This window comes from Cupressus sempervirens, chromosome 3, assembly GCF_028749045.1.
Source record: "Cupressus sempervirens isolate cs-2001-9-10 chromosome 3, ASM2874904v1, whole genome shotgun sequence".
In the NCBI taxonomy this organism is placed as follows: domain Eukaryota; kingdom Viridiplantae; phylum Streptophyta; class Pinopsida; order Cupressales; family Cupressaceae; genus Cupressus; species Cupressus sempervirens.
Genome location: NC_143120.1, coordinates 140,639,595 through 140,783,773, shown reverse-complemented (window position 1 = coordinate 140,783,773; position 144,179 = coordinate 140,639,595). Strand labels below are relative to the sequence as shown.

The 144,179-nt window shown below is 34.8% G+C and overlaps 1 protein-coding gene across 2 annotated transcripts; it reads left to right on the top strand.

Moving 5' to 3' along the window:
• The first annotated feature begins 25,912 nt into the window (after window positions 1–25,912).
• On the top strand, window positions 25,913–79,050 carry LOC149565152 (complex 1 family protein / LVR family protein). 2 transcript variants are annotated; one of them, XM_089818702.1, is made up of 2 exons: window positions 25,913–26,329; window positions 54,774–56,275. In XM_089818702.1, the coding sequence occupies exons 1-2, from the start codon at window positions 26,092–26,094 to the stop codon at window positions 54,827–54,829; spliced, it is 294 nt and encodes a 97-aa protein (XP_089674828.1). In that variant the 5' UTR covers window positions 25,913–26,091; the 3' UTR covers window positions 54,830–56,275. The 2 variants fall into 2 exon arrangements, with proteins under 2 accessions (XP_089674828.1, XP_089674827.1); XM_089818701.1 differs by lacking the exon at window positions 54,774–56,275 and adding an exon at window positions 78,650–79,050 and having other exon boundaries at window positions 25,917–26,329.
• Window positions 79,051–144,179: the final 65,129 nt, after the last annotated feature.

The window sequence follows — 144,179 nt, the reverse complement described above, 5'->3', positions numbered from 1 at the left end:
CTGATGGAGTTTATATATAGCATGCATCTTTAACTTTTAATGCTAGTAGCTGCAATGATATTCATATATTATTATAAAGCATTTATATTTATCAATTAGCATTCATTTAGATAATATTTTTGCGCTTTTTGGATGCAAGCAAGCTACATCTGGTTTTCCTCTAGAGAATTTACAAAGTCAAGCCCTCCCCCATGAGACCAAGTAAAATGATGGAACAATTTTCAAAAGTCTACAGAGATTTTATATAGATTTTATAGAGTGGTCAAATGAATTGGAACAAGATCATCTACGTGGTAGAGATGAGGGCTAAGTAGGCTGTTTGGGTAGCGCGCCTCTCCAACAATTTGCATGGGTGAGAACAGACGGGTTTCTTTGGCAGCAGGTCATAGAATAGACGGGTTACTTCTTGGCCTTAGCTCATTAAGTGCATTACCGTTTAGTTTTGGGAATCTGATTTCTTTAAAATATTTTTTTTTGAAAATAGTTCACATTTGAAAATGTTACCTTCAAACTTTCTCCAACTCAACAGTTTGAAAGTCCCAAGCTCAAATAAGGGAGCATTTTTTCTATTAGGATGGCTTGAGGACAATGATTTAAGTTCACTATAAACGCAATGGAAACATACATTGTTCATGTTAAGAAAGTGGATTCAATAGATTAAAAAGGACAGTAATAGTTTCTTGATGCACAATTGTAATATCCCCATTGTCAAGGCATTAAATCATTTGTTAGAGAATTTTTCATTTAATCTTTTAGAAATCAATAATTTATATTTTTTCCTATCTCCTTCATTAGGAAATAATTTTTCCTTTTGAGTTATAGTAATAATGACATTGAAAATTATTTCTATGATCATTTTCTATTATCATAATATTAAGAGTTATTCGTAATAGTTATATTAAGTTTTATTCATTCTTAAATCAATATTTTTAATTTTGATTTTAAGAATACTATATATGATTAACTCCATATTCTTCTCCCTCTGTCTCTTCTTCATTGCCTTTGTCACAGTTTGCCTTTTTGTTGACCTTTTCTTCTTCAAGGTCTTCTTCCATTCTTTGGATGCGGCCTCTTTTTTCACATCTATGTTTGGGTACCCAGTCTATTCCACAATGGTGACAAGTGTTTCTTTTTTGGCTGCAATTATGGCCTGGTTCCCATGGCTTTTGTCATTTAAAGCATAATTTTTTCTTCTTTAGTTCTTCTTGATCCTTCATAGGAATGAACTTTTTGTATGATTTATCTTCTTTGTGATATTTTGTATTGGACTTATTCGATGATTTGTTGTTTGTGGTTGAGACTTCCAATCTTAGTGCTATTTCAAAAGCATTGTCTAAGGATGAAGGTTTTAGGGCACTTACTAGACCCTTTAATGAATCTTTTAATCCTTCTATGAACAAGTAGGTAGAGCATTCGTCATCTACTCCTGTGACTTGGACTGAAATCTTTTGGAATTCTTTAATATAATCCTCTACTGCTCCTTGCTATCTTATTTGAGTTAGTTTCTTAAAGTTTTTTTGAGGATGCTTTCTATCAAATCTCTTAATGAGTTTCTGAGAGAATTCTTCATAGGAGGTAATATTTTGGTGCCCTTGAGTAATAAGACCGTGATGCCACCAATCATGCACCGTTCCTTCTAGGTGGAGGATTGCAAATTGGAGTGCATCTTCTTATGTCATTGGACTAAGTGTCAGATAGGTGTTTAATTTTTGTAACCAGGCATGTGCAGTGAACTTTTCTGACCCATCAAAATTTGGAAGTGTCACTTTATTTACTTTACTTCTAAAGTCTTGATTTTGCAGGCTCCTTTCTCTCTTATGTATTTCATGTCTGTTGGCTTCACAAAATTCTCTGAATGTTATTAACTCTCTGATTTCTGGTTCAAGGTTGGCATAAGCTCTGGCATTCTCAATAGCAGTTTTGGTTGTCTGTCCCTCTTCTTCCATTGAGGGGCCTTCCCTGGGTAAGAAAGTAGGTTTGGGTACTTGAGGTGGTGAAGCTCCATTATTTGTTGAATGGTTTGAACTTATGTCCCTTCCACCAGAATTATTATTTTTAAGATTGTTTATGGAACTTCCCATGTTTTGCAGAGCTTGAAGAAGTGCTTGATTTGATCTTTCTACTTGCTTTGCTAAGGTTTGGTTTGTTTGTTCCATAACATTTCTAATTTCATTAGATAATTGCTCACTCATTTTTGCTCCTCTTGTCATTTACTATATTTTCAGGTTGGCAGGATCAGACTCTGATACCAATTGTGATGACCCTTTTTTTCAAATTTTTACCTGATATTCAATTATAGGCAAAAATTAGGAAATCATCAAATTTAAAATAACCTAAGATCCTTTCTACTGTTAAGTTATATGAGGAGTTGAGCTTTAGCATTAATTTGTTGGTTTTCATGGAAGATTTCTCCTCATAGTGTTAGATCATCTCCTTTTCCTGATTATGATCACTCCAAGACGGTAGAATTACTGTGCAGAGGGCGCGTGAAACAAGGTCCAAGCGTATCCGACAAGTCCTCAAAATTACTCCATCTTTCCTCCCACCAACTCCCTATCTCAGGATTCCAAGATTCAAGAAAGATACACCCTTCCACACAATAATTCAAAATGCTTCTAAATGATATTCAAGTCTTTTTTAGATATAAATGTATTATACCAATATATTTAATTGCAATATTTGTTGGTAGATTATGTATTGCTATCTAATTCAAACATATATATATATATATATACATATATACATATATATATATATATACATATATACATATATATATACATATATACATATATATATACATACATACATATATACATATATATATATACATATATATATATATATATATATATGTATGTATATATATATGTATATATGTATGTATATATATATGTATATATGTATGTATATATATATATGTATGTATATATGTATGTATATATATATATATATATATATATATATATATATATATATATATATATATATATATATATATATATATATATGTATGTATGTATATATATATGTATGTATGTATATATATATGTATGTATGTATATATATATGTATGTATGTAGATATATATATATATATACATACATACATACATATATATATACATACATACATACATACATACATATATATATATACATATATATATACATATATATATACATATATATATACATATATATATATATATATATATATATATATATATATATATATATATATATATATATATATATATATATATATATATTTGTACATGTAATGCAATCATAGTAATATTGTAAATGATTTTAATAACATATAATGCTCATTGTAATAATTATCTTCAATGCCATGTGATAATGTTTACTGAACCATTAAAGAAATAATATTATGTTATATACATAATGTTTCAGGCGAAATACTTGATGTTTTAATTGTATACTTGACACAATATTTTTAGGGATTGCGTAATTTGCAATCTTATATTCAATGTCATATGTATCTCATTAAACTACCATCCTGTGCTTAGTGCAATAATCATTAAGAACTTCCTTTAAATATTATTGTATTACAAAGTATCATGGAGGGATTAACATACCTTTATCCTGACGGTAGAGATGATGTTCCAATAGTAATGTACTCTGGATGGAAATTACAATACGTGTATTAAGTGATGCCATGGAAATGGTGATACAATCAACTCTCATCTATTGCATGCAGAGTATTGATTATGCAGTTTGATGTGATTCGTTCATTTGTCTTTCCTTTCTTATTTTTGACCTAACCCTGATACGAGTATTAATATGTTATTCGACAATCACGAATATTACGTCGTGTCTATTACAATATGATTTAGTTAGCTCCCCTATTTGCATCAATTAATATTTACATTATATTTAGCTTTTGGCATAATTATATAGTGAACTTTGGTGATCATATAAGTCTCAATATAATAATAATTAGTAGCTAGGGTTTCTATTAAAAGATGTTTAAATAATTATATTAGGTTTAGGTTTATGGAATTTGACAACGTTTATAATGATAGTAAGATTTATATATCAATGTACTATGAGCTAATAATACATTTATGGTTATGATTGTTCACGAGGGATGTAAAAAATAATAAAAACAATATTTGAAACATTTCAAAGTAGTATCATCATATTAAAATAATATTTGTCTTAACTTGTAAAATTTGAAATAATTCTTAGAAATTTGAATTTAATATATTACATTTTTGACAAAGAAAAATATTCATTAGTCCAAGTTCATTACATAAATTATCATCATTATAGCTCACTATTCTCTAACTATTAAATTTTTATTCTTAAATTATTAAAAATTAGCTAACTATTTATTTTCTAATTATTAAAATTTTAATCTTAAATTATTACAACTTTTGACAAATAAAGCCACTACATGGCACTTTTTTTTAATAGTATACTTTAATATAAATTGCTAAAATAAACAACTACTCATAAGAACTAGCGTCATAGTTCTCGCCATTTGAATTTTTAGTTTAAACAAAATAGAAGTAGCAATGTTCCCATTCAAACATTGATAATTATATGAGACGATTTATGTTGAATCTTGATGTGCGTGACTTGCTATGGTTTGAACAGTGTAAAAATAGCTTATTTGCATTAGATAGAAAATCTAGCTTTAGATAAGATGGTGCCCTAGTATATTAGCACCAAATTCACCTTATAATATAAGAAATACAAAAGATAAATAAGTTAAAAGAAAATAATGGAAGAATAGAGAAAAACATTCATAACAAAATATTTGAATTGTTGGTCTTTATATTGTTTGAAATTTACAAATATAATTTCAAATGTAAAAAATTGCTAAAATTATTTCATAATTTCTTTGGTTTTTTAGAATGTAAAAGCTTAATTCTTAAAGTTTTTATAATATTCTTAAATAACCTTTAATCAATAAATAATTATGAATAAAATAAAATCTAATATATTTATATTAAATTATTGTGATTAAATATTTATATAAATATTCTAGTTCACAATCAATAATTGAAAAAGTAAAATAGAAAATTGAACATAATAATATAAAATATTAAAAATAAAATAAAACTATATTGAAAAATATTAAGATTTAAGTTTTATTTCTTATATAAAGAAAATAGTCAACATGTCATGTCATTGATATAATTACTATTTGATCTTTATGTTTAAAATAGTTCTAAAAATGATTTTCTATGGTAAAAGAAGATTTGTATAAAAGATGACATAAGCTATAATTAATGCATTAAATATGATTAAAAAGGATTTTTAGAAAAGATGACATAAGCTATAATTGATGCATTAAATATGGTTTAAAAAGATTTTTACAAAAGATGACATAAGCTATAATTAATGTGTTAAAAGTAGAGTGTACAAAATATCTTAATTTAATTAATTTTACTCCCTACTATTATTGCTCTAAGCCAATCAAAGAAGAGATAAATTATTTTGTTATTATTATTGCTCTAAGCCAATCAAAGAAGAGATAAATTATTTTGTTTAAATCATTTAAATAGATAGAAAATTTAAAACTATAGTTTGTAGACATATGTTGTAAAAATTCTTGACTCTGACTGGCTATGTAAAAGTTACTATTGCATCCTATGGCATCAATCGCAGGAACTAATAATAACAAGGATGCAAAGCGTCAAAGTTCCTGCCTAAGTATAGTTTTTGCATATGATATGTAGCAGTTTAAATAGTGTTTTATACATTGGATGTGCAATAGGATAAAGCAAACTATGCAATTTTTATTGTATATCAGTAATAATTTACATTAGCAAAGCATGTACTCAATTATGCTATGCAACTTGATGGAGAAAAACTATGTCTTATAACATATCAATGCATACACATTATTTCATTATACATATATGACACAGAGAGTGTACTTGGGTATGAGACTCATGCGTATACATTGTTTGATTGCACACCTTTCTTTGTATTGACTAGTGTCTTTTGTAACTACCATTAATTATAGCTTGATATGTCATTATAGCTATCCATGATACCTGCAAATTCCATTTTGTGCATGTTAGTATATTGTGATTATGTCTCATAATATGTTCCTTTTAATATTTTAAATAAATGTTAATTTGTGACTAGTCATGTTTACCTTTTGTTCTGAGAAATTGTTCAATCTCCATTTGTCACAACATGATTGATGGCATTGTTCTGGTTTAATGTGAATTGACCTTTGACGATGAAATCTCGAAGGATAAAGATGAACTTTGATTTTTCTTGTCTGTAGTCCTCAACTTTTGTGTCTTTTAGGCTTGGTAGTAGTCGTTCAAAAATGCACTTGTCTATTGAAGACTGGATAATTTGTTTGTTTTCAGTTGTGATGATAGTCTTTAGGTATAATGAATATACATATGGAACCTCTTGATTGCATCTATTGCAATGAGCTGTTTTGTCTTCTAACATTCCATAATCCTCAAATTTTAAGTTGCATTGGGAACAAAATGCATGAAATGGATTTGTGAATGTGTTGGCTACTTTGAGAACTCCATCAACCTACAAGATATGTTTTGATATTAATGTAGCTTGTGTAAGAATTAATTAATAGTTGAAGTGTTGAATTATCTGAGTTTGCTTACTTGTAGTGTTGTTTGTAGCAATGCATTCAAGGCATCCAATGTTCTCTTGTCTTTTAGTGTACAGATGTATGTAGCAACCTCTGTGTGAAATGTTCTATCCATGTCATTTCATCGTACAATGTTTCTAAACAACATTGCAGGAGTCTCATCTCTTTGTAATTGGATTGCTATTTGCATGGATTCTTCTTGGAATGTAGAGTTGATTTGCAGCTAGTAATTGACAAAACAATTTTATTTTCTACTTTTAGAACTCTGTACTTAATAGAAACATGACTACTATAAATGTTGCATAAAAAGAAGAAGTATTTAGTTTGTTTTTTACCTGTACTTTATCATCATCATTATTTTCATCTTTTATGTCAACAACATATTGGGAGCCAGTCTGTCGTCCTGCAACTACTAATGCACCTATTATACCAATGGCATAGGTACTTGTGCTTGTGAGTAGATGTTTGATTGTGGAGCTTGGTATGAATTTGTATTATTGGCAAAGTCGCGGTATTGTTTCAATTGTGCTTGAATCTTGGACCTTCAAGATGCAATCTGAATCTCCACGGTCAAAGGTTGTTTTGTGTCCTAGTTGAAATCCTGACACTATAATGGATGTTCCTGGAACTATCTTGTGTTTGTACTCTTGTACTAAGTTCCATGTCACATTCAAAGTTATTGTCATTTCTCCTTTAGAGTCTCTCAAGTCTGCACGTAGCACCTCTCGTGTTTTGTTTTCTCTATCCAATGTTGTTGTATATACGACAAGTATGTCTCCTTCAAAAATGTTTTCTACTTTTCTTGCATTCAAGTCTTCAATTGATATTGCATTGGGGTTTCCTAGTTTTGACCTGCACAAAGTATTATGGTGTTAGTCTAGTATTGTAGTGGTTTGATATTTAACATTTCTTCAAATACTAGAAATTCATGTATTGATTTGTTATTTTTCATGTGGGAATTCATATTATTGGAAATGACAAAAGCTCAGTACCTTTTTGTTGTTTGCTCTTGCTTGACATGTGTTCCCTTTCTTGTTCTTTTGCTTCCTTCCATTATTGTGCTGCACAAAAATGTAGAACATTGAAATATATACCATTATATTAGAGTTATTGTCTTTGATACATAAAACTCTTAGGTGTAAGATGTATTTGCATTCTTGTATGTTTTCTTCTATTTAATTTTGTGTTTGGTTGTCTATGTATTAGCAATCTAGAGTGGAGTATGGAACCTTATGAATGTAGCAAGGTGATCAGTCCAGTATGCTTCTACTTTGTAACAACAACATATATTACTTGAGTTTGTCCAGATGTGATCAATTGATGGATTGTATACATTTTGTGTTTTTTCTGTGATGTAATTCATGTTGTGGTATTGCATATATTTTTGAAGATTTTCTTTCTTAGCATTTCTTGTTGACATATCAATATTGAAATCCCCTACAATGTATAGATTAGTCATTGGTTTGACATATGCGGTGACTTGTTGAATAATAGTGGCATATTCTTCAATGGGTGTGTTAGGTCTTGCATAAACATTACATATATTTAGTTCATTGCTTTTGATCAAAGTTGTTATTGTAATAGATTCTATATTTGCTATGTTATATTGCTTTATTTTTTAAATGACTAGGGTTTTGTTGGCTAGTGTCATTATACCATGTATGTGGTAGGCATTGAAGTTGTTGAAATGTTGGAATTGATCATTTATTTTAGGGATTTGCATGTGTACTTCTTGAATGCACATGATGTCAGATGACATTAAATCATAGTCATTAGTTATATCATTTATGTGAGGCTTTAAACTACATGTGTTTAGTGTGCATAATAGCATGGATGGCGTGTTATGATACCATGTATCATCATTCTCGAATTGCCATTTTGCATTTGATTCTAGGCGGGACATTTCGAGATGTATTCTCTCTTTGATTTTAAATTTTTTTGGTGTTAGAGGTTTTAAAAGGAATAATGAGTCAATTGTTTTAGTTCGTGATAGTGCTGTGTATGTTAATCCATGTTGTCTAACGCCTGTGGGGTCAAAAGCCATTGCCTCCATTGTAAGTCCTTGTGACCTATGTATTGTTCTTACACATGCTATCTGTATAGGGAATTGTTTTCGTACAATAATTTTTTTTTTTACTGATGCCTTTTGGATAGGTCGAATAATGCGTAGTATCGATACCCAGTCATTTTCAAATTTTTCTGTATAGCATTGTACGAGTTTCTTGCGTTGTTGCTATCCAATTGTATTGTTGTTAAATCTTATCCAAACTATGTCAAAATCATTATATTTTGTGTATGCTTTGAATATTCCATCTGATCCATTTACTAGACCATCTTTTGTGTTGTAGTTTCCTAGATATAGTTCTACCAAAATATTTGGTTTGAGATGAATTTGATGTGGGAGTGAAATTGTTCGTGTGTGTAGGCGTAATGCATTGTTATTTTCATCATGTTCATCAATGGCATTGAGGACAATCATTTCACTAGGAACTATTGCAAGCATTTTTGTATTATGAACATCGACATCGATTCTTCTATAGAAAAGGAATGGCAGTGTTGGGTCCAATGGTAGTTTTCTCATGCATCGTTCATTGATATAGTGCAAATCTTCATTTGTTTGCATGCCTATTCATATTTTGTTGAGAACAGTAATGAATTTTTCATCATTTTGCCTTACTGTACATGTTAACGAATAACATTTAACGTTGTCTATCCAAAAATTGTAAGGCATCAATTCTGACATAGTTGCTTTATTTTCAAATACAACTGCATCAAGTACTGGTTGTGCTTGGTACAAGTCTCCACAAAAAATTATATCGACGTTTCCAAAGTGTACGGTAGGCATTTGCATTATCTCACGCAATCATTTGTCAATGTAACGTAGGAATGTTGCACCAACTAATGATATCTCATCAATGAGAAGTACACGTAACTGATCATAGTGCTTTGACATTGCATCTAGTATGTCGCTATTGAGTGGCAAGAAGTCAGATGTGATAAAAGGTATGTGGAATGCTGAATGTAATGTGACTCCACCTACATTGTGTGTTGCTTTTCCTGTGTAAGCCGTTATTAGGCCCTTTGGTTTGTTGGGATCACTGTTGATGTACTTATTGTAGATCCGAAGGAGAGTTTGGTATATAACTTTTGTAGTGAAAGTCTTTCCAGTTCCGACTCTGCCTGTCAAGAATAGATGCAATGGGTTCTTGTTGTTTTTAAATTTTTTTTTAACAATATCTTTGACGATTGCTTGTTGTTCTCTATTTAGCATTTGCCTCAATTTGTGGTACTCATCGTTGTCCATAATTTGTGGATGGTGGCTTATTTCAAATGTGTTATAATGTATGTTGCTTTGTATCTTCTGTACCTTGTGTTGGATGTCTTTTTGTATGTCATATTGCTCACTTTTCTTGTGTTTGTTGACTATGAGGGTTTGGCTATCCATTTTGTCATTTTCAGTATCTAGATCCTTGACTACTTTTTCCATGTCACCCCATGCAGGAGTTGTGTTATGGTTGAACTTTGCTTGATTCGTTATGATTATTTGCTGATAGTATAAATGTGCTTGTTCCCATGATGTAAAACTTTGTTTCAATGTGCTCTCATTGATTGTAAATGGAACATAGAGTATTAATTGTTCTCTACAATAATTTTCTAGGTCCATGTGTTTGCCGAAGTTGATAAATCGTATGATACTTGATTTTGCTTTTTGTGTGTATTTTGTGCCCTTTTTGCTATACTTGGAGACAAATTCTACAAGGCATATGCTATGAAGGATTGGAGATTGACTTAAATAGTAGTCCACTAAGGATTTTGAGAGGACATTTTCTGACTCATCAGGTTCTTTAAGTAATTCTTTATTGCTTTTCAGTATAAATGTGTGATTGTGATCATCTCTTGTGTCTATGAATATGCACTTTCTTGAGCTATGATTTAGTGGCAGTGATAGAACTATGTGTACTGCTTGTTGTGATGACATTTTTTGTAAACTTAGTAGCACATTTCCTAGCTTTGTTATCATTCGTATTGCATCAATACTATCTTGTTTGTGGTCATTATGTATTCTTTTAAATGTATTTGTCATTGTTTTGTCCACTTTTGTCATGTATGAGCTACAATACATTGCTGCAACATATGCATTCAGTACAAATTGTGCATCAATGTTGGCTCTCCATAGTTGTGGAATTTTCTTCGCAAAGCTATTATTCCAAATTTCTGATGGCTTTTGTCGCAAAAAGAGCGTTGATCGTTGTAGAGTTGATCTTAGAGCCAAGATATATTCTTCATTGGTTCCAATTTCATCTAAGAACATTTGAAATGTGTATGACAGGTCATAATTTTCCTTTTCTAATATTGCAAAGATACTTGTTGCTTTTGAACTTATTGCTTCATTCTTCTCTGACAATGGTTCAAGTATTACTATCCTTTGGAGGGGTGGAAAAGGAAAATTATATCTGCATGAAATCTTTCTTAGTCTTCTACATCACTTTGTGTGGTGGTGCTTGTGAATTGTACGAAGATTAGGCTCTATATGTTCAGTTGCACAAGTAATGTACTTGTCAATAAAGTCTATGATGGATGTATTTCTATTTGTTCCATATATTGGTGCATTTTTTACCCAAAGTAGGAAATGATCATGTTCATTTCCTCGATTTTGGAATTCAGTTACAGAGAAGTAATCCGCAACATTTCCAAAGAATGATTCATCAGTTAAAATTAATTTCTTCATTGCATCTATTCTGTGCCTATAGTATCGTGCACAAGTCACTGGGTCTTTCTTTATTAGATTGAATTTGTCACATTTTGTTTCATACTCTTTTTGTTGTTCAATTCTTGACTGATGCACATTGTGCAATTGTTCGAGTGTAGTTAATAGTGGATCCCAATTTTGTTTTGCACTAGTAAAAGTAACAAAAAAAGTTGGAGGCCCTAGTTGGCGTATCATTGCAAAAACATTCTTCTTAAGTTGGTGTACATAGTCTGGTGATATTCTTATTCTTTTGAAGTCAATGTATCCAATGTCTGATTTGAGAATTCTTTCCAAGTTGAGTTTTTGCTTAACATCTTTTGCTTGTAATTTGCGTCCTTTCAATTGTCCCTTTCATATTCTTATCCACATTGTAGAGAGTACCTGTTGCACCAATATCTTGATAGTCTTGAAGAATATATTTGTCGTGTGGTATGCAAAGTACCTTTTTGATTGTAGGAGTTCCCATCGTGCAATCTTTTGGTAAGAAAATCTTTGAATGATGTCTTCGTCATGTGGTTTACCAAAGAATAATGTGGGAAAATTCATTTCCTCATCATATTTGTCTTTGAATATTCCAATTGGGTGGTGCTCTTGTGCAGGTGCGACGTCAATTATCTTGTCTTGCATTTTATGTATCAATCTAGATTCGGTGAATCCATGTACCAAGGTTTTTGAAGGCTCACTATGTTCTTCGTCATCGTCTGACTGTGTTGCATTTTCACTGAATGGAGAGGATGTTTCATCTTCACAACTTGCATATGTCCTTTCGTTCTCAACATTAATCTCAAGAGCTTCTTTCCAATCTTCTTTTATTTTAACATTTTCCATTATGTATAGTGGTGTACTTGTGAGTTTTGAGAGCGCTTGCATCACTACATTTGGCCGCACCATTCCTATTTGAAATGCATTTTTGTATTCTAGTCGCCTTTTGAGAGCAACGACAATAGTTTTTGTGCTATTGGTTGTTTGTGGTAGTGCATTTTGTATGATATTCATGTTCACAAGAACATTGATAATAGAACCTGTCAATCCCACTTGTGATCTTTTGTACCCTAATTCCCATATTTGAGCAAATGCAATTCTCATTGACACTAGTCGTTCTTCTAGTTGTGACAATATTTGCACATCTTCTATTGGTTCATTAATTCTAAATTTTTTTGGTGTACTATATGTTGGGAGCTTGAAATGTTTCAATGCAAACAAGCATGTTCCACAGATGAAATTATTTGGCGCTTCATATTTTATTTGCGTCAGAGTATAATAGTTGTTCTTTTCCTTTTGTTTCATTGGTCTGATGTCTTTCATGAAACACAATAGTTGACAAATTGAGCATGTGTGTTTTGGTGTATCCTGGACTATTGTTTCAAATATCTCTATTGGTGACAATCCAATTTTTATTTTTTTACCAGATGACACTGTCCTGGCTCTTTTTTTTGTTCTTTGGATTCTAGATGTGCATGTTGACTTATTTTGAGTGTTCTTGCTCTGATTTGCATTATTCGTTGTATTATTTTGCATATCTCTAATAAATTTCTTAAGATGACATAGTCGAAGTGCATTTGTTGTATTTTTTCTAGTATTACTTGGAGAATCTCTGATAAATCTCTTGAGGTGACATAGTCGAAGTACATGCTTTCTATTAGGGCTCTCTAGTTTCATATTTTTAATGTGCACGTTGTCATGTCCTATATTATTTTTGTTTGCAAGTTCTACAATGTGTTGTGCGTTATGCTCTTTTATAAATCTCTTCAGTTTGTTGTATCGCATTTGTGCTCGATGAATGACTCTTTCTAACTGTAATCTTAGTAGTGGTTCAAAGTGACCAGCAGTAGGATTTGTATCATGAAAGAGGATTGAGTATGCTTCTTCTTCTATTGATTCATTGAAGTGCAAGTACTTTCTTGTTGTTGTTGTTGACCAAATGCATATTTGTATTTTTAACCACTTCGATAACCAGTGAATGCAGAATATATCTCCCCATAGTCTGACTTCTCCATTGTGTATGTTTTGCTTTGCAAAAAGTCGCATTCTACACAAATATGTTTCTGGATCATGTACTCGGTGCAATTCATATAGAGTTTGTGGATGAAGTTCTATACTATACGAATGTAATGCTTCTGATTCACCTTCTTGTTTGCATTGTAAGAAGTAATCAATGGTTCCATTTCTTAGCTCAAGTGATGTATATCTATAATTTAGTAGGAATTCCAAGGCATCAAATAAGCAATCTCCTATGTTGTACTTGAATGTTGGTACTCTGCATAGTCCTTCATTCTCTAGTGCAATGTCAATATTGCAAGTTCTATCTTGACATGTTGGCTTGTAATGCTCTAGGTCTATAATTTCTATTTGATTTTGTATCATTTTATGTTTCAGGAAGGACTAGTACCACCTTGGTTTTCTTGTCACTTGTATACTTACACTATGTTTCTTTTCTACATGCGGATATTGCTTTCCTGCATAACAAGATGCATCTTTTCAATATACTATTTTTAGTTATCTTGGATTATTTACTTTGATTTTTCTATTCTTTAAAATTACACTTGCCATAAGAAACTATACTATACATTGCAATATGTAGTCCCATTTTTTCAGAAGTATCTAGTATGGAACAATTCAACTTTCATAGAATGATTTAGATTTGCACTATGGTTGCCATGACAAGAAAGTGTACTTCCACATTGATATTTTTATAGAGGAATAATTTCATACACTATCTCACAATGATAAATGTAACTTGAAGACATGTAGGCCATACAAAAACTTGTACTTCTTTCTACTATTGCATAGTAAAAAAAGATATATTATGATACTAGAACAGAAAACACATAACATGTTGCATCATTAGAATTCCTTGATGAAATATTCAAAAAACAACATGCTAATATTTTTATAGAGTAATAATTGCATGCACTATTTCACAATGATAAATGTAACCTGAAGACTAGGCAGTACAAAAACTTATACTTCTTATCTCTTCTACTATAGCATATTAGAAAAAGATATATTATGATACTAGACTAAAACACACATAACATATTGCATCATTAGAATTCCTTGATGAAATATTCAAAAAACATAATGCTAATAGAAAACACAAGTAGTAAATACAAACATTGATACTCCTCTTGTTTTTTGGTCATGTCTCCATGTTATCTTTATGTTTTTTTTCATGTTTCCTCTTCACATTGCCACCTCAATATTAAACAGTCATTGATGAAGTAAAGAAAAATGCTAATACAAAACACAAGTAGCGAATACACAAATTGCTACTATGCTTTTCTTCAATCATGCCTCCATATTATCTTTTTGCTTTTTCCACCTTCTCTTCAAATCTCCACATCAAATATGATATGTTGACTATGTCATCAAGCAATAGAAATAATGTTGAGATTGCTCTATGTCTGTACCATTTGAATCATAAATTCAATGGTGAAGCTCAATGACATTATTCTCTGATGTCACATGGAAATTGGAGAAGTCAAATGTGTCATGGTTAACACCACACATGTCTATATTGTTAGGATTGGCAGCAAGATTGTTTAGAAATGAAGGAACATTTTCACTAGGAACATTACTATCATATTTTTCTATAATTGGATCCATGTTGAGAATTGCAGAATTCCATTTTTCATGAGACAGGTGCATGGGGGAAACAACTTGTTCCAGTTGTTGCAATGGGCATGAGTTTATCAAATTTGAGGGATGTATATTCTGATAACTTGTTTCAAAATTAGGTAGTCGAATTGCAGTAGGATAGGTTGATTCAAATAATGGATAGTGAATTTTTGTGTCACTTTCTGAAGAATACATGCTATCTATGCTAGTAGCATATATGGAATTGATATGTTCTTTCGATGGAAGATCTTGTACTAGATTTCTATGAAAACTTTCAAGAATGTTAGGTTTCATATGCATCATGGTTAGATAGTGCTGGTTCTCAGTGATGGGTATTGTTTGACCAAAATGATCATTTGTATAGACCATTGACATTGGACCATTTTTACCTATTTCTATTGGACATCGTTCAACTTGAAGGGTCAATCGAAGTTGATCTTTCTCTAAGTGAGAGATACTTTTTGTTTCATGTATCTCTGTATTTGGATGCACAATATTTGTAATGGCTTTGTATCCTTTGAAGGATATTGCAGCCAGATCATATGCGATAGCAGCTTCCTCTTTGGTATCAAATGTTCCTAGCCATTTTTGCTTTTGTTGTATAGGATTCCACACTTGTGCAACATAATGACCACTTGAACGTTTCCATACACCTCGATATGACTTTTCTTTTGGACAGATTTTAGATCCATTGCAAAATGACATATGTCCTTTTTTTTCTTCAACTTTTTCAGAACGTTCTTGTAATTCAGACAATTTCATGTATTTAGTTTTCTTCCTGTTTGATCTCATTACATTTGAGATCTGAGTGCTCTGCACATTGGAAGATTGATTATGAGGCATATAGTTGACATGGAAAAAGTTGGTGTATGCATTACTGCCTCTCATTAACATGCTGGCCATATCATAGGCAAAGGCTGCTTGTTCTGCTGTGTCAAATGTTCCTAGCCATTTTTTTCTTCGTAGCTTGGGCAATGTTATCTCTGCAGAAAATCGACCAGATGCTTTCTTGCGAACACCCCTGTATGTCTTCTCCATTTCTTCTTTTGTGTTTCTATGGCACAATTAAACTTTTGTTAAGACATGTCTCAATACACACATGTTTACATTACACTACAAATGACCAATCCTCTCAAACAATAATTTCAATTATAAAGAAATGAAAACGATATGCAATTCCAAAAAATAGTAGGTCAAAAATGACTATTGTAATATTGTTCATAATCATCTTTTGTCAGTAGTTACTTGCAGCTTATCTCCATTATAAACATTATTTCCATACTATGATCAATTAGAACACTACCAGCCGATAAATACTAATTGTCATTACTACTGTCATGACTAGTGACATTACTATTATTGTATGTTGCTTGGTTACATACCAAATGCATACAATATGGCTACCGTACATAGTAAAATTAACGTTACAAACCATGGAGTATTGTCCACTGTGAAGAATAGTGTAAAACCTACTAATGTTATCAAGATTAGTGTCATCCATGCTTTTATTACAAGTTCTTCATAGGTAGGCACATGCTCAATTTTGTTCTCAGCCAACTTAGTCATCATGTTCTGTGGATATGCTCCATTCACTGCAAGGGGGTCAGCAATCCAAAGACATTGTTCAAAAAGTGGAAAACAAATTGTTTGACTGTGGGTGGTCTCGACTTACAAATGTATATATGCATTTTAATCTATTCTATGAGGTTCTGATTATAGATTTTGTAGTCAAGAAGACAATACAATTAGTAATTTTGCATCTTTGAGATCTATTCAAGCACACTGTGTCTTTGACTTCTTTTGTTGGGAATCATTACTTTGAAGACATAAACTTATGCCAATAGAGATCTTATGAAATGCTAACATGGATCTTAAGGGGATAATACACAAAGAAACAAGCAAATTTTGGAAACTTGTAACTTTGAAATTTCTAGATTCTAATCAAATGTATAACTTTACTTACTATTTTTTTCTTCACTCAACTGCCAAGCTTGTGTATTTGGTCCTTGTTGATTTTCCTGCTTTGCAATCAAAATTTCGTATTAAGAAAAGCATAATCAAACCTTCACAACATTAGATGTAATTAATTAGGTCACTAGTTCTTATTCTACATATGCGAAAAATAATGTATTGTGTGGCATAATCATTGTGCACAAATTAAACATAGTAGATCAAACTTTTACTAGTTCGTGTCAACTTTGCAAAAAAATGATTAGCTAAATAAAGCTATCTGCATGTTTGCAACAATCAAAGTTCAAAACAACTTCTAATATATTATAAAGTGAGATGGAAGTTACTAGATACATATTGTAATATATTTTTTGAAGCCTCAAGGGATACTTCACTAAGAAGCAAATGACATTGAAATTACTAGATACATATTATACTATATCATAGTAAAAAATATTATAGCTTTTACATGCAAGTTGTGAACTTTCATTCATAGTAAGCATAAACTTATACATCATCACTATATTCTTGTGGTAATTGTCATCTTGTCATCATTAGTTCATCAATAAAGAAAGCACCATCTCCCAATATCTGCTACAAGATGAATGCCAAGTGGCTCAAAACTATTCTCAAATACAAACAAAAAATGACATGAGTAATGATGCTTTATGGTCTTAGCTGCCAACGCTCCTGTATCATTATCATACCATTGCCCAATAATTTATGTTGTGTCATGTCTTATAATCCATTCAAGTGAAAACATTGGATATGTTACCACAAGGTTTATTATGGACAAAAGTGTTTCATCTTCAGCAACCATGCTAAATGGTGATAGTTCGCAGAATAGTGTCTTGCATGCTGGATTGAAAATGGTTGTTAATTCTTGTGCAGTGTGATTTCCAAGAGGGAAATGTCTTATGATATCTTCACAATGAACTATGATATGAGCTTCCCTATATTGCCGCACCAGATGTTTTAAGTAATTCAATTCACCATTAGTCATGAATGGGGATAGAACACGAATTTGATTAGTGTGTGGTATTGGCTGAATGTCTCCCCATCCATCATATCTGAACATGACAACATGCTTATCATAAAAATATCTTTCCAATAGTTTCCTTTGGCATTCCTCTGGAAGTTCTAGAATTTTTTCAAGAATACTAGATACTGGACTTTCAGAGAGGTGATCTGTATCACGTTCCAATGAAACAAATGCATCAAGAAAATCCATTCTTGTGTAATATGGAGATGAAAAACCTGTTTTCAATGAGGAACATTTATTAGAATTTATTGAGTATCAGTTAGTTCTAAGATATATGTTGCACTTAGTGTCATTCTTTCATGGATATACTTTTTATGGCAATAATCATACAAATATCATTAATATAAACGATTCCATACATACTATTGAATAAATGTGCAACATATGACTATCAATTACAATGTTTCATTTTCCATCGATGGTTTCCACTATTCATTGCATGTTAATAGTATACTTTTCAATAAATGTGCAACTGATGACTATCAATTACAATGTTTAATTTTGCATCAATAAATTCCACTATTCATTGCATCTTAATAGTATAATTAGTATTCAAGTTCTAAACTTCGCTATAGTAATAATAGTATCATAAGTTTACAACCAATTATATTCATAACAAAGCTCGAAGAGACATTACTTTAATAACCTTTTTATTCATATATCGATACAATATTCACATTACTTGTACATACTTGTTCATTCATAGCATAAAGTACCTAGATAGAGCACCTAGTCTCTGCAGTATTCTCCATACTTTGTAGATACATGTGACAATACGTAAAGCAAAATAGTCTATGTGTTATTTTTCACACTTCATACATACATGTAACTATAGGACAAGGACGATGTGGTAATTGAACTTTGACATTAGTACTTCCAATTTATGAGCAAAAGTTAGTTTATAGTACTACTAGACAATCAAACAGTTCATGAAGAGCTTGCAGTTGAAGGAGTTGAAGCAGTCAAATCTATAGTTGGAGCAGTGAGATTTGCTTCAGTTGGGAGTTGTTTGTCACTTGGATGCTTCTGTTCACATGGAACACTAGTTTCCTTGGGTAGATTTGTGTACAAAGACATGAATGCATTGTACAAATTTGTCACTCTTGTCACAAGATGTTCACCCAAATGAGTAGCGTGTGCATTTAACGCATGAATTAGAACAAGGTCACATTCATTAGTAATAGCTAAACACACAACACTATAAATGCATGATGCAACCTCACACTCTTCATCTGCTTTATGAGAAAAGAGGCTGCTAGTGATAGATGCATGTGGAGTTCCTTGATATGCACAAATTGCTTCATGGTATCCTATCGGTGGTACAAAGTACTCTCGTACATAACCATTTGCTACTTTCTCAACGATTGTTGCTTCTTGTACGAAGTCCATACAATTCGACAAGAATTGTGAAACAATATCAGCATAGAAAATTTTTTCTGAAGCATTTTTCAGAAAGTCCTCGCCTATCAGTGTCCTTAGAGATTGCTCGACACATGAATAGTCAAATACGAAGACATGTCACATTATGGTTGATTCAATTGGTCCTATAATAGGACAGTCCCACTGCGGCCTTGGAATACATACTGGCTTATCCATTTTCAAGTTGTAAAGTCTGTTATCAACTTTTCAATTGTTAGATTCTACAGTGCTTTGAATTTCTAAAGCTAGTTATAGTAGTCACTAGTATAATTCTCCTAGTAGAGAAAGTAATTGCTCAAGATTGTGAAAAACATGTTGCAAGTATTGTCTATAGCACAAGTTTTTTTGATTTAAAAGAAAAATCAACAAGATGCACAATAATACTATTTATTTTTCTATTATTTTGTTATGTTTTATTTATTATAGCAATCAATTAACATAGAAACATAGGAACGAATTATAACATTTCAAAAAAATTGATATAAAAATCCAAAAACAATACTTGAAAACTTATTTAATTTTCTTTGTTTTTAGTGAATCATTATTATTAAAACATCTTAAATAGGTATCATAATGAAATGTAGTTATATATATAATAATAATAATATATTATACATAGTGCAATTAAAATAAAACAACACAAATACCTAATAATAATAATAATATATGAGTTTCACTACTACAAATTGCCACTCTTCTATGAGTGCTATTTCAAGCTCTCTTGTGGGGCCTTTTACATCATTATTAGCTAAAATGAATAGTATATCTTTATTACTGCATGATTATATTTAACTGATAAATGAGTAATTGAAGAGAATACCAAGTTAACGTATGAATTATTCTCCAATATTAAATCAATTTATATCATATATGTTATTGATTAATAATTTAAACATGATATAAATATATAATATGAAAATAGTCAATAAAACTAAAAGTAATTTTGTCATAAATCTTATTATAAATTATTAAATGTAGAATATAAAAGTTACGTTTGGAATTTAATTTTTAATTTTTTTTTCAAAACAATATCGAACTTAATGTAATGCATTGTAAAATCACAATATTTAAATTAATAGATTTTTAATCAAGAAATTTAAGATTTTTAAAATTTTCATACATAAGTTAAATTTCAAAATTAATTATTTTAAATTTTTTATATAATATTTACTAAATCTATATATAAAACAATGCAACTCTTAATAGCAATAGTATATTTTAATTAAAAAATATTGATCTACTGAGGAATTTGCTTAGATCCGCTAAATCTACACTTTCCTGCAATCCATTTTTTCCATTCTGATCGTGAATTGTTTGTGGTTCTACCCTGAATTTAAATAGAACATTTCGGTAATTGTCATGTATTAAAAGCTAAACTAAGTTCTATTCTAAACGATTCTTTACATTTCGTGTAGAAACCACTCAATGTTCCTCAAAGATTTACCAGGTTTAATCCTTAATCGACATTTTAAAAAAATAGATTCAACAAGATTCAATAGATAACATCTCTGTTTTAAAGCAAATTACAATCATTTGATAAAACTCATATTAGGTAAATAAAAACATATTCTTGCCTATAATATTCGACTTGAAAACTCAAAAGAGCACTCGTTAAGGAAAATTCAACAGGAATTGGAATTGAAAGATATGTATACACATCCGTAAATATTTCTAAGATCTTATAAATATCGATTCCTTAAGGCGACACCACTACAAGAGATATTTTGGAAACTACAACTTTACAAAGACATAATTATTTTATAGTGACTGCACAGTTTGACTGTCGTATTGATTTTATCAATATGCCATGAGTCCTCATCTAGCAATAGAAGATATCAGAGGAGATACTTAAAACCTTTAAAAAATAGGAAAAAAAAAGAGAGAACAGTTACAGCATATTATATAATGAGTGAAAGAGCTTCAGGAAGGATATTCACAAGATACACTGAATGCACTGGTTGATCCCAACTAATTTCAGTTAATCTCCCATGTGACCCCTCTTCTCCAATTGTGGGAATCTTGCACCATTGGTGCTTGGGCTATGGTCTATCCATGACCCTCGAAGGAGTATCATGGATGCAAGCAGAGTACAATCTAACACCAATATGGAGTATTCAGAGTACAGGGCGAATACTTCAGAGAAATATATCGAAGCTAGGACATTTGTGAAGTTTGTTTCTTGATTGGGTGGACTTTTCCTTAGCCACAAAAGTTAGTGCATACAACATTATTCTCTCAATGGAATAGAGTTGAATCAGAAACAAAACATGGAATCAAACTTGAAAAGAGAATCAACATTCAAAACCACTTCAGACAACACTTCATACTCAGTCAACAACAAATATCCAATCAGCAATTAATATCAAGATATTTCATTGGTCTGAGTACTATTATCTCCAAGGCATACCTTAATATTAAGGAGAGTGATAAGATGCAATATCCAATGACTAATATCAGCACATCTTATAAGCAAGAGTGTTTATATTAGGGATATATTATATACAAAATATATTATTGAAGCCCTGGAACTGTTTATACTTATCCAATAACATAAGGTTGACGATAATGATAAAGGTGGGCATTGAGAATTATATTACTCTATATGACTTATGGACATTAATGGAAGTCCGAAAACAAGAACCATGAGCACAACGATGAAAATAATGATCAGTGATCTAATCCTCACAAAAAACATTGAATAATATGTTTGAAACAAACATAGTAGATTTTGGATCAGACCATCATTGAACATAGTCACTATAAAAGAACATAGTCACTATAAAAGATATTCTATCAAACAAGCAAACAGAACAACCCTCAACCACAAATTACCACTCTTCTATGAGTGCTATTTCAAGGTCTCTTGTGGGGTGTAAAGCATATGCCAAACACTAACAAAATGGAAGCATAATACACCTAACATTATGTAAAAATTACTGATACCCATAAAATTACTCACCACAAGTATATTTGAACCCTATAAACCCTTTGCTAAACAAACTCCCCAAAGTCTTATACACCTAAAAATTTCTAACCTCAAAAAAAAGAACCTCCACTCAATCTATACTTCAAGCTTTTCCCAACTCTCAAAGAAACAAAAGCAATAACTAAATTTATTTTGAAAGCAAAAAAAGTTATGGACTTACAAGAAATCTGAGAGAGGCAAATAAAGAAGGGAGAACTTGTTGGGAAGGACTCAATAAGCAACGTATAAGGTTTTCAATTGCATAAAGCCCTCTTTTAAAGGTGATCTTCATTATAGGTCACACTTAAGGTGCATTACTCTTCTAGTCATGATGTATTTAGAACCATTGTAAAGCCCTCTTTTAAAAGTGATCTTCATTATAGGTCACACTTATGGAGCACTACTCTTCTAGTCATGATGTATCCACAACCATTGGTTCTCATTTGTTTGTTATACTAGTAGTGGAATGCAGAATCTGTCTATTCTCAAGTCAACATATTTTAATGGAACTAACATTAAGTAGTGGAATGTAGAATCGTACTATTGGATATTGGAGAGAAAAATGAAGAAGGGAGAACTTTTTGGGAATGAGTCAATAAGCAATGTATTCAATTTTCAATTGCATTAAGTCCTCTTTTAAAAGCGATCTTCATTATAGGTCACACTTAAGCCACACTACTCTTCTAGTCATGATGTATTCACAACCATTGGTTCTCATTCGTTTGTTATACTAGTAGTGGAATGTAGAATCTGTCTATTCTCAAGTCAACATATTTTAATGGAACAAACATTAAGTAGTGGAATGTAGAATGTTACTATTGGCAAGTCATAGTTTGGTTCTTTTGCTATAATTGTGATGTCATCAACAATAATAGATTAAATATATGAATCTAATAGATTAAATATATGAATCTAATAAAACATTGGAAAATCTTAATGAGTAATCGCACTACTCTTCTAGTCATGATGTATTCACAACCATTGGTTATCATTTATTTGTTATACTAGTAGTGGAATGTAGCAACTGTCTATTCTCAAGTCAACATATTTTAATGAAACAAACATTAAGTAGTGGAATGTAGAATGTTACTATTGGCAAGCCATAGCTTGCTTCTTTTGCTATAATTGTGATGTCATCAACAATAATAGATTAAATATATGAATCTAATAAAACATTGGAAAATCTTAATGAGTAATCGAAAGTAATACTATATTAAATAATATAATATATTATTATCACCTTTTATTTGAAAATCTCTTATTTGAATCAAAATAAAAGTAATAATATATTACATAATATAATATATTATTATCACCTTTTACTTGAAAATCTCTTATTTGAATCAAAATAAAAATTCATACTTCAAAATACATAATCCAATTTTTTTAAAAAACAAATAGAACATTATGTCATATTTAAACCATTTTAAGTTTAAAGGTTCTAAAATTCATTTCTAATTTCAATTTTATTCCTCATTTTTCATTTATTTATGTATTTTATATGAAAAATCATGTATTTCATATTTATTTGAGTACAAAACTCTATAGACATACCTGTATCACTTCTCTATCCTCTACAAAATGATCTACTCTATCAACATTCGAAGGATCATATCATTAAACTTTTGACCTAGCTTATCTAGTATACCTATCGAACATTTAATTACTTGTGTCTACTTACCAAATTTGGTTGCCTTCTGCTCTAAAGTCGATGATATATTTTATTCGCTCCCTATCACGGAGGGCTAGGACCGTGGCTCCCTATCAATGTGTAGAGCACATTGATACACAATTGTTTTAATTGTGCAAACATATCAAGCAATTGAACAAGTGGAACAATAATTGAAATTGAAAATGGAGGATTCAGTTGGGATCCTTTCTCGCTAGCATCTAATTTATCTGTAAGTAGGTTGCAGGTGAAAGTTGGGATGAAAGTTGGAATCACAATAAACTACTAGTGATGCTATATTAGTTCATTGAGTTTGGCTTTACACCCTTTCTCAAGGGACTTTCCCCAACAACTTGACAAGATCCATGTTTTGTGATTGTGTTTTGGTAAACTCTTGAACCATTTTGTAGATTAAATTATAGAAATTATTGGGAATATGCATTTGAAGATTACCAAGGTTCATTCTATAGTAGCCAAGCTCATATATTTCAAAAGCTTCAAGGCTTTTTCTACCAACACAACAAAGTTCAAAAACACCATCAAACATAAAAAATCTCATAACATTTCATGCACAAAAGTATTGTGATCTAACATATCTGCATAGATCTTCACAAAAAAAACTCAATTTTTTACAACAAATTTGATTCTACACAATAGATTAGCGATTTCAAATTTTGACCAATGGATCTCAAATTTTCAAACAAAAAACTCAATTCTTTTACAAAAAATCGATTCTAAACAATAGACTTGGACAAGCTTCCATAGATAGATTTCATATAAATATGATGATCAGAAAAAACAATACAACTAGAACACAATATGTTCTAAACAATAGATTTGGACAAGATTCCATGTAAACATGATCATCACATAAAACAATACAACTAGAACACAACATAATCTCAAATAAAAAGAATAGAGAAATCTCTGACATACCTTGTACTCTAGTAGAAAGAGACAAAAGCCAAGCCTTTAGAAATGTGAATTAAAAGTAATCAACCAATGCTATAAATAAGCAAATAACAATTCTAGAAGATTCCATAATCAATGCTCACATATGAAAAATGTTGACTTAAAAATCATTTATAAGCCACAACTATAAAGAAATATATTCCCTGACATCTATAATCAATGCTCACAGGACAAATGTTGACTGAAAAATAATTTATAAGCCACAACTATAAAGAAACATCTTTTCCAAGAAAACTTATGTATAAGCCACAACTATAAAGAAATATATTCCTTGACATCCATAATCAATGCTCACAGGGCAAATGTTGACCTAAAAATAATTTATAAGCCACAACTATAAAGAAACATCTTTTCCAAAGAAACTTATGCAACACTACAATCATAAACGACAAGATATGTCATCTTTCTAATTGTTTATCATGTCGTATTGTTTTGTTTGTTTGTGTTATTTTTTAGAAATGAAATACAATTGTAACCACAACAATAATAAACGACAAGAAATGTCATCTTTATAAATCTTTATCATGTTGTCTTGTTTTGTTTGTTTCTATTGATTTTTTAGAATCAAATACAACTGTAACCGCAATATATAAATATCTAACAATACTAGTATTGATATCTAAAGTTTGGAAAAATAAAAAATTATTTTGTGTGCACAAAACAATAATGAAAAAAAAACTTTCAAACTCATGATTGTAGCACACATAGGCCAATCAAATTGCATGAAAATAAGCTTGATTAAGTTTGCAAAAATGTCAATAAAAAAATATGTTTATAGTGAAAAATGGATAAAAATAAATAAAGGCTCCTGATTGGACAAACTAATAAAATCATTCGCTTTTTAAGGAATGCATAAGTTTCCTCCCATGGCATGAACTAATAATAAAAATATAAATAAGAGTAGCGAAGGAAATGGTTAGTTACAGTTTTGTTAATTTTCATCGTTTCAAGAATAAAAAAGTCGTAAGAGTAGAGCCCGTTCCAAAAAGCTAAGAATCGCGATTCGCAATCATTTCAAAATAGCGAAGAGTTTACATTAGCTGTGCTTGTGAGGACCGGCTAAAATTAATTGGGTGCCGAATTTGAAGGGCTGGGAGATGAGAGAGCAGGTAATCTCTGCGTACAGAGCTCTGCTGAGAGCAAGAAAAAAATCATTCTCTGGCGATGATATAATGCTTACCCAGTCTGCAAAAGAAATCAGATCTAAATTTGAGGAAAACAGATCAGTTTCTTCCCTTACAGATATTCAAAAGTTAGTACAAGAAGCAAGGGAGGCTGCTGATTTTCTCCTCAACATGGTGGTGCAGGCCAGGCTAACCGAAAGGGGAACTTATGGTATGTAATTCATGATCTTTAAGCATTCAAGGTTTAGGGCTTATCGTTACATTTTTTGACTGTGTTTTGTACGATTTTATTGATTCTTCTTTTTAAGTAAAACCTTCTGTCTAGTTGTTCTTAAGAATGTCTCTTTATACCCAACTTAGTCAATTGTGGTATTCTACATATAGCGAACCGAATGTGATTTTTTGCTTAATTTTAAGGTTTTATGATTTCAACTTGCAGCCGGTTTCATGGTTTGTGCAAATTGCATTCGGCGAGTGACAAACTTTATTTTATCCAGTTTTTTTATGCTCGATCATGTTCACTTGCAACTCAACCTGGTCGTACATTGCATCCAGCCTCGTAAGGGAAATTATGGGGACTGAGAATATTGAAATCCGATATGTCCACCTCTTACTAATTCATAGTATAGGAACAATTAAATCACCGTACAAGTTTCATAATGACATCATACCTAAGGCATGCTATGTAGATAAATAAGTTTGTATTGAGAAGTTACCAGCAGCTAAATGAGCATATGAAACAAATATCAAAGTGACTACAGGATTCACACCTTTTAAACTATTATCTGGCACCCACCTTGACGCTGGCAGTGCAAAATCGATTGGTTGATGATCTTTGGGATACGTTGTTCAAATTGATTCTTTTAGGGTGTAAGAGATTATGGGCACAGCGGGTCGTTGGAACTGAATAATAAAGACATGGTTATTGGCATGAGAAACACAAAAAGAATGCAATTTAAATAAAAAATGCTAGTGTTTTAATATACTTGAAAGTTAAGTAAGAAAGAATTTAAAAGCTAAAATAAAGTTGGAATGTTCTTGTTTAGGGGAAAAAGGGAGACACTTTAATAAGATGTAGGCCTCCACATTTTTTCGGTCGACACTAAGCCTTTCAAATATGTATACGAGGGAAAGAAGGAAATTTTCAAATATGGTTCCTTTTTATAACTCAAATTTGATAGCTAGGACCCAAAGGAGAAAGGGCGCCAATTCCAAATTCGAATTATAAAGGAGAATAAAATGCAAGGAAATACACTCTTGGCCCTTATAAGATAATGTGTATGATAAATTGAACCAATTGCTTAAATAAGGTAAATCTAGATACTAAGTAAACACAATTAGCCAAATTAAGATATAAATCTAGGATAAGGATATGAAAGGAAATAAAATATGGAAAACTCACCTAAAATATGTAGTAGAAGATGTATGATCATTGAATGAAACAAAGAGAGGAGCAAAACTCAAAAAATTGTTCATCTAGAAAAGCAGCAGTGTCTAGGTTGACTCGGAGGGTTAGATTCTCGCAAGATTGACGTGTCCCACAAGCAGTATAGCAAAGTCGAACCAACTTCTCCAAGAATTTCCAAATTCACATGCAAAATTTTGCTATCCTACTCATACATGTAGAAAATGAGGGGTTTTTGTTGTTTGTTGGGTGAGGGCTTGCCTTGGTTAAGCCCTACATTGAGCAATCAACCTTGATTTGAAATATAATTGATAAAAGAAATGCTCATGTGTTGTAGATCTGAATTACCAATTGAGATATACGATTACCTTCAAAGATGCAATTGCATTTGATACGTGATCAAATATGTAAGAGTAATAGCCTTGACTCAAATAAACCATAAGGAAACCAAAGAAGCCAAAACCTCATGTATGGAAATGTATGTGACAAGACATGACGAGTAATTGAAGAATTTGGATGAATTGGAATGATAGATCTTCTCCTTAGAGCCAAACTCCATTACCACCTTGAAGGAAGAAGCTTGATGCAAGAAGGAGATACTTAGACTTGAATGCTTGAAGATGCTTGCTTGAAGAAGAATGCCTTGATTACTTGCTTGCTTGTAGATGCCTTGCGAAGATGAGATGAGATATGAAAATGAAGCCCCAGGCCTCTTTTTATACTAGTTTTTGAGCAGGAAAACAACTCAGGCCGACATGGGAGTATATTAAATTAATTGGTGAACTTGAGGCATTTTGGGCTCTGAACCTCGCACCTAGGGGAGGGACAGACCCAGGGGAGGGACAAGTAGGCCTCAAAAAGGCCTAAAGGCTTGTGCAGATGAAACTAAGAGATAACAAGTTGATCAAGAGATATGGTCAAAAGGTATCAAAGTGACACCTAGAAGACCATGTGGGAAAGCAAGAGATAATGAGAAGCATGAAATGGGAGGGCGGAGGAGAAAAAGGAACCAAAACCACACTAAAGAGGGCTAAAAGGTCTCAAAATGAAGTGCGTCCATTTAGCCCCACTTTGGTGGGAGTATGAGGCAAGTCATACTCTCGGTAAAGGAAGGAAGAGGAAAAAGATGTCACATCGAGATAGATCATCACCGAGCTTAAGAACATAAGCCCCCAAACCTAGAATCCTAACTCCATTCCCATGCATAAGAGCATGAAAACAAAACAAAAGAAAATCAAAGAAAACAAAGCAAAAAACAAAAAGGAAAACAAAACCCAGGTGGACACAAAAGGGGTTAGTACTAAAGCCCAAATCAACTAGTGAAAGAGACTTTAGCTAAGGAAACATCTCACCTAGTAATATCTTATTTGGAAGGCTATTTCAAAGCATAAGAGATCACATAAGAAAGGCAAGAGCACCACAAAGGACTACATGCCTTATGATTATATCCCAACAACGTGGAAGCATAAAGAGAGAAAGAGAGTGATTATCTTGCCCAATAAGGTTTGTGTGCCTTACCGTGAATCACAAAAAGGAAGGATTGAATGGTCTAGCGGGTTTGTGTGCCTAGTAGTCAATCTTGAAAAACAAAAAACAAAAACCAGTATCAAATGGTCTAGTAGGTTTGTGTGCCCGGTAGTCAATCTCGTGAGCCCATTGACAACTTATGCATGCATGTGTACGTGTGTATGCATCCACATATGCACAGTTTCCTAGTATCACCACAGATTGAGCGTGTGCGTTTCCTTGGGATGGAAAAATATCACTAATACCCGTTGAGGGTTTAGCAAAAAAGAAGAAGCAAAAAGATGCGTTTCCTAGGGATAGATAGATGTCACTAATACCCGTTGAGGATTTAGCAAATGTGCATGTGTTACCCATATATATGAGTTGTAGCATATGTGCTTGTGTGTGCAAAAGAGATGAAGCAACAATGCATAGATTTGAGGATGACCTAGAAATCATACCAAGTGAACAAAGCTAAAGTACTCCAAGCTATAGTTAGAATCCGTATTTGCTACACCATGATTGTCAACAAAAACTATGTACAAAGAGGTTGTATATATGCCCCCCTCAGGATGACTATGTAGCCATAGGCATCGTACCAAAGATAATAAAGGATAGCTAATTCTATCAACAAGGAGATATCCCTTAACAAGAATGTATGCCATAAACATAGCAAAGAGCATGAACTCTTATAGGCTTAAGTAAATAGCTAAATTATGAAAGGATATGTCACTTATGAGAAGAGACCCTTGAAAAGAAGAGAGCTTGTATACAAGACATCTACCTTCAAGAGGTGTGTCATGAACAAAGATACAACTTTAAGACGAAAAGAGAGGTAGAAGAACAAGAACGCACCTATTCAATCCCTTGTATGTAGGTGAAGTAGGGATCCTTGGATGAAGGATGGAAAACTTAAAAGCACATAGTAAGGGTAAATGCTAACTATGAACATAGGTTTGTAAATAAAGAAAGGGTGATGATCAAGGACATGGACCTTTTGTAGAAGAGAGAGCCATGATCGAGACACCATTCCCTATAAGAAAAGAATGTCACATAATAAACAAATGCCACTGTATTAAGGAAAGTTGATCCTTAGACAACGAGAGAGAGAATTTACAAAAGGCCTTGCCCCCCAAGCATGGGACAAGAAAGAAAGCCTACGGCTTGATTATGCTACAATATATTGTTGAGAATATTAGCCTCATAGGATATTAAAGCAAACATAATATATGACAGTTTACATGATTGATCAAATTATGTAGATCTGGTTGTAATATATACATATACATACATACATACATATATATATAAACTACCATAATCTTATATTATTAAAATATCAAATGACCTATTTTTTGTATCAGTTATAAACTGATTACTGATTATCGAGCTTCATGTTTTGATATCGATTACATTTAATATGTATCGGTTTTGATTGTAGTTATCACCGATTGTATTTTGTGAAACACTATTTTATCGGGCAGTATTCATTATATATGATTGGTCATTATGGTTATACCAATTCATTAGTTTTGTTATGATAATCACCATAGTATTCAAATGGTGTCTACTTGGAACATAATGAATAAGTGTTGAGGCATGACTATGTAGGGTCATGCCCTTACGTAATCATGTCTCAATGCATATATAATATACATCATTTACAACTGCAGATCATATCGTTATAAGGCATAAAGATCTCAGTCTGTAGATTCTAAACAACTCATATACTTGAATAAATAAATCTGCATCAGTACTGTAGAAGGAAGGTCTACATACATAAGAATTATTATTAGTAGAAAGATATATATAAATAAACTCATATTCAGAATCAGAGTCAAAGATTGCTTAAGATCCTTACTTCAAATTGAAAATATAATATGTTAGTCTTCTTCAATAAACGATCAATTAAACTTTACATGGTATTAGAGCCAAATTGGTAGAGATACTGCTAAACTAAATTCGTAAAATAAAAGTGATATCATGACAAACAATGGTAGAGTAGAGAGGATAGGCTTGAAAGAGCAGCAAATTTCTTCTCATGGAAAATTCGACTTATAACAATTCTCAAAGAGTTGGAACTAGAATCATTCATTGAGGCAGACATCTCAATACTTGAAGATGAGGTAGAAAAAACCACATGGACAAGGTGAAATAACAAAGCGAGAAAGATCATTGTTGATTTAGTAAAAGATCATATTCTTCCTTCCATATCAAACCTCAAGAAAGCATTTGAAGTATTTAAAACAATTAATGATACATTTGAAATTCACAACTCAAGTAGATTGCTTACATTAAAATCAACTTATGAATATAAAAATGAATAAAGGAAAAAGTCAACTATCTTCTATTGGAAACAAAGTAGAAGATCAAGAATTATCCATAATAGCACTTAGAGAATTACCTATATCTTGGGAAGCATTCATCCAGGTCGTCAGTAGACCATTAATACCAGTTTTTGATCAACTTAAAAATGATTGCACCTCAGAAGAATCTAGACTAATTTTTAGAGGGATCATTTCAAATCGAGGGAGAAAATCAAGCTCTTTTCATAGTCTCTAATAAAAAAGGGAAGAAGAGAAAATTCAAAGGAAAGAAAAATGATAAAATAAAAGGAAATAATAATTACAAAAGAAATGTTTTCTCCAAAGTTCCATGTTATAAGTGTGAGAAATTCGGACATAGCTTTAGAAATTATCTAGAAAGGGAAAAAAATCTAGCCTCCTTAGCCGAAACAAAAAAGGAGAAAATCTGTTATTCTACTAAGCTGTATCAAGTGAGATGAAATCCAACAAAAATGTGGAGATAATAGACAGTGGTGCTTGCTGCCACATAACAGGATTCAGAGATAAGTTTGAAACTTTTGGAAATTATCTCACTGAAGGAGTCACCATTGGAATCCACCTATTTGGGACCTATTCCATACAACTAAGAATTGGGGTTACTCTAAAATTGAAAGATGTTTTTTTCGTACCGGGCATAAAATAGAATCTAGTATCCATCTCTGGACTTGCTGATGAAGGGTATCAAGTCACCTTTGATGAAGACAAAGTGATGTACTGGCCTAAAAATACTAATCTCAAGAATGCTATTACCATAGGGACTAGAGATGGAACCATATATAAATAATGTAACTTTCAAAAGCAAGCCTTAAGTCACGAAGTGACAAATCCTAATGAAATATGGCATAGAAGGCTCAGACATATTGGATTCAGTACACTACCAAATGTAGAAAAAATCACCACTGGAACACCTAACTTAAATTCAAACCATATAGGCATTTGTAAAGGATTATGCTCTAGGAAAGAATATAAAAAGGCCTTTTCCTCCTAGCAAACACAAGTCTAAATCAGTTCTAGAACTAGTCCACGTTGATTTATGTGGACCTATGTCAACACTTTCTCTAGGAGGATTCTCATACTACATAATTTTTATTGATGATTTTTCTAGGAAAACTTGGAATTATTTTCTAAAGGTCAAAGAATCAAATGAGGTTCTATTAAAATTTAAAGAGTTTAAAGCAATTGTGGAAAATCAAACGTCAAAAAAATTAAAAACTCTAAGATCAGACAATGGGGGTGAATATACCTCTAAAAATTTCAAAGACTTTTACACCTCTGTTGGGATTAAGAGGGAGTATACTGTACCTTATAATCCTCTACAAAATGGGGCAGCAGAAAGAAAAAATGGAACCATTGTTGAAGCAGCAAAAACCATGCTTCATGATCAAAATTTACACTTCTCATTCTGGGTGGAGGCCTCGAATACTGCTGTATATATTCAAAACAAATGCCCATACTCAATCTTAGAAAACATAACTCTTGAAGAAGTCTTTATAGGAATTGAACCTGACCTAAGTCATTTCAAAATATTTGTTTGCCTCGTTTACATTTACATACTTAAAGAAAAGAGAACCGAGTTAGAACCATCCGGGAAGAAAGGAATATTTCTTGGGTACAGTGAGAACTCCAAAGGGTATAGAGTTTATGTACTTGGACAAAGATCAATGGAAATCAACAGAGATGCCAAATTTGAAGAAAACACTACTTTAAAACTATCAACAAGTGCTAAAGATGAGCCCATCATAGAATTAGATGGAAATCTGCAAACTGAAAATTAGAGGGAGAACATATCAGAGGAGAATGAACCATTAACAGATACAAAAAATAGAGACATATCTAATATCAAGAAAAGGCCATTGTGAGCAAGGAAAATGATTGAAGAAAATGATTTTGAGCCAGATGAAATTTCCAGGGAGAGCAAGAAAACCAAAAATAAATCTTGTTATACTGCACTAGTCACTGAGCTTACTAAATTCAAACCATCAATTGTTGAAGAAGCCCTAACTTGTCAAGCTTGGAAAGATGCTATGGCTGAAGAATATCAATCCATATTAAAAAATGATGTTTGGGATATTGTACCTAGGCCAAAAGATAAATCAGTTGTTTCATCAAAGGGGTTATACAAAATCAAATATGCTTCAGATGGTAGTATTGAAAAACATAAAGCAAAATTTTTTGCTTGAGCTTTTTCCTAGAAGGCAAGTATTGATTATGAGGAAACCTTTGCTGCAGTTGCTTGATACACTTCTGTAAGAACAATTATTGCAATTGCAGTATCCAAAGGATGGAAGATACATCAAATGGATATCAAGACCGCATTCTTAAATGGTGTCATTAACGAAGAAGTATATATTGAATAACTTGAAGGTTTTGTCATAAAAGATAAGAATCTACATGTATTTAAACTCAAGAAAGCTCTCAATGGCCTCAAACAAGCACCTCGAGCTTGGTATGAAAACATAGATAATTACCTCACCAATCTAGGATACTCAAAGAATGAAGCTGATCCTAACATATATTTCAAAATATCTAATGGTGACATGCTAATTCTTGTTTTATATGTTGATCATCTATTAATAACAGGTGAAGATCACTTAATTGAAAGATGTAAACAAGATCTTATAGCTGAATTTGAAATGAAGGATCTAGGCCTATTACACTATTTTTTGGGTCTAGAAGTATGTCAAAAGAAAGATCATATTTTTCTAAATCAAGAGAAGTACATCATCTCTACAAACAGATCATTGGATCACTTATGTATCTAGTAAATACTAGGTCTGATATTAGCTATGCCACCAATGTTCTAAGTTATTTTATGTGTGAATCAAAGAAGATTCATTTGATGGCTGCTAAACATATCTTGAGATATCTATGTGGCACTATTGGTCTTGGTTTGAAATACAAAAATGTTGAGATTAAACTTCAAGGATATACTGATCTTGATTGGGTTGGTTGTTCCATAAACAGCAAGAGTACAATAGGGTGTTGCTTCAGTCTTGGATCAACAATGATATCTTGGTTTAGTAGAAAACAACCTACTTTGCCTTGAGTTCCATTGAAGCTGAATATATGACAACCTCCATGGGAGCTTGTGAAGCAGTATGGCTGAGAAAGCTATTATTTGGACTTTTTGGAAAGAAAGTAAGTCCCACAGTGATTCATTGTGATAACTAGAGCTGCATCAAATTTTCTACCAATCCCGTCTTCCACAATCGATCAGAGCACATCGAGACTCCTTACCATTACATAAGAGACATGGTTGATAGAGATGTTATCAAGCTGATTTATATCAGCACTAATGAGCAAAATGCTGACATTTTCACCAAGCATTTTGCAAGGTTGAAAATAAAGTACTTTTGAGGTAAACTTGGTATGACAAATTTGTAATTACATTTGTAAGTTATATATATTCATGAATAATTGAAAATTAGATTCTTTGCAAACTTGTGTTATGAAAAGTGATGATCTTTCATATGTGTAAGGTCGCTATTGTAAGGTGACGACCTTATCAATAGTTGATCTATCTCCTAACACCAAATGTGTTGGAGCAAAGTGTTATAATGGTTCTTTGGGCCGGATTTTGCCCGGACACTATAATTTAATAGACCACATTTAAAGTGGTGTTTATTCTTATTATATCTGCTTAAATTTCCTTCTGGCTAAATAGGGAGTGTTGAGAATATTAGCCTCATAGGATATTGAAGCAAATATAATATATGATAGTTTACATGATTGATCAAGTTATGTAGATTTGGTTTTAATATATGTGTGCATGTATATGTATATATATACACACATGTACACACACACACATATACATACATACATACATACACACATATACACATATACATACACACACATATACATACATACATACATACATTACTGATTATCGAACATCATGTATTGACATCGATTACATTTAATATGTATCGGTTTTGATTGTAGTTATCACTGATTGTATTTTGTGAATCACTATATTATTGGACATTATACATTATATATGAACAGGCATTATTATTACAATAATAGATAAGTCGTTTATTATTAGTTAATGATTTTCTATTGTAAATATCTAGTTAGCTTTAGTTTGCTTTCGTTTCTTAGCTTTCTCTGTTAGAATAAAATGTTTCTATTCTTTATGACCGTTTTTTAAGAAAACATCATTTTATTCTTTTGTATAAATTGACCTTTCGGTCTCTGTTAATAAGAAGCATTTTACCAATTACTTTCGTAATATGGTATCGGAGCATAGTTGGTTTTTTTTTTCAAAAATAATAATTTCTTATAGAAATTTCTGGTTCTTTATTTTTGAAATTAATCCTTACTTGTATTTACTTGCTTCCAAATACCTAGTCACGGCTAGGGTTTCAGAGACAAAGATCTGCAAATTCGTTTGGAAAAAAGGCGTAATTTTTTAAAATTTATTTTTGGGCAATTTTTTCTGAAATCAGCGATTTCTTGAGCATTTTTGGTGCTATTTCCTCATCCTCTTTTCTGTCTCAGCCAAAACACCTCTGTTCTGCATAAAATCGACCATCTTTCTGCCTTCAAAACTCCATTTTTCTGCGAATTTGAGCTTTCATGGCTACTAACTATTTTTTTTCGAAACCCTAATTTTTGACCTTGAATTCTTTTTGATTATAGATTCTTGGTGGGTTTTTCGAGAGCTCAACTGGGTTGTCGTTTGTTTTTTCAGGGTGCCTTGTTTTTGTGCCTCAGTTTTTGAGTTAGCGGATCTAGAAAATGACACCACATTCCTTTTGGGTTTTTTGAGCTCTCTTTTGGGTCACTCTCTAAATTTTCTGGGTCTTCCGCGTTTTCCCTGAAGAATGCATCTTCATAGATTTTTATTGAAAAATGTGCCATAGCATCTTTGACAAATATTCTACTCGAGCACAACTCCAAATTCAATGGTCGAAATTATGGCACTTGGAAGTAGTGGATCATTGCAATTTTTGATTATCAGAACACCGATCAACTTGTTCTGGGTGTTACTAAGCATCCGACTTCTTTTGGTCCTGATCAAGATACATGGGATTTGAATAATCGAGAGGCGGTGATGCTTCTCAAATTATCCGTGGTTGATGATCAGCTTTCTCAGATTCCATCCGGCAAGATAGCTGCTGAGATCTGGACACATCTCAAAGGTCGTCATGAGATTTCTGACAAAAGTAGAGCTTTCTTTTTGAAGAACACTTTGTTTTCTATTGTCATGGATGAGCACACCTCGCTCCAGGAACACCTAAATTGGATTCAGGAAATCCGTGATCAATTACTTGTCATCGGTCACAAGATGGAGGAAGAGGATATTGTGGTTACCACTCTTTGGAGTTTACCAAAGTCCTATGAGTATTTTATCGAGACTCTCAACATCACATCTTTTGGTGTTGATTTGAAGTTAATGATCTTTGCACATTGCTGCTTCAGCAAGATCGATGGAAACAATAGTTCGGTAGCAACTCTAGTTCCACCTCCATCGAGGAAGCCTTTGCTGCGAAATCCTTTCAGAAGGATACAGGCAAGTTTCAGTAGCCATCTCAACATAAGTCTTCTACTAGATGGTTCCCGAAAGAAGAACATTCAATGCAACTATTGCCACAAGTTTGGACACATTGTAAGAATTTGGTATAGCTCTGATACCATGTAAGAATTTGCCTTATGGCAAAATTCACTCAGGAACTAAGAACTCAAACACAAACACAACTGTAGACCAAAAATGGATATGATCAATTAATCAGAGTATGTCCTAATACATTGCTCTGTTTAGTATGTGGTTTGTAAACACACTAGGAGAGCCTGTATATAAAGGTCTCTCAGGAAGCACTTAGAATGTCTTTAGAAAGAACTAGGAGATAAGATAAGCATCATGACAATTAAGCACATGCCTTATCCATCATTCTAGATGAGTGGATAAGAATGACAAGGTTGTAGACACCATGTGCTTAATTAGTGTGCTAACTCCTGTGTTGTAGACACCATGTGCACGAAAGTGGTGTGGACTCTTGTGTTGTTGTCAACATGACAACTCATAAGAGTACGCATACTCCTAGGTGGCTAATAAATAAATAATAAAAAATATGCATTAACCTAAGTAAACTTAAGTGTAAATAGTGAATAATTATTTACACCAACACCCCCCCTTAAGTGCAACTTAGGGGAATGCCCTTAAGCTTACAAAAATTAGGATGAAATGCAAAATGGGTCCTGGCTACTAGGCCATGTTAGGTACTCACGTACATAATGATATGCAAATCTCTCATAAAGCGGAGAAAGAGGGAAAACCTCATGGGAAAAACCCTCCCCAAAAAGAGAGATGAAAAGGGATGCATGGATGGATGGAGTAATCAAGACCCCCCCCATTACGATATACATCAAGTATATACAAGAGAAAAATGGAGAAGGACAAATCCTCCTAAAAGGAAAAAGTCCCCCCCAAAAAGGAGAAGGAGACGAGGTAGTCCCTCCCCCCAAAAGTAGTGTGCTGATCAGTGAGAAATCCTCCTACGTAGAAGTTGATCCATGACCTTTGAATGATGTTCCTGCCCTTTGGAAGAAACAAATGCAAGGGTACAAAGGAGATGTGTCCCCCGTATGGAGAAAGAATCTTTAAGATGAACGGTGTCTTTGAAACCTGTTCAAGTGTCCCTATGTCGATGCTGATGATGGCTTCTTTTAAAACTGCTGAGAAAGAGTGCAGTGTAGTGCGTGCCCCTAGTTCACATTTTTGCTATCATTGTCGAACTCTTTTAGGGCTAGTTTTATGTTGATGATTAATAGTGGCATTGTTTTGAGATTATCAGATATTGTTTTTACATTCAGTTTATTATATGATGAGATTACTTGGTACTTTATAGTTCATGTATGTATGATGATAATTAGTTAGATGCTTTATTATCATATGTGTTTTCTTATGGATACTTATCCCTTACTTGCATGTGTATGGTGTGTGTGTTTGTTTCCTTTCTGTATGGTGTTTCTGATGTGGTTAAGGAAAGGAGTTGTAGTCACCTGCTAGTCGGGATTTACATGATGCACCACTTCTTGCCATTGCCTGTTTAGCTTAGTATATATTGTGCTTGTACATGCATGGATTTTATGTAGGTTGCAAGTACCGGGTATTGACTTCCTTGAATTGTCAAGATGAGCGTACCCTATCATATTATCTCTATGGTAAGAGAGGGGAGATAAATTCTCAAGTCCAAATTCCAACCCTTTAAGCCATTTGTCCTAATTGAAAATTAGGACAAGTATCTGGGTTGGGTACTCTTCGAATACGTCGGATGACGTAATTCGTGATACTAACCCTTTTGGTTTGATTTTGCATGTGTTTTGCTATGATGGGTTTTCTTATTTTATTTTATGAGTCTTTGGTGTATTTTTCTATTAATTAAGTCTAATTAAAAGATTTAATTTAATGGAAAATTATTATGATATTTTAATATTTAATTTAATTTAATTAATTGGGAAATTAATTAAATAAAAAGAATTAAATTTGGAGAACGAAAGTTATAAGTTTAAATTTAGAACGTAATAATATTTATTAATTTAATAATAATATATTTAGAGCTCATTCTTATTTTATCAATTAAGTTTCAAAAATAAATTTAAAAGTGGAAAATATATTAAAATTATTAAAAGATTCTAGATCACATGATGCGTGCATGTGATTAAAATATATTAAGATAAAACAAGTGAATTTAATAAAGTGAGTGCATGAGATTTAAAATTAATAAATTAATTTTAAAAGGAGTCAAGTGAATATTAAATAAAGAAATTTAATAAATTAAGGTGTATTATTTTAATATTTATTCTCATAGGAGTATGCGAACTCTTGTAAGTTGTCATGTTGACTAACACAGGAGTTTGTACTCTAATTATGCACGTGTAGTCTACACTTAGGAGTTAGCATATTATTTGAGCACATGTTGTCTACAACATTCTAGAGACCTCATCATGTCTATCTTCTTATCATGGAAGTTACGTGCTTAGTTGTCATGCTTATCTCCTAGTTCTTTCTAGACACATTCTAGAGGCATCTTAGAGGCCTTTATATAGAGGCTCTCCTAGTGTGTTTGGACAAGCTTACATGCATTCGAGAAGCTCATATGCTTCTACATCCTTATATGCTTCTACAAGCACTCCTAGTCACTTGGGGGGGGGCGGGGGGGGGGGGGGGGTTTGATTCTTGGAGGAATTGCGAATGTTGGAGAAGGAAGAAATTTTCGAAAAGGAGAAGGTTCTAAGAGGAGGAGCTTCTCTACAATTTTTTGAGGCGTAGCGAATTAACATCAGTGTCCAGGTAGGCACTCGTGATTATTTCACATATTTTATTATGCTCTTTCTCTTCCTGTCTTCATCGTATCTGTTATGTGTGTCTGAATAATTTTCTATGAATGAATCTTTAATTTTGTAATTTGGAATTTGGGCATGCATATTGTTTCATTCAGTTATGAGAATTAAAAATATTATTGCAATCTTCCCTTAGTAGAATCAAGATTTGGAAATTGATTTGGGTTTGGGTTCGAATTAAAATAGAATTTTATTATTATGCATTGGTTTTATATGATTTATTAACTAATCTAATTAAATTAAATTTAATTAAGATTAGTTAATAGGAGAAGAAGTGTAATTAATTATTAGTCAATTTAAGTAAATGGATTTTTAAATGAGGGTAAATTAAAAGAAAAGAGATATTAATAAGTGGAATTAAATAATTGAATTATTAATGAGATTGATTTTACTTAAAATCAATGAGGATTATTTTAAATAAATGATTGTCCTTGAAGTGTTTAAAGGAAATTGTAAACTAATTATTTGAAAGTTGATAATTATTATTCTAATGTTTTGAATAATGTGAATGATTTTATCTAAAAGTCAATGGGAACTAGTTCAATGATTTAAATAAGTAAATAATTATCTTTTGACTATTTTAGAAAATTGTTTTAAAATAATGGAGGGATAATTCTATGTTTTATTCAAAAAAAATAAATGGGTTGAGTTGTAGAGTAAACGAAGAATCTTATACACTTGAAATATACTTGAAACGGAAATTGAAACCTCATATTTGGCTTAACTATGTGATTGCGAAAGCAAACTAAAATATGTGTTGGAATCTTGTTCTTTATGCTATCCATATATGGGGATTGGGTGGTCCTAGAGTGTTGACCAGTTAGGATGTCTACCAGAGGCTTGGGAGTTATGCGAATGTGATGGCATGTTGATGTTATTTGGTCTCGATTCTTTTAAAACCAAACCATGGTAATGTGATATCATGCTCTATGAGATGTTTGTATTTACTGATTGTTATTGCTTTCCAGTCTTCTTGTGTGAAGCTGAGGTGTATGTATTTGAGACACTTGACTTAACCATTTTTGAGTCATCAATCAATTATCCTTGGGTTACTTTCCAGTCACCATGATGGGACTGAAGTGTTGATTTATTTCTTGATGTTGTCATGTTGTGACATGTTTTGACTTGACCATTTTGGAGTTTTTGATCAGTATTATTTTGAGATATTTTCCGGTTGCTCGTTGAGAACCGATGGATATTATGATTATCATTGGATGCTTTTTTAGTTGCTCTTGGAGAACTGATGTGATTAGTTTGATTGTCTTTCTGATGCTTTCCAGTCGCTTGTATAGGACTGAGGTGATTTTATGATTTGTGATTTCATGAGCCTAGGGTAGGTTATCTACATGTAGTGTCGGGAAGTGACTTGCAATGGGGGCCGGGGCCCGAAGTGGCTGCCAGGGTAACTCATTGTAAGTTATTTAATAAGTGAAAACATTTACACTAAATGGGGATTAAAATGGACCTAATAAGATAATTGTATGTTCTCGCCTATGCCTTGAGTGCTAGTACAGACTAGGATGGGAGTAGAGAGAACGCTTGGTTGCGACCTTGCATTCCGTAGTATGCCTCGTCAGTACGAGAGGATATTAGTGGCCGCATAGGGATCACTAGGGGGCCGGGGTCTATTGAGAGACTACCAAGGTAACTCTAGCGTGATTTGTGCGATGACACTTTCTCGCTTACATAGTAGGTTTCTTACATGTCTTTGTTGTGCCTCTAGGAATTAGATGTCGTTCTATGTTGGAATCTTTCGAGTTAGTATACTTTTAGGATTCTTGGACTTAGAGAGTACTTGTGATTTTTTATCTTGTGTTATGTGATTTGATATCCTATTTGGGACTTGAGACTATCTCCTCAACACGGTGGGAGTGGGCCATTTAGGTCCCACGCGGTCGGGTGGTAGTGCTTTTCCACTCTTACCATTTGAGGTCCATCTGAGACACCATGGCTGGAGCTTTCTTGTTGGCATTTATCTTCATTTTATTCTTGGATGTTATATCTTATGATGGATGTTATTTACTGACATGTTCTTTTATATTGATGATTAGCATGTGATAGATGATGTTATCTGCTTTGTAGAATCATCTTATGCTTTATTTTGCATGATTAGATTTCTTATGTATATGTTGTAGCATGTTAGATTCCTTTCTGCATATGATGTAGTATGTTTTAAGAGTGACATCCCTACTATGATAATACCGATGATCTCTTTAGTGGCTTGGGATGTTATGCGTGGGGGATGGCTAGGGCTCACGATGGTCTAATGATGCTATTGATGGTTGGGAGGAACCGCGCACTTAGTTAGATGTGTTTTGAGATGGATAGTTGTGTTTTATGATGTATGGTTATCTTTTACTATGGATGTTTATATCTTCTATAATGATGTTTCATGTATGGTATATGGTTTCATTTACTTTATTGCACTTGGTGAGGATGATGTATCTTTATTTTTACATATGTACGTTCTTTTAAGCCTTTCATACCCTATGATATGTACAGTGGATGATAGAGCATTCTGAATTTAATTGCCAAAAGGCATTCAGAACAAATGTATATTATGGACATTGGACTTCTTAAATTACTCTTTCATGTGGATGTGGTAGTTGTTAGACTTAGTTCTAGTTAGATCAAATGTGACTCAACGTCTTGGGATTCTTAAGGAATGTAACTTGTTATGAATGTTTTTAGTTGTATGTATGTTATTACTTCCGCTACTATGTGTTTGATATGAATGGTTTCTCTTTCATGTTTAAAAAAAAATAAAAAATAAAATTGTTTGGCGAACTTAGTAAAATTTTAAGTTAATTCTTTTGGATCCCTTGGTGGGGCGTTACATGCAGATCAAACAAGGAGTGATGTAGAACTTGTTTCAAAAAACCAACAGTCTTCTCAAATGACAAAGAGACCTCCTGCAGATGCTATAGATAAGAATCCACAATCATGCCAACCTGGAAAGATTGATCATGTAGAGAATGGACTTGAGGGTCAAAGTGGGCCCTCGCAACAATTGTAGAAGGATCGTCCTCAACAAAGAGAAGCAATAGATCATCAAAGAAGTCTTCCAATTCTGCTGTCTGTGACTCCAAGAATAGAGCTAAAATGTCTGGTAAGAAGTCATCACCTGGAAGACCATGTGTACCTTGTAGTGCTGAAGTACATGAATCTGTCACTGCGGCAATAGAATTCACCTCAAAAAGAAGACGCATGCCATCAAGAGTGTCTCCCACATCTTCAATGTGAGACTCTATGAACAGGCCTGTAAGGGCAGAAAGGAAGTCGTTGCACGAAGGTAGGGTAGGAAGACATAAAGGGTCCTGTTGCACTGAATCCGAAGCATCTGTGGCTGGAATAGGATCAATAGGAGCAATAGGAGCTGGAGGTGTGATCTCATCTGAAGAGGATGCAACTGCAACTAGAGGTAGAAGATCTTCTGGGAATGGAGGAATGGTTGGATCTTCATAGTGTTCCCAAAGATACATCCAAGTAACATATGGTTCATATGACTTAATGTCAGACATTGTATCTAGAATGTCATCAACCATAAAGAGAAAGAGAGTACGCCAAATGATTTGACTCTGGTCAGAATTATACTCAAGATTTGGCGCATAAGGCAGTGCATTGTGTTGACTGAGATATCTAACAACAAGTTGACTCCATTCCTGATAGTTATCTGGGGTCAAAGAAATCAAATCTGCCTCTTCCATGATGGACCAATCAAGATAACCTCCAAAAAACAAGAATAATGAATGAAAGAACCCCCCCTAATGTATGATTTAGGCACTTGATAGTCACTTGCCAATTTAGGGCCTATTTCTGAAAGCAGTATTTTTGTTTATAGAATTTATAATATGATTATATATCTGGAAAGTAGACAAAAAAATATGCACTTTAAAAAAAAACGGAACCTGATTATTTGTCTAGATGAGCCTGTACGAAGCATTTTAAGTGGCAAAAATCAAAATTTGTGAGTTGCAGAAAAATTCAATAACATAAATGTCAAACTTCCTGCACCAATGTGTACATCATGAAATCCTTCTCCAAAAAAAAAAAAATTGCTCGCAAAAAGGAGTTTGTATGAGGGAGATATCGCTGTTTGAAAATTGTTGCTGTTGTTATTTTTTCTGAATCGTGACCGCGCCTCCAAAAAACACATGGCTCTAGATTTTGCCTCAAATGTTCGATTTGGATGAAACAAAATCCGATTTGGGGATTTTTGGACCTTTTGAATGCGATGCGAATATTTGATTTGCACCAACAAGCTCTAATCTTCACTTGCAAAAAACTCTCCTATGGCCCTATGGTCAAAAAATTTCCGAAAAATAATGCAGATCCGAAAAAAAAGCAGAGATGCAGATGAAAAAATGCAGATCTGAAAATGAAATGTATAGATCTGAAATGATCATACCAATGCTGCAAATTGGTCCTTCGGGCGCTGGTTTGCAAAAAAAATTTGCCTCACAATTGACTTTGGCCTAGGGTAGGCAACTTTATAGTTGATTTTCATCGAATCAGCGTTCCGGATGCAATGGTGAGGTCAGATCTGGTTCTAGACACTCCCAATTTCTGTAGTACTCTGGATTCGGACTAAGGTGCTGAAGCAACAGTGGTCTCGAATGGCTATATGATGAGAATCTTTAAGCTTAGATATCATGTAAGAATTTGCCTTAGGGCAAAATTCATTTTGGAACTAAGAACTCAAACACAAGCACAACTGTAGAGCAAAAATGGATATGATCAATTAATCAGAGTATGTCCTAATACATTACTCTGTTCAATTTGTGATCTGTAAACACGCTAGGAGAGCTTGTATATAAAGGCGTCTCAGGAAGCACCTAAAATGTCTTTAGAAAGAACCAGGAAATAAGATTAGCATCATGACAACTAAGCACATGCCTTATGCATCATTCTAGATGAATGGATAAGAATGACATGGTTGTAGACACTATGTGCTTAATTAGTGTGCTAACTCCTGTGTTGTAGACACCATGTGCATAAAAGAGGTGCGGACTCCTGTGTTGTCAACATGACAACTCACAAGAATACGCATACTCCTAGGTGGCTAATAAATAAATAACAAAAAATATGCATTAACCTAAGTAAACTTAAGTGTAAATAGTGAATAATTATTTACACCAACACACATGAAGGTTGAATGTCGGAAACGCTTAGCTGCACAGTCTAAGCAATCAGGTTTGTAGCCCAAAGCGAACAATGTAGAGTACATTGAGTAGGTGGAATCCGCCTTTTACGCCTTCATGGATAAAAGACCTGCAGATCATGTGAAGTTGTCTGCCTGGTACATTGATTTAGGTGCCTCTCGTCATTTCACTCACCGCCGAGACTGGTTTACTGACTACCAGCCTTATTCAGTCTCTGTTATTTTTGGTGGCGGAGAAGAGTACATGGTTGTCGGTAAAGGTAACATTCAGATTCAATCTGCTGGGAGGAATCTCATATTCCTTGATGTGTACTATGTTCCAAGGATGGAACTAAATCTCGACATTCTCCACACTTAGATGTCACCTTCAGTTCACATCAGTGCACCATCACTGATTGGGCGACTAGGTCTACTGTTGCAGTGGGTCTTGAGGATCATGGTCTTTTCAGACTCACTGATTTTGGTGATTCTCGGGACTTAGTTATGGCTGCTCGCCGTTCTTCTTTCAAAACACTTTGGCATCAATGATATGGGTACTTAAATGTGCATTATCTCTCATAGCTTGCTTGAGATGAGCTTGTTCTTGGATTGCAGAGATTCAGATTCAACAACTTGGAGTTTGTGACACATGCCAGGCTGGGAAGCAACATCGCACACCTTTCACTAGAGGTGACTCATGGCGAGCTTCTCAGGTACTTCAGCTTGTACATGTCGATATCTGCAGCCCTATGGTCACTCCTTTTGTTCTTGGGTTTTGGTATTTTCTGTTGTTTGTTGATGATTTTAGTAGAAAAATGTGAGCGTATTTCCTTAAAAAGAAATTAGATGCATTTCTTGTATTTCAGGAGTTGAAACCTTTAGTTGAAAAAGAATCTGGGAAATCTATAATTACTCTTAGATCAAACAATGGGGGTGAATTTTGTTCTAATGTTTTCTCCAGCTTTTTGGATACACATGGCATCAAATGTCAATTAACCACACCCCACACGCCACAACATAAAAGTGTAGTTGAATGTCAGAATAGGATAGTCATCGAGATGGCTCGATCCATGCTCGAACATAGACATGTTCTGAAGCAACTTTGGGTAGAAGCAGTTAACATTGCAGTTTATTTGGTGAACCGGTCACCCACAGTGGTGGTCAAAGATAAAACTCCGGAAGAGGCATGGTGAGGTTGCAAGCTCAGAATTAGTCACTTGAAGGTTTTTGGCTCCCTTGCTTTTGTTTGGATCCTTGATGCGTCATGCACCAAGTTGGATGCCAAGAGTTGGAAACTCATGCTTGCTGGATATAGCAGTTTTCACAAAGCCTACTGCTTGATCGATGTTGAGACATCTCGTCTCATCTACAGTTGAGAGACGAGATGTAGTCTTTGATGAGCAATGAGGACCATTCATGCCTGTTTCCCCTGTTCCTGATCCAACAGACCAGCCTATGATGGCTCATGATTTGGGACTTCGGCTTCCATTAGGTCCACCTGATGGAAGGGCTCTAGTAGCTCTTGCAGCTCCAATTATACCAGTGATACTTGTACAGACACCTATGGCTTCTACAGGATCACCTCACTTTGTAGATGCTTCACCTAAGCTTGATCCAGATTCTTTTGATGCGGATCCTGTTGATCAAGCATCTCCTCGTACTAATGTTGGTCATTCTCCTATCTGGTCTAAGTGGTGGGCTAAGACACTTGTTGATCTTCGTGTTGATGAGCTCATTGATGGGAGACCTGCTCGGAAAAAGAGCAAAACTACAAATTCTGTTAACTTTGCTCTCATGGCCAACATTCACAGTGTGTTTGAACCTCAAACATATTTCGAGGCTAAAAGAATTCCAGATTGGGAACAGGCCATGACATCTGAACACTAGAGCCTGCTGAAGAAAAACACATAGGTCCTTTCTAATCTTCCACTAGGGAAGAAATCCATTGGTTGGAAATGGGTCTACAAAATCAAATACAAATCGGATGGTACTTTGGATAAGTACAAAGCTCGTTTGGTGGCGAAGGGCTTTTCTCAATGTTAGGGCATTGATTATGAGGGGACCTTTGCTCCTATTGCAAAGATGAGTACCATTAGATTAGTCCTAGCCATGGCAACATAGTTTGGCTGGAAGGTCCATCAGATGGACGTCAAGAGTGCTTTCTTGAATGGTGATCTCCATGAAGAGGTCTACATGATGCAACCTCCTAGTTTCAAGGTTGCTGGTAAAGACCATCAGGTTCTGAGATTGGTAAAAGCCCTCTATGGCTTGAAGCAGGCCCCTCAGGCATGGTACATAAAAATTGATCAGTACCTCAGTGATCAAGGCTTCAAGAGGAGTTCTTCAGACTCAAATGTGTACATCAAGATTATTGACAGTGACATCATACTTTTGGTTATTTATGTGGATGGTCTGATCTTCACTGGCAGTTCAACATCTTTGATTCAAGGAATCAAATAGAATTTATTCCAGTTTTTTGATATGATTGAGCTTGGGCTCATGCATTATTGCCTAGGTATTGAAGTTTGGCAATAGTCTTCTGGTATATTCATCTCTCAGTCCAAATATGTGAGGGCCCTGTTAGACAAATTCTGTATGTAGGATTACCTGCATCTACACCCATGGAGAAAGGTCTCAAGTTATCCGCAAAGTCTGATTCTCCTTTCGTTGATGAAACTACATACAGGCAACTAGTGGGCAACCTCATCTACCTCTCTGCTACTAGGCCTGCCATGAGCTTCATAGTCAGCTATATTTTACGCTTTATGACAACTCCTAAGGCTGATCATTAGATGGAAGCAAAGCATGTGCTTTGTTATGTGAAGGGCACTTCATCTTATGGACTTCTATATTTTCGAAGTTCTAATCCTAAACTCAGTGGGTTCACAGATTCAGATTGGGCAGGTTCTGTTGATGATAAAATGTGAACTTCTGGATGTGTTCAGTTTGGGATCCGATGTAGCTACATGGACCAGTAAGAAGTAGTAGGCAGTTACTCCCTCCTCTACAGATGTCGAATACAGAGGGACTGTTAAGGTAGGATGTGAAGCTATTTGGCTTCGTCGGATGCTTGGGGATATGTAGATGTCACCAGTAGGACCGACTACTTTGTTTGTTGATAATGAAGGCGTTATCAAGTTAGCATTAAATCCAGTCTTCCATGAACGAACCAAGCATGTGGATGTTCACTGATCACATACGACAACAGGTTGAAGATGGGACTATAGATTTGCAGTATGTTCCTACCACAAATCAAACTGCAAAATTCTCACAAAGCCTCATGGTCTTGATAAGTTTGTCAAATTTAGAGGACAACTTGGTGTTCTAGATAGTTAACCATTAAGAGAGGGTATTACAATAATAGATAAGTCATCTATTATTAGTTAATGGTTATCTATTGTAAATATCTAGTTAGCTTTAGTTTGCTTTTCTTTTTTAGCTTTCTCTGTTAGAATAGAATATTTCTATTTTTTACAATCGTTTCCTAAGGAAACATCGTTTTATTCCCTTGTATAAATTGATCTTTTGGTCTCTGTTAAAAACAAGCAAGTATTTTACCAATTACTTTTATAATAATTATGGCTATAATGATTCATTAGTTTTGTTATGATAATCACTGATAGTATTCAAACAGTGTCTTCTTGGAACATAATGAATATTTGTTGAGGCATGACTATGTAGGGTCATGCCCCTATGTAATCATGTCTCAATACATCATTTACAACTGCAGATCATATCAATATAAGGCATAAAGAGCTCAGTCTGTAGATTCTAAACAACACATATACTTTAATAAATAAATTTGCGTCAGTACTGTAGAAGGAAGGTCTCCATACATAAGACAAGAACTATTATTAGCAGAAAGATATGTATAAATAAACTTATATTCAGAATCAGAGTCAAAGATTGCTCAAGATCCTTACTTCAAATTGAAAATATAATTGGTTAGTCTTCTCCAATAATCGATCAATTAAACTTTACATATCTCATGAGATATAAAGATGTAGGCAACAACTGATAGTTATGCACAAAACATCCTATATCCAACAAGAAACACTATAGAATAGTATTATAGCATAGAAGGATAGAGTAAGAAAACATCATAGGATAACCAACTCTAATGCCAAGATAGGTATCATATTTGACGTAATCTATAGATGATTACTAAATGAGAAACATTAGAATCCAAGATATCAAAAGACATTTGTTAGGCAAAAGACACACGATCTTGCATGTAAAAAAAGCTTTTCATAACCAAAAATAAATATGTTCCATAAAATAATACAATCTATAGAGAAATAAGTGAAGAGATAAAGGAGAAGCATTTTATATAAGAAATAACATGAACAAAGAAGATAAGAACATCCATCTAAGATAGATCCTCATAATATGCATAATACAAAGATAAAGTTGCACTTAATCAATGTAGACATATTAAAAGAATAAGCACCTAAAAAGGATAAAAAGGCTAAGGGATAACATAAGAGACTGTTCCAATACCAAATGTGCACTTTTCAAGAAAGGATATCTAGGCATCAAAAAGCCAAAATAAATTCCAAAAAGATGATCCTTGCCTGTAGTGAAATGGGACAAGGAAAAAAGGCCTATTGTACCACTCCTAAACATATTATGCAAAATAACTGGGAGCTGCAACAATAGGGATTATAATTACTAAGTATTTTAATGAAGAAGAGAGTAAATATCTTGTGTATAAGAAAGTTTACAATTTTCAATGTTACCATGAATATAGACAATAAATTCTTTACAATCATGAAGCAAACGTTCATTAGTGTAGTAAAAAGGACATTTAAATATGGCAACAACATTCGGAATCAATGGTTGATAGTATAAGGTAGGAGCTTGCAAAAGGTGACGATAAAGCCTCAAGGCTAAATCTTCCCTAGTGTCAAGAGGAGAAAAATGTGGAATTGGGAGAAGGCGTAAAGGAGGTTGAGGTGGAGGAGAAGAAGAAGAGTCAATAGAAAAAGGAATATGACCAAGACCTTGCTTATAATGTTGTGTAGGAGGGTCAGTAGGGTTCTTAATACCATGTTCATTAATACCAAGACCTAAACCCTTATAACCTTGTCGAGTAATAATATTATAACCCGTATATAATGTGATTAAGGGTAGAAGGAGAGAATGCGGTGTTGGAAGAATTAAGAACAAATGTAGTGTAGGGAGGGATTATAGGAGAAGTGGTGTGAATAGAAGGTTGAGAGGAAGAGGGAGGTGACAGAGGATATGGTTCATTTAGGAATTGAGAAATATCAGGATCATGAACCATATCCTGAAGTTGCTGAAATGTAGAAGGGGTTTGATCATTAGGAAGAGTAGGCATAGGATTAGGATTAGGATGAGGAGAATCACTAACAAAATCTCTAATGCCATCTAAGATAAATGAGAAAGCCACATAAAAGTCTAATGATGATCTTAAAATATGTCCTATTCAGAAACCTTGTGTTAGTTGACCATAAAGAACTTACCTAAGAAATGCACATAAAGACATGAATAACATAAAGTGATAGAAACTTGCATAAACATCATAAGCATGATAAAGAAATGCAAGAAAAATAGTGACAATAAAAGTATGATAGACCAAAAGAATGCCATGTTCAACTCCCAAAAAGAAACCGGGTTTACCCAAATGGAGGTGAACCTCTAATTTAAAAGAGGAGATCAAAGGGAGAATAACAAAAATAACACAATCTAATTCCAAAAAGAAAAAGGGGCACATGTCGGGTTCACCAAAATGTTTAGGGGATAAAGAGAGACACTTTAATAAGTTGTAGGTCTCCATGCTTTTTGGGTCCACTAAACCATTCAACTATATATATGAGGGAAAGAGAGAAATTTCCAAATATGATTCTTCTCTATAACCCAAATTAGATTAGCTAGGACCCAAAGGACAAATGGCGCCAATTCCAAATTCGAATTATAAAGGAGAATACAACACAAGGAAATACACTTTTTGGCCCTCACAGGATAATGTGTATGATAAATTGAACCAATTACAAAAATAAGGTAAATCTAGATGCTAAGTAAATACAATTAGCCCAATTAAGATATAGATCTAGGATAAGGATATGAAAGGAAATAAAATATGGAAGACTCACCTCGAAATATGTAGTAGAAGATGTATTTTAACTCCAAAATTGCAGATCCAACTTTGTTTTTGAATATCCGATAAAGGATCCTTGAATGAAATGACAAGAGGAACGAAACCCAAAAATCGCTCGTCTTGGAAAGTAGCAGGGTCTTAGTCGACTTGGATGGTCGGATTCTCGCGAGGTTGATGTGTACCAGCGGCATTGTGGCAAAGTTGAACCAACATCTCCAAGAAGCTCTCAAGGAGTTATTTCTAGATTTGCATGCAAAATTCTGCTATCCTATTCCTACACAAAGAAAATGAGGGTTTTTGGTTCTTTGTGGGTGAGGGTTTGCCTTGCTTAAGCACTAGATTGAGGAATCAACCGTGAATTGAAATATAATTGATAAAGGAAATGCTTGCATGAAGTAGATCTAAATGATACCAAATGGGAGATACAATTACCTTCGAAGATGCAATTGCATTTGATATGTGATCAAGTATGTAAGAGTAATAGCCTTGACTCAAAGAAACCATAAGGAAACCAAAGAAGCCAAAACCTCATGTATGGAAATGTTTGTGACAAGACATGATGAGTAATAGAAGAACTTGGATGAATTAGAATGATAGATCTTCCCCTTAGAGACAAACTCCACTACTACCTTGAAGGAAGAAGCTTGATGCAAGGAGATACTTAGACTTGAATGCTTGAAGAAGATCACCTTGATTACACTTGCTCTCTTGTAAATTCCTTGCCATGATGAGATGAGATATGAAAATGAAACCCCCAAGCCTCCTTTTATACTAGTTTTTGGGTGAGAAAACAACTCAGGCCGACGGGGGAGTAAATTAAATTAATTGGCAAACTTGAGGCGTATTGGAACCTGAACCCTGCAACCGGGGACAAGGTCAATCTGGTTGATCTTGAGGTTGACCTTGACCTGGTCAACCTTGACCTAGGGGAGGGTACAAGCAGGCCTGGGAAAGGCTTAGTGGGTTGTTCAGATGAAACAGATGAAACTAAGAGATAGCAAGTTGATCAGGAGATATGTTCAAAAGGGTAGCAAAGCAAGACCATGTCGGAAAGCAAGAGATGAGGAAGAAGCATGAAATGGGAGGGAAGAGGAGATAAAGAGACCAAAACCATACTAATGAGAGCTAAAACGTCTCAAAATGAAATGCGTCCATTTTAAGATGGTACAGTTCTATTCTCAAAATGTATACCTAGAATATTTAAAACTGGACTAATACCAGCAGAGAACCTGAGTGTTATAAAATATCGAACACTAATCATTGCATTGAAGCCCAAACAATATGATGTTCGAAGAGGCATAACATAGATTTTATTGAAATAGAAGCACTTACAGTGAAGATGGAACAAATGACTGTATTGTGAACAATTCTCTCCAGATATTAACAATATTTAAAGACTATGATCCTATCACCAGTGCCACATAAGCTGACCCAAGATCTATGGGAGAGAAATTATTCAAAGGACATGGTTGAAAGGTATGACCGGTCATCATGATAAGCATAAACAAAGTTTCATATAGGGGAAATTTACAGCCATTCATAAGTCAAAATAAACTATCAGAAACAACATTTAACAGCTATATCTTGTATCAAGTCAATCATCATCATCATATAGTAACCATCCATGCTTCCATGCCTCTATAAAAAAGAAATATCATCCAGCCAAATCTACTCCAGAAAATAAATTTACACAGTGAGCTAATAACAGCTTTATGAGTTCAGTATAATCAATAAAACTATATGATCTATATTCCAGCCATGAACACAACTGCGAATCAGCACCACAGACTATGGCAAGGGTACAGAACTGAAACAAAATGGATTACAATTGAGGATAATGGCATATTAAGAAACATCCAAATTCTAAATCTACAATGGTCCTAGAACACATATGTAAGGTGAATTGTTTCAGATATACATGAGTTTCCAATTAGATCAGTAAGGGACAATCAAATCCATAATTTAGCCATCAATATTGGTATGTACAGATCAATTTTCTGTGGCAGTATATAAGTCTGTTAAAAGATATACCAACTACCATCATATGAATGGATATATGACTCAGAAACACAAATTCACTATATATATAAATCTGGTAATGCATCCAGTCATTTATGACCGATTTTACAATGTTTTTCATTCGCTGCATCACTTTGCTGTATGACTACAAAGGAGAATATACAGAGTACAGTGCTGTGCTACAACATAATGCTTCAGTTTTACATCAAATATGCTGATAAAAAGTACAGTGCATGATAAGTAAAAAATGAGCTGGTACCCATGCATGACATGCCTGCCTCTCGGACTACTGTCCATCGCAGAGCATGATCTCATGAGCATCTCGAACAATCGGCCCTTTCACTTTCTTGAGACATGAGTACCTCTGTCCCATGAGCTTCTCGAATAGTTATCGATTCACTTTCTCGAGCGGGGAGTGTGGCCTAGGCGCTTTTACTGCCCAACCACAGAGTGGTTAGCTCCCCCAGGGCTCTTCTTGACACGAAGAGCTCCCTGATCCTGCCCGAGAAGCCTAGCAGCTCAGAACCAATGGATCATATGGGCTTGGTGCATAAGTGAACATTGAAAGTGGTAGGGGAAAAACACATTACAATAGCTTTGGCCTTAGTCACAAGGTTCGAATTCGAATTTGAGTTTGTCAATCATAATTTGGATGAAATTTGACAGGGGTAGCAATTCAGAAAAAAATCAACATTAAATTTAACTTATTTAAATTTATTTATTTTTATATATAAGTAATATTTTCACAAAATTGTCAAAATAGTTTGACATTGCTAAATAATTAAGCTAAATAACTCAATATTGTTTTAAATAAAATAATATCATAAAATAACAATATTATATTAAATATCATGATATTTGGAAAGGTGAAAAATTCGCTGAAATTTGAAATTCATGGATGAAATTTGGTGTATCCTGTGACTTAGGCTTTGGCCAAAGCATTATTAAAATACCAGATGAACAGTGGCTGGCAATGAGGAAAGTACAACAGTTTCTACAGCTCCCCTTCCCTGACCACAATTTGCACCCCTCCCTCATGCAGGAAACATAAGATGAATGATAAACTAAAAACATTGTTTGATTTATTCTATATACAAGTGCCATTAACTAATAAGGTGAACATATGTCTACAGTTTCACAGCCTTTCATTTAGACATCTATTGATCTACTACATATAGGGTAAAAAAAAGAACATGTGCAGTGGCCATTATGACATCATAAACTGTGTGAAAAGAACCAGATCTATATATTTATTTGTACAGTTGCAGCACCATTTTGACATTTCTTGGGCTACTCTAATCAGCTCTAAAGATACACATAAGGAATATAGCATTCATTATAATTCAGCATGTTTGATAGGAAAATTCATGTATTTCACAAAGACATTTCCATTCATCCATATTTTGAAGTGGATCATGTGCCGCAACATTTTTAACATAAAATCTAATCATACCAACTACATTAAAACTGGGATTCTTTGTCTAGTTTAACAAAAAGGCTCCAACAGGTCATGCACATGGTGTTGATTTCACAGTCAACCATTTCTTAGCTATGTGTTTTGAAACCCTGCTCATGTTATGAGGATTGAGCAGTATTTAATGGTTCAGGTAAGGCTTGCTAAAATACACCAGTCAGGCCTTGGGGTTTTGTTGGAAAAGAGGTTTTTAGCCATGATAGAAAAATATATTTAAAAAAAAATGATAATATGAGTAGATGTTATCGACAGCTTTTGACAGGAAGTAAAAACATTGATTTGCCTGTTGATAGGTGAGGAACGTTTCAGTTTGAAAGAAAGTGCTGAACTGGAGTGGTACGCTGCCTAACTGGCAGAGTGATGTGGAGGGAAAATAAATGGGTGAGCAAGATCTGGCGTCTGTCGAATTAAGTCCTGATGATAGACACTTATTAGCAGGAGATTTTATGGGAGAAGAAGAAGGGGTAAAAAGGTTTTGAACAGTTCAACCCATATTGAAAAAAATGATAGACAAATCTAAAGCAAAACTCACAATTAGCAGGCATAAGAAGAGATCCATGCAGAGATAAGATTTAGAAAAAAGGAAAATCCAACCTGGTATGTTGTAGGGTTCCAAAGCTTCCAGATCGCTGTGACTTCCCCTGTGCTCCTCTCCATTCACCTCTATCCTTTTTCCATTTCTTGTCTCCCTTAATCCCTTTCCTCCCTTCCCAATTTGGCACAAGATTCCTCCCCAAACTCCACTCCCTGCTGTGTTGGCTTTGACAGAACAATAGTGCTGAGTATGCCCCTCCCCAAAAAGAGAAAAAATAATGCACACAGAGTTGCTATTTTTCCCAGATTGTATGACCCCATCAGTCTATATGTTGGGCATTATTATTGTTATGACGTTTTAGTGGTGTTTTAAATTCCAAGATCAAATGAGGATTGAAATAATTTTTTGGGCTCAAAGAAGAGGCTTTATAAGTAAAGCATGAAATGTGAGTATGATTCTGTACTTTTAGAATATGTAATAGTCTCTATTTATATGTTTTATATTTCTAACATATATTCTCAACTATCAAGGTTTGCGAATTTTGATTTCTAAAATTTCTAATCAATTATAACAATACCAAGAGTAAAAAGAATTTCCTAATTTAACTTTCACATACAAATCACAGGAGTGTAAAGAAGAAACAAAACCGGAATGTGGTGTGTGGGTATGCAATCAGCTATCCGACCCATCGCTGCTGAGGAGCTAGCCTCCTCTACCTCTGCCACACTCTCGCCTTCCACCTGCAACCACTCAGACACTCGAAAGCAAATGCATCAGTTAATCATGAGTCAATGTCCTGAAATCTATATTAAATATCGTACATTATTCATATTTCAATTTGCATAAAAGATAATAATGGTTAATTTGTATCAAACATTAGCATATATATCATGATTGAACAAATATCATAAGCAATTCATCATTTGAAAAAGAGATTTCCATAATTAAAATATCATGAAAAAAATGATAGACAAATCTAAAGCAAAACTCACAAATAGCAGGCATAAGAAGAGATGCATACAGAGATAAGATTAAAAAAAAGGAAAATCCAACCTGGTATGTTGTAGGGTTCCAAAGCTTCCAGATCTCTGTGACTTTCCCTGTGCTCCTCCCGGTTTGCCTCTGTCCTTTTTCCTTTTCTTGTCTCCCTTAATCCCTTTCCTTCTTTCCCAGTTTGGCACAAGATTCCTTCGCATTCAAACTCCACTCCCTGCTGTGTTGGCTTTGACAGAACAATAATGCTGAGTATGCCCCTCCCCCAAAAAAGAAAAAATAATGCACACAGAGTTGCTATTTTTCCCAGATTGTATGACCCCATCAGTTTATATATTGGGCATTATTATTGTTATGACGTTATAGTGGTGTTTTATATTCCAAGATCAAATGAGGATTGAAATAAATTTTTTGGGTTCAAAGAAGAGGCTTCATAAGTAAAGCATGAAATGTGAGTATGCTTCTGTACTTTTAGAATATGTAATAGTCTCTATTTATATGTTTTATATTTCTAACATATATTCTCAACTATCAAGGTTTGCAAATTTTGATTTCTAAAATTTCTAATCAATTATAACAATACCGAGAGTAAAAAGAATTTCCTAATTTAACTTTCACAAACAAATCACAGGAGTGTAAAGAAGAAACAAAACTGGAATGTGGTCTGTGGGTATGCAATCAGCTATCTGACCCATCGCTGCCGAGGAGCTAGCCCCCTCTACCTCTGCCACACTCTCGCCTTCCACCTGCAACTACTCAGACACTCAAAAGAAAATGCATCAGTTAGTCATGAGTCAATGTCCTGAAATCTATATTAAATATCATACATTATTCATATTTCAATTTGCATAAAAGATAATAATGGTTAATTTGTATCAAACATTAGTGTATATATCATGATTGAACAAATATCATAAGCAATTCATAATTTGAAAAATAAATTTCCATAATTAAAATATCATGCAATAATTAAATATCAGTGATAAAGAAAATATCATTAATATTCTTTTAATTAAAAGCCAAAATAATGTTCCTAATAGAGAGTCCAAGTCAAAAAGATAGGGTCCACATGTCCAAGTGTTGCAAGGTACTCCTGGAATATAGGGTCTAAAGGGTCGAGTCTTGACACAATATCTGGCAAGCAGTGAACAGGTTGCAAGGAATATAACAGAAGTATGACGTATATGATGCACAGGCATCTTGGGGATTGGGTTAGTGACATCAATGCAATTTTTATTTAATTTTATTTTGATATGCCTGGGAAGTAAAAGCCCACTGTTTCTCATGGGCAGAGGGGGGACTTGGATGCTTGCCGTCGAGGAAAACCTTTTGAATTAAATTGCTTTATTAGAAAATGGCCTTCATATATTTTGTAACTCCTCACTTCGAGGGAATCTAGGGATTTTCCTCTTGAGCAGTTTTTAACTTGTTGTGAGAGATATATGCTATCTCATTCAGTGAGGACGGGTGAGTTACTTGTAAGGCTACCAAGACATGTCACTAAGCGTGAAGATTACACTCTTGAAGGATTTACTTGCAAGGCATGTATGATTTGTCATTGAGGAGGTTACATTCTTTAAGGAGTTACATGTAAGGCAACTATGACGTGTCATTGAAAAGGGAGGTCACATTCCTGAAGGAGACTCTTTCATAAGACATCTAAACATAAAAGGGCAAATAAGGTTAAGTAAGAATACATAAAGTAAAATAAATAAATCTATACTAGGTATGCAGGACATATGATGCTGTCTCTTAACCTTTACCCAGGACTACGAGGGAGAGTACATTATATCATAATCTCTCCCCCATTTTTATGTAAATGTGCCTTGTGCAAAATATTACAATGATAAAAAAAAGTTAAACTTTCTTTAGAAAATGGCTTTGTGAAAATATCTGCTACTTGATTTTCACTAAGAATGTTATGCTCTCAATCTGACAACTCTAGATAGTGGGCAATTTATCAAATTTGTGCAAGTTAAGCAATAATAATTGACCAATGTTAATAAATTATAGCTGTTTAGCGATGATGCAATACTGCAGGCACTTAAACATATTATGTACAGCAAATTGAACCATCCTTAATGCTGTTACGAATAAAAAAAAACCCTTAAATGACCGAGTAGCCATGTATTAGAAGAATATCTGAATTCTCAATGGCTGTTATAATTTCTGTAGCCCTCACGGATTCAATAATACATGATAGGTAAGATAAAAAATTGTATCTTTCTGATGCATGCAACTGGGGTAAATAACAAATGCAGAACAGCACTTTAAATCAGATATTGTATTATTATATTATATCCAATATCTGAAACTCACAAATATTGATGCAAAAGCAAACCCTTAAATGGTAATTATCAACAGAATACCAAACAACAGTGTTTCTTGCAATAATAAATCCCTTACTAATGCTGACATTCAGTAGTGTTCACTTACAGCAACTTGTACTGTGAGAAACCTTCATAAGATTAATGCAATGCCTCTGTCCATGTCTGCTAGGAGATGGTGCAGGCTATAATAGCTCAGAATGACAGGTGCAACAGTCCAATTCTGCTGAAAAAAGAGTGGTGTGTCCAGTACTAAGGCTGGATCTGTATAGAATGCACGAAGGAGCTGAAAATGGCCTGAAAAACCCTGCTGTAAGATTTTGCCATGGAGACAGCTACCTGAGATCTAGAGGCCTGATGGAAAGGACGACGAAATGAGAAGAGCAAAATGACAAGCATAAACTGTATTCCTATCAATGATTGCAAGTTTACAACATGAATGAATACAAAGAGATTAGAAGGGGAACTTGCTATTGCTGTTATGCAAACACTTTCAATAAGTGATTCAACTGATTATTCAATTCATGAGGGGTGTCTTCATTCCTTCTCTCCCCCATTTATACTTCAGCTGGATTTATTTCCTCTGTCTTATTGCGCAAACCTACTCCTTGTATTGTGTCTATGTGATTTAAACCCTCTGGAGTGCATAGAAACCAGATACAAGGATGTGCAACCAAAAACCTGAAAAAGAAGACTAAACCCCACAGGCTGGCAGGGTTTCTGGCTCTGATACCACTGAAATATGCTTTCAAAGTACAGGCATGTAAAATTGAAAACCTGTTGCAGATTTTATTGTGCATTCATAACAACAATAGAGTATTTAAATTCATTCAATCACTCCTTATAGAAGACTTCACATTTATTCTAGGATATTCTAGGTTCAACCTGTAAAAAGAAACAAATGTTACTGACAGAAGAAGTGTTGACAGAGGAATACATGAATAGATGATTCAAGTTTATTTATCTCCTTACAATGAGTATGCTTTTGAAATTTGATTCTAATTCACAACCTAGTAGGCCAGAAAATGATGAGGGATTGAGGGATTCTTGGTCACTTACAACTAATAATCCATCCTACACCTGTGTTCTCTGTACCAATAACTGTCTAACTACCCAGTTTGCCGGACAACAACCTGGAATCATTTCATGCAAGAACCGCTGCCCAAATCTTGACTAGCATTTTCATTTCAAACACTAACTTTCAAAACCATGTAATGTCTTTAGCATTAATGACTCGTATTTCTCCATAGATGAAGCTTGGGTATATTACACAAAGTAATATGTAAAACTATTTGATGTATAAACAATTAATTGAAGATATCATCATAAACGAATTTACAAATTTACAAAATAGAAAGTTTCTAATAAGAAAATAAGAAACTTAAGAAGATCATAGAAACAATCTTATCTACAAATGATTAAATATATTACATAATTGACCGTTAAAGTAATAACATAATAATATTCTAATACCCTCCCTTAAAAGTCAATCTGTCCACAACACCAAGCTGTCCCTTGGATTGAACAAACATATCTGGACTAAGAGACTTGGTGAGAATGTCCACAGTCTGATCTGTTGTTGGAACGTACTGCAAGTGAATATTCTCATCTTCAACCAACTGTCGAATGTAATGACCATGAACATCCACATGTATGGTTCTTTCATGGAAGATTGAGTTCTTGGCAAGTTTGAACACTCCTTGATTATCGGAGACCAAGAGAGTCGGGCCTACTTGAGACAAATACATATCCGTAAGCATCTGATGAAGCCAAACTGCCTCACAAGCTGCCTTAACAACTCCTCAATATTCTGCTCTTGTTGATGAGAGTGAAATTGCAAACTGCTTCAAAATAGTCTAGGACCTAGGTGATTGCACCAGATCTCAAACTAAACACATCTAGAAGTTGATGTCTTCTCATCAATCAATCTGAATTTGTGAATCCACTGAGTTTGGAATGATGACTCCTAGTGTAAAGAAGGCCATAAGAAAAGGTGCCCTTTACATAGCGCAACATACAATTTTCTGCTACCCAATTAACCTTGGGGGCTGTCATGAAGCGTGAAATGTAGCTCCTTGAAAAACCGTGGCCAAGTCTAGTGGCAGTGAGGTAGATGAGACAACCCACTAGTTGCCTGTAAATGGTTTCATCAACAAGATAAGAATCAGACTTGGTTGACAAGTTTAGTCCTTTCTCCATAGGTGTGGAAGTAGGTTTACAATCTTGCATACAAAACCTGTCAAACAAGTTCTTGACATACTTAGACTAAGAAATAAGAATACTAACATCAATTTGCCAAACCTAAACACCTAAACAATAATGGAGAAGCCTTAAATCTGTCATATCAAAATCCTTGCATAGATCTTGTTTGATTTCTGCATCAAATGTGCTGAATTTCCAATAATGATCAAGTCATCCACATAGATAACATGGCAAAGAATATCATCACCGAAGTGTTTGATATACAAATTATTGTTAGAAGGTCAACACTAAAAACCATGAGCAACTAAGTATCAATTAATGTTGATGTGCCCTACTCGAGGGGCCTGTTTTAGTCCATAGAGTGCTTTGTTGAGTCTACAAACTTGGTACTCTTTATCGACAACCTTGAAACCAAGACGTTGAGCCATGTAGACTTCTTCTTGCAACTCACTTTTTAGGAAGACACTCTTAACATCCATTTGATGGACTTTCCATCCAAATTGAGCTGTAATGGTGGGAAGAAGACGAATTTTACTCATCTTGGCAACAAGAGCAAAAGTCTTCTCATAATCAATGGCTTTGTGTTGTGTGAATCCTTGAGCAACTAATCTAGCATTGAATTCATCTAAGGTAACATTTGCATGATACTTGACCTTCCCATTTGTAGCTAGTGGGTGTCTTCTCTACAGGAAGATTAGAGAGAATCCAGTTGGGATTCTTCAGAGGATTCTAGTATTATGCATCCATAGCCTATTCTCACTTTGGAATCCCTTTGGCCTCTTTAAATGTTTGAGGCTCATAAATACTATGAAAGTTGGCCATGAGAGCAAAGTTAACTATATTTGGTTGGTTACCCTTATTTTTACTAGATCTACCCTCAATGAGCTTATCAGGACGAAGATCACTGATAGTCTTAGCCCACCATCTAGGCTAAAGAGTAGATATGCCAACATTATTAGGAGGAATAATTGGAGTCGGAACAAGATCGACAATAGGTGGAAGATTAGCATCATCTGGAGGAAAGTCGGTAATGCATCATAAAATTTAGATTCTGCATCATCCCTCCCATCAGGTGGACCTAATTGAAGACGATCAACCAAATTCAAGGCTCTCAAAGACTAATCCTCAAAATTCTACAAAGATGAGGAAGAGCGAAATGGTCCTTGTTCTTCATTAGAGACAACTTCATAGTTGAAGATAAGATGATCCGTGTCTACATTAATGAGGCAGTAACCCTTATGGCTATCATTGTACCCTGTAAACATAAGCTTCTGACTCTTGGAATCCAACTCGGAGCGTTGAGCATCTAGAATCCAAACATATGCTAATGAGCCAAAAGCTTTTAGATGATTGATCCTAGGTTTTTGACCAGTCTAGGCTTCTTCAAGAGTCTTTCCCCTAACAACATGTGTGGGGGGCCTATTAAGGAGGTAGACTGTAATAACCACTGATTTTGCCCAATATTTCTTAGGAACATTTCTATGTTCCATCAAAGGCTTGGCAATTTCTGTAATGATGTCACTATGGCACTCTACTATGCTGTTTTCTTGAGGGGTGTATGGTGTGGTTAATTGAGATTTTATGTCACGTGTAACACAAAGTGGAGAAATTAGTAGAACAAAAATCCCCCTCATTATCAGATATAAGAGAAACCAAAATTTTTTTCTACTAAGGCCTTAAATTTTTGAAATATGATAAATACCTTTGATTTCTATTTAAGAAAGTACAGCCACACTTTTTGAAAGATCTCTGATGGATCTCTTCTGCTGATCTGTTGTAATTTTATATTTTTTAAATTTGTTTTCCTGTTTATTTATGTTTTCTTGCAGAACTAGACAGAAGTGCAAAAAGGTTTGTTTGTTTTTGATGGTTTTATAACATAGAAAGGAATAGGGAACAACAACCATGAAACAAGATTGAAATAAATAAGGTATTCAGTAAAAATCAGAATTATTGCAAATCGTACCAGGCAGATTTGTCTGAATTATAGAGCCAAGCAATAAATCCAATGCATTTCTCAAAGCTCACATACAAATTTGATGTCAAACTGGAAGATGAAGATTGTTCTTGAATCTAGCATACATTTGGAGGTGAATACAAGCAATACTCTATACACCATGTGGTGTATCTGTTGCAAATGGCGTCCCACAGACTGCAATGATTCATGTCCCAACTGGAAAGATGATATGCCACGCTGAAACCCCAATGAGAATTGATGCCTCTGTCCTTAATCACCACGCACAATGCCTAAGAGATTCGGTGCCAAAGATTGCTCAGGGCTACGTCCCAGCCAATCACTAACCTGGGGTTTGCGTCCCATACTAGAAATCACCCATTCAGAGCAAATTCATAAACAAGTTGTCAAATATGCAAAAGATGATCTTAGAATGAAGCCTCTATCTCTTTATAACCCCTCTCAATTGCAAATCAAACCCTAAGTGTCTCCAAGTGGCGTTGGGTAGTGAAAGTGTTATAATTTCTTATTTTAAAGTGGTTATGTCACTAGAAAATGACCTTTTTCCCCATAGACAGAAATTTTTTCACTGAATTTCCCTGAGACCAAAGAGAAAGATTTAAAGATTTTCGAAACCTTTCCAACTAGCTATCACACTATAGGATGCGCATCCAGATGAGGCCAAAAACCCCTTATTACTCCAAAATGGCTAATAACTTAGCCTTATTTAATTATTAAACTCTAACTTAGGAAATATTAAAAATATAACCCAAATAGCCACAAAATACCCAACTGACATCACAAACCATAAAATCATCCTATCACCTGTCTGTGACTGCAGTCGGAAATCAAGGATCCACTGGCAGTCTCATCTCTAAAATCTAGGGATGCTCCTAAAATTTAGGAAACAAGCCCTATCCCTCTGAAATTGAACCCAAAGAGCAATCTCATGGAGACCCAATCCTGGGCAAGATCATACCTCCTAAAAAGTAGGAACTGCCTCCTAAAAACAAGGAACGTCTCCCAACTGATCAATAACTGCCAGAACATCAAGTCCCCAATACTGAATAACCATACTGGGTCTCTATCCAACCCTGTCAGCCTACAAGACCCCATAATAAGCCGACTCACATGTCTCTGCTAGACTGAGCTAAAAGAGGGGACATGACAGTCCTCCCCTCTCGGAGATGCTTGCCCACAAGCAATACAACACTAATCCTCCACTATCCCAAGCAATCCAAATACAGAGCATTGATCGACCCCAAACCTAAAGTGTCTTGTTAGGACAAACATACTCCCCACTGTAAGGTGTAGAAGTGAAGTAGATCACATCGTCACAGTAGAGAATCCACACTTGAATACCCTCGCGCCCAAGAATCCAAACAAATGGCCATCTTGTCCTCCTGTCAAAATTCAAACCAATAGCCGGTCCCAAGACAGTCCTGTTATGCAACTCGTCCCAAACCTCATACAGTCTTCGTGGCAAATCTAAGGCACTCACTCCTGTGTGTTGAGATATTGAGGGACATGGGGTTATGATCAAATCACTATTACTATCTGAGTCTTGATCAGTAATCATACTCCTAGCTGATCCACCTTGAGACGAAAGTGGGCATGCCTTGAGCACGATCTTCCTTCTTCCCACCATAAACTCCAATTGTCTCTTCCTGAAATCTTGGCTGTATCTCCCCAAATATTGCAACCACTGTGCACCCAAAACTACATCCGTGCCCCCTAGATCACAAATGTAAAAGTCATCTATCAAGGTGTATCCCTTCATGCCTATGCTCAACTATGGGATACCCTTGACGCATTGTAGAGTAAGACCATTGGTCACAGTCACATTGATTCTTGGAAAATTCTGTGCTTGCAGACCACATCGGTCTACCATTCTTGTATTTATAAATTATCTGTCCACCAAACAATACATAGTATGCCCATGGATCATACCCGAGATGTAGAAGAGGTGAATCATCAGTGCACCTGACAACGTAGCCATAGTCCCTTGTGTTGCGACTGCTACCTCAGCATCTTCGAGCTCAATTTGGACACCATCATCTTTGTCATTTATATCTCAAACCTCCTCATTGTCCGCATTTGATATGACCTCAATAAGATGTGCCTTTCCTTGCCCAAGGCACCTATGTCCTGGTACCCATGGCTCCTTACAAGAAAAACATAATTTCCTCCTCCTTAGTTCATTTCTAGAATCCAGGTCTACTTTGGGAGGTGGAGGTGGCGTGTCCTTAGCCTGTAAAGGAGGTCTCTGTGGTGCTTGTATATTCCCCGATGGTTTCTTATCAGTCTGATAAGAGGTAGGAGTGGTGTCCAATCTCAATGTCACATCAATAGCGTCCTTAAGAGTGGCCAGCTAGAAAGCACGAACCAATCCCTTAAGCCTGTCCTACAATCCCTCAATGAATAGCATCACACTATGCTTTTGTGTCATATCAGGTACCATAATTGTAATGCGCTGGAATTCATTAATATAAGCTTCTACATGACCAGTTTGTCTCAGATGAGCCAACTCTCTATAGTAAAGTTTTGTATCCTTACAGTCAAACTGTGTAATGAGTCGCTCAGTGAACTTAGCATAGGAATGTACTAAGGCGTGATCTTGGGTAACCAATCCATGGTGCCACCAATCATAGGCAATCTCCTCTAGATGCAACACATCAAACGGAATAGCCTCACACTCAGGCATGGGCCATAATGAAAGATATATATCCAGCTTGTGAAACCAAGCTCGTGCACTCATATCTTTTGAGCCATTATATGTAGCCAATGTGATCTTCCCAGTAGCTCTATTGAGGTCATAGTTCTCCTGCTGCTGTGGTGGTCTATAACCACGATCTCCCCTGAACTTAGTTGTATCTCTACGCTATGCACAATACTGGGGAAGAGGGAAGACATCCCTAACCTTAAGGGGTAGAGCTCTCCACTTAGCTGTGGCTACCAAAACTGACTCTTGGAACCCCACCTTAGGTAGTTCTACCTGTGCTGGCTGTTCACCTGGTATGAACTGAGGAAGCAATGGTCTATTCGTAGTAGGTGTACGATGGTGATGCCGCCTAGAGGAATGAAGGGAGCTCGCAACTGAAGAATGGGATTGATGGATGCCCTGACTACTAACCACTGAAACTGATCTACTTCGCTTGCCTCTGTGTCCAACCATCTCCAAACGCTTCAAGGTATCCTGTAATCTGTCTAAAGCTTAAGCTATCCTGGGCTGAGTAGTGAATAGGGTCCACACCAACTCTCTCTCTTCATCATCCTGATTCCCTGTGCCGCCCACCTATTCTTCTGCCATAATAGGTTCCTAGTCTATTCCAAACCCTTGCTCAAGTTGAGCTCTCCTGCGTGTATAAAATCTGTGTATCTTAGCTCTTGGATGCATATATTTGTATTCAATCCACCAACTAGTGATTCCTAGATGCTAATATGAATTATCAAAACTTTTTAGCTAGTACCTAGTTGCTGAAATGAATTATCAAAACTTTTTATCCAATACCTAGATATCAAAATGAATTATCAAAACTTTTTAGCCAATACCCAGATGCTGAAATGAATTATCAAAACTTTTTATCTAATACCGAGATGCCAAAATGATTTATCAAAACTTTTTAGCCTGTACCCAGATGCTGAAATCTTTTGTGACAATTTCTCACAAACTTTATAGGTTGGTAGAATGTAAGCTCTGATACCACTGAAAGATCCCTAATGGATCTCTTCTGCTGATCTGCTGTAATTTTATATTTTTTAAATCTGTTTTCCTGTTTATTTATATTTTCTTGTAGAACTAGACAGAAGTGTAGAAAGGTTTGTTTGTTTTTGATGGTTTTATAACATAGAAAGGAATAGGGAACAACAACAATGAAACAAGACTGAAATAAATAAGGTAATCAGTAAAAATCAGAATTATTGCAAACCGTACTAGGCAGATTTGTCTAAATTATAGAGCCAAGCAATAAATCTAATGCATTTCCCAAAGCTGACATACAATTTGATGTCAAACTGGAAGGTGAAGATTGTTTTTGGATCTAGCAGACATTTGAAGGTGAATACAAGCAATACTCTATACACCATGCGGCGTATTTGTTGCAAATGGCATCCCACAAGCTGCAATGAACCACGTTCCAACTGGAAAGATGATATGCCACGCTGAAACCCCAATGAGAATTGATGGCTCTGTCCTTAATCACCACACACAATGCCTAAGAGATTCGGTGCCAAAGATTGCCGAGAGCTACGTCCTAGCCAATCACTAACCTAGGGTTTGCGTCCCAGACTAGAAATCGCCCATTCAGAGCAAATTCATAAACAAGTTGTCAAATATGCAAAAGATGATCTTAGAATGAAGCCTCTATCTCCTTATAACCCCTCTCAATTGCAAATCAAACCCTAAGTGTCTCCAAGTGGCGTTGAGTAGTGAAAGTGTTATAATTTCTTATTTTAAAGTGGTCATGTTACTAGAAAATGACCTTTTTCCCCATAGACATAAATTTATTCACTGAATTTCCCTGAGACCAAAGATAAAGATTTAGAGAATTTCGAGACCTTTCTAACGAGCTATCACACCATAGGATGCGCATCCAAATGAGGCCAAAAACCCCTTATTACTCCAAAATGGCTAATAACTTAGCCTTATTTAATTATTAAACACTAACTTAGGAAATATTAAAAATATAACCCAAATAGCCACAAAATGCCCAACTAACATCACAAACCATAAAATCATCCTGTCACCTGTCTATGACTGAAGTCAGAAATTAAGGATCCACTGGCACTCTCATCCCTAAAATCTAGGGATGCTCCTAAAATTTAGGAAACAAGCCCTATCCCGCTGAAATTGAACCCAAAGAGTAATCTCATGGAGACCCAACCCTGGGCAAGATCATACCTCCTAAAAAATAGGAACTGCCTCCTAAAAACAAGGAATGTCTGCCAACTGATCAATAATTGCCAGAACATCAAGTCCCCAACACTGAATAACCATACTGGGTCTCTATCCAACCCTTTCAGCCTACAAGACCCCATAATAAGGTCACTCACATGTCTTTGCTAGACTGAGCTAAAAGAGGGGACATGACATTTTTCTAATGGAATCATTAGCAAGAAGTAAAAAATACCTCCACCCGTAACAAAGAGAGTATTCATTAGATCACATTCATCAGCATGGACCAACTATAGTACCTTAGATGCTCGCCATGAGTCACCATCTTTGAACAACGTCCTGTATTGCTTTCCAACTCGACAAGCTCCACAAACTTGCTGATTTTGATTTTGAATTTCAGGTAGGCCAAGTAGTAAATCATCCTAAACAAGCTGAGCAAGGTAGTGAATGTTCAGGTGACCATATCTCTGATGCTAGAGATTGCTGATAGAAACCAATTTTGCTGCGAAAGCATGCTAAAGAGAATCACCAGTATCCACAACCCTATATAGACCATGATCTTGAAGGCCAACAACTACAATGGTGCGTTTTAATGATCAATAATCAAACACTTGTGTTTATTAAATATTACATCAAATTGAGGAGAATGCCACATGGTATGATTCATCGAGAGTAGGTTGAGTTCTATGCTAGGAACATAGTATACATTGAGGAAAATGAGATTCCTCCCACCTGACTGTACCTATACGTTGTCCTTGATGACAACAATATACTCTTCACCTCCTCCAAATATAATTGAATCAGTAAAGGGAGAAAAATCTGTAAATCAATCATGCCTATGAGTGAAATGTTGAGAAGCACCAGAATTGATATACCAAGTAGAAGATTTTACACGCTTTGCAGGGCTTTTAGCTATGAAGGCATAAAAGGCAGACTCTTTTTTTTTCTGTGTGCTCAACACCATTGGCGTTAGGTTGAAACTCTCCTTGCTTCCACTAATAAAAAACTAACAAATTAATCTTGAGCAAATGTCTAGATTTGTGACAGTGTTTGTACTACACCTTCTTCTTTGAAGCATCTTGAGATTGATTAGAGCTCATCTGTTGAAATGGCTGAGAGCACTAAGATATACCTTTATCCTTATGGAAGGATTTGGCTGAAAGGCATGCTTTGAGGAGGACAAGCTGGCATTGCTACCAAACTGTTGTTTCCAATGATCTTGTTGCAAAGTTTGGTCCATAACTCTAGAATTTCCAAATCAACATATGTGGAAGTAATGTTGAGTCTCAATAAAGTGCTCATAAGATTTTGCTAGGCTCTTCAAGGTAATGACTACTATATCCTCTTCGTCCATTTTCTGACCAATGGCTTCGAGATGATCTTGAATGTCTTTAATCTTCGTGAGATGCTCTTATAAGGACACATGTTCATCCAGCATGATAGAGAACAACTGATTCTTTAGAATGAATGCTCAACTATTGTCGGATGTCTCATGCAACTCCAAGTGTTACCAGATGTCAGCTAAAGACTTGCTAGAAGGAATCTAAGGCAACTGAATTCTCTATGACAAAGAGCTTGAGAAGCATGACTACTTCTCAATTCCGATCGTCAAACTCATCTATATCTGCTTGTACTGTAGTAGGATGAGTCTCTGTGCCCAAAACAATCACCTCAAGTGGGCGATATTCGAAGATTGTCAGCATGTTTTGCTACTAGGTGTTATAGTTCTTGCTGTTGAATATCTGACTGCCCTCCAACATTAAGTTGGTCAGTGATGCCATCTTGCAATGTCCCAATGCACAAAAAACAAAAACTATAAAAGAGGTGATAACATAGATCAAAAAATACGAATTCCAATGTAGAAAACAGAGGCAAATTCAAGTACAAGCTTTAGAAAAATGATGAAGTATGACTGGCACAGATTTTGAGAAAATTTTCCGGCTAACCCCCAAAATCTAAAGACAACCCAAAAAATCCTTGCAAAAACCTCAAAATGAATTTGAAGTCGAAATACAAATCTGCTGGCACAAAAAACCTTAGTTACTGGATTCGTGCCCTAGAGGGGGGACCCAGATCCGGATCCGACCCGGATCCGTGGCTGGATTTGATCCATAGATTAATACTATGAAATGATTTAGAATCATAGATTCATACTTTGAAATAATTTAGTTTTAGAATTATGTAGATTTCTTTCATTTTTTAGTATATATATATATACCCATCAAGAATCTGAATAAAGATTACAAATTCGGCAAGACATCTAAGAGATTCGAACAGAACCTTTAGCCAGCTGCTTAAACTTAAAAAAACAGATTGCTGTAAGAAAGAATGGTGGAAACTGCAAAAACAGCCATGATTTGCAGAAAAACTGCCAAAAAAAGAGCCCAAAAATTCTGTTTTTGCAGATAGACAATTTAAAAAATAGACTCCTAGCTGCAAAGAAAGAAACAATGCCTAGTTGCAGAGAAAAAATGAGCCCCAAAAAATGCCTGCGACGGATTTCAGCTCGCAATTTGCAGGGAGACGATGCCAGTTACAGGAAGATGCAGAATCTAGAAATAAAGTCACACATGCAAGAAAGAATGGTCACGGAAAAAACAGTGTAAAAAATCCTATTCATGTTTTAGCCACGAGAAGAAAACTTAACAAATATTTCCCAGGGCTTCAAAATTTTCAAAAATCAAAATTTTGAGGAAATGAACGGATGAATGAATTCCAGAATGAAATTTCAAAAAAACTTAGACAAAATCTTGTTCAAGAATTTATAAATGTTCTGAAAGAAGAATTTACTCTGATACGATAGTATGCAAACTAATTGGTAAAATATTTGATGTATTAACAAATGATCGATGTTTCTAATAATAAACTTTAGAAGATTGTAGAAACAATCTTATCTACAAATGGTTAAATATATTATGTAATTGACCATTAAAATAATAACATACTAATATTCTAAAAGGGTAGATGTCCAAGTTCATCAATTTCCAAGGGTTTTGTCTTAGAAGTTTGTATTCTTGTTGCAGAAGAAGAAAATAAGAAAACACCGACAATAGAAAACCAAATAATCCATGGTGATGCCTTGTGAAGACTTCACAATCCAAAAAGGATCAAACATCTGCAAAAGCCTAGATTTCAGGCAATTCTTCCAGAAGATGAGCATGTCATTTTAGTTGGAATATTATGTTTCCTTAAAATCATTAATTCACCCATCAATAAGGGAAAACTTAAAGGCCCCACTCAAGCTGACTGAAAAGTAGGAGTCACTTAAGTGAAACTGGCCCCACATGCGCGCCTTCTTTTATTTCGTAAAATTTACTAAGTTTGGGAGATACTCAACTAAAGAGACTAAAAATTATTTGTTTACTGATAACCAGAGTGCCATTCATCTTGCAAAGAATTGTGCATTGTGCTGTAAGGCCAAAACACATATAGTTGAAGTATCACTTCATTTGGTCAGTTTTCGATGACGGACAACTAAAGCTGGAAAAGATACATAGAAATGAAGAACCGACATATATGTTTTCAAAAGCAGTGACAAGGGAGAAGTTGAAATTCTGTTCAGCTTTCATTGGTCTTCAAGATTGAAAATAATAAAAAAGAACAACAGAGTCTAGGGTGTGGCAATCTAATGGGAGGTTCAGGGGCAGCGACGTTGCTACATAGTCAGTCTCGAAGTGTGAAATGGGGTTTAATGTGGAGCCTGATTAGTTCTTAAGTGGAAGATTGTTGGTTTATGGTGATTGGTCAAGCAAGTATTGTTACACTCGCCATGTATCGTGGAAATTATTTTGGGGTTAACTTGTCAAGCATTTCTCTACGTTGACTCATCAAGTATTTTAAGGGTTTACTTGTTGGCTGACATTGGTAAACGGTCTAAAGGGCTATGAATAAGCCACTGTATAATTTAATATGTATTAGATTGTAATTTACTCTTCACTGGATAATAAGGTTGGACTCTGTTTGGTGGACGTAGCCCAAGATTTGTGAACCACATTGAATCTTTGCATCTTTTAGTATTCTTATGTCTGTTTTATTCCTTTGCATTATTGGTTATATTTGCATGTAACTGTTAGATTTCTGTCTTCTAATCATTATAGATTCCAAACCTGATAAGCTACTTTTAGATATCAGAAAATACATTTCGGTGATGTTATATGAAGTTTCATTCAATTTAATGTCCTTTTCTGCAAGATTAGATGACTACTTTTGGTGTTTTTGGTGATTTTTTGCTCAATACTGTGAATCTATTTATTAGATCTGAGGGTAATATTAAAATTTGTGTTAAGAACCTTATAGAGTGCCACCCCAATGTGGGCTGCCTACTTCATCATGCGAGGACAAGTTCAGTGAAGACAAAATAATAAATGCATACAGTATTGAATACTGAACTTTAGTTAAGCAAGGTTGATATGACTTTCTTCAACATACAATGCAATTATGAGTTTTATAATAATATATTCAAGTAGATAATATATATATATATAGCATATGATAATGTATTGTTCAAAGCATTTTTTTTCAATATAAATGTTTTGGGGTCCATGGTTAGGAGCTCTTGGGCACATAATGGGATGGCCAAGGTGCACCCCTGCCACCCTAGGTGCTTCCAAGAATGCCATAAGGTACTTGGGGTGGTAGAGGTGTGCGCTGGCTACCCTGTCCACACTCTTGCTTGGTCTCATGCTGATGCTGATTGTTTCCATTTCTGGTAACATATCATAAACTACAATGCAGGGATCCATCAAGGTTGTAGGAATGTATGGGACCATTAATTTATACGTATGCAGGTAACATGATTGAATTTAGGGGAAACAAAAAAAGAGACTAATGAGGGGAGACGCACATGATTGTTTTTTCAAGTGAGAAAAGGATCCCAAATAAAACAAGAATCTAGTGACCCAACTTCATTTGACTACAATATGACTTCATTTTCAGAAAGCTAAGAACACTAATTACAACATTTATTACTTTTAAATCTTTTTATTAACCTTAGAGATTGCAGATCTCTTGGTAAGGGAAGCAAGTAATTATGCAATAATCAGGGAAATTGGGTTATCATTAAGAATAAGACCTTACAAATCATGCTAATAGAGAAGGTGCTTCCTATAAGCTGTGAAAGGATTATTCCTCTTCATTGAGGTAATTTGCAAACCAAAATTCTCGCTATCTAGTTCTTAAAGACTGAGCTCATTCCCCACAAAAAGATGATGTATAGGTGTTTGGTTGGTTTTAATGTGTATATTAAAATTGCTTTGAAGAATGGTGTCATTTGGTGAGGAATAATGATAAATTTATGCACACATTTTGATATGGATTACCATTTTTGGGAGCAATAAAAGATGAACATAGAGGAAAATGGGAAATTGCAATATAATTGTCCTAGAGAGGATGTGTCCCTTTGAATTCACCTTCACATGTATCTAGAGTAAACATCAGAAACTGTTTTAAAGAAAAGGTGATCAAGAATGAGGCACGACAACTGCCCAGATCCATGATAACCTAATGATTCTTGTTTCTTGTGCCAAATGCTTGAGCCCCATTAGTAACCCAAATATGAAAGAGATTTTGCTCAAGGATTTCACGAGTCTCAGTAATTAAGACAAGATTTGAATGAGTTGCGACAAGCAATAGAAAGGTCACTGCCACTTGTTGAACCTGAGTGTTTCATCACTCTATCAGCCAAGGATTTGACCATCCAGATAGGAGGATCATTGGGTCACTTCTTACATAATTTTTAATTACAATCAGTTCCTTGGAGCCACAACTTGAGTGTGAACCTTTTGGAGCTCCTCCACTTGGAGTTTTGTCAAATATGCTTCCAATTAGAGCTTGTTTAAGAGAGAATAAATCCGATACAGCTTTGAAGGCTCGTGGATGCTTACTTGCAGATTGGCATTGTACAACAAAAGTGCCATCCTATGTCATTCATGTCTAGTCTCATGCAAGAGAATACAGCTTCCTAGAAAGGATTGTTTGGTTTTGGGAGGAAACAAACTTGAAGGTTGAGCGCTCTAATTATTGTCTCTTTTCTTGAACTTTGCCAAAACAACAGGACTGATGTTATCTTTGATGACTTCCATCTCCTATGTTGATATTTTAGCTGCAGTGGATATACTGTGTTATCTGCATGGTGCTCTTTCATATATGGAAATATGAAGAGAAATGTGTTGAAAGTATGAAGTGACACATGTTTGGACATATGAAGAGACACACTTTTGGAAAATGAAGAGACTTTCGGTTATGAAGAGTCGCTCAATTCTAGATATATATCATTGCCTTGTGCGATGAGTTTTATATTCAGTTAGAAGCATTGTACTCAAACCTCTATAATTAAATAAAAGAGATTTTTTTGGCTTGGCTGAATTTTTGCCTGCAAGTTGGAGGGTTTCCCTAGGATAAATCTTTGTGTCTTAGTGTTCTTTATTTTGTTTACTTCTGTTTATCTTTATTTCTGGGCAAAATATTAACATCCTAGTTATGCTCTTTTGCTTGTTTCTGAATGGGTTGCTGATAGGCTATGGTTTCTTTCCTTAGGCGTTCATGTTGTGAATATCTTTAATAAGTTCTTTCCATCCTCAAACCCTACCTCCTGAAGGTGATGAAAATATCCGTTGTCATTGTTTGTAACAATTGCTTAGGCTTGGTAATCCTTGCCCCTTGAACTTGACATAGGTGCCTAAGGTCTGCAATAATATTATTCTTTTCCTTTAATCTAATCTATAGCTGTAAAAGATACCAAACTCAGCTGCCCATCTCCAGAGTCTCGTCCACTGGAGATCATGTGTCTTAATATTCTTAGAATTATGGATTTAATTAAACCCAAAAGAATTGTGTTATCTTGAACCCCTCTGCTATCTCTTGTGCAAGACGACTTTAATGATTCACAGGCCTCTTGGCAGGTGACAAACCAGAGATAATTCAGATTTGCACATGAATTTTTAAGGAGAAACTGTAAAGAAAGCTAGGTTATTCTTTGTGCATGGTTAGTTTTCTATTTCTTATTCTTGTGGTTGTTGGCAAGAATGAAGTAGGGTAGATCAGATGCTATGTTGAGCTTTACCGCTTAAGTTTATCACTGGTGTTTGGTCACTCCGTAAGAAATTTCATTAGAGTTAAAATTCTCTGTCTCCTAAAACTTTCAGGCTCAAGATAGTAGGGAACCCTTGGTAAGCTAGCTATTGGCAACTTGATATTCATTTGTCATTTATCATCGACGTGTAAACATAAATGTTTGAGTTTGATTAGATGAAGACAATACATCCTCTAAAATGTTGACTGCCTGCAAAAAGTTATTAATACACCTTGAATATTGAAGGGTCTTTGTCACTATCTACCACTCATTTGAGGTGTCTAGCACTCTATTTTTGAGTCGCATTGTGTTAACCTTTAGGTCACAAAGTTGCAAATGTCATATTATAAAACTTGACCTATTTTGAAGTTCCACTCCAGAAAATAAACTGGAAAGTTTGAGAAGTTATATCTTTGTCAGATTTTAACATTGTGAATTTCTATTCTGATTTCTTATGACCATAGTTCCTAGATTCAGACCCGACTCTGACTTGGCAAGCATAACTCGACTCTTGAACTGGCTCGGACTCGACAAAGCGATAAAACCTTTGAAATTTAGCAATTTTTGGGATTTAAAGAACATTCCATGCACCCATAATTGAATAAAGCTTAAAGACACAATAACATCATGAAATAGAAGGTAATTTGATCACATACATAAACATATATTGATTATGTAAGTACAAAGGTAAATTTTAGATGTCTTAATTTTTTTTTTAAAAACTAAAATTAGAAATCATGCGAGTCAGCGGAGTCAGCCAGGTGAGTTAAACGAGTCAGCCATCATGACTTGGAGGGTCAGGGTGATGCAGCGAGAATCTGAGGGTACCCCTGTTGGAGGTAATCCGGATCCTTGCAAATAACCATACAACGGAAACACAACAATAATGCAAGATCTAATACCAATTCTCAAGACTTCATTCATATAACAACTGTTTACATGTAATGTGCTCGGCTGTAAGGCCTTCTGGGTTAGGGCCAAATACAAAAGCAATTACAAAATAGTTCTGCAAGATCCCTCAAGATCCAAGTCCACACTAATCCTAGTAGTCCAGATCCACACTTTGGTAGAAAACCCCAAGGAAATCTCAACTTGTACTTAAAAGCCCACCAAGCAATCTCCTGGTTTACCAAGCCTCAACTACTAGCCCTTCAAAGTTTGCTCCTACACTTCATCCTTTCTCCAAGCTGGATGAATCTACCATTTGATTCACTTCTCGGAATGAATGAATTAAGACTTCACAAAATGCCCTACTTATACCCAACTAAGCCACAAGTCCGCCTAACCCATTACAAATTAAAATAAACCCTTACATTAAATGTTTGCATAAGCCACAAGTCAGCTGCAACACAAATTAAATACCTATACATAAATTAAATTCTAAAAGTCAGCTCATTGACAACTCAGCATCATAGGGACCAAGACCAAACCGAGTGTTAGAAACCACCACTGAACAACAGCATTCCACCAAGCATAACCAAGCTCCTTTGACGACCGAGTGCCCCCAATCCATGCCAAGCTCCTTTGACAATTGATCACCTCTCAGATCGCCAAGTCCATTCATCCACCGAGTTCTCAACCAAGAATTGCCAAGAGATGACTAAGTAACCTCTACCAAGCACCTCTTCATTAACCGAGTACCAGCCCAAGCACCCTCCAAAGCAACTACTGAGCCCTCTCCCATGAACTCCAAAGTAGCCACCGAGCAAACCCAAGATGCTTCTGCATCACTGGGTCATGGGTTGTTTTGACCCGGCAGGGATGTCCTGAATTGCTGACTTGGGGGACTCGCGTGACTCGCGGCGAGTTTGGGAACTATGCTTATGACAGATCTCCAGATAATAATAATTACATTTAAGTGCATATTTCACCCTTCTTAGTTCAAATCTGGCAGCACGACTCTCACTTTCTCAATTTTTATTTTCTGCAGTCGTCAACATTGTTTAAGGTTTCTGAAATCATTTGCATTTGTAAATTGATTGGCTTTGATGATGATGAATTCAAACAATTACATGTAAACCTAATCAACCCAGTCACTATTCTAAGATTACAAACTTATTTCTCTAACATATCAATAGAACTCTTCTCCATGAATGCAAAACAAAAAATTAGAATCTATACCAGATACATTCACAAAGCACTTAAATCCATTGTTGTCCTATCCTTCGAGGATCCTGTATTGAATGAGTTTTGCTCTTAGAATAGTAGGCACATGCACAAGATGACCTTAAGGCAATGGGCTATAGTTGATTGATGCAAAATGATGATGAAAGAAAGAATGTACGAGTTCTCCAAAATTGCAAGTGTGGTTCCTTTGATGATTGATCGCTTTTGTACACATTCATTGATTAGATGATTCAGTGCCTTCGTTGTTGCATAATGAGAAAGATAGATCTTTTATTAAGCCCTCAAGGGAATCAAGGATGAAGATCAAGAGGTTAAAGGATGAGTGGCTAAGATCAGAGGTTAGGTAAGAACTAATATGATTAAGAGGTTAATTTGAAATGGGGGGATAAAATTGAGTGGTAGGTAAGGATTAGGTAGAGATGACCTTAGTGACACATCTTTAAATTCGTAGACATGTTGGGAGATTTGAATGAAAAAGGTGAATTAAGAGATGTGACATTTGTTACATGCCTATGGATTTAGATTATGATCCATGTATGGATGAGGGCTATGATTAGAAAGAAAAAGAAAAAGAATTAAATTAATTCAAAATACATATATTTAATTAATAGTAGAAAAAGCATTGGAAACTAGATAATTAATTAAATAAAGAAATATTTAATTATAGGATAGAAAAGTCCAATGATTTAGAAAAAAAAATACTAGATAGAAAAAAGGTGGGATTAGATAATTAAATAAAAGCCTTAATTTAATTGGAAGAGGACAATTTTAGATACCTACATGCTTCCTTAAATATTCCTTGAACAAATCAAGGCACCCATCTGTAACTCTTTCAATCTCCATTGGTAGTTCTGACAACTGATGCCAATATGTATCTGCAGCTATTCTTATTAGCAGAGGAATGTGGCTCAGGTCTACAGGCTTTTTCTTTAAATAATCTCTGAGCAAATCAATACTCCCATTTGTATCTACAGCTATTCTTATTGGTGGAGGATATGGCTCAGGTGTTCAAGTTGTGTGAAGATACATACACTTCAAGATTTAAGTTCGGTAATAAATTCTTGGTTTTAATTCTGGAAGAGTTTAAAAATATGAGAAAATTTTAATGGGCACTTCAGTCTGTAATGAGTGACATCACATCATAATCCGGAAATAATGCATATCTATATCTACGATAACTGAAGAAATATGATTGAGTCTGAATCTGGTCTAGATGCATCCTCTATGAGGTCAAGTTTGGTAATAAAGTAGTAGCTTTTAATCCTTATTTTGAAAACACTACCGTGACTCAATAGAGACTTCAATCTGTAACCGGTGCCAGCACATTGTTTTTACAAAGGAGGGAGGTTCTTTATACTATTTCTAATCTTTAACTTGTTTTGTCAGGCTGATCAGTAGGATTTCAACTACCATAACTGGTCATGAGCATTATTTAGGATAAAAGATGCAGACGATGGATACAGAGGTGGTCTGACTGCCTGGAGATTGGTTGGTGCTTTGTGTGGTTGCAAACCAAATGCTTATTTTAGCTCCCTTTTTGACCTTTCCCATATCCCATCACTTCTGTATGAGTATTTTTTTTGTATCCTTCTATATAATTAAGTTTTAAAATTTTCAATTATTTTTCTTTCCTGCTGACTGTTGGCATTTTAAGATTTTATAATAATGTCCACAAAAGTGATGGCAAACTTACAAAATCTCCTTATTTGATGCCAAGATTCAATGAAAGATTTCAAACCTGAATTTCTGATGAACTTTGCTTCCTAAGACGCAAACAACACTGTCAATAGGCACTGTAATCCAATATACTTGTTTGCAGCAGAACTTGTGATTTGATGCTGTGCTATTTTCCGGAAAATGTTCTGACATCTCTTATGAGTCTGGTTAATTATTTTCTCGTCCATCATCCGTATTTGGTCATAGCTTTTGCAAACATCTAGAAATGTTCCGATTCCCCAAAACAGCATACTTGAATTGGCAGATTTGTGTCTGTGCTTCTATACAGTGCATCTTTAGTGTATCCATAATGCTTTGCAATAGTTGCTTAAAGTATTTGTTTTCTATGCAGAAATGAAGCTTGATAGAGCACATGAGGGAGCCACATTAGAGCTTCCTTCTGAAGAAAAACTCTCGAAGGCTACTTGAGCAAGTCATTTAAGATGGAGTTGAATTGCTTTGGACTCAGGCATATCAATACTATCTGGATTACATGCTGTCACAATATAATTCAATTGAGTCATATTGTAAGACATTCAAGCTTCTTTTCTAATTGAAATAATACATACAAGTTGTTTTTATACCAAGTTAAGGATCTGCTCAATATTTGATCCCCTTTAGAATTTTAATTTCTTGTTTTCTCAGTGAAATTTATTATGCACAATTGTGGCAAGCACATAAGCTAAAAGAATGAAAAAATCACAATTTCTATATGTTGTCCACATTTGTTAATATAATATTTTATGATCCTCACAGAGTTGTCGTGTCTGAGTGTAACTCTTTGGTTCAGATGCAAGTGATATGGTTTTATTGCAGAACCATCCAAATTAGTTGCCTTTTCTATTCTCTACATAAGCTTTATACTTAAGATGTAGAGTGTAAGAAACACAATTTTACCAAACATAGAGTGAGTGGAAGAGTCTGAATCTCTAATATTTTTGATATAATATTTATTTCGTTTATTACTGATGCATCTTCAAATAGATATCAATGATAATAAGAGTGAAATAATGAATATAGAGATCAACAGAAGCTGCCCTTGCTATGTCACTAAAGGAAAACTGGTCTTAAAATCGTAGGAGTATTACATTTACATGACAAGGTATAAGTGTAATGGAATATAGTTACAAGGGTTAAAAATGAGAACTAAAAAAGGAAAAGAATGACACATTTGACTTTAAACTTGTAATAGTGAGCAGATTTCCATAATCCATGATAAATATTTGAATCTGGAACCAGCATTCAAATATTTAAACTCATAAGCCCTTAAAAATGACTTTTCTTGTCAAAATTACGAAAACACTTTTGTTTGGCTTAGAACTGTTGCATATTTTACTTCATGAGGCCTTGAATAAATGTGGTGTCATGTGTTATTCCTTTTCTTGCCTATTTAAATTTATTGTAGTTATTAAGCATTGCAAACAAGGAAAATAGAATATGGATACTATTACTACAAATTAGAACTAACCCCAATGAAAGAGCAATCGTGTGCCTATTCCCCTGCCGGTTCCCCTATCTTTTTTACCTAGAATAACAGAGAAGTCAAATCAACATCAACCACACCACAATAAGGTTCAAGCAACACACAGATTTGAAATCCAACAATAGACACACAACTCAAAAAGAGGGAGTAGAAAAATTAAATCTGTACTAAACCTTGGTAAGAGGTTAAAGATCAACTAGCTCAAGGCAACTTTAAGCTAAATTGCATAAGAAAGCTTTGGACCTGGAATTAGAGTTGTCCATTAACTCATTAATGTACTATTCCTTCTTGCCTACTCTCCCATTTCTTGAAGCCATAATAAAATCAAAGGGAAACAAGATTCTATTAGTAGGACTTTCCCGAACATCCATCTTCCTATTTTGTTTGAAGGTGACACTAGCAAAATCATTTGAGAGTCAAGCCTAGGGCCTTGGGAAGCATCAACCAAGCCCATGATAACAAAAACAAGAACTTTAGGAGTTAACTAAAGAAGTGCTAACCTCTTAACCCTTTGCATGTAATCCCCTTTTCTAGCTAAAGTTTTATGAGTTTGTCACTAGCCTATTTTCCCTTGGACTTGTAGGCCAACCAGAATATGAAAGGGACATACAAACCATTTGGCCTAGGCAGTTTTAGTTGTAGTTCATTCTGAAGTGATCTGAGACGATTTTGGGAACAGTAGTAAGTCATTATGGGCATAACTGGACATCCATTGACAAAGGTGTTGATGATAGGTCATTTAATATTGATAAATTCATCTATTTATCATTGATATATTTTATTAAATGTTAACAAATTTATTTTTCTAAAGTTATATTTAATAATTCTATCAATACATAGTCTATAGTTGTGGTAAATATTTATTTAATGACCCCCTTTATTCTTAATACGTTGGAAGCAAAAATAAAACTTAGTGGGGACTCAACTGAATAAAAATCTTGTTATATGGCATGGGAGTATGAAACAAAAAGCAATTGTAATAAAATAGGGGCCAAAAAAGCAGCAGTGGGGAAATAGGGGCAAATAAACAGAAAGCCCAAGATTACAGGGAAGGCCAAAAAAGTGATTTTAATTAATCACACATCGTTAAGGTGAGTGAAAAAGCTCTTAGGAATTGCTATAAAATATATGGAAATGTCCCCTTTCAGCATGCTTGGAAAAATATATGAAGTTGAGAAATTATATGGAAGATTTATAGTTTTGGGCTTCGAGGATGGAAATCCTCTTTGCTATCATTCTCTTTGTTGTTGAAAGACAGTCAAGTGGATTCACTTTTGCTTGACCTTAAAAGGTAGCAATCTGTTTTGCATAAAATATTTGTTACTTCATTGGGATATCTGAATTGGTGGAAGTGATTGATTCGAGTTGTTGATGAGAACAATGAACTGGTAATGCTTTATATCTATTAAAATATCCTAGCTGGGTGTAATAACAATTTTAATCAGTAATTGCTGCCCATACAAGTCTGATAAGGAACCAGACAAACTAGAAATCAGTTACAGATGGTCCATACAAATCAGCAATTTTCTAGAAGAAGTTGTACAGGTCAGTAACTTGCAGCAAAGTAGTCATACAGGTTGGGAGTCAAGGCAAAGTGTTAGGGAAATCTAGAGGATTGTTGTTAGGGTACTGTAGAGGATTTAAGATGCATCAATCAACACTAAAGGTGTCGTTCTAGGCTGATTGACAGTGGTAATTGATCTGCAGTCCTAATCACATAACTGTTATAATCATTACAACAAATGTGGTTATCATACGTGACTGATTTGACTTGTAGTGTGTTGTACCTTATCAAGGCTAGTGAATGGGTTTATCCGAGGACTAAAATCTTCTCAAAGGGGAAACATATACACCTGCAACTAAAGAAGGCTCCACTATTGTAGCTTGTTATTGATAGTAGTCTTATCTGGAAGCAATAGTTTTGCAATCTGCGCTTTACTAGGGTAGTAATTAAGCATCCTGCAGAGGATTCCTTCTACAGGATCTGACCCTGCTAATGGTATCTGTAATGTTATGGCTTCTAGTGTTGTCTCTTCTTCAGCTCCTGTCGCTAGAGAGCCTGTCGTCCTTGCTGGTGGCGGTAGTGATGGTTCGTCTGCTGTTGCTTTCTCTTCTTCAACACCTGATCCTAGGAGCTTGCTGTCCTTGCTACTACTCATTGTGATGGTTTTGTGGATTCACTGGCTTGGCATGGCCAGACTGCTAAGGTTTGAGAAGGATGGACTATGGTCAAAGGAAAACATTCTAGGAAATCTTCTCCTTTTGATGTGATTCTTAGATCCCATAAGATGGGATCCAAAGGGAGATCCTAATGCGGGCTAGTTGATCATAGTTGAGGGGAATTTGTTGTTTTGCTCTCTTGGGCAGTCGGTTGTTTGCTTGCTTATTCCTTCTTGATTGTTGTTCTTTGTGGATGGGGGGGAAAGGAGTTCTTTGTCTTGCTCCCCTTTATGTGCTAGTGTATCGTCTTGTCTTTGCTCTGCTTTTCTCTGTGGATCTTAATGCTTATCTTGTGTTGTGGGTTTCAGATCCCTCCCAATACTTGCTTTGTATAGGGTTTAAGGGCTCCGTCAAAACCTAGTCACCTAATAAGAAACTAGACAGTGCTGGAATAACACTTAGGTGACAGGGAAGGGGTGGCAACAATCAGCATCCAAATCTGGTTAGAAATGCTACTACCAAGTCTACATATATATTGAATTTGTATTAGAACAATATCAGGTTGGCTATGTTTTCCTTAGAGTCATGTAATGCTTGCGAAAGAAATTATTAAAGTTGGAACAATGATGATAAATGAAAGATGTTTTTCAAGTAATAATTGAAAGTTTTGATGGGTTAGGAGACATCAATAGTCCTTTCAGTGAAAGGGTTATGAATTTAAAATTGATTGCAAAAGTGAGATCATGCATTGTCATGATTGACTGCGATTGTGATCTTATTTTTTAGCTGTTTCATCATTTTCTTTTTGCTATTAGTGAATATCATGTACACTCTATTCATGTGTTCATGAGATTCATTATGTCTACATTATTGATGAATACAATGTCATTTCCCTACCTTTCATAACTTTCCCATTGGCTGTTTATAAACAAGAATTGGTTATACCAACTACTATTTATAATTTGGTCAATGTTATATTCGGTCGATGTGATAAATTTAAACTTTTCATGGATGAGGAGAAAACAAAGGATGGTGTTTCCTAATATTCTGTTCAACCTTGGTGTTTCCCCACTAGGTTGCAGCTTCTCTGGTAAATGATATATTCCCCAAACTGCATTTGAGGTTTCTGAGAAATTCCTAATTTCAAAATATTGTTCCATCTCAGTTAACCATGCTTCTGCTTCTTCCCCGAACTTAGAACTAGAAAACTTAGGTGGCTTAATTTTCTTAATGTTTGCTGATAAATTAGCCACTATCTCTTTCTTCTTTTGCTTCTCCGATTGTTTGGGAGAGGGAGTTTTGTTATGCTCAGAGACTTTTTTCTCCGCTCTAGGAGGTGGTAAGGTTTGAGCTTCCTCGCGGTTCTGCCCTATTTGGGCTGCCATTTCTCTCATTCTTTTTTCCATGGTTTCTAACTTTAGTTGTGTCTCTTGCAAGATCTAGAGTAGCAGTTCATTAGAAGATCGAGGGTTCTCGCGTATTATATCTTGATTTACAATGTTCTCATTGCTGTTCATTTTTATGTTTAAGGTTCCCACCTCTTAATTTACAATTTTGTCAATTATGTGAAATGAAGAGATCTTTTACAATAAAGAGAAGTCTTACAAACACATGATTTCAAATAATTTAATTTATTATTTTGTTGCTTCACTTAAGCAACCTTATTTACAAAATTTCCTCTATTGAGGAGGTTTACATCAACATAACATTCAATCTTGCTTTGCAGCACTAGATTTTGGTTTAGATTGGTACATATCTCGCACCATCTAGGATCTATGAAACTGTAAGAGAGGATTGCTCTGTCAAGCGTTCCAGCTTTGAATCAACTTGTTTCTATATGCTGCTTTGCTAGCAGAAGTCCACTTGACTCTTTCTTTCTTCATCCGCTGGATTGCTTGATTCAGAGTTTCATTATCTCGGGGTATAGAACAATTGTAGCCATATTTAGTCATATTTTTAATGAGATAAGGAAAGATGGGGTGTCGTGTCTTCTTACGTGGTGTTTTATGTACTTGCATCCTGTAGTCAGTCTAGAATTTTTCAGGTTTCCAGAAGGTAGGGTGCCCTAGGTTCAGTGTCGAACCCAATGCTCTAATACCATATTGTAAGAATTTTCCTAAGGGCAAAATTCACTCAGGAACTAAAAACTCAAACACAAGCACAACTGTAGACCAGGAAGAGAGTGTGATCAGAATGACGATATATTCATTCAATATGCATTGTGAAAGTACACTAGGAGTGCCTATATATAAAAGCCTCTAAGATACATCTAGAATGCCTCGTAATCACCTACATGATAAGTCATACAACCAGGCACATGTCCACCATATATGGGTTATCCTCCATTAAGTACAAAAGTATGTGCGATGATGAGAGGATAAGCCTACAAGGGTGTGATACGAAAATCAGTGTTGTAGACACCATGTGCTAAAATAGAGTTGCATATTTCTGTGTTGTCACCATGACAACTCAAAAAGGTGCGCAAACTCCTAAGTGTCTCACAAAATAAAATAATAAAATAATGCATTAACCTAAGTAAACTTAAGTGTAAATAGTAAATACGTATTTACAACAACACCCCCCCTTAAGTGCAACTTAGGGGAATGCCCTTAAGCTTACGTAAAATAGGATGAAGATGCATGATGGGTCCCGACTACTAGGCCATGTTAGGTTCCCATATATATAATGAAGATGCAATCTCTCATAAAGCGGAGAAAGAGGGAAAACCTCATGGGAAAAACCCTCCCCCAAAAAGAGAGATAAATAGGGATGCATGGATGGATGGAGTAATCAAGACCCCCCCATTACGACATACATCCAATATATACAAAAGTGAAGAATGAGAAGAACTAGAACCTCATAAGAGGAAAAAGTCCCCCCCATAAGAAAGAAGAGGAAGAGAGACAAGGTAGTCCCCCCCCCCCCCCAAATGAAGAATGCCGACAAGTGAAAGCTCCTCCGATGAAGAAGCTAGTCCAAGAGTGCTAAATGACGTTCCTCCCCTTTGGAAGAAACAATGGCAAAAGTACAATTCTGAAGATGTATGCTGGCCTTGAAACCTGCTCAAGTATCCCTGTGTTGATGCTGATGGTCGCCCCTTCCAACTGTGCTGAAAAGAATGAATATAGATCTGGTAAGGATGTTTGCTGAACCTGTCCAAATGAACCATCTGTCTCCTTAACTGACAAAGAGACCTCTGACAATTGCTGTTCGTAAGAATCCACAATCACACCAACCTGTACAGATTGATCATGTAGAGAATGGACATGAGGGTCAGAGTGAGCCCTTGCAACAAATGTAGAAGGATCATCGTCATCAATGAGAAGATGTAAGTCCTCAAGATTGTCTCCCAAGTCAACTGAAGCTGGAGCTGGAAGACGAGATGTACCATGCTATTGCTGGACCTTTCACTATGGCAATATAAGCATGTGGACTGAACTGATGATGTGACCGCTCACTGCAACTGTCGATAGAACCCCATGTGTCTTAATCTATTGAAGCACTATCACTAGTGTCACTATCAGTTTCCACTGTGTATGATGTGCAGAGAGGATTAGAGGATAAGCTGGGTGAACTTTCCTTAAAGTGAACATCCTTCTCCACAAAAATCTCGTGAGTCTCTGGATCCATTAGTCTATATGCCTTAGCATTGTCTTCATAATCGATGAAAGTACAAGGCCTAGGTGCGGGTGCCTTGCAATCCTTGGAAGAAAGGTTAGCCCAGACTGGACAATCCCCCCTTTTCATTTAATCAAAAGACCCCCGCACCCCCCCCCCCCCCCCCCCCCGCCCCCCCCGCGGCAAAAAAGAGAGAGATGCTTTTGGCACTTTATAAGTAGTGCGTGTACAATGGGCCACTTGTCAAAATGAACAAAGTGGACTTTTTGATTTTGCTTTTACAATTGCCTTTTGAGGCCCAAATCTGTCACTAAGCATTGTAGCTCAAATATACAAGAATTCTGAAAAGTAATCAAAGCTTTACAATGCAGAAAAAGGCCTAATTTTGAAAGTGACATTTTGGTCCACTAAAATTTGACTTCAGATCTGGAAAGTAGACAAAAAAAAACACTTTAAAAAAAAATGGAACTTGAAAAAGTGATTAGATGTGCTTGTACGGAGCGTTTGAAGTTGCAAAATGCAAGATTATGCAGGTAGAGTTGCCAAAAAATGCAATTTTTGCAAAATCCTTGCACCAAAACCAAAAAACAATGCCACCACTAGAAAATTTAGGAAATTCTACCCAATTAAAAAAAAAATCGAATCTGAATCGGAGCCCGGATGTCCAAATTATGGGCTCGCAAAGTCAAGTTGCCAAATCAAAAAGCAATCTGGAGAGGGGTCCAACAGGAAAATTGATAGCTTAAATTTGACGGTCAAACGACTGTCACATCAGTTGAAAAAGGCCTGGGAATGATGGTCAGACAATCGTCAAATTTAATCCAGGGCTCTGTTGACGTCAGCAAAAATTTGGGCCCCCTACTAACATGTCATCCGTACGGTACAAAATGTATGGATTCGTACAGAAAAGTTGCGGTGGCAAGTTGATGTGGCAATCGAGTTGACAAAGTATGATATGTCAAACATTGGATACATGGTAGGTGTCTGCGTGGATCGGTCCTGTGTGGCAACGAAGGGCGACGTGGCAGAGTTTTAAAAAATGCGCGACGGACTGTACTATCGCAGTCTGTGCGTAGGATTGTATCGGAGGACGCGTGGCTTTGGCGGTCGATGCCATGTGAGCAGTAGAAGGTGTGTCGCGTGGCACCAAAGGAAGCGCTATTGTCGTGGGCGGAAAACTTTCCACGAGCGCTAGAAAAACTAAGACAGCACCGGTGGGAGTCAAGTCCAGTGCCGGAGTCTGACTGCAATGCCAGGGAACAAAACACGACGGCCAAAGTTTTTAATCATGTTGTTTAAAGGTGTTTGTTGTTGTCGCTGGACTGGATTTCTTTAAATGTTGCCGCCGAGTTTGTGGGGTTTATCCCACATTGCTGGTGGGGTAGCCCTTTTCGGTGTTTAAATGGGATGCTGCAGGGTGATAAAATAAAAGAGGTCGCCGGTGGTGGATCTAGCTGTCGGTCTATAGTGTTGTTCGGTTGGATTTCTTGTAGATGCCCGTCGAAAATTGCAGAGCTATGGTTGTGAATTTATGTGTAGTCCCTTGTTCGATTTAAATGCCCACGAAAATAGACCTCTACGACAAAATAAAATATACCTCCTAATGGCAGAGTCAAGGTGTCATTGCCCAGTTTTGCTAAAATAATTTTCTTTGTTGGGTGCTTGAAGGGCAAAAAAAATTTCTGAAAATTTGCAAGAAAAATATGACGGAAATACAAAGAATTTAAACTCAGATCTGAAAAATTAAATTGTAGATCAAATAATGACTATACCCGAACTGCAAATCGGGGCCTCCAGGTTTTGATTTGAAATTTTCTTTTGCCTCACGGTCGACTTTGGGCCAAGGTAGTTGAGTTTATAGTCCATTTTCACCGAATTAGTGTTCCAGACGCAATGGCGAGGTCAAATCTGGCTCTAGACACTCCTAATTTCTGCAGCACTCCGGATTCAAGTTGAGGTGTTGAAGCAACAATGGTCTTGAACGACTATATTATGAGAAAATCTCCAAGCTCTGATACCATGTAAGAATTTGCGTAAGGGCAAAATTCAACCAGGAACTAAGAACTCAAACACAAGCACAACTGTAGACCAAGAAGAGAGAGTATGATCAAAATGACGATATATACATTCAATATGCATTGTGAAAGTACACTAGGAGTGCTTGTATATAAAGGCCTTTGAAATACATCTAGAATGCCTTGTAATCAACAACATGATAAGTCATACAACCAAGCACATGTCCACCAGATATGGGTTATCCTCCATTAAGCACGAAAGTATGTGCAATGATGAGAGGGTAAGCCTACAAGGGTGTGACAAGCAAATCAGTGTTGTAGACACCATGTGCTAAAATAGAGTTGCATACTTCTGTGTTGTCAACATGATAACTCAAAAAGGTGCGCAAACTCTTAAGTGTCTCGCAAAATAAAATAATAAAATAATGCATTAACCTAAGTAAACTTAAGTAAGTGTAAATAGTAAATACGTATTTACACCAACACATATAACATACAAATTTTCGTAACCAAAGTATTTAACTAGCAACTAATCCCATTCACAAGACAATGATCTCAACTAACTAACTATAACTAGAAATAAGTAACTGCTATCTAATCTATTTGCATATTAACATCAACGAAATGTGAAGGAATTAAATAAATGATTACTTTGTAATAACATGTTCAATTGAATATAAAGTAACAACTACCTGTTTTTAAAACGTGCATGTGTTAGTACACTATAAAATTATCCTTTCATTAATCTAAAAGTAAATGAGCAAAGAACATACAAATATGATAAAGAATTCTCTTTGTCTTGTTGTTCAAGCCTCGACATCGGTGAGAGGAGAAGCATTGACATAGGCTTAACCTTCCAACCGTGGACTATACTTATCCCCACACATCCTAACTTAATAGAATGACCCTCCCTACCTCGAGATCGAGCTTGGGATGTTCTTAAGTCCATCCATCTAAGTAATCAGGTGGTTTGAGTGTCCCAACAGTTATTCTCCAAAATAACTAAAGCATCTAGACAAACAAAAAAGATCTCATGATCGACACATCTGCCTGTTTCTACCCTAGCCAAGGATTTCAAAGTTGGGTTCATAAACCCGATCTCCATCATCGACTTGACAACTGTTTTTCATCATTAGGACAAGCATGAGCTATTATATGTATTTGTTACTTAGTTATCTGATCTTATTCTTGATTTTTGTAAGTTATCTACACCTTTCAACCATTTAAGGTAACCATGTCGGTGATTCCTAGGTGCATGAGAGATTACATTCACTCTATCTTGATTTACACCTCTTCACCTATGATGCATCTTTGTTGGTGAATTCTTCGGTGTTTAGACTTCATGATTTTATTTACATCTCTGTTTAATGTATAAAAGGGACAACAAATTCATTCAGGCAAGATCATTAGTTCATGGTTATCATAATAATTTTCTGTCTTCCATATCTATGGTTGAGACAATCTCAAATGAATAGCAGATGACAAGATATATGACCTAATGAATTCTGTCTAGGAAACTGTAATTATATAAATTAGCATTCACCATATAGACTGAATATATATTCGGCATTAGAATCTATTTTAAACATGGTAAGAGAATGATAATAGGACATTGCCTAATATGGTACAAAGATTTGAAGGAAAGAATGGATTCAAAAAACGCTTCAACTATACACAACACCTCTAATGTGACTGGTATCGGTCTGATCCTATTCTTGCGGCTAGAAATATGAGCTTCACACTTCCCTTGCTTTGTCCTCGTGGATAGAGATAGAAGTGAACATGAAAGGAGAAAGGAACGACAGGTTAAAGTAGTTGATAACAGTATCAGAATGCCTTAACATATGAGTTGTTGAAGAGATGAAACACAGAATGCAGAATGGAAAAGGTTATGGTAAATACGATCAAGGATACTCTTTTTAAATAGTTGCTTGGCTCTTCGGCTACCTTCAGTTATAAAGATGGCCATTTGAATGCCTCTCAAATCGAATTTTAAAAGAAGGAAATAAGGAGGGAAATAATAAGAAGTTGAAGAGTTTTAATTTTATTATTTTATTATTATTGTGCATTCTTATAAACGTTCATGTGTATGTATTGATAAAGTGACATCATTAAATTATAAACTTATAATTTATTGGTGTCACCTTATTTTTATATACATGTGTTCATATTTGAGGGTGTATAATAATGATTAAATAATAAATTCAAATTATAAATTTTCGAAGGTATGAATTTCACATTTTTAATTTAGATTATTTTAGTTTTTATTATATTTTTTTTCTAATAGCTCATGCGGTCCTATAATGCAACATGTTGTCAAGTCCTAGTATCGTTCCCAATGTAGTCTTAGATCAAACCTGTTGATCCTCATGACTGGACCAATCAACCATCCCCTTCTGATGATCTCGTTTAGCAATGTTTCCCCTCTCTTCAGTCTTCTTCCTGCAATCACCCAAACAAAACATTCTCACCAAGACATTAATTCAAAGATATATTAATTGTTAATTCAAAACCATTGTCAATCATCCAATGACAATTATAGATTTCATCAACGTCTATAATAACTAACTCATTTCACATGATCATGAATGAAATAACTCATTATCAGTTGATACAACGTATATAATTAACTAACTCACTTCACGTGATTAGGAAATATATAAATTGATACAACGTCTATAATTAACTAACTCACTTCACATGACTAGGAAAGAAATAAATTGATACAATGCCTATAATTAACTAACTCACTTCACATGATTAGGAAAGAAATAAATTGATACAACGTCTAAAATTAACTAACTTGTTTCACATGATCATGAAAGAAATAATTTGTTAAATTAACGGCTATGATCAATTTAAAACTTAGGGCAAAATTTGGGATGTGACAAGTTGAAAGTCACCTTTGAAATGGACAATTTAACAATAGAGAAAAGAGGGTGAAAGATGAATCTACTCAAGCTGATTTGCAAGTAATCAAAGAAGATATAGAGACTATGAAGTCAAATAATTTGCACTTACTCTCAGATTAAGTTTCCCTCCTTAATCTCACAAACATTTATTTAAAATCATTGTATAGGAAAGAAGTTGACAATCTCACCTAGGAGCTTTCAGATACTAAGGATACCCTGGAAGCTACCAAGAGGCTCGACAAATAGCAAAAAATTGGATTGGCAAGCTACTTAGAGTTGTGTTTGACACAATTTCAATCAAAAAAATTGGTATGACAATCACATTAGGGAGGACAATGACCATTGATGAGCAAGTGATGTTTAAAAAAGAATTGGTTGAACATTATGAAAATTTTATGAAGAATTTTTATCAAATGCCAATGTTTTGATGTTGAACAACAATCTTTTTGCACTAATCGTGATGGCTCCCACTCAAACCGCTCTTGCTCTTATTCAAATGGTTCTTGTTCTCTCTGTGACAGTGGGAGTTATGAAAGGCATCACCAAATCGGTTAACAATTTTGGTAAAATTGTAGAGGCGATTTTGCAAGATGCTATGGCATAGATGGAGGTTGGTGTTGGGTTGACTGGTGGTAATGGTGCTAGTCATCCTATGTGTGGCCAGTCTTCGATGGTTTTATCAAGGGTGTCCTCTTCTCTGATGTGGTATGGTGCGAGGGGCTTGGGGGTACAAAGGGGCCCATTTATGCCCAATTTGGGTATTGGTGGGGGTTTTGGGGCTGTCAAAAAGTTGACATAAACTAAACCCTTTCCTACTTGTAGCCCTATTCCAATCAACTTGAATGAAGAAATAATATTAGAGATTGAGCAACGAATTGCAACCCTTGAGGAGGATACAATTGTTTGTTGATTTTGGGGCTTTTGTCCCTCTCTCAAGGGGCTCAATGCTTTGATCTCTGAGTATTGGGATCCACATCTCACTAATTTTGTTCATATCTTTTCTTTGGTAAAAAGGTTTTTTTTATTGTCAGAGTCGATAATCCGGAGTATAGGAGAACCATTCTATGTGATCATTTCTGTTGTGCCAAACATCCATTGTGGGATGTTTGACACCCACTTATTTGTCTTTGTTTTGTTGCATCTTTGCCCCATTTCTCTTTGTGGAGCATACTATATATCTTTTGGTTTGGATTGTAGGTTATGTTTGGCACCTGCTTCATACTCGAGTTTTAGGGTCCCTTCAAAATGTGTTTTCCATTAATTAAAAACAAATTTCTTTCCACTCATGATCTCTCCCTTTGGCAAAAATGTGTTAAAAGCCTAATTGAGAAGAAACTTTGTATGGTTGTTGGCGCTGGGCTATAGGGTTATATTGTCCACTGGTGATGCTGTTGATAGTGGTGCGACCAGACTTGGGTGCGGGTGTGAGTGCTGGCGTTAGGGCTTTGCCAAAGGTTGGTTCCGTCGTTGGCATTGGAGCATTTGGCTTAAGTGTTGGCGCGATTACTAGTGCTGGTATGGCGGATGGGGCTAGGGTTCAACCGTCTATTGGCTTTGGTGCAATTGGCTCGTGTGTTGGAGCGGGTGTTGGTGCTTGTGTTGGCACTAAGGTTTTATCGACTGTTGATGTTGTTGTTGGTACTGGTGTGTCTGCTTCTGGTGCTGGTGCTATTGTTAGGGCCGACGTGGGTGTTGGTGCTAGGTTGTTTGGTGAATCTATGTCATTTGTTGCTAGGGTTGCAACAACGTCTTCGGTTTCGTCAAATGTGAAGGATCCCTTTCCTGTCTCTAATCCTTTCTTTCTTAGTCTGGAGGATAATGTGGTGAATGACATTGTGGATGTATATGACATTCTTTCAGATCATGTTGTGATTTGCCGCTTTTAGTGTCTTTGGCTGAGTCTCTCAGATTTGCATGCATTGATTTCCACTGTGGGATTGTCCACGTTTTCCCCATGGCTAAGGGGTTTCGTATTGCTAAGATTGATGATATCGAGGATTGAAAGAAGATCCATTGTGGCCCTTCTTTCTCTTGGCTAACTCAACACCACCTGTTGATTGTTAAACCACAACATTTTGATTTTCCCACTGCTTCTAAATCTTTTACTAAGTTTTCGATTTGGGTTCAACTTCCTTACCATCCTCTTCATCTTTGGGTTGATTCCATGTTAGAAGTTGTGGGAGAAGCTATTGAAGATTTCTTGATGGTTGATGAAGACTCATCAAATAGTTTGTATTCCACTTATGTGAGAGTCCTTGTTGAGGTGGATATTTATGAGGGTTTGCCTTAGAAATTTAAAGTTGGGCTTCCTAATGGTAGCAATTGGATTGAGACTTTGGACTATGATGAGATCATTTAGAAGTAGAAAATGCTATAACATTGGACATTTGGCGGCTCAGTGTGGTCTTCAGAGTTGCTTCTTTGTGGGAGGGGTCTTCTTCTGAACACTATACTATTGCTAAGAAGCTTGCTCTAGTTTCTCCCTCAATTGAGCCTATTCCTCATGTTGTTCCTATTCCAATCGATGTTATTTATGTTACTGTGGGTAGTGATGTGGTTGGTCTGGATGTTGCTTGCACTAGCATTGTTTCTATTACAACAGGGTATGCTGGTAATTCTATTGGTTGCCCCATCATCACTATTGGTCTTCATTTTTTGGATGATTCCATCGATTTCCATGCTGCTCTTGTGGGTTCTCCTATGTTGGTAGAGGTTGCTCATGCTAGGGTTATTGCCTGTGTTGTATCTGTTGTTGCTTTTCCCTCTTTTGCTAGATCTATTGTGAACGTGCACGCGTAGTCAAGTTTCAATTTATGATTATATCAGAGAGGCCCAACATCAACATGGTGGTTCCCTTTTGAGGTTGACTTAAAACCTTGGGATCACTTGGATTGTAGTTCAAAAATTGAGGACAAGGAAGCCAACATGGACTTACTCAAATTTACTCTCATTGTGTTCCAGTCTAGTTTTTTTGGAGAGTGGTTTCTCAAGGAGTTCATAGAAATAATTGCAGTAATTGGTTGCTCTACTGACTAGTTGTTGTCAAGAGGATTCTCATGTTGGCATCCAATAGGGTAGTGCTTTCAGATATTGTTGCTATATATCTTCTAGGTTGGCTTGGGACCTTGGGATCATATTCAATTTCACTTTGGTTCCACACAGTGATCTTGGAGCAGATTATAATCGCTTGAGGAAAAACGATTTTGTGTACCCTTTTCTAGCACAAGTTTTATGAATTTGTCATTAGCCTATTTTTCCTTGGTCTTGTAGGCCAACCAGGACATGAACAAGACTTAGTGGCCATTTAGCCTAGACAATCTTAGTTGTAGTTAATTTTGAGATGATTTGAGACAGTTTTGGGTTCACTTACTATTTATAGTAAGTACATATGGGCATAATTGGACACCATTGGCAATATCTTTTATGATAGATTGTTTAATATTGATAACTTCATCTATTTATCATCAATATATTATATTAAGCATTAATTAAGTTATTTTATAAAGTTAAATTTAATTAAGTGGTGCCCCTTTATTTTATAATACATTGGAAGCATAAATAAAAGTTAGTGGGGACTTAAGTGAAGAAAAACCTTGTCGTATGGCATGGAAATATGAAAGAAAAATATAGTCGCAATAAAATAGTGGCCAAAAAAGCTGTTGTGAGGAAATAGGGAAAAAACCCAAAATTATAGTGAAGGCCAAAAAAATAATTTTATTTATCCCACATTGTCAAGGTGAGTGAAAAATCTCTTAGGAAATACTATAGAAGAGATGGAAATGCCCTCTTTCAACATGTTGAAAAAATATATGAAATTGATAAGTTGTATGGAGGATCTATATTTTGGTCTTCGAGGACGGAAACCCTCTTCATTGTTAAAAGATGCTTTTTGAAGGTTTCATGATTCGCTTGAGCTGAAAATGGAACAATCTATATTGCATAATATATTTTCTACTTCATTTGTGACGTCTCAATGGATGGAATTGATTGATTCAAGTTATTGATGAATCAAATGAACTTGTAATGCTTTTTATCTATTACAATATTCTAGTTGGGTGTAATAATAGCTTGTAATTAGTAGTTGTTTCCCATACAAGTCTGGTAAGGAACCATACAAATTGGAAATCAATTACAGATGGTTTGTATAGGTCAACAATTTCTTGGAAGGTGTACAAGTTTACACTTGCACCGAAGTATTCGTATAGGTTGGAAGTCAGGCAAGGTGTCATAGTCACGAATTGAAGCATAAATGCCATTAATTGAGCAAAAAACCCTACTCTAGATCAACTCACGTATGCCATTATTTGACAAAAAGCCCAAATTTTGAAAGAAACACAAACTCAGTATTCAATCATAATCTTCATGATTATAAACAACATTTGAAAAAATCCCTTACTCAAAGAAGAGATGAAATTCTAACAATGGTATCACCATTTTCTCTTGTTTGGTGTATTCAAGAAGCATTTTTTGATGAACAATTTCCAAAACTTAGAGTTTGACATAATGACAAAATTAGGTATATATACCACAACCCCTTTGCCAATCCCCCTTGAGCCCAAAGAAATTGAAAAGGTAGGTAATGAGTTAGGCAAAGAAGGTTTGGAAATGACATGACAAGGATTTACACCATTAAGAAAGACTCAAGGGGACCCCACGAAGTATAGAGAAATCTTCACCACATACTAGCCTCAGTTGATCACTACTCATTGATCTTTGGCCCATAAGCTGCATCAACATTGATCATCTCATAGTCCATATGACATAGGTAGCCATTTTGACGACTCTAGAACTAATTTTATGGCAAGACCCAATGCAAAATCCAAAATATGACAACACATCACATGCTCTAGAACATAGGAAAGAAGACCCATGCACAAACCTCTCCTTTGTAGAAGTTGAGAAATACAAGTTCATAAAACCTGAAGAACACCTAAATGCAAAATAACCCGTCACAAGGAAGAATGGAGCAAAAGGCAAGAAGATGGCTTTGAAAATAGGAAAGATCTATTTTACAAATAATTGAATTGGAATTACATAATACACAAGATCAATCTTTATAAAAGGAGATCAAAACCTAAAGGGGAGATGCTAAAAGGTAAACATATAATAATTAATATAACTATTAAAGTTGAACAATGCATAAAGTGAAATCTTAAGAAGGCGTGAAAGGTAACTTAATAAAATAATTAACTTAAAACCTTTTACTCTAACATTCTTAGCTAGGGGAAGTAGACCAACATTGATGTAGGCTTTGAAAAACATGCAAATCAACATCAATATAGGGTAGTGAAGTCTTATGTGCACTATTAAACTAGTAGGCATCTAGAGTGGCATGATATTCCTATTAAAGAACCCAATTTATTAAAATAACATGGAATTATAGTAGATGGATATGATTAGTATAGTTGTGGTTCTTGCTAGAGGATAGGTCAATTGGTCTTAGTTGAGTGTTATTTAATGGACAACCTTGGTTCAATTCCCTTGGCTAGAAGTCAACCTCATGTTATATTTTCAAGGAGAGTACATATGGTTTAGCTTATAACTCTTCATAGTTGAACTCGTGTTTGTTCATAGATGATGGAGTAGTAATCAATTATTCTTTATATACACAATAAAATCATGAGCTACATGTTCATAAGAAATATTATAGAACTTCAAAGATTTTCAATAATATTTTTCATCACTTCCCCCAAAAGACACCCTTTTACAATTGTGAGTTAGAAGTTGACAAGGAATGTTTTAGTGTTTTACAAACATTTAAAACCAATATATAAATGTAAAGGCACAATACTTTATTAGTTGATGGTAAGGTGCATGGTAACACCCATTTTACAATTATGAGTTACATTTTTACAAGAAATATTATAGAGTTTTAGAAATTTAAAACTAATATTTAAATATGAAGGCACACTACTCCTTGATGGTAGGGTGCATGGTGACACAATTATGTAGTTTGGTGACAGGAAAATATCAATGCCTTTCGTTATCTACATTCCCTTGATTTGTGTGCATAATTATATTATTTAAAGAAATATAATGTGAATGGTCGGTAATGCGATTTAATTTTGCATTTTTTTTTTCCGGATATCCAAATTATTGCAAGAATAATATTTGCTTGGACACAAGTGTTGGACTATGAGGGCCTCCCCTTTTGTTGTTGGCACTGCTTTGCTATTGGTCATTTAGCTTCGGACTGTGCTCTTTTGTGTTGCAAAGGTGTTTCTACTTGGTGGAAGGCTGCTTGTTTCAACCATTCAACTGTTCATGTTGATTACTACATCTTGGAGTCCTCTGATGTCTCCCATATTGTTGATGATGATGTTACCCCTACAAATGTTCTTGTTGCGGCACTTGCTGTTGTTCATGATCTAGCCACTATGGTTGCTTCAACCACTCTTCCAGCCCTTCCTACTATTGCCACCAACTCTGCTTGTGCTCGACCCTTTGGCTTGGCAGACACTTTTGCTACCTCTTCTATGGTGGCCTTGCACCATGGTCCTAGTAATGTGGCTTAACTTTTTCAGCACTTTCACGGTTGTGTTGTTGACTTCCCTTCCAATGTCTCCTTTGTTGGGGATCCTAAGGATGGTGTCACTTGGACAGTTGTTCAAAAGCCAAAAAGGAACTCATGCCCTCCTTCTCTTGTGGTGTCAGTTTGGCCCTTATTTGTGGGTGAAATGTCCCTTTTCTGATTTTACATGATATTTCCAACCTTTAATCAGATCTTTAAGATCAAACAACTAATATCACAAAGATCCTCCAAATTTCTCAAGAAACCCCAAATCGGGTATGCCAGAAATTGTGCCAAAAGCTTCACAGCTTCACCAATTACTAATAAATCTGAAAATGGAAATTTTTACAGAACTTTCAGCAGCATAACAGCCTACAAATTGACATTTCCAGATCCGTATAGCCTTTACACAACAGCTCAAAAATGTAGGACCAAAACTATGCTCATCGGGCTCCCAAAATAGCACAAAATATGCCCGGAAACACCACAAGAACACTAATAATCTATCTCAGAAGTTTAATCACGTCCCAATATATATATTCAGATCTATTTTAATAGCTTAAAGTCTAAAATACAGCAGCAACCAAAACTGATATGAAATACTCAACCGGAAACACCAAACTCTTACAAAAATACACCCGGAAACTCACAAATCTGCACTGTTCAGCACAAAGGCAAACTCTGTATGAGCATGCACATGGAATGGCTTCAAACTCCCGTCCTTAGCCTTCCTGGAAACCTGCAAACTCCCGTTCTTGGGTCTCCCTGGAAACCTGCAAACTCCCGTTCTTGGGTCTCCTTCTCCATAGGTTTGGCAGCCTCTGAAGAATAACAAAGAATGAGCGAAAATCAAGTCTGGAATCCCCCCAAAATGCCTCCAAACCTCTTTAAAAAGGGCATAACTGTAACTCACGTCCAAGAGAGGTTAATGAAACATATTTTAATAATAATTATCATTTATTAGTCCAACGGTTTCCAAAGATTAACTCCCTTTTTCCGAAACTTCACTTTCTTGGGCCTGCCTGCCGTAGCAAAGATTTTCTTTTTTTTTAAATTATTTGAAAAGGGGACATGACAAGTCCTCCCTTCCCAATCATTGCTTGTCCTCAAGCAATGGCTGAACAATAAACCAATCAATCCACCTGGATCCCAAATGTAGTCATGAACTATACTACTACCAATTAACATAGGCTCCTGCAATATCCTTTGCAATATGACCAAGAGGAATCCATAATCAAATTGACAATTATAGCTCAACCAAACTCCGAAATCACCACTACCACAAACAAAAACCCATGAGGCACAAACTCTTAGAACATCAGAACCCAAGTAAAGTGGACAAATCAAACTACCAACACAGTAAATACCATCAACGCATCCCACTGGCCTATATGGAATGTACAATCCAACTCTGAAACAATGGTGAACCCTCTTGAATGAAACTGTACCAAGTATGGAGAATCCACACACTGTACAACTCCTGCAGTCAACACAACTCTGCAAATCATCGGCCACTATCTCATAACCATAACTCCCATACACTGCTGATGGTGAAAAGACATTACAAGATAAAGAGTAAGAAATGGAATCCAAACCAAATTTGTCTACCATCAACTCCTCAGCACAAGGATCAAATGCTAACTGATGTACATACCCTGCAATATAATGTTGATAAAAAAAACCAACCTCAGTCAACAGCTCACCATGAAGAAGTGATACAACCCACTGTGACTGATCACCAGCTAAGTCAAGAGATGTCATAGCCAAAGGAGTAGAATCAATAACAACACCTGCTGAAGCATCACTCTGAAACTCCTGCTCTAAGTCATGTATTATCAAGCTGTCAACTGTAGAACCTATCGCCATGTCATGCCCATCACAACTCTCATCTTGAGGCATCAAATTGTCCCATAACTGATGATAAGCACTAGGAACCAAAGTACATCTCTGTATCATCATCTCATCAACATGGTCATCAAAGGTAGATAGATGAGCATACCTCACAATGTAATGCCGATAGAATGCACCAATCTCAGTCAGTGGCTCAGACTGCAATCCAGATGTAACTAACTGCAATCGATCATTAACCAAATTGGAACTGACTACTACCTCTGAAGACATTGCGAAGGGAGTAGTATTACTAGTAGGAACCATGCCAACTATCAGCTCACCAATGTCACACATGGTCTTTGATACAACATCTCTAGTCTTCGTGCCATTAGTACTAGAGGTCACCACCATGTCAGGCATACAACAATCTGCTACAACACCCAACTCAATTGAACCTAACTCTAGTGGGAATGAACCTGATATTCCAATGTTAGTATCAAGAATGGATGCATCCCCATCTCCACTGTCTCTGACAATCTCGGCCATGGACATCCTCGAATCACCAAACACCACTGCTTGTGACTGTATAGAATCAGGTGAAGACTGTAGTCGCTCTAACTCCATGGTCACCTTAGCCAAATGAAACTGTGACTCCTTGAAAGCCAACTGTGTACTCTCAAGAATCTCAGAAGTCACCACAAGCTGCTCAGTAATCTCACTCACCTCATCTTCCTTGGCCAACAATGCATCATATGCTGTACTGCCCCACTTCATAAGATAATCTCTGTCGGCTACCAACTGCATATAATCCTGTCTCAGAATTTGGATAGCCTCCCATAAAGAGTGGAACTCTGTCAAGGAAAGATAACTGCCTCCCTGCTCATCACTAGTAGGAGAACCCCATCCATAAACTGCTAACAACTGACGAGCAGCATCGAAATGCTGGCAAGTGATAGCAATGTCTTGGTCACTAACTCTCAACTGATTAGACACATGATGGCACTGGCTTGACTGTCTCCTACAAACCTCCTCTGATGCACTGTCTAAAGGAGTATCCTCAAAGTTACTAGTCTCTAGAGTATTACCATCCATATCCTGTGAATCAAATCTAAAACTCATATCAACATACAGAGTATCAAAAACATTAGCATTTCTGTCCAACTCCTCTATACCCAAGGAAACTAAGTCTTCAAAATTGCCCATTGCATCCTTCTGGATGTCATCAATGCCAATATGATCCTGGGACTCATCTATACACACTGCCAAATATGAAATATCATCAACACATTCCAACAAGTAAGGCCGACTGGATATATGAACAAGGCCCAACATTGGTGTATAAAAACTAATACCAACATCAGACAAGATACTGGCACAAGAAAAGACAACACCATGTAATCTGCTAATCAAATCCATGATAGCACCCAAACAAACACTGCTACCAAAAAGTGTTAAAGATATCCAGTCAACTGAATCCCAAATGCCAATATAACAATCTCGAGTCCATATCCGTAAACTAGAATCAACTGGTAACTCAAGCAAACTCCTCACCTGAGTAATATGACCAATACCAACTAACTCCACATACCTGTCATGATGAGATAATGAAGTCACAATACTATCTTGGTTCACCTTCAGCTGGCTGGACAAATCATGTGAAGTACTACCAGCCTCAACCTCATGTGATGAAGCATCTAACTGTGCCTGGTACTCTTTCTCAGCAAAGTCATGAATGCTCAATGTCTGCTCATCTCTACCAGGTATCTCACCATCCTGCACAACAACATCCTCATAATCATCATCTGAACCCACTACACTGTTGTCACTGCCTGTTGTAACTATACCATCCTGAATACCTGTGGCATCACCCTTTGACAACCTGTAAACAATTGTCTCAATTTGAGTATCAAGTTGACCGTTACTATCAATCTGTGTAATATCCTTTCCCACCACCTCCTGTGGCAGAGTAGAATCTGAGACCTCTACCTGGCTATCAGCTAGTTTCTCAAACTCCTCATGCAAGTTCTTGGAAATTGTGTCATCTATCCTGTGAGAAAATCTGCCAAATAGAAATCCAGTCAACTTATCCACCTTAGCTGGGTCAGATAACATGTCATTTATACGGTGGTGCTCAACCAACTGTTTAGACATGTCATGGCTTATTTTCATAAGTTTATCTCGAATGTCTAAATAACCATCCTTTCTATTATTTTGACTCTGGCTATCAATTGTCCAAGATTGTTCCCTCTGAGACTCTGTACTATACCTGTCCATTCTGGATAAAGTAGAGTGTAACCCCAATAGGATATAACTTCTTCAAACACCAAGAACTAACATGCAAATGATTAGAAGTAGCATGCAACCATAGATTTGGACATGCAACTGATTAGAAGCAACATGCAACCACCAAATTATGACATGCAAGATCTGGGTAGTTGTCAAAACTGAAATGCAAACTTCTACAACCACCAAATTCACCAAGAACTAACATGCAAATGATTATAAGTAGCATGAAACTATAGATTTGGACATGCAACTGATTAGAAGCATGCAACCACCAAATTATGACATGCAAGATCTGGGTAGTTGTCAAAACTGATATGCAAGATCTGGGTACTTGTCAAAACTGAAATGCAAACTTCTACAACCACCAAATTCACCAAGAACTAACATGAAAATGATTAGAAGTAGCATGCAACCATAAATTTTGACATGCAACTGATTAGAAGCAACATGCAATCATAAATTATGACATGCAAGATTTGGGTAGTTCTCAAAACTGAAATGCAAGATCTGGGTAGTTGTCAAAACTGACCTGCAACTTCTACAAACCCTCAGGCTGGCAAGATCATGGCTCTGATACCACTGAAATGTCCCTTTTCTGATTTTACATGATATTTCCAACCTTTAATCAGATCTTTAAGATCAAACAACTAATATCACAAAGATCCTCCAAATTTCTCAAGAAACCCCAAATCGGGTATGCCAGAAATTGTGCCAAAAGCTTCACAGCTTCACCAATTACTAATAAATCTGAAAATGGAAATTTTTACAGAACTTTCAGCAGCATAACAGCCTACAAATTGACATTTCCAGATCCGTATAGCCTTTACACAACAGCTCAAAAATGTAGGACCAAAACTATGCTCATCGGGCTCCCAAAATAGCACAAAATATGCCCGGAAACACCACAAGAACACTAATAATCTATCTCAGAAGTTTAATCACGTCCCAATATATATATTCAGATCTATTTTAATAGCTTAAAGTCTAAAATACAGCAGCAACCAAAACTGATATGAAATACTCAACCGGAAACACCAAACTCTTACAAAAATACACCCGGAAACTCACAAATCTGCACTGTTCAGCACAAAGGCAAACTCTGTATGAGCATGCACATGGAATGGCTTCAAACTCCCGTCCTTAGCCTTCCTGGAAACCTGCAAACTCCCGTTCTTGGGTCTCCCTGGAAACCTGCAAACTCCCGTTCTTGGGTCTCCTTCTCCATAGGTTTGGCAGCCTCTGAAGAATAACAAAGAATGAGCGAAAATCAAGTCTGGAATCCCCCCAAAATGCCTCCAAACCTCTTTAAAAAGGGCATAACTGTAACTCACGTCCAAGAGAGGTTAATGAAACATATTTTAATAATAATTATCATTTATTAGTCCAACGGTTTCCAAAGATTAACTCCCTTTTTCCGAAACTTCACTTTCTTGGGCCTGCCTGCCGTAGCAAAGATTTTCTTTTTTTTTAAATTATTTGAAAAGGGGACATGACAGTGGGCTTCCCCTTTGTGTCCTCACCTACCTTCACTTGCAGTGTGAGTTTGTTTTCTATCAGCACCCCTTGTGCTGACTTTGTACAACCTTTGTGTTGTTGTTGGCTTGTTTGTTAGGCCTTGTATTTGTATGTGCTTTGTACCATGAGCCAACACCCTCTTGTTGCTTATTTTTTCAAAAACATCAGCCTTTAAACTCTTAAAAATTAAACTTTCTAGGTGGTAGAATCATGGTATCTTTTTTTTGATCTTCTGACTAGGTGAAGTTTAGTCTTGATCCGAAGACTTCCCCTATCTCATAGGTACGTATTCTTTTATCTGCCACATGCTTTCTCATCTAGTCATTAGCCCTTGAGTCAAATGTAGGCTTGTTTTTGGGATTGTTAACATAAGAAAGTTCCTTTTTAGGATCATCAATTTGTACCCTTACCTATTCATCATGATGCATTTCATTTTGTATGAGGTAATCTTCACATTTCCTTCTTTCCTCCAACTCTTCATTTAGTATTCTGATCTTAATTCCAAATTCATATTTGGTTTTGTTACATTCATCTTTTAGGAGTTCCTCATTCCTTTCCCCGATCTCAAGCTCTTCAGTCACAAGATCCATCTTATGCCTCAAATCCTTATTTCTTGTTCAATCCTTTTACATTTTTCTTCCCAATCTTGTGACCTATGCCTTTGTTCCATATTTTTCATGAGTACCTTCCTTTTTCATGTAGACTTTCAATTAATCCTTTATTTTTATTATAAATTCCACTACCTTCTTAAAGTTTCTTCCTTAATTCAAAAAACTTGATTCTTCTAAAGGTCAAGATCTTCAAATGCCATTTCTAGTTTCCTTAGAGCATGTCCTTTTGAATCTTTCATCAGGATCTTGATTAGGCTGTTAGAATTCTTTTGAGGAACCTATCTCTAATGCCAATTGTTGGAATCAAGGAACACCAAGAGGGTAGTGAGTTAGTGTTCTGCAATTTTTAACCTTCTTTATCTAATTATGCAACCATAAACCAATACCAATGATGTTCCAATGATTATCCAAAGATAACTCCTAATCCCTTTGTGAATTTAAAATTTGTGGCACACATTAGTGTTTCTCTTGTAGGAGCTTTGATCTTTGCTTGTGGTGGAATTGGGTTGTTGGTTGTTACAGATGCTTTGCCCACCACAATTCTTGAAGGAGCTTGCGACATTGTGTGGTTCTTCCACTCTTGCTAGTGGAGATGCCATTGGTTGGGCCACATCTACTATGCAGGAGTCAATGATTCCTTTTGCTCGTATGGCATCCTCCTCAGCAAAAGTCCTTGTTGGGATTGAGGTCTCAATTGTGGAGATGGGTTCCTATGAGGGTGGGGGTGATAGTTCATACCTTTGGACTTCCATTGGCTGCATGTCTACCCCATGTGTCTGCCTCTTTGTGGATACTTTCAGAGCTATTGTTATTGCTGGTTGTGTTGACTTATGCTATGTTGAGAAGGTTGTGGCTAGAAGTGGTAGGACATAGGTTATTCCTTTTCCAGTTTTCCAGTCAATTTCTATTACATTGGAAGAGAATTCTTTGACAAAGATTAATTAGGTGGTCTTTGACTTGTTCTCTCATGTGATTATTTGTAGATTTAGAGGTTTTTGGCCCTTTCTCTCCAGTCTTCATCAATGGATCACCAAACACTGGAAGTCATTGATTTCAGATAGAGTTCACATTTTTCCATTAGCTAGGGGTTTCTTTGTTGCCAAGTTTTAAGATGTTTTGGATAGACAAACTATTCTTTGTAGGTATTTTTTCACCTGGGAAAATTGTTTCCTTGTGATGATGAAACCCCATCATGTGGATTCTAATCTCTCTTCAAAATCCTTATGTTTTTCAATTGGCATACAACGACATAAATTCTTATGAATATCTCTTTTGAAATGTTGATCAAATAACCAACCAAAGGTTCCAGATGGTTGTTTTTTAACCGACTGGGTATCTCAATTGAAGATAAATGTTTCTGTTTACAAGGAGGCCTTTGATGGTATCTGTAAAGTCTGTAGTACTTGGAAAACTTGATTACAAACCAATATTATTTTTTGTATTTTCAGATTTTATGATGAATGTAAATTTTCTAACCATGCAACTATATGAATTCCTATTCTAACCAAGTGTTTGAAAGTCAAATTACTAAGATGGGGTAACAAGAAATTAAAATAAATTGTTGAAAATCAAATTCGTAAATGAAGATGTCATAGTGACAACACGTTTGCGAATTAAATTTTCAAAAGGATCAAGAAGGAAACCAATGAAATCAGGAGCAACACGTCCTTAACTCCACCGATGTAATCATCGAACTAATGAAAATTTGTATGATGTTTCACGATTCATCAAATTATACAACCATAGGTGTATCCTCAAAAAGTGTGTGCACATGAGACAAATCCCTATGCAAAACTAGTAGGTGATCCTTTATCCAATTCATCACAACTAAAGAATTATGCTACTAAATATGACACACCAGAAACTAAACAATCATACGAGCATTGAAACACAATAAGACTATTGGCTCCATCGCTATTCATGAACATGAAATTCATAAAGGAAACACACATTCTAGCAAGAAACACTACAAATAGAATGTGAGTACCAATAACATACTTTATTGCATCAAAATACTGACCTTGAATGCATATCAAATTCTGGAATTTATAGGAAACCCTTTCCTTTATTCAAATTTTGGACCTAGCACTTTTTCCTTGCAAAAAACATGCTAAAAACTCTAATTTTGTGAAAACTATGAACAAACAAACTCCTAACATGGTGCTAGGTAGGCCCACACTCTTATTTTAATTCATTAAATGGTGCACAAACTTTTAGATGAGTTAAAATTGACATAGAAGGAGATAAGAAGGGAGAGGACTCTAGGAGAAACTTAAGCTTTGGGAGCTTCAAAAAGTGAGAACTTGTCATTCTCCATGCATTTCCATCAGTAAACTTCCATCATTGGATCATCGAACACTGGGACTCACTGATTTTAGATATAGTTCACATTTTTCCATTAGCTAGGGGTTTCTTTGTTGCCAAGTTTCAAGATATTTTGGATAGACAAATTATTCTTTGTAGGCATTTTTTCACGTGGGAAAATTGGTTCCTAATGATGAAACCCCATCATGTGGATTTCAAACCCTCTTCAAAATTTGTATGGTTTTCAATCAATAGACAACGACAAAAATTGTTATGAATCTCTCTCTTGAAATGTTGATCAAATAACCAACCCAAGGTTCCATATGGTTATTTTTCAATTGACTAGATAGCTCAATTGAAGATGAATGTTTTTGTTTACAAGGAGGATTTTGCCAGTATCTGTAAAGTCCGTAGTACTTGGAAAACTTGATTACAAACTAATATAATTTTTCGTATTTTCAAATTTTATGATGAATGAAAATTTTCTAACCATGCAACTATATGAATTCCTATTCTAGCCAAGTGTTTGAAAATCAAATTACTTAGATAGGGTAACAAGAAATTAAAGTAAATTGCTGAAAATAAAATTCCTAAACAAAGATGTCGTAGTAGCAACACGTCTGCAAATTAAATTTTCAAAAGAATCAAGAAGGAATCCAATGAAATTAGGAGCAACACATCCTTAACTCCATCGATGCAATTGTTGAAGGAAGTAATGAAAGATGTGTGATGTTTCAGGATTCATCAAATTGTGCAACCATGGGTGTAGCCACGAAAATTGTGTGCACACAAGACAGATGCCTATGCAAAACTAGTAGGTGATTCTTTCTTTGATTCGTCACAACTAAGGAATTATGCTACTAAATATGACAAACACTAGAAACTAAATAATCGTACGAGCATTGAAACACAATAAGACTATTGGCTCCATCGCTATTCATGAACATGAAATTCATAAAAGAAACACACATTCCAGCAAGAAACACTACACATAGAATGAGAGTACCAATAGCATACTTTATTGCATCAAAATATTGACCTTGAATACATATCAAATCCTTGAATTTATAGGAAACCCTTTCCTTCATGTAATTTTTGGACCTAGCGCTTTTTCCTTGCCAAAAATATACTAAAAACACTAATTTTGGAAAAACTATGTACAAACAAACTCCTAACATGGTGCTAAGTAGGCTTGCACTCTTATTTTTATTCATTAAATGGTGCACAAACTTTTAGATGAGTTAAAATTGACATAGAAGGATAAGAAGGGTGAGGACTCTAGGAGAAACTCAAGCTTTGGGAGCTTCTAAAAATGAGAACTTGTCATTCTTCATGCATTTCCATCAGTAAACTTCCGTCATTGGATCACCAAACACTGGGAGTCACTGATTTTAGATTTAGTTCACATTTTTCCATTAGCTAGGGGTTTCTTTTTTTCCAAGTTTCAAGATGTTTTGGATAGACAAACTATTCTTTGTAGGCATTTTTTTGACTCGGGAAAATTGTTTCCTTGTGATGATGAAACCCCATCATGTGGATTTTAATCCCTCTTTGAAATTTGTATGTTTTTCAATCAACAGACAACAAGAAAAATTCTTATGAATCTCTCTCTTAAAATGTTGATTAAATAACCAACCCAAGGTTCCATATGGTTTTTTTTCAATTGACTGGGCAGCTCAATTGAAGATAAATGTTTCTGTTCACAAGAAGGCCTTTGCTGGTATCTTTAAAGTCCGCAGTACTTGGAAAACTTGATTACAAACTTTTTTTTTTTTTTTTCATTTTCAGATTTTATGATGAATGCAAATTTTCTAGCCATTCAACTATATGAATTCCTATTCCAGCCAAGTGTTTGAAAATTAAATTACTTAGATAGGGTAACAAGAAATCAAAGTAAATTGCTCAGAATCAAATTCCTAAACAAAGATGTCATAGTAGCGACACGTCTGCGAATTAAATTTTTAAAAGAATCAAGAAGGAAACCAATGAAATCAGGAGCAACACATTCTTTCACTCTAGCAATGCAATCATCAAAGGAAGTAATGAAAGATGTTTGATGTTTCACGATTCATTCATCAAATCATGCAACCACTGGTATAGCTACAGAAATTGCGTGCACACGAGACATATCCCCATGAAAACTTAGTAGGCGATCCTTTCTCCGATTCGTCACAACTAAGGAATTATGCTACTAAATATGACAAATACTAGAAACTGAATAATTGTATGAGCATTGAAACACAATAAGACTATTGGCTCCATCACTATTCATGGACATGAAATTCATAAAGGAAACACAAATTCCAACAAGAAACACTACACATAGAATGTTATTACCAATAGCATACTTTATTACATCAAAATATCGACCTTGAATACATATCACATCCTTGAACTTATAGGAAACCCTTTCCTGCATGCAATTTTTGGAGCTAGTGCTTTTTCCTTGCAAAAAGAATGTTAAAAACACTAATTTTGTGAAAACTATGTACAAACTCATTCTTGACATGGTGCTAAGTAGTCCTACACTCTTGTTTTTATTCATTAAATGATGCATGAGCCTTTACATGAGTTAAAATTGACATAGAAAGAGATAATAAGGGAGTAAACTCTAGGTGGAACTCAAGCTTCAGAAGCTTCTAAAAATGAGAACTCGTCATTCTCCATGCATTTCCACCAGTTAAACTTACGTCAATGGATCCCCAATCACTGGGGGGTCACTAATTTCAAATACAGTTCATATTTTTCCATTAGCTAGGGGTTTCTTTGTTGCCAAGTTTCAAGATATTTTGGATAGACAAACTATTTGTCGCAAGCATTTTTTCACTTGGGAAAATTGTTTCCCTATGATGATGAAACCGCATCATGTGGATTTCAATCCCTCTTTGAAATCCTTATGTTTTTCAATCAACACACAATGACATAAATTCTAACGAATATCTCTTTTGAAGTGTTCAAATAACCAACCCAAGGTTCTAGATGGTTGTTTTTCAACCATTTGGATAGTCCAATTGAAGATAAATGTTTCTGTTCACAAGGAGGCCTTTGCTAGTATCTGTAAAGTCTGTAGTACTTGGAAAACTTGATTACAAACCAATATTATTTTTTGCATTTTAAGATTTTATGATGAATGCAAATTTTCTAACCATGCAACTATATGAATTCCTATTCTAACGAAGTGTTTGAAAATAAAATTACTGATATAGGGTAGTAACAAATTAATGCAAACTACTAAAAATCTAATTCCTAAATGAAGATGTCATAGTAACAATATGTCTACAAATTAAATTTTCAAAAGAATCAAGAAAGAAACCAATGAAATTAGGAGCAACACGTCCTTAACTCCATTCATGCAATTGTCAAAGGAACTAATGAAAATTGTATGATGTTTCATGATTCATCAAATTGTCCAACCATGGGTACAACCATGGAAAGTGCACACACACGAGATGAATCCCTATGCAAAACTAGTAGGTGATCTTTTCTCCGATTTGTCACAACTAAGGAATTATGCTATGAAATCTGACAAACACTAGAAACTAAATAAGTCATATGAGCATTTAAACACAATAAGACAATTGACTCCATTGCTATTCATGAACATGAAATTCATAAAGGAAACACACATTCCAACAAGAAACACTACACATAGAATGAGAGTACCAATAGCATACTTTATTACATCAAAATACAGACCTTGAATACATATCACATCCTTGAATTTATAGGAAACACTTTCCTTCATGCAATTTTTTGTACTAGCACTTTTTCCTTGCCAAAAGCATGCTAAAAACACTAATTTTGTGAAAACTATGTACAAACTCACTCCTAACATAGTGCTAAGTAGGCCTGCACTCTTATTTCTATTCATTAAATGGTGCATGAGCCTTTACTTGAGTTAAAATTGACATAGAAGGAGATCAGGAGAGAGAGGACTTCACGTGGAACTCAAGCTTTTGGGAGCTTCTAAATATGAGAACTCATCATTCTCCATGCATTTCCATTAGTTAAACTTCTGTCAAACTTGCAAAAACACAATTTTCGTGCATGAAAACACCCATAGATTGAAACTGGTTGTTAATTGTTGACGCAACTACAAGTTATAAAAAATCACCACACCTGCGAAGCTATGGAGTAGTGCACCTGTGAATCTATGGAGTTGCATACTTGCGCCTCTATGCACCTTGGGGACCTTGTACTTCCACACACCCAAGACTTTCAAAATTGCAAAGTTGTGGACTCGCGAAGTTGTGCACTTGCGGACCTTGCACTTCCTCACACTCAAGACTTTGAAAATTCTGAAGTTGGGCAACTATGCAACTTGGGAACCTATAGAAGGTCCCAAGGTGAGCAAAACACCAAAAAAAAGCAAAGTTCCCTTCTTTGAGAACGATTTTTGGGTTTTTCTTAGTAGGGCTCTAGGAGCACTCCTAGGTATTTATTTTCTCAATTTTTTTGATGATTTTTGTGCTCCTTATAGTCCAACATTCCCATGGACTTGAGCTTCCTATGCTTCTTTGATTTGAACTTTTAAGGTGCTCGTGTTGAATCTGCACGTGCAATGACATTGTTAGTAGCCTTTTTTTTGAAAACAACTGGATTAACCTAGTTATGATATTAGTTATGAATTTACACTCAGTCTAATGGATCCCAAATGTCACCATTAAGCTCTAGGAAAGATGCAAACAACACTTAGTGCAAAATAATCGAGAAAATCTACCAAAACTATACAAAATCTTAGGTCTTCTTGGAGAAAATTTCTTTCCCCTAACTCAGAATTATGAACCGTTTACTACCCAACACATACATGGACCTTGCAGACCTGCTTAAGTGCGTAGGGCGCCCCCAAAGTAAGAATGGTTTGGGGGGGGGGGAGGAAGAATACACACTTATGGAGGTGTGCAAGTGCTAAAAAACACTTAAAGTAAAACTTGGAAAATCAACACAAGATGAAATTAATGACATTGACCCAAAGACCTACTCGGCATGACCCATAGCTTCTTGACCATAGAGGTCCCAAAGAAGTGACCATAATCTAACAGATCAAGGAAGCAACAGATGCAAGGCGAGAACAAAAGAAGGGGGTCCCCATTTGCAAGATTGGAAATGGGATGTGTGTTGTAGAACCACAGTAGGTTCTTCTGTTACCTATGCTACAATTAGGAAGTCTATCACTGTACTAGATATTTTACACTTTTTTGTTGTTCTAATATGGTCTGGGGCTGATGCTCTTGCTAATCTTGATGTTGCTAATGTTTCACATGATGTTGTTGTGGTAAAGATGCATGTTGTTGCAGATGTTTCAAATGATGTTGTTGTGCCATAGATGCATGCTATCTCTTCTATTGGGGGAAGTATTATTTTTCTTGGTGCCAGCCTTTCTATTGTCCCTGCTTCTCTAGAACTAGCTACCCTTGTCTTGGTGGGGTTTGGTTGTTTTACGAACCCAAGCTCATGGAAAGATGAGGCTACAAAGTTTGAATAAGGATGTATTACCATCAAAGGAAAACACTCAAAAAATCATTGACATGACCTTGAGATCCCATAAGAAGGGATCAAAGGGGAAATCTTAGGTTTTGTTTGTTTCTTGTTTTGGGCAATCAGTAGATTTTTTGTTCCATCTCTTTTGTACTGCCATTTTTGTTTTGGTGAACAAGTTTACTTCTTGGTTCCCTATTTCTTGGTTTTGTCATGTATTGTTTGTGTCCTACTTCTTTTTGTAGAGCTTATTGCTTATCTTTTGTTGTTGGGTTGCAAGGCTCTCTGTTTAAAACCTTCTTTGTTTAGGATTCTAGGATTCCTTAAATTCTTGTTGTCATTTAGTTAAAAACATTGTGACACCATGATTTTTATTATAGAAACCCCGCTAAGAGAAAAACTACAATAGGGATGAACCCACAAATTAATCTTCTAAAAATAATACCCTTTTGAAGGATTTAGTACAAATAAATGCATTTTCATACAACCTCACAACACAGAGCTTACTACTCAAAGTACAGATAGAAGATACAATTCATTGTATAATTACAAATTTATAATCAATGAATGAACAATATCAAATATCCCTACATAGTCCTAGTCTACTTCTATAATAACTTTGCCTTATTGTATTTCTACGCTCTTCCAACTGAACTGTCACACATTCACCATCTTTATTCATCACCTAATAATGATAATTGGCTCTCACACTCTTAGATCATCTAAGAAGCTCAATCTTATATACCAATCATCACTAACTTGTTCTTCATTGGTCAACCCAAAAATAGAGCACAAGGTACATGCTGGATTGACCCAAAATAATGCACAAATCTCCCTCCTAAGCTTTCTTATTATTACACACCTATTCTATTATGTTGGATCCATCATTAGAATCACAAAGACACCTTCATCATTGACCTATTAGGATCATCGATCAACCTAATTGCTATTATCATTGTTGTGCCTTGCTTGCTAGTAAGTTGATACTCAAATCATCATGAGTATTTCACCATTTATCATTAGCTACTATACAACTACAATTTGGTTAAGTAGACCTCTCTCACGATCCTCCTAAGATCACATCACGATACTTATTTGTATTGACTTGTATCGAAGAATTCTTCGAAGCCTACTCATCATTCTTGTTCTATCATACTTAGTCATTTATGCCTTTAGACCTTTGATAACTATCAATGAAGCAAATAAACCTTATAAAACATGTTGCGTTCCCATAAATAACAACATACAAGCTATAACACAATGTATCTTTCCAAAATGAAGTCTAGAATTAGGCACATTGTCATAGGTAAGGTGACTTGTTATTGCTTGTGTTCATGAAGGATAAAGAGGTGGCCTATACAATATCTTGTCTAGGACGTAAATAGGGTTGGGGTAAGTGGTGAGGAATAATTCCAAATTGGTGAAGTGGACCCTTATATTCATCCTTTTCTTGTTCATAATGTGTATGAGAATCTTGAAGTTTGTAGCATGGATGCGAGTAAAGGCCTCAGTTTCATCGAGGATTAATAATGCAAAAAAGAGCCTAAATGTCGACAAGGCCATCAAAGGGAAGCTTGAAGGTGAAAGTGAAAAAGGAATGAATTTGGCATGGAAGGGCCGTCAAAGCAAGAATAATAATGGCTTGTCTACAAGGTTCTCACCTAAGTTTTCATGTATGGGGTTGTGTGTGGACTCAAGCTTTCCCTTTCAATCTCGTCTTTTGAGATCATAATGCCATATCAAAAGGAGTGGAGGGCTTTACCTTTTTTCCTTTTACTGTGGTCCACCCATCCTCCACCAAACCAACAACCTTCTGCTACACAAAGTTAGTAACATCACAACCATCCCCCAAAACCTCCGTAGCTAGGAAAGGGACCTTGGTAGAAGAAGGGACAACAACGTCTTGACATAGAATAGAAACATCTAGAGATGGAGCCACAGGAGGGGCAATAGTCGAATCACCATAGACAAAATCCAAAAGAGGGTGAACAGAAGAGGTCACCACCATTTGGGCAACAATTGTACCATCAGAGACAACAATTGAGTCCACTACCAAAGTGTTCTGAGAAGAGTCACCATTCCTAGCAGAGGGGGCTTTCTAAATTATGTAGTGATCATCCAAAACCCCTTCCATCAAGAAGGAGACTTCTTCGATCTAGATTTTTCAGAGGAGCAGCAAGCAGTGAGGTGGCCAGTCTTGTGGCATTTCCTGCATTAGAAGGGGATACCCTCATAATCAAGAAGCTGGATCCAAGATCCAAATAAAGTGGCCAACATAATCTTTGCAAGGAGTCCCTTGGAGACATCAATCTCAACCAGGATATGAGCATACATTGTTTGAAACACATTGGAAGATGCAGTATCAACTAGCAAGAAATCCCTGGGGGCATCCCCCATCGCCTCCAGGACTGAATCCAACCATAAGTGAAGGGGGAGATTCGACAACGTGACCCATAGAGGGATCTTATTAAAGGATTCTGTCGATGAGTCAAAATCTTTATACCAAGGTTTAGCCATCAAGGGGAACTTCTCCCCCCATGAGAAACCATGACGCAAGATGGCATTGTTGGCATTATGTTGTATTTGTCATTTGTGACAACACTTATTTGATTCTGAATGCTTACCGAGCTCATCACTCAGTCCACAATTTATTCCGAGCATTCAATGGTTACCTTGTAAGTTTAGCAGTTAAGCAGTTCACACCGAGTATTTCTGAAGCTACCGAGTGAATGGACAGTTCAGTAGTTTATACCGAGCTTATAGTGTTCACCGAATAGATAATGGTTACCGAGCTTCACAATATCTACCGAGTCATCAATTTGCATGATATGAAATCAGTTTCTACTAAGTAATGGATGTGTAGTGTTTACCGAGTGACATCAAGGTAAATGAAGGTTTTAGTACTCACCAAGTGACACTATATCTACCGAGTCTCCAATGGTTATCGAGTTCCAAGCTACGTCATGTGATTATTATGGACCATGCTTCTACTTCTACTGAGTGCATGATGATGCCGAGTAATGCAGTGGATGTCAAGTATCAGAAGGTCACCGAGTCAGCTTGAAGAGCCCGAGTTTTCTACTGTTTGGCCAACTCAATAATGTTTTGTTTACTTGTGTTTTAGCCAACCTTGCAATTGTAATTATTGGAATGGTATATATGTAATGTATTGTATCATTTGCAATGTATTAATAATAATGTCATGAGTATGTTAAGAAGTGGACATGTAATGTTTTGAGAAGAGTGAATGCGAATCAGCAGCAGAGCAGATTTTTCAACAAGGTCATTAAAGAGCAGCAAAGACATATCAGTCACAAGAGGTGATCTATACTTCAAGATCTATTCAATAATCAAGTTGTAACTGAGATCTACTGTTTCATCTTGACAGGTGATTCAATTTTCTAAATCCTTGAACAGGGTAGACTTAACAGTGTTTGTATAAATCTCCTAATAGAGTGCATACTTCATTGCTTGTTTATAAAACCTCTAACAAGGTGGACCTAGCAGTCCAAATTGCTCTTAATAGGGCAGATCATCAGAAGTGGTCAATGTGAGCCCTAACAGGCCAACTTTATACTGCAGTAGTGAAGTTTTGTGGGTATCATCCCCACCCTAGTTTTAGTTTCTATTTGGAAGGTTTCTGGGTCACCAAAATACTGTATTTATGTGTTATGAATGTTTTCTCATGCATGCAGTAGATTAAATGAATGAATGGTGAATGATTCATATGGTTAAGTGTTGAATTAATTTAAAATTTTTTGAGGTTATTGATTCACCCCTCCCCTCTTAGTAACCTAGCTAGTTTTGATTATTTCCAACAATTAGTATTAGAGCATTGTGCTTCTTAGGATAAAGTTTGACAACTTGAGCAAAGATCAAGGTCAATGGAGATATTCAGACTTGACAAACCTATTGAGAATGAAAAGCTAGATTTGGAAATGGCCATAACTCAACTCAAGGAAGCAAAGGTGCATCTTTCCCAATCTCTGAAAAGAAGGAACTTGAAATAAAAATGAATGACCATCAGTATGTTGAAGAAAAGATTGAAGACTTTTTCCCATCAAGCAGTTCAGATGAAGCTAATGAGGCAATCAAAGAGCTCCTAGTAAAGAATGGCTCTCTGCAAGAAGAAGTAAGAAAATTGAAAAGAGAACAAGAAGTTTAGTCAACAAGAATGTGTGAAATATTGGAACAAAGGAATAAGGAAATTGAAGACTTGGAGGCAAGGAATAAAGAAAATCAAAATCAATCCCTTTAGCAAGAAAGCCTTATCAATCAGCTCTCCAATGCAAATGAGGAAATCATGAATCTAAGATCTGAAAATGAAAATTTAAGGAATGATCTAATCACTGAATGACAGATCAATGAAAGATTGAAAACTGATCTAATCTCTAAAAAGCAACTCAATGAAAGGATGATGAAATCCCAAGTAGACATGGATCAATTGAATCAATAAACTGAATAGAATCTTAATAGACAAAAAGGTAAAGAAGGACATGGTTACAAAGAAGAAGGTGAATCTTCCAAACAAGGTGCCCAAAGGAATCAAAGACCTACTTGTAATCACTGTGGTAAGTTAGGTCATACATCAAACAAATGTTGGAGCAATGGAAAGGAAAAATTTAATAAAAATGCTACAATTGTAGTAAACATAGTCATAAAGCTAAGGAATGCAAGGAGAAACCGAAATTTGAAGGTAAATGTCACAAATACAAGAAATAAGGTCACAAGGCATCTGAATGCCGATCCAAACCATTCAATCCAACTGAACAAATTGTCAAAGCAATATTTGGTTGGGATTACAACATTTGGTGTAGATGTCACTATTGTGGAGAATACGAACACATTGGCATAGACTGCACAAGGCATCACTTAAGAAAAAGAGATTCAACAGTAAGATGTTACACATGCATTGAAATTGGTCATATAGCTAAAAATTGCATGAACATAGGAAGAGTTGAAGATGAGAAGAAAGCTAAAGATGATAACATCAGGAAGCAGATGAGACAGCGGTGGATTCCTAAATCTATCGAGTAGAACAATCCAAATGATGGCAATGTCACTCAAGAAGTGGGTGACTCCACCATTTCCAATTAGATTCCTTAAGAAGGGACAGGAACTGCATCTTCAAGCTATATCTCGAATAGTTCCAAATGGAAGAAAGAAAAAGATCCAAATCAGTATATTAGATACAAAAGGATTACATGAGTATAGTTCATATTGAGCAAGGTTAGTCATAGACTCAACTGAGCTAGGTCAGGAGCAATGTAAATTGTGTTTGATCGCCAAGTTACAAGTTTCTATTGAGCTAGTGAGTGGATGACAGTCTATCATGCACTATGTCAGTATGGTACCTAGCATTAATGAAAAAAATTCATAAAAAAGGGCAGAATTTGACTCCATTTTTCACTGCATCTTTAGTATTCGCAGAGCAAAGAGATTTCTAGGTGCACTCAAGCGACTCCAAGCGATTTCGAGCGAATTTGCAGATAAGGAATATTGTTTGAAAATTTCTTTCACTTACAGAGCATCAATGGCATCCAAAAGTACCAGCTGTAGCAAGGCGAAAAGAGGTTCATAGATGTTGGTCAAGCATGTAGAGTGGAAAGCGTCGAATTTAAAAATAGTTCCAACAATGGCAGAGGCACTCGACCCTAATGGTGCGCAATCACAAATTCCACCAAAGGTACTTTTGATTAACAATATTTGCACTCATTTTAAGCGTTCAATCCAGGAGATAGGAACCCTAGAAATGGATAGTGCTTTAGAGGAAATGCATGTTGATGGCTCATTGAAACTCGAGCACAAGCACTTAGAAACAAAAGGGTTGACACACATCACACACTTGCCAAGAAGTTTTCAGATAAAATGGATTAGGTATATTCTTAGCCGCATTCATAATGGACAGTTATGGTTGGAGTAGCCTGTATTGATCACCAAAAAGATGATTCACAAAATTACTAGCCTTCCCATTCTGAGCAAAGAAAAATCCACCAAAACCCTAGGCTGTGAAGAACTCTAGAAGAAAACCCTAGCCGAGTAGCACCATTTCTAATGTGGAGTTGAGGTTCAGAATTCATGTAATTGCCCATAAGATTTATAGTTCTAGTCATTTAAACAACATGCCATGTAAGGCAGTGGACTTAACATTCTAAGTTGTAAAGAAAAACATGGAATTTGACCTGTCAGAACTACTACTAAAACAATTAAACAAGAATATGGACAACATCCAAACATCAAAGAACAATCCCTGCAAATTTGGTTCTTTGTTGACGTGGCTTTTCTTTTATGTGCAAAAATTCTTTCCATCCAAAGGTTCTATTGTATGGAGAAAGGATGTTCCCATTTTGTATCAGATAAATGAGTTTATTGCAGAAATGGGTGTAAATTTTGATAGTATAATGGACAATTATTTTGAAGATTTCAAAGAAAGAATGAAAAATAGGTTCAGGATTCCTCCTAAGCTTGTTGAGGATTATAAAGATGATGTATGTTTCATGGTTGACTATGATAGAGTATACATTTAGGCAGTTAGGCCCCAAGTTGCATGGGTGAAACCTCTGCCTTATGAGGTCAATATTGATGAAACCAGGGACATCATTGAAGCACTGGTAAATGAGCCTGTAGATCCCAAGCAACCAGTATTCGACACATTTGATGAGGCAAAAACTAGAATAGAACTAGAAATCAACCTACCTCAAGCAATTAGCAAAGGCAAGAGGAAAATTGCAAAGATGAAAACTGCCACTAGTCCCTTAATGCTTACCAAGGGAAAAGGAGAGGATGAAGAAGAAGAAGAAGAGAAAGAATCAAAAAAGGAGGTAGAGCCAGCTAAAAAGAAAGGGAGGGTTATCATTACTAAACCTCCAAAGGCCTCCACAATTGTTTTCACCAAGAGAGGCAAAGGAAAAGGCAACGATGAAGTTATGTTCAACAAGCCCCAACTTACCTTCCAAGAAAGGCTGAAACAAATGGAAGAAGGAGCTGGCATCACAAACTTCAAGGCTTTAAAGTTTGAAACCAGAATTGATGCCGAGAAGATGCAGATTGAGGAGTTGGTACTCACCAAAATGGGAAAGTGTAAGTATTCCCCAGACTATATTTCTCCTCAAATCTCAAAGGAATTACTGGTGAGATTACAACTAAGGTGGGATTCAGTTGCACAAACAGCCAAGGATATCTATGAACAATCCTTGAAGAAATTATTTCCAAATCTTACTGATGCAGAAGTGAAGGCAGCCATGAAGAATAATGAAGGTAAAATGATGATCAGATTCCACACATGTTTGATTTTAACTAAGGATATTGAGCATGTTGTAAGAGATGCAACAAACATGTGGAAGAATATCTATCATCTACATAAGCCTAGTGATGATCTAGTTGAGATCAAGGATGATGATGGTGACAGTGATGATGATGAAGATGATAACACTCCTTGTGCTACTATTGATGTTGAAGACTATCAGGCACTAAGGGTTGATGATGAAGAGAAAGAGGAAGAAGCTAAAGAGGAAGACAAGGAGGAAGTAGATGAAGAAGATGACCCAATGAAAATTGTAGCAGAAGTCATTGCTTCCCTTCCTCACTCTCCACCTAAGCCAGCAACATCATCAGGGTTGGAGTCAGCTTCAACAGGATTGATTGCAACTACATTAGAAATATCATTTGCTCATGCTACCTCACAGCTCCAGGTATCTTCAATGGAAGTATTAGTTACTTCATCTATTGAGTTGTATCCCTCTTCATCAGCACCCGAGCAATCCATCTCAACAGTATGCATAGCTGTCAGTTCTATAATTATATCATCTTCTTTTGCACCATGTACAGTAAGTTTTCCAGTTTATTCTACAATTTTGTCTACCATAGCTTTAACTGCACCAATTTTTTTTCCAGTTAGCTTTTCAATTGTAAATATTCCAACTTGTACATTACCTATTGGTACATCATTTTTGGGAGGCACATCAATTTTGGATACAGTCGGTACTTCTCTTAGTTTTCCTTTAGTTGGACCAATTCAAGTCTTTTCTGCTACTCCAACTACATCAACTATTGTTTCTGTTTCTAAATCCAAGGAAGTAAGCACTGAAGTAAAACCAAAGACTCCTCTAAAACTTCTTCTTACTGGTAGGGCAATTGATGAAGATATAGACTTGGATAAAGAAATTATTATCCCTAAGATAGATTTGGACACTACCACAGCCAATGAAATGAGACTAGTCAGTCAACTTTTAGAGCAAAAGGAAAGAAAGAAACAACTAAGGGAAGAGAGAGATAGAGAATTCACAATAATTGAGAATGCCAAAAACATAATTACTGAGGCTATAGGTGTTGATGTTGATTCATCTCAACACATTTTGTTACAATTAGAAGAGGCTGTAAATAAGTTCAATGAGGACACTTCTGGTCAAGAGAAGCTCATTGAGAAAGCAGAGAAGAAATTTGACAATAAGGTGCTTGAGCATATTGCAATAAATCAGGTAGAATTATCCACAATTCTGAGCAACCTTGAACAATCCTTTACAAATGTAACATTACTTTTTGGCAAGCTTTTTGATGTTACCGAGTATACCAAGGATATTAAGGAGAAATCGAATAAGATTGATATGGACATGAAGGCTAGTGCTCAAAGGTTACAACTTGACCCTAGTTCAAGCTCATCACATCACATGAAGGTGAAATGCAAGCAGAGCTACCCATAGAAGAAGCTAGGATTAGGTCCACACTAATTGACATCCAGAATATGATCCTTCCAGTTATGGACCCAATGCAAAAACATATTTCATATTAAAAAACATTGGTCCAAGACAACAATTTTTCAATAGCAGATCATATGATTGAGCTTTCTGCAGAAGTTCAAGTGGCACTCTCCACCTGCAAGATTTTGCAAGATAATTGAATTTATTGTATATACCCTTTGCCATTATTGTAAAAAAGGGGGAGTATGAGATGAACAAGGAGAGAGAACAAGGGGAATAAAGAGACTTGTGGAGAAATAAGGAAGAAAATAGATTGATATATGTATAGATGAAAGCTATGTATATATTATGCCATATGTATGGGAGAGATATGTAACACATGTATATACATCAACTTTATAAAGATCAATTTTGAAAAATCAAAAATCAGAATGTCAGTGAACATAAGTTTTGGCTCATAAGTGTTTTTGTCACTAATGTCAAAGGGGGAGATTGTTGGCATTATGTTGTATTTGTCATTAGTGACAACACTTATTTGATTCTGAATGCTTACTAAGATCATCACTCAGTCCATAGTTTATACTGAGCATTCAATGGTTACCTTGTAAGTTTAGCAGTTAAGTAGTTCACACCGAGTATTTCTGAAGCTACCGAGTGAATGGACAGTTCAACAATTTATACCAAGCTTACAGTGTTCACCAAAAATATAATGGTTACTGAGCTTCACAATATCTACCGAGTCATTAGTTTGCATGATATGAAATCAGTTTCTATCGAGTAATGGATGTGTAGTGTTTACCGAGTGACATCGAGGTAAATGAAGGTTTCAGTACTCACCGAGTGACATTATATCAACCGAGTCTCCAATAGTTACCGAGTTCTAAGCTACGTCATGTGATTAGTATGGACCGTGCTTCTACTTCTACCGAGTGCATGAAAATGCCAAGTAATGCAGTGGATGCCGAGTATCAGAAGGTCACCAAGTCAACTTGAAGAGCCTGAGTTTTCTATTGTTTGGCCAACTTAGTAATGTTTTGTTTACTTGTCTTTTAGCTAACCTTGCAATTGTAATTATTGGAATGGTATATATGTAATGTATTGTATCATTTTCAATGTATTAATAATGTCATGAGTATGTTAAGAAGTGGACATGTAATGTTTTGAGAAAAGTGAATGGGAATCAGCAGTAGAGCAGAGTTTTCAACAAGGTCATTAAGCAGCAGTAAAGATATATCAGTCACAAGAGGTGATTTGTACTTCAAGATCTATTCAACAATCAAGTTATAAGTTAGATCTATTGTTTCATCCTGACAGGTGATTCAGTTTTCTAAATCCTTTAATAGGGTAGACTTAACAGTCTTTGTATAAATCTCCTAATAGAGTGCATACTTCATTGTATGTTTATAAAACCTCCAAAAAAGTGGACCTAGCAGTCCAAATTGCTCTTAACAGGGCAAATCATTAGAAGTGGTCAATGTGAGCCCTAACAGGCCAACTTTATACTGCAATAGTGAAGTTTTGTGGGTATCATCCCCACCCTAGTTTTACTTTCTATTTGGAAGGTTTCTGGGTCACCAAAATACTATGTTTATGTGTTATGAATGTTTTCTTATGCATGCAGTAGATTAAATGAATGAATGGTGAATGATTCATATGGTTAAGTGCTAAATTAATTTAAATTTTTTTGAGGTCATTGATTCGCCCCTCCCCTCTCAGTAACCTAGCTAGTCTTGATTATTTCCAACAAGCATTTCTATCTTCAGTAGTATCAAATTTCACAATGAAAAAACCCCTTGCCACAAGGTATATCTGAGCTATTTCTGAAATGAGGGACTCCCAAACATGGGTAATCCAGGCGTGCAGCTCTGATAGAGATGGCTAGAAACCCTTTAAACAAAAGATAGCAGCAGTAGAGGAGAAATCATCCACATAAATGGAGATCTCATCAATAATATCAGGCTCTAAATCAATCAATATCGGGTTACTTACAACAATTGGCATAGGATCATGAAGCCTCAAATGATCAGTTTGACCTCCAATGCCAGCCTCATAAGCGGCAACATCAACATAAGAGATGATAGATCTACCTACAACACCACGAGGTGGAACAATAGTCGACCCAATAGGAAAAACCATAGAGAGGTTGCCAAAACTAGCATCAAAAGCTTGGGTGGGAGAGGACAGAGTATGAATCCCATCCAAGGCATCGCCGTGCAAGATAGAATCCAGAGAAAAAGACACCAAGCCAACCCCAGCACCTACCATGCCCTTGGAAGAGGCCCGCACAAAATCCTGGTCAAAGGCAGAAGTTGGCCCAAGAGCAGATGTCCGTGGAGGCAAAGAAGTAGATGCAGATGCAGTCACAGACGACATTATTCAAGGTTGATTTTCCACATAGTTGTCTATGTTATCATTATTAGAATTTTCAACAAAACAAAGTTATGTAAATAAATACTAAATCTTTGAGGAATAACTTTATATTATATTGTTTTCAGTATATAATTGTATGTGAGAGTAATAATGTGTTGTTAAAAAAACTCATGTAGAGATTTAGAAATAAAAATATGATGAAAAAATCGAGATGTTTAAATAACTTACCTAAATTTAATGTAAGATGTTGTGGAGATAAATCTTCTTATACACACAAACTTTATATGATTGAAAGAGGGGAGAAAGTTTATAAATATATCTGTGTAAATATAATTGTGTTTTGTATCTACTTTAGATTTTCCTCAATTAAGACTTCTCCCATAATTGTATGGCTAGATGAGGACAAGAAAAATATACAGTTTAACTACCTATTGAGATAAAAAAAGATAATTTAGAGCCTTGTGAAGGACCTTAACATAAATAGAGTTCAAATATATTGATTTGAAAAAAAGTAGAATCTCAACCTTGGCTATTACGAAAGTCAACTTTACAGGGATAAATAAGAGTGGTGTTTTCGTAATTACATATATAATTTTACTTTGATTATTGTCATTGATGATAATAGAGATTACAAAAGAGACATTTTCTATGGATGATTTTTATTCCTAGAAAAATTTAGGGACGAGGAGATGGTTATATTGAAGAAAAACCACGCATGAGATATTGTATCTATACCAAATGGTGAAAAACATATTGGTCATACATGATTATTTAAAAGATTAGTTATGGTGGTAGTGTTAAGAAGTAAAGACTAGATTAGTTGTAAATGATCATTATTAGGCCAGTGAAATTGACAATGATGATTTTTTCCTCACTTTATACAATAAAATTCATTTCTACATGTATTATCTAATGCAAGACTCTTTTATCTTGATATTAAGTTGTTAGGATTAAACTACGAACATAAATAACAATTACATGCAAATATAAACAATAACAAAATATAATAGATCACACAGAAAAGAACACAAGGCACCAATATTTAACATGGTTCACCTAATCCCTGGGCTACGTCCACCAAACAACAAGTCTGATATTATTACGATCCAGTGATTACAATCTGATTACAATCCGTAATCCCTTACAACTCAATACTGTCGCAAGAACCAATTTCGCATCACCACAATGAAACAATCCCTAATCCTAAGCCCTTTTATACAAGTATTTTTATGCCGCTTTAGGGTTACAACATGTTAGCCATATGTTGGTCATACATCGACCACGACCCAATTTTTTTTTTGGGAACCCCAAAGAATTTATGAAGTATGTATAGTACTTCCCTGATCAGTCACCACAAACTAACAATCTTCCACTTGGGGACTAATCAAACTTCACACTAGACAACAATCTCCCACTTGGAAACTGATCCTGTAGCAATATCGCTACCACATGGGGCTCCCATTGAACCAAACTACCTTGGATTGTGATGTTCAGTGATTGTTATTCAATCTAGAAGACCAACCGAAGCTAAAGAGGAGTTCAACTTCTCCCTTGTTACTACCTTTGTAAACATATCCTTTGGATTGTCATCTGTATGTATCTTGTCTAACTTTAACTGTCCATGCTCCAAAATTGACCGAATGAAATGGTACCACAACTGCATGTGTTTGGTCTTTGAATGCAGAGCTGAATTCTTCGCAAGATGAATGTCACTTTGACTATCTATAAACAAATAATTATTCTTCTGAGGATGTCCCAATTCTTCTAAGAAGAACTGAAGCCATATCATCTCCTTGGCTGCCTCTGTAGCAGTAACATATTTTGCCTTTGTAGTGGATAAAACATTAACCTTCTGTAACCTAGAAACCCAGCTCACGATTGCCCCACCAATAGTAAAGACATAACTTGTAGTACTCTTCCTGGTATCAATATTCCTTGCCAAATCTGAGTCAACATATCCCTGTAAATTAGTAGTAGAGCCCCCAAAGTGTAAATGCTTATTGGATGTTCCTCTCAAATATCTGAGAATCCATTTGATTGCATTCCAATGCTCAATTCTTGGATGACTCATATACATGCTAACGACTCCCACTACATGTGCAATATCTGGCCTAGTACATACCATAGCATACATCAAGTTTCCTATAGCTGAAGCATAGGGCACCTTGGACATTTTTTTCTCTTCTTCTTGTGTCTTCGGACACATTACCTTAGTCAACATCAAATGACCAGGTAAAGGTGTGCCCACAACTTTGGCATTCTCCATAGAGAAACGTTGCAACACCTTCACATAATCAGTCTGAGATAACATCAATGTTATGTTCTTCCTATCTCTGCAAATCTTGATACCAAGGATTTGTTTGGCTGCCCCCAAATCCTTCATAGAAAATGCATGTACTAACTGGCATTTTAGCCCCTTAATGTGATCCATGTTAGACCCAGTTACAAGCATATCATCAAAATATAAACATAAAATAATGTAGGTATCATTATCCAACCTCTTAAAGTAAACATAGTGATCTAAATGACACCTATTGTGTCCATGCTCATGCATAAAATTGTCAAATTTTAGATATCGTTGCTGAGGTGTTTGCTTCAAGCCATATAAACTTTTTTTCAATTTGCACACTAAGTTCTCCTTACCTTTGACCTCAAATCCCCATGGCTGAGCCATATATATCTCTTCATCCAAACCAATATACTTAAAATAGTATGGATAGAAGTCATTTTAACAAGAGAAAATATCTAATCAAAATTGATTCTTTTTTTTTGTGCAAATCCTTTTACAACTAACCTGGCTTTAAATCTTTTCTTACCTCCTTCCTCTTCTTTCAACCTATAAACCCACTTATTTTGTAAAGCCTTTTTACCTACAGGCAACTGGCATAAATCCCATGTCTTATTCTTCAGCAAAGAGTCTATTTTATCTTTCATTGCAGAGTCCCACTGAAGCTTAGTATCCACTTGCATAGCTTCATCATAACATTTGGGTTCACTAGCATTGGTAAGTAAAATTAAATACAAAGAGGGAGAGAATCTTTCTAGAGGTCTAATTTGCCTTGTTGACCATCTAACATTCACCGATGTGTGTGGTATTTGTTGTTGCAATTGTTGCACATTATGAAGAATGGTCGGAACATCATCTTTTGGAGTATCATCCAGCACTACATAATCATTTTATTTCTTCTCATGTTGTTGCAGCAGATCTTTGTACAACACTTTCTCATTGAACATGACATCCTTGCTTCTTACAATTTTATGATTTTCAAAATTCCAAAGCCTATAACCAAATTCATTAATGCCGTATCCAAAAAATACACATTTCTTTGACTTAGCTTCCAACTTGGTTCTATTTTCAGAATCTATGTGAGCAAATGCTTCACAACCAATGTTCTTGAGAAAAGAATAACTCACCTTCTTACCAGTCCATGCTTCCTCTAGAATACCACAACCCAAAGGAGTAGAGAGATCTCTATTAATCAAATATACAACAGTATTGACAACCTCTGCCCACATGTATAAGGGCAACCCAACATGCAACCTCATGCTCCTTGCATGCTCCATTATAGTCCTGTTCATGCATTTAGCCATTCCATTTTCCTGAGGAGTCCTTGGAATAGTTTTCTATCTATGAATACCATTAGTGGAGAAATAATCTTCAAATTCATGACTATAATACTCATCACCATTATCAAATCTGAGACATTTTAATTTCTTACCAGTCTCTTTTTTAACCAAGCATTTCCATTTCTTAAAATTTTGAAATACATCAGATTTTTGTCTAAGGAAATAAATCCATAGCTTTCTAGTTGCATCATCAATAAATGTAACATAATAATGAGAGCCTTCAAGGGAAGATACTTGAGCTAGTCCCCATACATTGGTATGCACAAGCTCTAATTTCTCCTTTTTGTTTTCCTGCCTAGTCTTAACAAAACTCACTCTCATTTGTTTTCCATACACACAACTTTCACTTAAATCCATATTAACACATTTCAGACCTCGTAAAACATTCTTTGAATGAAGTACTTTCATACTTTTCTCACTCATGTGCCCAAGTCTATTGTGCCACAATGTTGTATCAGAATTTACAGCAGCTATTTGTTATCCATACTCAACTGTTCCTAAACATTCATTTTTCTTTGAAACAATTAAAGTAGAAGGAACAATATGATCTGCACAAAGATATAAGGTGCCTCCTTTCACACCTTTTACTACTACAAGGGAACCTTTTGTAACCTTCCAATTTTTATCATTAAAAGTATCTACACAACTCTCATCACCGAGTTGCTCTGCTGAAATTAAATTCCTACTCAACCTTGGAACATGTCTAACCTCGTGTAGTAGCCAATGATTCCCATTCTACAACTGAATCTTGACTTTTCCCTTTCCAACAATCTTACAGGGTTCATTATCCCCCAAATAAACAAGCCCAAAATCCCCTTGGACATAGTCAATGAAATAACCTCTATGAGGTGTAGCATGAAATGAAACACCATAATTTAAAACCCATGAATCATCAATAGTTTCTAAAGATAGAAGAAAATCATCCTCTTTGGATTTGTTACTTACCACATTTATCTCCTTGTCTCCATCTGGTTTATCTCCTTCATTTTTCTTTCAAGTCCAACAATCTTTCTTTTTATGCCTTGGTTTCCCATAGTACTAGTAGTCATTTGGTCCTCTTGATTGAGACCTCCTCCCCTTTGACTTTCCTCTTGATTTCCCATGATTTCTGAAATTATTTCCTCTCTCAGTCATTCTGCCTAGAGGATTTCGTACGAGTTTCCTCACTCAAAATAACACTGATCACATCATCATATTTTAGGGTACTAGATCTAGGAACAAAATTACTCACAGCCATTACCAAGCGATTCTAGCTTTCAGGCAAAGAACACAAAATCAAAAGAGCCCTAATTTCATTATTAAAATTGACACCCACAGAAGATAACTGACTAGTATTAGTATTAAACTCATTTAAATGATCTGTAATAGATCCACCTTTTGCCATTTTCATATTAAATAAATAGTTAATGAGAAATAATTTTTTTGAAGTGAAGGGTTTTTCATACAGTATCGCTAGGGTTTTCATCAACTCTTCTGTTGTCTTTGCTTTTGTAATATTAAATGCCACCAATGGTACCAAACGTAATTGAATGCTTCCAAGTGCCTTTCTGTCTAAAAGATCCCTGATTCTTGCTTTTGCCTTCCAACAACCTCCATTAATCCTTTTGATAAAGATAGTCTTCCATTTGCATCTTTCATAACTGGAAGTTCTGTCCATTAAACCTATCAACCCTCAACTTACCCTCGTCTGCCATCACTCCCACTTGACCATGAGAATCTTACTCAACCGTGAGACTTTCCTGTAGAGGATAACTGAAAAACAACCTCGCTCTGATACCACTTGTTATGATTAAACCACAGACAGAAATAACAATTACAAGCAAATATAACCAATAACAGAAAATAATAGATCACATAGAAAAGAACACAAGGCACCAAGTTTTAACATGGTTCACCCAATCCCTGGGCTATGTCCACCAAACAACAAGTTCGATATTATTACGATCTAGTGATTACAACCTGATTACAATTCGTAATCCCTTACAACTCAATACCGCCACAAGAACCAATTTCACATCACCACAATGAAACAATCTCTAACCCTATGCCCTTTTATACAGGTATTTTTATGCTACTTTAGGATTACAACATGTCAGCCATACGTCGGCCATGACCCAACTCTTTTTTTGGGGTGATGCCCCGAACCCCAAAGAATTTATGATGTATAGTACTTCCTTGATCAAGAACCACAAACTAACATAAGTGAATGAGTGTGAATCTCTCTCTCTCTCTCTCTATATATATATATATATATATATCCTTCATAGTGACACAAAGAAAGATATTTATGTGACATAGCAAAAGAGCTATGTAGAAGATGGTAAAAACTATTAAATTTGTAATTTGATAAAATATAGTTATATGGTATCATATTATATGATATACATCTAAAATTTTGATTCATTTTGTTTCGTTTAGGGTTTCCATGACCCAAATTAGATCACTACATCTACTATAAGATGGATACAAATTGATTCCTTTTTCCTATATGTGTGTGTGTGTGTGTGTGTGTGTACACATATATTTGTATTAAAGTAGAGCAAAAAGCTGAATAACAATAGTAGACACATCTAAGTTACAATATTACAACTCACAAAAAGCTTGTGCCTCAAAAGAGTTCAAAATCCAAGCTAGCTTTAAGTTTCAAAGAGGAATTACTATAAACACCTATACATATGCAACAACTAGTAGTCATTACTTTCATACATTCAGAGTATTCAACATTCATATATAGTCTAGTTAATACAAAAAAATAATCTTGGCACCAAGAGAATGATCTAAAAGAAATGCCCAACAGTGTCCTATCTACCTCCATATCTTGGTAGTGTCTGTTCATGCTACACCTTAGGTCCACCACTGGATCTATCATCAATGCTAAGCTTTTCAATGAATTGGTTTAGGTTGTCAATTTCTCTTTGGTTGAGCATATCCTTGTGAATGGAAAACTATTGGCATGAGACAATGTATTTTTTGTGGATCATGATTTGTCCTTCTCTCATTAGCACCATGAATTTCTCCCTAGAAACCTCCAATGAAGTAGTAACTTGTGACATAATATAAAAATGTATGAGCTTACATCTAAACTTAGTAAGATGCCTCCTTCTCTTTTGAAAAATCTCTCTATTTCTCTCCTTCCAAAGAAACCACAAAACCTCACAAGTAAGAACATACCAAAAAATGTTGTCCTTGAGATCAAAAGACTCTACAAACCCACTTAAGACTTCACTCCATGACATACTAGGCTTGACATTCCACATATGGGAGAACCAAATAAAATAGCCCACACACCTTAGGCAAAAGGACAATAAGAAAAAAGGTGTTCAAAAGATTCAGGAACAAGGCAAAGACCACAAACAATAGGACAACCCAAATCACTAGGACAACCCAAATCATGAGGTAAAGTATTGCCAACAATTTTCTTCAAAAAAATAAACCACCTAAAGCAATAATTTTTAGGTTCACAGGGAGAGTGCCAAACAAGGTTAAAGATAAACTACCATCTAGAGATCAACAACTTCATCCCCCAACTAAGATTCACCCTGTCAAAGATATAACAATCATCTTTAGGCATATTATATATCTGTTTAGTAGAAATATAATTGAAACTAGAACCATCTTTCCATTTGATCCATCTCACATATTGGACACTATTCATGGTGTAACTAGGAAAAAAATTCCCCACAACTTTTCTAATGATAGAGAAGGTTTTTTTTTTGAGTGTTAGGAATGTGACAATTACTAGAGATCTTCTCTCATTTCCCTAATCGAATGCCAACCAAAATGTCTCTAACAAGAGAAATGTCATGTTTAGACCAATTCTTGGCAGAGCAACTTTGAGTAAGAGCCAAAAGCTTACCATTAGCCTCCAACCCCCACCATAAAGATTTATCCATAATTGAGTATGCAGGATGACCCCCACAAGAACCCCTACTTAAGATAAGTAATCTAACCCGAGTCCATTCCTTCCAGATAGATTGGAAAATTTTAGAACCAAACACTGACAACTGAAAGTTACCAAACACTTTGTCAAATAGAGGAACATCAATCCAACTCTTTCCTCTTGTGATTCCTAACCTATCTATATTATTTCTAACCAAAAATTTCCATGGTTCATCTCCTAATACGGCATTTACAATCCATTTGTAGACCATTGCTAAACCATAAGCCTTGAGATCTTTGATACTCAGACCCCCTTTATCCTTGGAAAGGCAACACCGCTCCCACTTTACACAGTGTCTTTTTTTGTTCCCTACACCATCTGACCACAAGAAATCCCTCATAATCTTTCCCAAGTTAGCACTCTAGTAATTAGAAAATAACCAGACAAAAGAAAAATAGATATGATGTGTAGAAAGAGCTCTTCCTAATTACATATATAATTTAACTTTGATTATTATCACGGATGATAACAACAATTACAAAAGAGACATTTTATATGGATGATTTTTATTCCTAGAAAAAGTTAGGGATGAGTAGATGGTTGTATTAAAGAAAAACCACACATGAGATATAGTATCTATACTAAACGGTGAAAAACATATTGGTCATACATGATTATTTAAAAGGAAGATTAGTTATGGTGGTAGTGTTAAGAAGTAAAGGCTAGATTAGTTGTAAATGATCATTATTAGGCCGATGAAATTGATTATGATGATTTTTTCCTTACTTCATAGAATAAAATTCATTTCTACAGAAAGAGATTTATGTGGCATAGCCAAAGAGCTATGTAGAAGATGGTAAAAACTGTTTAATTTGTAATTTGATAAAATATAGTTATATGGTATCATATTATATGATATGCATCTAAAATTTTGATTCATTTTGTTTCGTTTAGGGTTTCCATTACCCAAATTAGATCACTACATCTACAATAAGATGGATACGAATTGATTCCTTTTTCATATACTACATGTTAATGATATTATGTTTTTGATAATAATAAGGGTGTGATTTATTAGTTGAAGCCTCATATTTTGGTATAATTTAGATAAAATTATAGGATATTAGATATATTTTCATTATAGATATAAAAAGATAGAGAAAACCAAATATTTAGTTGCAATAAAATAATTTGTTGACTTAGTATTGGACAAACTCAACGAGTTTTGTTCTTAATGGGAACTAAATTGTTGAGTACTATGCAGGAGATGGCTTCATTTCCTTATGCTATTTCTATAGGATCTTTATGTATATTATGATTTTGCTAAATCAAATATTGCCTAGGTAGTGGATTCTTGAAATGCAGTTTGGTTAATCCTAGATAAAATCATTTATTCAAATATTTATGAGGCACTTTTAAGTACATTATGTGTTATGATGACGAATTTAAAAGGTATAAAAAGTCTTAGGTCTTTGTAATCAAATTGGTAAAGAGATGTCAATAGTAGATGGACTAGTGGATATATGTTCAAGTCATTTTAGAGGCAAAATTAACTTGATAAGTAAGTGATATATTGTGGCTATTTTGTACATCATATAGTTTAAATGACATAACACCTACTCATTCTTGTATGGAGGTCATGTGAACTTAGAAACTATTTTAATGTGGTTGGAATTAGGGAGCTATTAGATTTTTTTTTTGTGATAGACATGTGTTGTGTCTAGAAACAATCACACCATTTCTCGTAAGGAAAGAACAAATTGAGAATAATATTTTTATAAAATTATAAAGTATGAGAGAAGGCCAATAAGAAAAAATGATATTGTGTTTGTTTTTCATATGCATTGATCAAGATAGTAAACACAAAAAACTAGGTTTTTTGAGTATGGGCTTCTTGACCCCTAACAATTAGAAAATAGCGTTGGTAGTCCCTTTTCTATTGTAAAGGGTTAAAAATAGTACCTAGAATAATGTTAATAAAGGATTTTCAAGATTGTATCCAAATGTTAAGAGAACACAAAAATTCAAGTTATAGAATAAAATAAACCCTTTTTTTTGTCTATATAGATTATTATTTTTATTATTGGGATAAATCATAAATGAAATTTGATTCATGAGGGTGTAGATTTGTTTAAAATCTACAATTACAAGGAGGTGATCAATTAGACTCTCAAATCAAGATATTTGGCCTAAAAAAGACAGGCCTCCCACAATGAAAAGGTAAAAACATCTATGGTGTACATAGGAGTTGTAAAGGTTATTCTTGTTGACCCATTAATGATGCATGTACGCCACACCATTAGGGATCTTTGAATAAATACAATGGATCCAAGTGAAAAACCTAAGTTGGTTAGTGGATTATGACGAGTCTAAGGAAGGTGGAAGGAAGATGTTTCATTTTATCTTGTGGACTCATCTTGGAGATCAAATGTTCTATTTCTAACCAAGGATTTGGGTTACATATTTTAGGTGGGTTTAGTTCATGGCTTCCTTATTACCATTTTATAGTTCCATATATTCCTTCTCATATTTATTGACTTCTTTAGTAAGATTTTGTAGTTGCTATTATACTACTTGAGATAGAGTGTGAGGTTTTAGTCACATGATTTTATTCTATGTAATATCGAAATATTGATGTACATGATGGTTCCCAAACAATTTTGAAACTTTATTTTATTTTATAGAGAATGAATTAATAAAATTATATTCTTCAAAAAGGAAAATTTTTGTGTACATTTCCTATAGTTCTACCTATCCTACTATATGCTCATTTTGGTGCATTCAACTCTATCTAAAAAATTATTACACATTTTCCCATACACTTTAGGTTTATGACATCTCCATGTCTAGATCTTCTTTTCTTACATCACGTCTATTATTACATTGTCTTAGGTCAATAAAATGGATCCAATACAATCCCGTATCTATTGATTTGACCCATAAAACATCATAGTTCAAAAAATCATTTTTTTTTTTTTGGCATCTTACCTATTTATTCTCACAATAAGTAGACTTGATACATATTTTTCCTAATTTATTGCTAAATAATAATATTTAAAGTCATTTGGCAGTATTCAAGAGGTACTCAAGTAAACATTCACATTTATGACAGGAGCATGCTATAAACACTCCATTCAAAGTATCTATGATATAATTATTTTACTCATATCATTCTTTAGCATTTACATGCTTGAAACATAATGTCTTTGATCTTTTTCACAACTATAAAGCCAATTTTTTCTAGGGTTTGACATTGAAGAAATGGTCTCTTAATGATAAAAAACAACAATGAGCTTGGTGAATTAGCTAGGAAATGAGTGCACATTGTACTAGATCAAATCATACATAAGAAAGTAACATTTATCATGAATTCAAAACATCATAGAGGTGTTGATCAACAATTCTTGTTATTCTCATCTTTTATTATGACAATTTCAAACTTTTCACATTGTACAAATCAATACATGCCAATGCTACAATCTCTCTAGAAAAATCATTTGTCATTCAAAAATTACAAAATAAAAAAAGTCAATCATAACTCTCATTAGAAATTACTTTAATAACTAAATTTAATTATTTCAGTCATGTTATTATGAGCATTGGTGACATCTCTCAACCAAATGTAATCCAACAATTATTCAATATAATAATTTACAATCAAATATAACTTTATATCTTATACTTAAAATTTTACAATGCTCATAATGTAATATATATTTGTCTTGTAATTTAATTATTTAAACATACCATAAAACACAATTTATTAATTTTTATATAATTTAAAAAAAAAAAAAATTCTTTTTTACAATTAGTACTTTTTAATATTTTTAAAGGGGGACAAGTTCCTCCCATCTTGGCACTATAATGATAACCGACTTGGTATATTCAAAATTTGATACATCTTTAACGGTACGCATTTAGTGTCTCACTATTTACCTTGACTTAAAATTTGTCCTCGTGACATAAAATAAAAATGAATGTGACATGAAATAAAAATGAATGTATATTCAATCATTTATTCCACTAATATACTTGAGATGGACTATGAGACAAAAACATCGAGCACGTTAGGGAACCATCATATCTCTAGATAGACTTTGCATTTTACAATCAACTAATTGTTAGAACATAATAAAATATTGCTAATGTATATTAAGTGAAAGCTATGTTATGGGATGATTGATTGAGTCATTCCAATTTTTAAATTGATAATTTTATAATTTTTTCTCTTTCATAAATTATTATACATGAGTTGGTAAAAATTAAAGTTATAATATGTCAGAAGTTGACTTATAATTTTTAGTTTTTCAATTGAAAGATTCTTTATTTTAAAATAAAATTTAACAAGAATAGTTTCTTTATTTATAATTACATTTAAATATATGAAAAATAGTATAATTTAATTAATTCTAATATAGAGTTGTGAAAGATTTGTACCAATAAAATTTGTATATATTAATTTTAATTGTCATTAATTTTCTATTTATATAATTTTTATTTTATTTATGAAACTATATATTGACAAATGATAAAATCTTGTTCAAAGTTGAATACATTTGTATAGTCTTAACCCATCTCCATTTTAAAACATTCTTATGTTTTTTACTTTATCTTAGTTATTTATGCACACTTCTATATCTTGCTACTTATTATTTAGTTTTCCTTGTGATTGAATACTTGATCCATATATAGATCTTACCATTCCATCATCTTAAGCTATTCATGTAAGTCAAATTGATTCATAGCCACAAATAATGAAATTTCTAAAATTAAAATTAAAATTTGAATGAACTTTTTTCTTAGTTCATTGTCCATTGTCTAAAAATATGTACCCATCCAATTTACTCTTGTGTTTCCATTTAAAGGCTTTTAATTGTGCATTTATTTTCAATCCTTGGATATGCTTTCTCATCCTTGATAACTAGTATTGGCAAGAGCATGCAAGGAACATTTATTAGAAGCTTTAATTCATGCACCATAAATAGTTTTACTTTCTATTATATTTTATTACAAGAAAATAACATTACTTGTAATATTTTCATTCTTAAAGTCAATATTTTCTAGAAACTAACCTAGGAAGACATGTTCACTATATATTTGGTATCCTTCTACAAGTATTTGTAATTAGTAGCAATGAGTCTTTAGAGCATAGTAGACATAAGTGAATTTCATAAATCATATATCAAAATTATATATGTTGCAAGATAAAATTTGTAGGTCATATATTAGATCAACACTTATGAAATTGTCCCAAATTTGTAAGCTTTATCTAAAATGATATATTTTATATTAAATATATACATGTCTATAAGTTTGACTAGACATATATATCAAAAAATAATGATCTACTAGCTCAATAAACAACCTTATATAACATGGAATAATAAAATCTCTCTAAATTGACTATAAAATAATGAAATTATTTAGGCAAAAGCCTAAGGCACAATAGTAATTTGTAAGCCTCTTGTCTAGGAGGTCTTAGGAATTACTTGGCTAATTCCTATGAGCCACTTGGCATTTCAAACTTATATATATATATATATATATATATATATATATATATATATATTGTATCCCTTTTATTTTTTAATTTTATGTATTTTTTTGTCTTATCATTTTTTTTTGGCTCTTAAATGGTTCATTTATCACATTTTCTAACATTTTTTACAACATAAAAATTGCTAGCAAGATAGATAAGATAAGATAAATTTATTAATGTCCAACAAAAGACCACAACGTGGGTCTATAGGATCGGAAGCTTACAACAAAGAAAAATCAAACAAACGGAGCACCAAACGGTGTCCAAAAAAGAACAAGCACAACAAAATAAGAAGAAAGCAGGAAACATCACGGAAAATATTAGGTATCCGTTTTCATAGGGAAAAAGTCCAACAGTGACTGATCTGTGCTGCTACCAGAAGCCCTGTGATGAAGTTGAGTGCTACGAGATTTTTGTCCAAGAGAGTCAAATGAACTATTTTTGTCTCCTTTCAGCCTTACATAATTTTTCTCTTCATTATTTCTAAGTAAAAGAAAAGCTACATTACAAGACTTAGTGATGAAATTTTTGGTGATAATTATGATCATTTAATATTTACTTTGTTACATTTTAAAGATTTTTTCATGCTAATTATGAGTTTTAAATGATGATATCTTATTGATTAGCGATTTGTACTTTATTTAAGTGGAAAATCTTATTTGGCACTTCTTTAGTAATCTTGACAAATGATGTTTATTGTTTACTTTTCTAGCTCAGTGTCCATTAGGATAAGATGGACATCATGATTCCTTGTAATTTATGTTTTGATCTTGTAATTTATCTTATCAATTTTTTGTCCTTCAATTATGCATTTGCACTTATTTCTACAACATTTTACAACAAATAAATTGCTAGCAAACATTTTGTCTTTTTGTTCCTCCTTTGCATGAATTTTCTCTTCATTCTTTTTATGTAAAAGAAAAATTATATTACAAGATTCAATGATGATATTTTATGTGATGATTATAATGGCTTAGTAGACATTTAGTTGCATATTAAATTATTATATCTTGTTAATTACGAGTCTAAGATGATAATATCTTATGGATTAACAAGACTACTATTTATTTAAGTGGTAAATCTTTACAATGGTTTTATTGTCTTATTTCATGAACTAGGAAAATGATTTTATTATTTTCTTGTCCAAACTTAATGTCATTAAGATAATATATATGTGAGGATTCATTGTGATTTATCTTTTCATCACATCATGTCTAGAATTCTAAAACAATAAAACACTTTTCACCAAATGCATGTATATTTTAAGGATATGAGTATTATATTGAAATACAAAATTCTAGAACTTATAAATAGGTGGAATATAAGAATTAAACATGTTAATGAGCTCACAACTTTTTCAATTGTTAAGATGAATCATATGAAAGCATAAAATTTACATCAAGAATTTTTTATTGTTTACTATAACACACCAAATATTGAGGTTACATATAAGATAATGCAATAGAATCTAGGTTCACAAGACATTTGTATTATCTAAAAATGTTTCCTATTTTAATTTTTAGATTTTTCTTGTTTTTGTTGTGTGATAAATACAAATACATTATTTAATGATATGCTGAATATATGTCATTTTAGTGGATGGCATGATAGTTGGTGAATTATTTTAGGTTCCTACACTTGCCAAAGGTTTCTTCTACTTCTAACTTATTTATCTTCCTACCATCCAAATACTAATTAGTTGGAGTACCTAAAAATAATTTGACCACCCTTAAAATCATCTTATGATATTTACACATTTGAAGTTTATTTTATCAATATTTTTCTTGATTGGAAGACAATCTTTTCTATGGATACATGACTTTGAAGTTTTAGTGTGAAAATGGTATATTACCTAACTTTTTCTATTAGGTCTTATTCACATTATCTTACTTAGGAACTTATTCCTTTTAATGTCTAACATTATGGGATTAAATTTTTCATAATCTTATTTTATCATATGGTTTCATCTATAGTTTTAACCTCATCTTTATAAAAATAATCTCACATTGTATACTATATCATTACTTATTTCACTTTGTGAGATCTGGCTAGGAGAGAGCCATGGAAGATCTAGAAGCCAAATGGAAATACCAATAACAAGAGAGAATGGATATTGTTGTGATTAAACAACACCCACTTGTCCCTTTGGGTCTTTCATCCTTTTTGGTAGTTTAGAGTCTCCAAAGTAGTCCTTGACCTAGTAACTAGTGAGTAAGATTATGGACCTCGTAGTGGTGCTCCTAATCATTGGATATCATTCTTAGGTTTCCCTCTAGATATCTTTTCCTCCCTTTTCATCTTTTTGGTTGTAGTATTACCTTGTTAGTAATTTTTGTCTAAAGTCTTTTGGGCTTATTTTCTACCCTTTTGTTGCACTTTCCTACCTTCAAGGTCCCTTAGATTTCAAAAACTTTGAAAGCATGCAAGCATAAATCACCTCAAATACAAAGATTGACTAAGGCACAAGTTTTGATTTTTTTTGGACATTTAGAGTGTGAAAAGCCACAAAAGTTACAAAATCCAACCATCTAACATTCAGATTTTGGCTTACTCCATAGCTTTTGCAGACTTCATGCTCTTCAATTTTTTTGCACTTTCGCACTACACAACACTAGAAAACCCGTGTCACTTTGCAAATCCAAACTTGCAAGAATATTAGCATTAGGCTTTTAGGATTTTACAATCTAGAGAATCTATTAGTGTTGAGATACAATTGAAAAGATAATTATTGAGAAAGATGATTGAAACAAGGAGATTGTAGAAGAAGACTATGTGTTTCAATTTTTGTTTTGTCACTAAAATCAAACTTGCTACTTGCTGGTAAGACAACTACTTATAAGATTCAAGTACTATCACTTAGTTGATTGATGAAGAGGATTTGATCAATAAGAGGTAATGATAGCACCTAGAGAAAAGGTTGAGTTATGATTATGTAATGAAGTACAAGGATCAACTAAGACAATGATGACATGATGTATTGATAATCTACTTAAGGTTACAAAAGATGGCTACACTAAGAAAGTTTAGAAGAACAAGTAACACAAAGTTTGTCTGCCAAGCTTGATCGAGTGGATAGTAGGTGCTGAGAAAACTCAGTACAAGCCGAGTAGAAAGTTAGTTGGTGCTAAGTAAAAGAAAATTCTAGTGGATGCCGAGCAAGACAGTTGATGCTGAGCATCAATAAACTTTAGTTAATGCCGAGCAATGCAGTATGTGCTGAGCATTAGAAGGTTGATAATACCAAGTTGCTACATTATGTTAAAGATCAAAGATTTGCCAAATCTAAGATGACAAGATTATTTTCTTGAAACTTGTGAACCAGGAGGAAGATAAGGTTATTGAGTTGGTGGCACAAAATTTGATGTAAACCATTTTTGAGGTGAATTCAAATGGATTTCAGGAGAAATTTATAGAAGAGATACAAGATATGGGGTAGATACATTGTATCCTACCTAATCCATCAAAACCCTAATTTTGATGATGAAAAATGAGCAAAAAAAATCCTAATTTCCTATTTATAGGAATGTCTAGTCATTAAGAAAAAGTTGTCATGTGCGAGAACCTAAGGAAGAGAAGGAGTTAAGGGTTTTGCTTCATCAAGTAACCCAAGAGACGAGTCTACAATGGCATGTTAAGCAAGAAGGCTTAAGGAGATGAATGCTTGAAGGGTGAACAAGCTGTCAAAACTGCAAAGTAAGAAGGCCAAGTAGAATTGAGGGCTAGATAGAGATCTATAATTTGCAAGAGAATTTGTAATTTGTATCAGGTCAAAGCTTTGCTGTTACTCTCTAACAATTGTATCAATTTAGGGTAAATCCTTTGGATTAAGGTTGATCTAACAGTCATTTGTAAATCCTTTAATCGGGTGACATTCCAAGTGAATGGCCTAAAGTCCTCTAACAAGGCTTACTTCTAACAGGGTGATTGAAATCCCTTAACCAGGTCACATTTAACAATGTGTATTGTAACCTTTAACATGGTTGGTCTTTCACAGGGCATCACTTCAGAACAGTGAAAAGGAGTAGCATGTTACTCGTGGTTTTTCCCAAATTGGGTTTCCATGTAAATCATTGTGTAATGCCTCACCAAGGGATCCAAATAATTTATCTAAAAAATTTCTCTAAGTTTACCAAACAATTTTTTTTTTTTAAACATGAAAGATAAACCATTCACAACTTATACATAGTAACGGAAGCAATAGCAAAGTAAATATAACATACATAACATATTTCATTCTTTAAAGATCCCTTAACGTTGAATTACATCTAAATCAACTAATCATCTAACATCACATCCTTAGCAATGTTACATCCAATGTTCTTAAACAATATTACAAATGTCCTTTTTGTAATTACATTTTAGTTTAGCTCAATCATCCATTGTACATGTTACAAGGTATGAAAGGCTTAAAAGAATAAACATCCATGTAAATAAAGTACATCATCATCCAATATTAATCCATGACACAATAACATAATGAAACCACATGTCATACATGATACATCATCATAAAGATAACCATATATTACAAACATAAATATCTAAGTGCATGGTTCCTCCCAATAGTAAATAGCATCATTAGACCATCGTGGATCCTAGCCATCCCTCCGTGCGTAACATTCCAAAACACCGAAGAGATCATCGGTATTAACATAGTAGGAATGTCACTCCTAAAAAATCCTACTAACATGGAAAGTAAAGCATAATATAACATCATCTAACATATGAAAATCATCAATTTAAGAAACATACCAGTAAATACATCCATCATAAGGTATATCATCAATCATAATGATCCAAGAACATAATGAAGATAAATACCAACCAAGAATACTCCAGCCATGGTGTCTCGAACGGATCTCAAATGATAAGAGTGGAAATACACTACCACCTGACCGCGTCAAACCTAAGTGGTCCAATCCCACCATGTTGAGGAGATAATCTCAAGTCCCATACAGGCTATCCAAAACACATAGCATAAATCTCTTTAAGTCTAAGAATCCGAAAAGTATACTAACTCAAAGGTTTCAATCACAAAACTGACATCTAATTCCCAGAGGCACACAATAACATGTAGGAAACCTACTCTGCAAGCGGGAAAGTGTCATCACATTTATCATGTACAAGTTACCCTGGCAGTTAGCTAAACTCCACGGGTCCATATTGATCTCATGCGGCCACTAGTATCCTCTCATACTGATGAGGCATACTACAGAATGCAAGGTCGCAACCATGCGTTCTCTCTACTCCCATCCTAGTCTGTACAAGCACTCGAGGCATGGACGAGAACCAAAAAAATTATCTTTTTAGGTTCATTTAATCCCCATTTAGTGTGTAAATGTTATCCCTTATTAACCAAACTTACAATGAGTTACCCTGGCAGCCACTTAGGGCCCCGACCCCCATTACAAGCCACTTCTCGACACTACAAGTAGATTACCTACCCTAAGCTCATGGAATCATAAAATCACCCCAGTCCTATACAAGCGACTGGAAAGAAATACCAAAAGATAATCCATAAAAAGAATCATCAAATATCCATGATAAAAGCATCAAATATCCACAATAAGAATCATCAAATCTCCATGAGCATCTGAAAAGCATCCATAGAAAATCATGACCACAACAATTCTCTATTGGCAACTAAAGGCGTCACTAATAATCATAAGTATCCATTGGTTCTCAATAACCAAAATATATCTCAAAATAAATCACCATATCTATTGGTTCTCAACAAGCAACCAAGAATATCTTAGAATCATACTGATCGAGGACTCCAAAATGGTTGAGTCAAAAGATGTCACAACATGACATCATCAAGAATAAATCCACATTTCAGTCCCATCATGGCGACTAGAAAATAATCTAGGAATAACTGATCGATGACTAAAAAATGATTAGCTCAAGTGTCTCATACACATACATCTCAGCTTCACACATGAAGACCGATGAATAATAACAATCAATAAATGCAAACATTTCATAGAGCATACGATCACATTACCATGGTTGGGTTTATAAAGATCGAGACCAAATAAGATCAACATGCCATTACATCTCATAACCTCCGAGCCTCTGGTAACAACCTAAGACTGGTCAACACTAGTCAACCCAAAAACCCAAAACAAGAAGCATATAGAATACAAAATGCAAACACATGTTTTGGTTTTGCTATATTACATAGTTGAATCAAGTGTAGAGGTTTCCAGTTTTTTGTTTGCAAGAATACTTCAAGTGTATAGAATTTACCATTTGACCTACACGTCAACCCGTTTGTTCCCCGATAGCATTATCCTTTCCATTATTTAAAATAATATTCTAAGAGTAGCAGAAGGATAAATATTAAATCATTTGAAACTTAATAAAATCATTCACTTTATTTTGCTAAGATCAATGTTACAAATTGAATGACTCTTCTTAATGTTACTTCAACTTTTAACATAAATCAATGATCATTGTTCGTCTAAATTATAAGAGAGCCAATTACTAGTCTTCGAATAAGAAGATTATAACTTTATTAAAGTGATCAATTAAATCAATCAATTAAAATAGGTACACTAACCATGACCTATTAGCATTCTAATAGTTTTCAATTCAACATTACTAAGTCTCACCATTAAAACATCTAAGGTCATTATTCAAGTCATTAGGCTAAGACCTAACAACTTCGATATAAATATTTTACAATCTCGTTAAAATAATTATATCAATTAAATCTCTATTACATAACATAATTATTAATTAAATCCAATTAACTCTAGTTGATTGATTTAATTAATAATTACACGACCATACCATCAACCTAATGACTATCAGTTGGCTAATAACTAAAAGTCAGCCATAATCCAATACACAATTATTCATATTAATAGTTCAATAATATTAACTCGTTATTATTTAATAACAAACTATATTGGGAATCTTATTAATAATTCTATAATAGCCAAATTCATCACTCTTTAATGAATACTAACATTCCCTTGACAAATTCGTATTATCATTAATCATTTCAAATAAGACTCTATCGCACAACTTAATTATTAATATCTTAGCTATAATATCAACTCAATGAGTATCAATTGATTAAAAATCAATCATACTTCAAACACAAAACTAATATCTTTTACAAAACTTTAATCATTAAATAATCTCTACTAGATTAACTCTAATCAGATTTATTGACAACTATTTAAACCATTATTTATTAATAGTTTGTTAGACCCAACAAACATTAATAAATAATTTCATCAAAACTAATATTAATCGATCCAGAGCATCTTTACATAAGCTTCATTAGCTAACTCTTAATACCATTAGGGTATATCAATAACACATAATGTACTAATAATTCAATTCATAGCTATGTTATAACAATGACTCCTTGACAATTTAAATCCTAATCCACTTTCATTAAAGTCTCCTCATTTAAAAACGTAATATAAAATTACCATTTCTTAATTACTTAATGTATATATTAATATACATTAAACAATTAGTATTAAAAGTCAACCATTAGACTCAATTCTCTAAACACTCAATATTCAAATTAATAATTCAATATCTTTTTCTGATTTAACAATAATCAACAAGATCCTATATGAGAATAACTTATAGCATTTAAACTCATTCTAATAAATTTATTAATTCTAAATATACAACTATATGTATTTTATTACTTAAATAAACATTTCATTAATGTTACATATACATATACATATACATATACATATACATATACATATACATATACATATATATATATATAAATATATAAAATCTTAATATAATATGAAAATCGATATATGCATAATCAAATTCGCAACATATCACATAACCCGTTTATATCAACAGATGCTGCGGTACATAGTACACTGTGGGTTATATAATAAACAAATATCGATCCCAACACTCAATACACACTGCAATAATAAATCGCAACAGCGTCGTGCGCTTTGGTCGTGTAGCCTCTGCCCTCTGATGTAGGACCTGCGACGACAGTCGCAGTACATGTGTCATCGGGTACAGATGAGCGCCGACGATGAATATTAAAGCGGAGATGGGGTACGGGGGGTGGGGATATATCCTGCCCCTCCAACATATATATAAAATTTTATTTTTATATAATATTTTTTTATAAAACGTTCATCAAATGCGCCATTCGAATTTTATAAAGTTTCTTCATTGCATTTCTTATTTAATATTCGACTTTCATTAAATATATATGTATATATATGTGTGTGTGTGTGTGTGTATATATATATATATATATATATATATATATATATATATACGTAGATATATATATACGTAGAGTTTTCTCTTCAGTATATATATATATGTGGAGATTTTAAAATTATATAAACATGTATGTTTCCACAAAAAGGCTTCCAAACTTTAATAAATTTCTATAAAACATTTGATCTCTAATTTATCCAATAATTTCTCTAATATGTTTGACTATAGTTTTAGAAACCATTATCAATTTGATTCTAAATCGAACCCAAACTCGATTTAGGTCTAATTCTTTCTCAATTTGGAACTACGATTTTCTACTATTTTCTTTGCAACCAAATAAAATATCTAGATTCCAATTTCAAATTTCAGATTTAATCATAGAGAATATTCAAACACATAAAATAGACACGATGAAGACAGGAAGAGAAAGAGCGCAAATAGAATATGAAATTATCACGAGTGCACCTGGACACTGATGCTAATTGCCTTGCCTCAGAAGTCCATAGAGAATCCATTCCTTCTCCAACATTCGCAATTCCTCCGAGATCCAAGCCAACCGAAACCTCCAAGTGACTAGAAATGCTTGAAGAAGCATAGAAGCATGTAGGAACATATAAGCATGTAGAAGCATATGAGTATGTAGAAACATATGAGCATGGAGAAACATATGAGCATATAGAAGCATATGAGCATGTAGTAGCATATGAGCTTCTCAAATGCATGTAAGCTTTGAAGCTTGTAGCTTGCATTTAATCTTGTTCAACCACACTAGGAGAGCCTCAATTTAAAGGCCTCTAAGATACATCTAGAAT

What these genes read in the sequence shown, in the direction of transcription:
- LOC149565152 (XM_089818701.1), top strand. Translation starts at nt 26,092, where the DNA reads ATGAGAGAGCAGGTAATCTCTGCGTACAGAGCTCTGCTGAGAGCAAGA. An exon ending in AACCGAAAGGGGAACTTATG is followed by an intron (nt 26,330 to 78,649) that starts GTATGTAATTCA and finishes TTTTCTATGCAG; the next exon opens with AAATGAAGCTTGATAGAGCA.